This window comes from Coptis chinensis, chromosome 4 (genome assembly GCF_015680905.1).
Source record: "Coptis chinensis isolate HL-2020 chromosome 4, ASM1568090v1, whole genome shotgun sequence".
Taxonomy (NCBI): Eukaryota; Viridiplantae; Streptophyta; class Magnoliopsida; order Ranunculales; family Ranunculaceae; genus Coptis; species Coptis chinensis.
This window is the reverse complement of record NC_141459.1, coordinates 48355386-48499564: the sequence shown is the minus strand read 5'-3', so window position 1 is coordinate 48499564 and position 144179 is coordinate 48355386. Positions and strand designations below refer to the sequence as shown.

The 144179-nt window shown below is 36.0% G+C and overlaps 9 protein-coding genes, 5 long non-coding RNA genes and 1 pseudogene across 28 annotated transcripts; 6 read left to right on the top strand and 9 right to left on the bottom strand.

The window, feature by feature from the left end:
* Positions 1–12682: 12682 nt before the first annotated feature.
* LOC147503804 (uncharacterized) lies at positions 12683–15510 on the bottom strand. The gene is made up of 5 exons (XM_086604962.1): positions 15429–15510; positions 15111–15199; positions 14494–14935; positions 14074–14402; positions 12683–12772 (listed from the first exon to the last, which is right to left on the bottom strand). Exons 1-5 carry the CDS (start codon positions 15508–15510, stop codon positions 12683–12685), a joined length of 1032 nt encoding a protein of 343 aa, XP_086461088.1.
* A 3188-nt stretch (positions 15511–18698) lies between these two features.
* Positions 18699–20555, bottom strand: LOC147503803 (uncharacterized). Its single transcript, XM_086557018.1, has 2 exons — positions 20324–20555; positions 18699–19879 (listed from the first exon to the last, which is right to left on the bottom strand). Exons 1-2 carry the CDS (start codon positions 20336–20338, stop codon positions 19079–19081), a joined length of 816 nt encoding a protein of 271 aa, XP_086413144.1. The 5' UTR covers positions 20339–20555; the 3' UTR covers positions 18699–19078.
* Positions 20556–26658: 6103 nt separating this feature from the next.
* Positions 26659–38829, top strand: LOC147503800 (sodium/hydrogen exchanger 4-like). The gene is made up of 15 exons (XM_086604961.1): positions 26659–26775; positions 34013–34066; positions 34751–34869; positions 34977–35074; positions 35485–35547; positions 35668–35714; positions 35832–36014; positions 36112–36158; positions 36282–36346; positions 36855–36957; positions 37093–37194; positions 37444–37585; positions 37818–37880; positions 37980–38063; positions 38367–38829. Exons 1-15 carry the CDS (start codon positions 26659–26661, stop codon positions 38514–38516), a joined length of 1437 nt encoding a protein of 478 aa, XP_086461087.1. The 3' UTR covers positions 38517–38829.
* LOC147503802 (uncharacterized) lies at positions 28234–29646 on the top strand. Its single transcript, XR_015220268.1, has 5 exons — positions 28234–28393; positions 28507–28583; positions 28891–29005; positions 29363–29422; positions 29531–29646. It is a non-coding gene; the product is annotated as an uncharacterized LOC147503802 (long non-coding RNA).
* On the bottom strand, positions 33059–33949 carry LOC147503801 (bifunctional aspartate aminotransferase and glutamate/aspartate-prephenate aminotransferase-like; annotated as a pseudogene).
* A 13713-nt stretch (positions 38830–52542) lies between the features above and the next one.
* On the bottom strand, positions 52543–64257 carry LOC147503799 (uncharacterized). 2 transcript variants are annotated; one of them, XR_015192836.1, is made up of 5 exons: positions 60824–64257; positions 60256–60308; positions 60110–60165; positions 53623–53776; positions 52543–53474 (listed from the first exon to the last, which is right to left on the bottom strand). It is a non-coding gene; the product is annotated as an uncharacterized LOC147503799 (long non-coding RNA). The 2 variants fall into 2 exon arrangements; XR_015192835.1 differs by having other exon boundaries at positions 52543–53776.
* Positions 64258–75213: 10956 nt separating this feature from the next.
* On the bottom strand, positions 75214–83201 carry LOC147503798 (ER membrane protein complex subunit-like protein (Protein of unknown function DUF106, transmembrane)). Of its 2 annotated transcripts, none has more exons than XM_086557015.1 (8): positions 82871–83201; positions 82703–82796; positions 79913–80032; positions 79769–79817; positions 78643–78742; positions 78469–78530; positions 77559–77617; positions 75214–75474 (listed from the first exon to the last, which is right to left on the bottom strand). In XM_086557015.1, the coding sequence occupies exons 1-8, from the start codon at positions 83023–83025 to the stop codon at positions 75370–75372; spliced, it is 744 nt and encodes a 247-aa protein (XP_086413141.1). In that variant the 5' UTR covers positions 83026–83201; the 3' UTR covers positions 75214–75369. The 2 variants fall into 2 exon arrangements, with proteins under 2 accessions (XP_086413141.1, XP_086413142.1); XM_086557016.1 differs by having other exon boundaries at positions 82703–82781; positions 82871–83171.
* Positions 83202–86774: 3573 nt separating this feature from the next.
* Positions 86775–87531, bottom strand: LOC147503797 (uncharacterized). 2 transcript variants are annotated; one of them, XR_015220267.1, is made up of 3 exons: positions 87401–87531; positions 87158–87260; positions 86775–87008 (listed from the first exon to the last, which is right to left on the bottom strand). It is a non-coding gene; the product is annotated as an uncharacterized LOC147503797 (long non-coding RNA). The 2 variants fall into 2 exon arrangements; XR_015220266.1 differs by lacking the exon at positions 87401–87531 and having other exon boundaries at positions 87158–87388.
* A 5200-nt stretch (positions 87532–92731) lies between these two features.
* Positions 92732–93692, top strand: LOC147503796 (zinc finger BED domain-containing protein RICESLEEPER 2-like). The gene is made up of 2 exons (XM_086604960.1): positions 92732–92952; positions 93017–93692. Exons 1-2 carry the CDS (start codon positions 92732–92734, stop codon positions 93690–93692), a joined length of 897 nt encoding a protein of 298 aa, XP_086461086.1.
* An 8879-nt stretch (positions 93693–102571) lies between these two features.
* Positions 102572–105124, top strand: LOC147503795 (triosephosphate isomerase, cytosolic-like). 4 transcript variants are annotated; one of them, XM_086603996.1, is made up of 6 exons: positions 102572–102858; positions 103235–103329; positions 103918–103985; positions 104074–104160; positions 104623–104750; positions 104894–105124. In XM_086603996.1, the coding sequence occupies exons 1-3, from the start codon at positions 102684–102686 to the stop codon at positions 103963–103965; spliced, it is 318 nt and encodes a 105-aa protein (XP_086460122.1). In that variant the 5' UTR covers positions 102572–102683; the 3' UTR covers positions 103966–103985; positions 104074–104160; positions 104623–104750; positions 104894–105124. The 4 variants fall into 4 exon arrangements, 2 of the variants coding, with proteins under 2 accessions (XP_086460122.1, XP_086460121.1); XM_086603995.1 differs by having other exon boundaries at positions 104846–105124; XR_015220264.1 differs by having other exon boundaries at positions 102584–102858; positions 103913–103985; positions 104846–105124.
* Positions 105125–105755: 631 nt separating this feature from the next.
* Positions 105756–106569, bottom strand: LOC147503794 (uncharacterized). The gene is made up of 2 exons (XR_015220262.1): positions 105902–106569; positions 105756–105851 (listed from the first exon to the last, which is right to left on the bottom strand). It is a non-coding gene; the product is annotated as an uncharacterized LOC147503794 (long non-coding RNA).
* Positions 106570–107055: 486 nt separating this feature from the next.
* LOC147503793 (uncharacterized) lies at positions 107056–110241 on the bottom strand. Its single transcript, XR_015220261.1, has 5 exons — positions 109968–110241; positions 109351–109548; positions 109138–109188; positions 108956–109054; positions 107056–107397 (listed from the first exon to the last, which is right to left on the bottom strand). It is a non-coding gene; the product is annotated as an uncharacterized LOC147503793 (long non-coding RNA).
* Positions 110242–120700: 10459 nt separating this feature from the next.
* Positions 120701–126312, top strand: LOC147503792 (type I inositol polyphosphate 5-phosphatase 10-like). 5 transcript variants are annotated; one of them, XM_086557009.1, is made up of 12 exons: positions 120701–120853; positions 121463–121587; positions 121658–121733; positions 122600–122693; positions 122787–122891; positions 123114–123714; positions 124075–124268; positions 124442–124550; positions 124779–124927; positions 125137–125352; positions 125877–126005; positions 126090–126312. In XM_086557009.1, the coding sequence occupies exons 2-11, from the start codon at positions 121558–121560 to the stop codon at positions 125905–125907; spliced, it is 1605 nt and encodes a 534-aa protein (XP_086413135.1). In that variant the 5' UTR covers positions 120701–120853; positions 121463–121557; the 3' UTR covers positions 125908–126005; positions 126090–126312. The 5 variants fall into 5 exon arrangements, with proteins under 5 accessions (XP_086413135.1, XP_086413132.1, XP_086413134.1 ...); XM_086557006.1 differs by lacking the exon at positions 120701–120853 and adding an exon at positions 120937–121044; XM_086557008.1 differs by lacking the exon at positions 120701–120853 and adding an exon at positions 121031–121097.
* Positions 126313–126464: 152 nt separating this feature from the next.
* On the top strand, positions 126465–131155 carry LOC147503791 (putative 3,4-dihydroxy-2-butanone kinase). 5 transcript variants are annotated; one of them, XM_086557014.1, is made up of 12 exons: positions 126465–127610; positions 127744–127817; positions 127891–128007; positions 128096–128191; positions 128403–128507; positions 128594–128708; positions 128785–128980; positions 129080–129162; positions 129313–129503; positions 129679–130201; positions 130420–130492; positions 130593–131155. In XM_086557014.1, the coding sequence occupies exons 3-6, from the start codon at positions 127897–127899 to the stop codon at positions 128690–128692; spliced, it is 411 nt and encodes a 136-aa protein (XP_086413140.1). In that variant the 5' UTR covers positions 126465–127610; positions 127744–127817; positions 127891–127896; the 3' UTR covers positions 128693–128708; positions 128785–128980; positions 129080–129162; positions 129313–129503; positions 129679–130201; positions 130420–130492; positions 130593–131155. The 5 variants fall into 5 exon arrangements, with proteins under 5 accessions (XP_086413140.1, XP_086413139.1, XP_086413138.1 ...); XM_086557013.1 differs by having other exon boundaries at positions 128785–128827; positions 129068–129162; positions 130420–131155; XM_086557012.1 differs by having other exon boundaries at positions 130420–131155.
* Positions 131156–138434: 7279 nt separating this feature from the next.
* LOC147503790 (putative lipid-transfer protein DIR1) lies at positions 138435–139129 on the bottom strand. The gene is made up of 2 exons (XM_086603994.1): positions 138795–139129; positions 138435–138610 (listed from the first exon to the last, which is right to left on the bottom strand). Coding segments are annotated over exons 1-2 (300 nt in total). The 5' UTR covers positions 139093–139129; the 3' UTR covers positions 138435–138608.
* Between the last annotated feature and the right edge of the window lie 5050 nt (positions 139130–144179).

Here is a 144179-nt window from a genome sequence, read left to right as displayed (position 1 = left end):
GGATGAAAAGAAAGTTGAAAAACCTATCTATTTCTTGAGCCGAACGCTCCTACCAACAGAAACAAGATATCCTAAACTCGAAAGAGTTACTTTAGCCCTTGTTTTTGCAGTAGAGAAGTTACGACCGTACTTCTAGTCCTACACTATCAGGGTAATCACCGAATACCAGTTACGATCAATTCTAGAAAGGCCGAACAAATCAGGGAGGTTAGCTAAATGGTCTGTGCAACTATCAGAATATGATATTATATATGTTCCATGAATCTCAGAGAAAGTTCAAGCACTAGCAGAATTCTTGGGAGATTTCCCAATGACCTACACTGGGTACGACTCCACAACCCCCAGTTCAGATGAGGGCATCCTTGCTGAACCTCAAAACGCCCGTCCAGACCTATGGGAATCGAGCTCTGGATGGCGACTATTTGTGGATGGGTATTCAAATGACAGAGGTACAGGAGTGGGAGCTGTATTAGTTACTCTTGACAACATGCGACTGGAGAAATCCATCCGGTTGGGTTAGAACGCCTCTAACAACAAGGCAGAATATGAGGCAACACTTGCTGGCCTCACAATGGCTCTCGACCTAGGCCTGACACACCTCACAGTGTTTAGTGACTCACAGTTGGTTGTGTTCCAAGTTGATGGAGGATATGAGGCCAGAGACGAGTGAATGGCCAAATACCTGAAACTTGTAAGGGGTCTACAAGGCAAGTTTGAAAACATTCAGTTCTATTAGCTGCCTCGATCAGAAAATTGACACGCAGATGCTTTAGCATATGTTACCTCAATGTTGGGCAACATCGAGTCTCGTTCTATCCCGATAGAGTTCCAAGAGAAATCCAGCATCCAAGCACTCACAGTTACAACATTTTGTGTTATTCCATCCATCACTCCAAATTAGATGGATCCATATAAATCTTACCTCAAATATGGGACACTCCCTGAGGATAAGAATATAGCAAGGCGCCTGCTTGCAAAGATTCAAAGATTCACCCTTATTGAAGATGATCTGTACAAAAAGTCCTTTCTGGGACCTCATCTTAGATGTCTCTCCCCAGACCTCGCTGAACAGGTTATGCGAGAGGTTCATGAAGGAATTTGTGGCAAACACTAACTCTCAAGATCCTAAGGCAAGGATACTTTTGGCCTTAGATGCAAAAGGATGCACAGGTTTTTGCCCGCAAATGTGAAAAGTGTCAATGATATGCTCCACTTATCCATGCTCCAGCAATGGAATTGCGCCCATTAGCCAGCCCATGGCCATTTGCACAGTGGGGAACTGACATTGTAGGACCTCTACCACTGGCTCCCGGCAATGTCAGATTGTTACTGGTCACAACGGATTACTTCACCAAGTGGATAGAAGCAGTTCTCCTAGTCTTCATTCGAGAACAAGATGTCAGAAAGTTCATTTGGAACAACACTGTCTGCAAGTTTGGCATACCCAAAGTTATCATCTCAGATAATGGGGGATTGGTCACTGAACTTTGTGAGGAGTTTCACATTACCCATCTATTTTCAACTCCAAGATATCCGCAAGACAATGGCTAGGCCGAAGCCTCTAATAGGGTTATTTTGGATAACATGAAATGTAAACTAGATAACGCCAAATGTTTATGGGCCGAGGAACTACCTAAGGTCTTATGGGCATACCGAACTACACCCAAACAGTCAACTGGTGAGTCCCCATTTTCACTGACCTACGAAACTGAAGCTATCATACCTCCTGAACTGGTAGCTCCCACTCAAAAATCTGACATTGTGCACACCCTATACAATGAGGAATTATTATGTAGAGAAATGGATCTCTTAGATGAAAATAGAGAAAGTACCGCATTGTGCTTATTTGTTAATCAGCAGATTCTAAAAAGATCATACGACAAGAGAGTCCAGATTCGGTCTTTCAAATCTTAAGATCTGGTTCTGAGCGAGATCCCAGAGCCCAACAACAAGCTTGGGCCCAACTGGAAAGGACCATACATCATCGACAAGGTTGGTCGAACTGGTTTTTACTACATATGCACTATTGAAGGAGACGTTCTTGTCCAACCATGGAACGCACAACACCTTTGCAAGTACTATCAGTAAATTGTTATTAATGCTTCTTTATGCATTGTTTACTCCTCTCCATGTCATCAATAAAGTTCTCCAAATTTCCATCGAATTTCTTCCTTGCATCAATTCTTTATTTATGATCCACACTAGACTAAGCTTTTAGGGAATTATCATCTCACTATCTGTTCAAGAATATTGCATGTCAATTTGCTTTCGAACCAGTGATACTGAGTATGGGAAAATTGAACTATATGCCAGTTCCTTTCACATCACCCCGCAGCTGGAACTGTATGCCAGTTCCTTTCACATCACCCCACAGCTGGAACTATATGCCAGTTCTTTCAAACTGTGATTATCCTCGATGGGTTAAGCCTTTAGGGAATCGGACCACACTAACTGTTCAGTAAACTATATAGTTTGACTTGGAACATGAGATAGTGTTCTTGAGAGCCTGAACTATATACCAGTTCCTGGAGCTCTCAATACATCAAACATAGGGGTTGTTGGGAAGATATGGATTGGATCTAGATCCTAGCACGCAATCATTGGCCTGGAATTATATCGGCATTATGGCACTGAGGAGGACTCCCCCACTGCTGTTCGGATGATAACATATTCATTTTTTAAATAAATAGGACCTATCATTATGAAACATAGTGTCGTGCTCATGGCACCAAGTTACTTTCACAAAGACATATGTCTCTATTACGATCGAACTCTTACTTACAGTTAACTTGAATGGCTTCCATGACATCCTGATTAGATTCTGGTTATGCCTCGTTACCTGCTTAGCCTATGAAGGTCACTTATTGTTGTTCCAAATAAACTTTGGGGGCATCAAGGGTAGAGTATGCATAGTAACATATGTCATATAAACATAAAATGTTATAAATATATGCATAAACTAGAAGAGCTGCAGAGTTTAGTAAGTAAATAGTATGCATGCATAAACTAGAAGAGTTGCAGAGCTCAGTAAGTAAAATAGTATGTGGGCTACATAGCTCAATATTACAGACTCATAGAATAATTGTTCAAAAATAATTGTTTATGTGAATCATCAATCATCAACTGAGAGGCTTATGAAGCAGGGGTAGAATCAAACTTTGATTCAGCATCAGTGCTTATTGCTGCACCATCGTCAAGAACTCTTGTTTCACTTTTAATAACAGACTGTATGGTTGGATAAGCTAGAATGGAAGAAGGCTGAATAGAACACTGACCTGAAGCTGGAACTAGCAAAAAAAGAAGATGAACGGGAGGCATGTCATCATCGGTGTCTTCTTCAGAAGATGAGGAGGTATCAGGCATAAGTTCTTCCTGGATAGCTGAGATACTGGTGTCTAGATTAGGAAACAAGATGAAAGGGTTGGTCACTCACCCCTAATCATCCAACTGTGAGACATATCCAGTAGCCTCAATCTCCTCCTCAAACTTAACTTGTTTGGCTGCGTCGAATGGCTCTTCAGAAATATCAAGCACTTTCAGATCAAAGCGAATGGCATTTTCAGATGACCTCTTCTTCACCTCCTTCACCACTTGAGAATAAAACTCAGAGGTCTCCGCCAAGAGGTCACTAGCCTTCTTATCAAAGCACAGACGTTTCTCTTTTAGTGCCCTTTCATAGCCTGACATGACCTCATTTGCATAGACAATGGCTTGGTCAAGGGTCTTCATCTCAGTGTTCCTATGGTGAAGTTCCCCTTGGACCTGGTCATGTTTTGCTTGCAGGGTGGTGAAGTGGGCACGTAGTTCCAAGAACTTTACTTTCCAAATGGCAACGTCAGTAGCTCTTTTTTGGGCTTTCTCTAGAGAGCTCTGAAGGTTGGAGATAGTGTCTCTCATATTCTTGAAGCCAGTATCAGATTTTTTTTCTCTTTCACCAAGAGATGGTTAACCTAGATCTGTAGCTCCTCAGTTCTCTTCTCAGTAGCCTCTTTCACCCTGATCAGCTCATCGGTAGCCATGACATCAGTGGATGTATCGGCTGAGGCCGCAAAGATGGGTTCTTTCATGGCCAAAAAGTTATTCACTAACTGGAAAATAATATAGGATGTGTAAGTAACACAATGAGAAAAACCAAACATTGAACAGAGAAGAAAGTATTACCTTGGCAAGGTGAACAACAGATCGGTGATAGGACAGGTCCAGGCACCCATCCATATTGGCATCAGCCTTGTCAATAGAAAGTCGCACAGCTTCTAGAACTCCGAGCGTGATATCAACATCATTAACAGAGTGTTTGTTGGTAACATGTAGTTCATCAGTTCATCCCTAATGCCTCATCTCCACAATCATCTCCCATTCAGGGGAATCTGGAGATCTTGGTGAGAAAGGAATGTCATCACTCGCCCCCCTCCTATCACTGAATCGAGGAGGAGGGAGAGCGACATTTACAGCAGTTATTTTAGCAATGCCCTTCCCCTTGCGATTGTTAGGGAGGGAAGGGTCAACAATCAGAGGGACATTGTCACCAGTTTGTTCAAAACCCATGGGAGGATCTGGAACTGGTAAGGGTACAGCTAATTTCTAAAAACCAGAATGGGGAATAGTCACAGGAAGCTTAAAAAGTGTTTCTTCACTAACAGAGAGATGGTGAAACTTCATTTTCTAACCAGATGGGGCAATATCAGAAGTAGCAGCAGGATCAGTTCTCTTCAGTTATGTAGGGGGGATTTCCCGTCATTGAACAGATGACACATGTATGGGAAATAACCTAAGACTATAGATGTCTAGAATAAGACGAGGACCATCAGATCAGTTCTGTGAATAAGTGATCTCGTGCTTAGCATGAGTGTTTAGTGGGCATGTGCTAGGCACGTGGCTGACCACCTCTAAGTATGACAGTTCTCCAAGTCATTAGGAACTGATATAGACAGTTCCTAAATAGAAGAAAACTGAAGAGGACGATCTCTAATGATAAGAAAGGAATCGTGATGACATATCTTAAGAGTTACCTTTTCGATATAATATTCCCATGTACGATGGGACATTATGATCAACAAGGAAACTTACCTCTCATAAGATATGGTCTAGATTCAAACGTCCATAAGGAGAGGAATCCTAATAAGAAGGTAGAGTCTGAGGATGGAAGGGAACTCACAAGCGGTGAGGATAGCCCTAAACCTAGGACTCTCATAACTCTTCCTATAAGAACCAAAGGGATTTGCTCTTAGGAACTATGCAAAATAGGGTTCGATTCTCCTAATTTAAGAGGGAGATAGGTAGGCAGCCACCAGGCTGTTTAACCCTGAACTCACAATCATCTCATCCCTTCTCTACTCAGTCAAAGCTTCTAGATCACAAAGCATAGAGGAATATTAGGGGATACTCGAAAACTCCCCTACAGTAATCACTCACAAGGACTGGGTGGATGAAAGTTCAAGTTTACCTTTGACGTGAAATAAGAACATCTCGGGTAGATGAAAGGTCAAGTATACCCCTGAAGAAAAAAAAATAAACGGCCCGACCCAACCGAAATAACCCAGTTATGAACATTGATTGTTCATACCCATAATAGGTATGAACAATGATTGTTCATACCTATCCATGTATGAACAATAGCTATGAACATTGATTGTTCGTACCCCCAATTATGAACATTAGCTATGAAAAATGAGTGTTCATACCTATCCATGTATGAACATTGATCCAGTTATGAACATTGATTGTTCATACCCACAATAGGTATGAACATTGATTGTTCATACTTACCCATGTTGAACATCAGCTATGAACATTGATTGTGGCTATGAAAACATGAACTGATAAGAGCCCAAAACTGTAGTTTTAACCCTGTAACAGTCATACTTTTAGACCAATTATGTGAGTAATAATTAAGAGTTAACACTGATTACCGTATTTTTATGCATTTCAGGCTTCAAAGTCCATTATGTGCGAAATGTGCCACTTTAGCGAGATAAAGAAGCAAAGGTCGGTTGCTAAGGAGTTCTGTGATTAAAGGCCAAGATTGAAGAAGACAAAGCCTTTCTAAAGCCCGATCAAAAGCTGAAAAGTCGACGCGAGCAGAAACAGCACACAAAGTCAGCAGAACTTCCAAAGGCCATATCTTTGGACTCAGACCTCGGAATTGGGCCTACCTTATGTCAAAACGACCGGCTCGGAAAGAGCTTTCCAATGGTCTAAGCCTTGACCCAATCAGAGGAGCAAAAGTTGACGAAAAGTCTATTGAAGCCAACTGCAGCTGAAGAGGCCTTTTTGGACTGAAAGAATTGGGTTTTGGGCCTGATTCTCTGGCCCAAAACATGGCTCCAAGCCCATGCACGATTTTTGGATCTGAATGTATAAAAACCAAAGCTTCACTCTTTGTTAATGGTAGCTAGTTAAACCTAAAACTATAGATAATTATAGATCTAGTTTTCATGTAATAAAATTAAGTTTAGTTTTAAATTCAATTATTGTTTTAGATTAAACTCTTAGAATCATTATTCTTAATTAGGTGATTAATAAAATAGCTAGTTTGTCAATTTCGATTCTTGTCATTTACAATTGTGTAGATCTAAATTCCCTTATTATGTAGATAGCTAGACTTAGATTAGTTAGATTATTAATTTAGTATTGAATCATTGTTTTATTATTCATTAGATTAATAAAATAGTGTTCTCCATAAGTTAGTTTCATTTCCATTAATTGTTTAATTTAAATTCGTAGATTCAATTAATTGTCATTATTAGTTTAATTCAATTATTGCATTAGTAGTTTTGAATTGGGTTCAAACAAGCAAAGTTTCAATCTTTATATCATGCCTTGTTTGAATTCCATTGGGAATGATAGCGTGATGATTCTCGGCTAACCTCCATTGAGGGGGTTGAGAAGCCTTGATGAAAGCTTGATTCCGATTATCATAGAGTCGTTAATAATTTCCTTTTCACTCTAGAAACGATTAGTTCACCATGAGAATGGGTTTAATCGCTCACATACTAGTTATGAATTGGTAGAAATGCCATGTGTAATTAGGGATTAGGAGTAACCATATTGTTTCTCACATTCAATTCGATTTACGACGATTAATTCGTTAGTAGGATTAAGTCGAGTTAAGGTGAAATCAATCCCCCTCTAACTCCTTATCATAGAATCAACGTAGCATTCCCATAGTTGTTCTAATAGTCGACTAGTTGCATCTTGTGGGTAGTTGCATCGTAGTCTAGTTGCCACTTCGTAAATCTCTCATTAGACTTTAGAGTTAAGAGTACTTATACGTAGAAAATACAGCATGCGGAAGGACTAGGAGTGGAACGAACTTCCTACTCCACTATATCTCATAGGATTGAGAGTAGAAAACTTTGATAAATATAGACACATAATATAGTTTTAGTTTACTTACATTTTGAGTTTCATCATTCATTTAGTAGGTAAACTATTCAATTTTATGATTTATCATGAACCTAAAACAGATATGAACAATCATTGTTTATACCCCCCAATTATGAACATTAGCTATGAACAATGAGTGTTCATACCTATTGGACTATGAACAAAATAGATATGAACAATAAATGTTCATACCTAAAACAAATATGGACATTGATTGTTCATACCTTCTTTAGGTATGAACAATCCGTGTTCATACCCAAAAACGTGAACCTAAAACAGATATGAACAACCCAAAACCTATATGAACAATAAATGTTCATACCCAAAACAGATGTGAACATTGATTGTTCATACCTATTGGAGCTATGAACGCTCATTGTTCATACCTTTAAATAGGTATGAACAATAATTGTTCATAGCCCCAATTATGAACATCAGTTATGAAAAAGGATATAAATAATATGAACATTAGTTATAAATAAACAAAATATAAATAATAATAAGAGAACACATTAAAAACACCAATATTTAACTTTCATAAACAAAATATCATTGTGCACAAAAAACACCACAAAATATCTAGAGTCTCTCCCTGTTCATAAACAAAATATCATTGTGCACAAAATACACCACAAAATATATTGTTTTTTGCCTTCCTCACATTCACTCGTCAAACATTCCCTTTCTAAAATCTCACATTCATTCAGCAAACATTCCCTTTCTAAAATTATCCTGAAAATCATGATCATCTTTACTCCAGCTTCTCGGCAAGTCTGAAAGCATTCTGCATGCAATGTGAGGACGCAAGTTTTGTATTTCCTCTTCATTTATCAATTGAGAGATATCCATATGACCTTGTTCATACAAAATTTCCATCATTTTGCAGACATGAATGCCACAATCAACGCTGCAATTTAGAGAATACACAATCAGTGCTAAAATATGAGGAATCATTGTATTCATACGTATTGGAGTATAAACAAATATTGTTCATAGTTCCTATGGGTATGAACTATGATTGTTCATAGCTATCTGATGCATGAAAAGTCATTGTTCATACCTATTGTATACCTAAATTTAGAGAATACACAGTCAATTTAGATAAATACACAGTCAAATCACAATAAATTCTAAATATGACGACTCATTGTATTCATAATTTTTCATACCTATCTGAGGCATGAACAACCAATGTTCATAGCTATCTGAGGTATGAACACTCATTGTTCATGCCCAATAGGTATGAACAATCATAGTTCACACATGTAACACAGAAGAATAAATAAATAATTACCCATTGTTTTGTTGTAGACATTTTGGTGAAAGTATTCTTCCTTTATTACTGACAAGTTGGATTTTCAAATCCCCCTTTCTGATAAGATTGTTTATTGACTCAAAATTACAATAAGTTATTTCTTTATATTTCAACATAAAAAAATTTATGTAATTTAAGTGTTTATTGTCGAACTCAAAAATTCTTTTGCAACTTCCAACCCTTTTTTTGTGTGGCTTAGGGAGTTGAAGTAATACCATCTTGCTTGTTGTCCCTCCACCAACTCCAACACAAGAAGAGTCCAATGATTGTCCGAATGAATTGGAATGGCAATGAATTTCAAAGAGAAGTCGATGCTCTTCAATATGGCTTCCAATCCTACTTTTTCCAACAATCTTTGTGTCAACAATTGTGTGAAATAATAAGAATGTGACAATAATAATAGATGAAACAATATTTTTTTGTAATAAAAAATTCACCTTAGAGTTTGCAGATACTAGACAAGTTTATGCTTTTCCAGTCTTCCTCTATTAAAGTTCTATCGCCCACCAGTCAATGACATGTTGAATGGATAAGTTTTTTTTAAATTAGCATCACATAAATAGCTTATGACTATGAACAAAGAATGTTCATAGTCCAATTGTGGTATGAACAAAGAATGTTCATAGCTACAAGATTCTTGGCAAGTTGCTCGAGTATGAACAATCATTGTTCATACCCATTGCTGGAGTATGAACAAATAATGTTCATAGTCCAATTGTGGTATGAACAAAGAATGTTCATAGCTACCAAATTCTTGGCAAGTTGCTCGAGTATGAACAATGATTGTTCATACCCATTGCTGGAGTATGAACAATGAGTGTTCATAGCTAAAGACTATGAACAATAATTGTTCATAGTCCAATTGTGGTATGAATAAAATTTACCTGGTGATCAATTTCTCTATGAAAGAGAATATCTTCAACTAGAACACCTTGAATTTGTAAAGTTCCATTTGACCAAACAATAGCTTTTCAAAAACCATAAGAAATAACCATTAGTCAAACAAGATATTTACTCAAAATATTATTTTTTGGTATCTTAAACTTACCCACTGTCCGCAATTTTGAAAAACGTGTCAATGACTTCTCGATGGGTTTCTTCCAAACCCACATAATATCGACACGTCTTCAGGTCAAGCAGAAGACGAACGGTACTGTCATCAACAAGAGTTTGCTTGCCAGTGTCACCTTTCTTCTTTTTTTTCCGCCCATCTCCAGTGAAATCCTTGCCAATCACTTTACTTTTCCTTTCTTTATTTTGTTTCACTCGCTTTACAAGTGAGCAAGGTTTCTTGGCTCCCTCGACATCCTTCTCCTCATCTTTATCTGGATGTGACAAGGTTAGGCGTAGATCAAATGATGGACCATCAAAGGGTTCTACGACATTCTTACTTAGCTGAACTTCATCCGAAACTTCAATTGTGACTTTGTCAGAATGCCCCTGCTGCACTTCAGCCAGGTGGACTGCATCCATGACTTCATCAGGATGCCCCTGCTGCACTTCTTTAGGTGGGTAGACTTCATCCGTTACTTCAGTTGTGACTTCGTCAGAATGTCCCCGCTTTGCTCGATCCCGTGAATCGTGATCCGTGACTTCATCAGGATGCCCCTGCTGCACTTCAGCCTGGTGACTGCATCCGTGACTTCATTAGGATTCCCCTGCTACACTTCTTTAGGTGGGTGGACTTCATCCGTTACTTCATTAGGTTGCAATTCAACCTCATCAGACATATCCCTCTCTTGCTGCTCCTTTAACTTTTCCTTTAACTTTTCAATTTCATCTCTGGAAAACATAATTTGCTTTTCAAGCTCGATGACCCTCTCCTTCAGTTCTTTGTTCTCCAGTTTCAATGCATCAATGTTTTCTACAGTAGATTGGACTGTTACTTCATTGTTTGTGACTAAATCACTATACATGTCATGAAGTAAAGTCTTTTCAGGCTTCATTGTTGCTTCAGCATCAACAATAATCTGACTTGCAGCTATTTCTGTTAATGGTGTCTTTCGGAACGCATCAAGCAAGGTCTTCAAATTCCACCTTGCACACCTCGAGAATTTGGTTTCATGGTTCTCTACCTTCTTGATGACTACAGAGTGCTCACAAAACCAAAACTGCAACGCACGTGATAAAATCCATATTCGTTCACACACCAATAAACCAAAACATGAAACCAATCAATGTTCATACCCTAATAATATATATGAACATTAGTTGTTCATACCCACCAATAGCTAGAACATTGGTTGTTCATACCCACCAATAGCTATGAACATTGGTTGTTCATATCCACCAATAGATATCTATGTATGAACATTGATTGTTCATACCCACCAATAGCTATGAACATTGGTTGTTCATATCCACCAATTGGTATCCATGTATGAACATTCATTGTTCATAACTACCAATAGCTATGAACATTGATTGTTCATACCCACCATTAGCTATCCACCAATAGGTATCCATGTATGAACATTCATTGTTCATATTCACCAATAGCTATGAACATTAAGTGTTCATACCCACCATTAGCTATGAACATTAGTTGTTCATACCCACCAATAGGTATCCATGTATGAACATTCATTGCTCATACCCACTAATAGCTATGAACATTTATTGTTCATACCCACAAATTATTATAAAAACAGACAAACAACCATAAATTAAGGATATTGAGTTAAAGAAATATACCAAAAACATTATAGTGCATCCATTGATCGTCTGTTTTTTTGCTTCTTTGTATTCAATGGCAGCATTAATTAACTCCTTGTGTATGGCAGTTGGCCAAGACAGACTTCTAAGTGTATCCAAGCTGTCAATAGCCTTGATTAATGGCCATGATGCTCTGTAATTGGCATTGCTGAAGAAACATGTAACCAACATGGAAAGCGACATCAGCCTTGCAAAATCTTCAGCTGCAGATTCCTCATCAGTGGTTGCCAAAGTCCTCATTATGCCATCGTCAACATGAGACTTGGAATACCTGGTGTTAGCATCACCAAAATACTTTTTAATGAAGCTGGTTTTCTTTTCATCATCTCCAACAGTCCTATTTAACTACACCAAAGTATCTGTGATAGGCAGCCCAAACATGAGACTAACCTCCTCTACAGTTAGCTTTACCATTATTTTACCAATCTCAAATGCCTCCTCAGGTACTAATTTGAAATTGTCCAAGAGATAGAATATTTCTTTGTTTGGGTTAAATTTGTTTCCTTCAACAATCCCACTGTTGTATAACGCATAAAACATAAACTAGAACGGTGTCTTCTTCATTTCATTAACATGTTTTTTTGGAATTCCCATTTCTTTGAGTTTTTGTACCAAACTTATCATGTGTGAGAAGGTACTTCGCAGCTGCACAGGTGCTACTGTGCTACCTTTAACATTCTCTTTCTCATCTTCCTTCTCTTCCACCACCTTCCCTTTCCTAGTATTCTTGACCACAACCTTCCCTTTACTAGTTTTCTCTTTCACCAGCTTCCCTTTCCTAGTATTCTTGACCACAACCTTCCCTTTACTAGTTTTCTCTTCCACCAGCTTCTCTTTACTAGTATTCTTTGTCTTAAGTTTTTTAGATTGGCCGGCAGCGCTGCTCGACTCCGGTTTCCTTTTTTTGGATGCAGATCTCAAACATAATATTTCATTTGGTGTGTCAGATCTCAAACATAACCTTCTACTCACACTTCTACTCACAGGGGACTTATCAACTTTCTTCTTCTTCTCCATATTGCTTTTCTTCCTTCCTCATATTAAGGACTGTAAATAATTGAAGGTCAGACATGCAAATTATAAACATAGTTTTGTTATTGTAAAGGTATGAAATCAATGTTCATACCCAGGGACTATGAACAATAATTGTTCATAATGTGTTCATAGTGAACAACCAATGTTCATACCCAGTGGACTATGAACAATTAATGTTCATACCCAGTGTACTATGAACAATTATTGTTCATACATAGTTATGAGTAATCACTAATGTAAATGTACCTTTAATGGAACCTCCAAATCATTTTCTCCTCTATCTTGTTGTTGTTGTGCTTCTTGATTTCCAGCATTCAAATCCTAACATGCAAAACAAAGTTATGAAAAATTAGTATTCATACATATTTACTATCATGCTATACTACATGAATGAGTATTCATAGTCTAATATGAGTATGAACAATAAATGTTCATGCTTATTTCCTATTCTACGCGGTCCTAACATATTCAAATCCTAACATGCAAAAATAGGCGTATGAACACTCATGGTTCATACCACTTTCTTGCAAAAAAAATCAATAATTAAAAAAAAAAAAAAAAAACCCTCTAAATCTTCTTCTTCTGCATTTTCTTCCCCTTGTTCTTCTTTTTCTTCTTCTTCTTCTTTTTCTCGTCATCTTCACTCTCAACAACTCCTTCTTATGTTCTATCCTCCTCCTTATCTCCTCCACCTTGTTCTTCAACAGTATCATTTACAATACTTTGTAGGACATTTGATATTTCTTATTTGTGTTCTTCACAGTAAATGTCGTTCTCATACCTAGGGGTTCTTGCAATTTTTAGTATTGCACAAATTTTCATCCATTTGATATATTTTGATTTTGATTTTGGAGACAATTTTGGTTTAAGAAGGAATCTAGGGTTTTATTGTTTTTGTGTTAGTTTTCTTTTTGCTTTCGCTGTTTTTTGGAAATTTGTGCAAAATGAGAAGTTAGTTTTAAAAGGAATCGTATTTGAAGTGGACACGAAACCGTTTATTTAGGACATGACACGTAATACCCTAAATTTGGTGGGTATGAACATCCATTGTTCATACACGAAATAGGTATGAACACTTATTGTTCATACCCAAACAATCACTGTGTTTCTCACTGTTTCATTCCTAAACAATGGTATGAACATTGATTGTTCATTACCACCATGTATGAAAAATCAAAGTTCATTGTTCATAAATAGGTATGAACATTAATTCTTCATACCTATCCATGTATGAACATTGATTGTTCATACCCACCAATTGTTATATCCATGAATGAACATTGAACTTTGAATTGATATATCAACATTGATTGTTCATACCCTAAATAGGTATGAACATTGATTGTTCATACCTATTCATGTATGAACATTAATTGTTCATACCCTAAATAGGTGTGAACATTTGTTGTTCATACCTATCCATGTATGAACATTGGTTGTTCATACCCTAAATAGGTATCATTCAATCAAAATTAAATAAATGGATGAAATCATAAGAGACTTAAAAATAGATTCCAAAACTATATTAATAACTATCATTCAATCAAAAAATATTTAATATAAAAACATCAAACAGCCTCACTAGTGCTTCCCACATCAAAAAATTGTCAAGACCTTAATACCATATCACCACTACCACTAGGCAACTCATCCCTTGCACTAGCCAACTCATCCCTTGCTTTAGATTCCACATCAGCAGTGTTAGAAGTTTTCCCATGGCAAGTCTTTCGGTCGTGCCGGTCGGTTTTGTGGCATTTTCTGCATTTGTGGGCAGTATAACGCATAGCACCCGTGCTCTCAATCCTCTTAACTCGTGGTCTACCCAGAGCCCTCTTCACATCTGGTGGAAGAATTTCTACTTCATTAGAAACATCCAAACATATCTCATTATGGCTAATTGCAATGATGCCATGAGAGTACGTGTTGTTGAACGAAGTGGCAAGAAATGCAACTTCAATGTATAAATACACTGAGTCTCCTTTGCAATAAATACTCGCAATTGCATGCCGACAAGGAAACCCATCTATGCCCCCAATTGTTACAAGTGCAATATTTACTAAGCAAGTCAACCCGATACTCATGTTTCTCCGTAACAACTTGAAACACGTGCTCATCTGACCTTGCCACAGTCACAGAACAAGCTTCCTCAATCCTCTCAACCAATTTCACTTCCATTTTAGGACAAAGAATAGTTTTCCAATTCTTGCACTCCATCCTCCGGTCCGATGCCATTTTCATCATCTTCGTGCGAATTTCATCTAACATGGCTGTGATGGGCAGATGACGCTCTTTGTCTATCCATCTATTGAAACACTCTGCCAAAGAAGAGCACATCTCACCATACCGGGCGCCACAAAAGTATACATTATCCCAATTATCATAAGGTGCCCTAGATAGAAAATTAGATACTGCATCTCCACCTATATTCAACAATTCAGCCATGTGCTCCTGAAACTCCTCATGCGTGGAAGCATAAGCACATTTCTTAAATAAACACACCAAAAATTTCAAAACACCACATGTCTTTGACAAAGCTGTTTAAAGGTTGTTCTCCATGTGCCACAAGCAGAAACTATGATATGAATCAGGAAATACAAGAGGAATGTTCACAAGCAAACCATGATGTCTATCACTCAAAAAGGTATACCTTCTCTCATACCCCAAAAACCTTCTTAAACATATTGAGAAACCAAAACCAATTGGATTCATTTTCAATATCAACAACACCAACAGCAAAAGGGAATAATCCTACAAAACCACAAAAAATAACCAAATATGAGATAACTAAAAATTTATGAACAATACATGTTCATACCCAAAACAGATATGAACAATGAGTGTTCATACCCACAACAAACATGAACAATGATTGTGCATACCTATTGGAGTATGAACACTCATTGTTCATACCTCTAAGCAGATATGAACAATAGTACATGTTCAACAATAAAACATAAAAGTAAAAATAAAGGAACACCTTGATCTCCATTTTTGGCAGTAGCAGCCAACAAGCACCCTTTATACTCTGATCTCAAGAAGGTTCCATCTAAATACACCATTGCTCAACAGTATTTAAAACCATTAATACTTTATTCAAAAGCAACAAACTCCCTCTCAAACTTCCCACTTTCTTCATTTACCTGAAGATCAATACAATTCCCAGGATCTCTTCGCTTCAACTCATTTGTATACCACAAAAGTTCATTATAAGATAAAGCAACATCACCATACAACTTTGTCAATGCCAACTTCTTACCCGCATAACTCCTATGTTTAGAAATCTTAAGCCCATACTCATGACTATAAAAATAAATAATATCTTCCAATGACAAAGATGGTTTATCTCTAGCAAAATCCAAAATATGAGTCATTATAAGATAAGAAGTGAGAGGAGGATGGTTGTAGTCTTTAAATGCAAAACCACAAGTGTATGTGAGATTAATCTTCTTAATTTCAAAACTTCCATATGTATCGCAAGAGTGTATACACCATTCACAGTTTCCCTCATTCTTATTCTCACAAACCACGATCACTCTAAACTCGTCATTCTTTATTAATTCATATTTGTAACTACTGACAATCGAATACTCTATCAATTTACAAAAAACTCAAGCTTCCATACCTAAAGCAAATCATTGCCTAACACCACCATCAAAGTTTCTTGCCCAAAAATCAGACTTGTAAGGTTTACGAACAACAACCACACCACCACCAACTGAAGAACTTGATGAACTTAAAGAACTTGCATAAATAGAACCACTAGAGGTAATCAACGAAGTGACACAAACAACCACTCTAATCTCAACAATTACAATCTTCTTTGCAAAATAATAACACGCCAAAGAATGCAACTCCCAATCAGATTCGATCAGGTTATCTTTCTCGTCACGATTGAAACACATATTATAGCATTTTAATCCCAAATCAGGCCATTTCCCATGTAACTCTTGTACGACACCATTAATAGAAGAATCCAACCCAATACGAATGGAAAGACTACCACCATTGTAACAAAAAACTCCAATCACACTATGATCCATATAAACTACAAAATCATAATAAAAAATGCATCATCAAATGTATTTACAACTACTATGAACATTGGTTGTTCATAGTTGTTTGTGTATGAACAATCAATTGTTCATACAAATAAATACGTATGAACAATAATTATTCATAGCAAAAATCAAAATCAATACCTAAAGTTCAATTAAAAAAAGTACATAAAACAGCATTTTCAAAACAAACATGATATAAAAACTATATCATTGATATAAACAAATTTTATCTCAAAATCACAAATCTGATCTAAAATATGACAAACAAAACATGATATAAAAACTAACATTTTTAGATATCATTACAACACATAATATCATTGCTATAAACAATAGATGATTTCAAAACAAAATCAAATGAAGATTTCAAAATACTATAAACATATAGGTTATAAATACAAAGCTTGAATAAGAACCTTCTTAGATGGCAAGAAGAAGAAGATATGAATTGAAACCTTCAGTTGAGGAACCCACTCGATTTTCAATTGAGTGGAAGAAGTAATCGATTGAAACCAGAGCGCATTGTGTATTTCTAATTTTGAAAACATCTTCGATTTATATATTAACACACAAAAGGGTATAATAAAATTATAATGGACTGGGCCAACTCAATTTGTCCTTGAGGGTTATTGAAATAGAAAAACTGGGTCTGTGAGTTGTTTGGATGAGGAAAATGGGTTTGAGAGTGATTATCACAAAACACTTCGGCCCAATTTCTTATTTGTTATCTGCATTATGCACCGGTTAGTAGTTACAAGTTACTTACAACTGATTGTGCAACCTCCCTATATGTAGGAAAGGATGCGGGTCTGAAATTCACTAGCGTTAGTGTGCGTTACGTACGTACAATACTTGTCATGACATGTAATTATTTATATAACCCTACGAGTTATGAGGCTGCAATGGTGCCCCTAAGAGCTTTCACAATGACATGTATCTTCGGATCAATTATATATTTCCTTCAACATGGTGGTTCATACAAATCATTGGTGCTTAAAAGTCTTCATAGAACTGATAGAAGTGGCTCGATCAAGCTAGTGCGATGTGGAAGAAATGTGACTACTTAGTTTCACGCCTACACACTTGGGTTGGAAGCTGGATGTAACAACCTCTCTAATCCTAGAAAAGAAAAATGGCATTGATTTGAAATCAAATCGGCAAATTGCCCTTTGCGCACATGAACATAATTCCCATAACAACTTAATTAACTCTCTTTTTTACTCTTGATCTTGGCAAATGTGATTTGCAAAAAAAACATAATTCCCATAATTAAAGTTGGTCAAACTCTTTTCCCTTTCACTCAAGAATAGTTTTCTCATAATGAAGTTGGTCAAATTCAATACAAATTAAGCAACACAACCCTACCAAGTTGCAATTAGATCATCAATCTCATAAGCAACACTAGTGAAAAGTGTAAAGCATTCTTCTACCGAAAAACAAGGGTCGCAGTATTTACACCCTACCTTATGGGATTGGCACCCCTTTGGCATAATAGTACATAAATAATGGTTATTCCCTATATGTCCTTTTACACCTCACATGCCCAATAGTTCTACGATAGTGAGTTGCCGCGAGATCTCACATTCCATGACATCGAGTTGCCGCAAGATTCCACAATCCACAGCGTCGGGTTGTGATGAGATCCTACATTCCACGACAGTGAGTTGCCGCGGAGGATTTTTTTGTTATTTTTTTTTTCACTTCAAATTTTAAACACACACAGCATACAAATACCTTATCTTCTTCTTTAAAGCTTCTTCATACACTCCAAGAACAACACCAAACCCATGGAAAAAAAATGTACAATCAAGGCATATGTCGTGCTATCTCGCGGCCAATTTTTTCACACTCTAAGAAAAACTTGTGATCAAGTTGATGAAGAAAAGTTTTGGTAATTAATACAGGCAAAGACTCCATTTTAGTGAATACAACTATCTCGTGTCAACTAACTTGTTTTTGCGGTGGCTATCAAAAAATTTTAAAAACAAAATACTCACGGCAACAACCTTTTATGGATTTGCCATCTCACATCAACTCCTTATTATGGATATTACCTTTTCGCGGCAACTTCTTATCGTGGGTGATTTTTTAAATAATTAATAGAGAGGAGCCAATACTTTTGAATTGGTCAAAGGGGTGTAAATCATATAAAGTGCTGTGTAAATACCGCCACCCAAAAACAAAGCAACTAATCAAACACCATAACATTACTTGTTTTATTAAATAATTAATCAACCACATGCATGATACCAAGCAAAGAACTGTTTGACCCTTGGCGACCAACAACCTGACTCCACTAATTGATACAATAAACTAGAAACATTCTCCATTTTGGATCTGAGAATGTAGGGCAATTGTGGGCCCAATGGCCTAGATCTTCCTAATTCCACATTCCTTGTCAACCTCGATCATACTGAAAACAAACTACATAAAAACATAGCAAAACCTATATGCAACCCGGCCAAGAACCTCATCCATATATCGGACACACTTCACTACTCAAAACAGTTCATGCAACATTCACCATCGATCTATTCCTGATCATCAGTCTAGCTCCTCAACTGTTGCTTCAGGTGCTTACTTCCACTATAGCTTCAACTGGTTCCTCACCTTTAGTGGTACTCTCCTCAGTAGTAGTAGTAGTAGTAGCAGCAGCAGCAATAGGTTCTACTTCTGCAGGCAACTCCTCAGTTTTTGTAGTTTCTTTGCTCTCCTCTACGACTGGCTCTTCTGCAGCTACCTCTTCAACTGACTCTTGTGCTACCTCCACAACTGCAGGCTCTTGTGCCACTTCTTCAACTGCCTCTTGTGCAGCTACCTCTTCAACTGGCTCCTGTGCCACTTCCTCAACTGGCTCTTGTTCAGCCACCTCTTCAACTGGCACTTCTTCAAGTGGCTCTTGAGCCACTTCACCAACTGGCGGCTCTTCAACTGGCTCTCGTGCTACTTCTACAACTGGCTCTTGTGCAGCCACTTCTACAACCGGCTCTTGTGCAGCCACCTCTTCAACTGTCTCTTGTGTTACTTCTACAACTAGGTCTTGTGCAGCCACCTCTTCAACTGGTTTTTGTGCAATCTCTTGAGACTCATCACCAGTCTTCTCTATTACAGGCTCTTCAGTCTCAATTTCTGCTTCTTCAACAACCTCCTTAGTCTCAACATCTACGGGAGCTTCGACTGCAGGAGCGGCAGCTGGTTTCTCTGATTGGACATTTGTTATTTCTTCTTCTTTGGGTTCTTCAGGAGTAGTCTTAGCTAATGAAGGTTGTGCAACCACCACTTCCTCTGTTGCTATTGTTGTCTCTTGGGTCTTAGCCAATTGCTCAAAAGTGGTTTCATTCTCGGGCAATGCTGATGTTGCAGATTGAACCTACAATAACCAACACAAAACAAATCACAGCAGAGTAGGGATCAATATCTTCCAAATTGCCAATAAATTAAAGCTAAATATTTTGCAACTTATATTCTCAAGTAAAATTTTGAGAATTTAACACACATCCGGATGAGTAAAAGTCTGGTTAAATTCAGTATGCTAAAAAAATATAAAATGGCAATAGAGTTCTTGTTGCCAATCATAATATAGGAAATATGATAGGCGATAAGCATGTATTAATGACATGTATCAATAACAATTAATATATTGTGTCAACATATACAAACTCAGGCTTTTGCACCTAAGAATTCATCAAGAGTACTCATTCATCAATATGAAGTTGTATCATCATAGAAACTGGAAATTTCATGTAGGCATATTGCTAAATTATATAAGACCAAATAAGTACAAGATATATATACGTATCCTTGGGTTGATTACCTCAACAGTGGCCATTGAAATGTTAATGGATGGATCGGAAGTGTATTTGAAATGGGAATAGTAAAGCAAAAAGATCAACTAGTGAGAAGAGAGGCTGCTTGTGAATTGGGTGAAGTGGTGATCAAAGAGAGAGCTATATATAGAGACCCAAGAGGCCTTGAAATGATAGAAGGGGAGGGACTAGGGAGCACTTAAGATTCTTGCCAATTGGACATCTCATGTCACTGACGTCAAGGACCCTAGCATGTGTACTGGTAATGTTTAAAAGTTTGTGTAGATTGGATTTAGTGTTATTATAAGCTTTGTATACTCTGGACTCTAAACGCCAAATGGTGGAAACCATTTTCCACATCTGATATCATGATCCTGTGTTCTGTGCAGTAGGGTATGGAGGTGACCAAGTTTCATGCACAGAGGTCCAAGTCTATACTATTTTATCTGGAATTATCATCAACTCTAGTCCTACTTTTACGAGAAAATCAGGGGGGGGGAAATACTAAACTAAAAATGTAAAAAGTAAAATTTCACAATCAAATGGCTTAAATGATTATGCTAAATTGTACAAATGTACTACATTAGATCGACTACATACTTGGCTACCTTTCTTTTTCCCCACTGTTATTTTTCACTCTCTCAATACATTTTCTTTCTACGCAATAATTCATTCAAATTCGAATAATGTCAATGTCTTATGACTTAAGATTAATTTTCAACTTTTAATCTTTAGTTCAATTTTTCGTTTTTCCTTGTGATTGTTTCTTTTCTTATAGTAATACTGCTTTTCACTTTATAAAGTTCAAAGGAGCACATCAGAAAATAAGAAGGCCGGTGCCAAATGGGCCCATACACTAGCTGCTATTATTGTAGTTTTACTAAAGTAGATGGCCCACCATGACAGGTAGATAGATGGTCGGGACCTGTCACTTGATAGTTGATATACTGGGCCAACATACATTATGAATCAACTTCTTTCCCCAGAAAATGAGTAAAAATGAACATAAAAAAAAAGTAAAAACATGCTAAATTTAACGCAAAAGTGGATTTTCAATGGAGTTTTTCTCTATGTCAATTAAACTCAATAATAAACCTTTGATTTCATTATATGATTGTCGTGAACTGATCCGACATTTACTTTACCAAATATAAAATGAACCCAAACATTTGACGCGCACCTCGATTGTAATATCACATTACGAGTTGGATTTAAAAAATGGGACATCAAATGTGATCAATTTTCCACCTCCGTCCTGGAAGAGTTTGGCACTATAATTCTTTTTAGTTAATATTGAAAAAGCAAAGGGATTTTGTCAAATTGCAACACCTTTGGTTTGAGATCCAAGAGTGATTCTTGATTTTCTTTGTTATCTGATAAATAATCTAATAATATTGTCGATCTCAACACATATAATTTTGGTACCTCCGTGCCGTTTCATCCATTTTATTATTGGGAAGAAACAACAGTCCTCATCATATACATCCTGTAAAGCCCCGAAAGGTCGATCCCAGTATCACTTGGGCGGCCCCTGGGCCCTGGCCCACCTTCTGTTGTCTAGGCATTGCCCAGAGAAATCAGATCACACCAAGCTCTGCATTTGCCCTTTTCAGTAGGCCACTAGCTTGTTCGTGTAGATGGATAAGAATATCCAGTCAGGGGTCAAATCAACTGGAATAGGCGGATTGGGGGTTGGCCGGTTGGGAGTATACCCGAGGGCGAATAGCGTTTTCAATGCAAGCTACAACTTGTTACCTCCACGTATAATTATTTCCCCTCATTTTGAGTCTTGATAGGGGAGATCGATCTCTCCACTAGGAGTGTCAAAATGGCCCTCAAACCCTTAGCCACCATACCCGCCATGGGCGAAAAAAAACCTCAAAATGAGGCCCCACACATTCGTGGTGGGCTGACCCCCGCCTGAGCAAGCCTTTGGGAGGGTAAGGCCTGGGACTTCAAACTTAAGCCTCCCTTGAGCCCCTCATCGGCCCTCAACATTTATTACATATATTTTAATAAAAAATTTACAATATATTTTATTTTAATATTAATATGCTAAAAATCACTTAAAAAAAACGTTTATCTATTAAGTTTGCCAACCTTATAATTTCATTATAATATTTTATGAAATGAATTTAATTGATCTTAATTGACTAATACAACTTTAACAAGTTTTTAGTAGTTTGAAGGTTTAATTGTGAAGTCGATTCGATTTTATCATTTTTAACTAATGTTTCTAAATTTATTTTCAGCAAATCAAATGTATAACATAAGTATCCGCCCTCACGTTTGGCCCTCAAGCCCGCCTTCTTCAAGCCCTCTCTCTAGGTAGAGGGCGGAGTAAAGGCTTCGAGATTTAAGCATTGGCCCGACCCGACCCGGCTCTCGAAGTAAATGAGGGTAAGGCTAGCCCGGCCCTCAAAGCATGAGGGCTTCATTGTTTGAGGGCCGAGCCAGCCCGGCCCAGCCCATTTGACACCACTACTCTCCACCAAGAGGAGATATCTAATTTATTGTCTGTTGATTGGGCACGCACGTATCTCAAAAAAAGGAACAAAAGTCAATAGTTACTAAGTGAAAATAAATTTTGGCCTCTGATTTTTGGAGAAATTAAGAAAAATTAAAATGAAAATAAAATGTATGTTCTTCTTTCTTTTGTGTTATTGATTGTGTCATGATTCTCAAACAATTTTGACAAATCGCACAAGTGAATTCAATTGCCGATCCATCTCTCTTAAAAATAAATTCAAATGGCGTTTGCTTAGTGTGTATATAAAACAATTTTTTTTTTCTATTAAGTTGGAGTTAACATTGCTATGATATTTAAAAGGATGCATGTAACCCATTTTTCTCTTCAAACAAATCAAAGATCTCCTAATGTACTAACGTACTCTGGTATTAATGGAGGTTTGCTTGTTTCAATCAATTATGTATTTGAGTGAAAACATATTTTAGAACTATTGATTTTGTGATTATTTATAACTTGGTTTGATTGCATGGGAGGACATTGTTGAAGATAGAGACAACCAAGGCCCAAAATATCGAATTCAATTAATATTTCGATGTACCCAAAAATCGATATATATCAAAAATATCGGCGATATTTTTTTTTGTTGACCAGTCAAAATTTTGTTTTGTATGTCGATATATCGAAAATATCGTTGATTATATCAAAAATATCGTCGATTATATCAAAAATATCATCAATATATTGGTCAAAGTCAACAATATTTAGTCAAAGTCAATAATATTGGTCAAAGTCAACAATTTATATCGGATATATCATATATATCGATCGATATATATCGTTATATCGGAAATTGCGATATATATCAGGAAAAAAAGAATTTAATATTCGGTTGAGATATATCGAATATATCCATATCGGTGTACCAAAAAAACGATATATATCGGTGATATTTTGGGCAACTAGAAAAAAGAGAAGAAGATACATAAACTCATAAATTTAATTTATGACGTTTCATTGTTCGTTAAATAGTAAAAATATGTTATTTTTTGTTTTGTTTTTTTTTTGAGATACGTGCCAAATCAATGGAGAACAAACTAGATCTCTCCTCTTGGTGGAGAGATCGATCTCTCTTTATCATTTGCCCCTCATTTTTACATTCTTGGCGAGAAACTACTAGGAGTTGCACAATGTAAAGGTGATTTTAAACTTCGGCCAGGATATTTTCATTCCGTCTAAACAAAAAAAAAAAAAAAAACTTTTTAAAACCAATTAAAACTGCTCTTTATAACCACTCATCTCAAACAACTTGTCAAATAAACATCTTTCTTCTACAATTTCAATGTCAAAGTAGATCACAGCTTAAAGGCTTTGTTAAAGCTTGAAATTTTCACTAGACTTTACTAGTAAAATCAGTTTGAAGAGATTTGTTGGCTCAACAATCTAAAGTTCTAAAGAAATCTTAGGTTTAGTGGGTGTTGGATCTCATTTTTTCAAAAAATCAATTTTTCTCAAAAAGTATTTTTCTAAAAAAATATTTATTCTAAAAGCAATTTTTAAATAAACATGTTTGGTTGATTTTTTTTTTTTTTTTTTTTTTTTTTTTTTGAAAGCTATTTTGCCAAACTAGTAAATTTCGTGATATTTCTCGAAATATCTTAGCATATCTCGGCATTTTTCACTAATGAGCAATCTATATGCCTTTGGAGCGGGATGAGAAAGTGAGAAAAAAAAATTGTTTTTTAACTTGAAAAACAAGTTTTTACTATATATCATAAAATATGTTTTTGAACCAATAAATATTTTTTGGGTGAAAAACTATTTTCTACAAAAATAGAGACCAAATATGTTTATTTTTTCAAAAAGCGCTTTTTCACTAATAAATGTTTATTGACTAAATAAATAGGATCCAAACACCTCCTTAACTTTTTATGAAGGTAATTCAAACATGATTTTGCAACCAAAATCACAGAAATGCTTTCATGGCGATTTTGATCTCAAAGCGCGAAATTGTGGTTTGGGAGCGAGAGCGATAGGGGTAGGTGACGATTTGTGTGACTAAGGTCAAGTCTCTTCTAGTTATGCATGCAAGGGCTCCAAACAAAAGTTATTCTGTGTGTGCAACAATAAGTGTCATCTGGACTGAGAGAAATCATAGGAGGTTTGCAGCGACCATCCAGACTGTTAACTCTACTATACATAGTATTATTTCTGATTCAATCTAAAATAATATAACATGTACTTGTTGCTGATACTATTGAGAGTCGTGTCTCATTCAGTGTTCATTATTCCAAACGGAATATCGGAATTCCGCCCAATATTTCGGTTTTTCAAAAAACCGGAAAAAACATCATAGAGTCGAAATATTGATAATTCTGAAATTTGTCGAAATTCTAAATATAACATAGGTCGAAATATTATGAATTTTGGTTTTTGGATTTGTCGGAATTTCGATAATTCTGAAATCCCGAACTATCGTCTCATTACATAGATTGGGCATCCATTCCTACTTCAAGAACATGCCCCCATTCCATGTACTTGCCATAGGCCTGTGGTGGGCAAAGTTAGCTTGTGTGCAAATGGCTCAGTTTGGAATGGTGAATCAAGTATTGGAGGCATGATCAAAGATCATATTGGAGAGACTACTGTGGATCCCTTGCTACTGGATCAGTCCTCTTCTAGGACCTGTTTGCCATTCAGATAGGATTGAAACATTGTATGCAACAAAGGTACTTGGAGGTGGAAGTAACTCAAACTCTCTCAGGGGCTGTCAAATTTAAATACGGAAGAGCCTCCCACCCTCTTGTGGTATTGGTTGAATGTGGTGCAAGCTATAGGAAATCTTGTTCACACTTTTTCTTTTATTGTCTTCGATTTTGTTTTCATGGAGACGAATAAGGTTGCTGACTATTTATCTTCCTTAGCTAAACATGATTCTTGTAATCTTTCTATTTTTGAACTTCCTTTCTATCCTCCACTTTAGGCAGCCTTGAATACTATTGTAATGGATGATAGAATGGGCAAGTGTATTACAGAGTTGTTAATAAACCTTGGAAGGGGTAGCACAACTGGTCCGCCTTTGGGTTTGCTCCACTAGTTCGATTCCCCTCAAGGCCACTGGCGAGGCAATACCCGATCAAATTTCCAAACAGGGCCTGGAATTAATCGAGGTGCGCGTAGGGGTACTATCCCTACTTAATTTTCAAAAAAAAAAAGACAAGTGTCATAATTATAGCTACTTAAAGATAGGGAGTTGAACTTGGGTTTTTAAACCACCATCCTAATTGACAACCCAATGAGACTGAGTTGATTGTGCATCGAGATGCGGATCAACTCAACACAACCGCAAGATTGGGGTTTGTTCTCACTCTCAATGCATTGGGCTGTCATTACTCACCAGAGGAGTAGATGTTTGCAATATCAAACGGACTGTCGGAATTCCAACAAATATTTTGATTTTTAAGAAACAAAACAGAATCAAAGTCAAAAGTCAAAAGTCAAAAGTCAAAATAAGAATTTAGCGGAATTCAAATATTTTGAAATTTGGTTGGAATTCATTGAAATTCCAACGTTCCAGCTCGGAATTCCAGTTTTTAAAACTATGAGAATTACAGCCCAATGAAACTCATGAATCCTATTTCTCCACAATATTCGGGAGTGTAGAAACAAGTTGTTGATGATTCAAACTGTCAACTAACAACACGTGGCAAAAGGAGCTAATAACTCTCTCCATAAATATATAAGCTAAAATATTTGAGTCCTACTTGTATTCCTCCTGTCCTTTGGACCAACTAACTCTTTTCGGACTCCTTCAGCTCTTCCCTTTTCTCTTCTTCTCCCATCTCAAGTTCTGATAAGGGGAATGTGGCATTGTTGATGGAGTCGTCTGATATTGTTGAAAGTGTTAGGCTAGTTGGTTTGTCCCATGTCCATGTTGTTTCTGTATCTGTGTTCGTCGCAGTGCTTTGTTTATGCATTGTTGTTGAGCACTTGGTTCAGGGGGATCCAGGGGCGGATCCAGGATTGCCACTCAAGGGGGGCTACTACAACTAATATACACTACAAATTTTGTTTTTGGGATGAATTATACACTATTATAACTAGTATTTTTTTTTTATGGAAAAGTTGGGTGTGTTGCTTACCTGCCAGATACAATCAAAGACCATTAATACTGAGTAGTTGAGAATGCTCCCAGTGACCCACGTCAGCCCCCCTTTTTTCTCTCAGACTGACACATCAGATTTTACATAAAAAAATGAATTTTACGCCCTTTTTTGGCGATTTAAATTGTTCGTAATCCAAAATAGATAAAAACCTCTTTCTATACTTTTTTTTTTTTTCAATTCTACAAAACACTCCCAACTCTCCAAAAAAAAATTCATCTCTTCAAACCCTCTCTCTTATTCTTCTCTTCTTCCTTTTGTACGCATAAAAAAAGTGAAGAAAGAAAAAAGAAAGCCTATCCTCCCCAAACTCTCTTTCTCTGATGGCTGCCATTCTGCTAACATCTCTCAACTCACCCAACCCTCTCTTGACCTTTTTTCTCCAAAACCAATTAGCTTGAACCAAGAAAAAAAAAACACCATTCGTGCACTTCTCATTTTTCTTAAATTCCTTTTCTGAAATTCAGGGTTGCTCCTTTTTGAGTATAGCATTGGATCTTACCCATTATTATTCCAATTCATATTCACATCTATTTTAATCGGTATTGGATTACTTCACTTGCTTAAAACCACTGCTTCTTCATACTTTCTAGGCGATGCCAATTTCCAAGAACAAGAAAATAATAGTAATAATAATATGTGTGTCGTTGCTGTTGAAAGCGGCGATGGTGGTGTTTGTGGTGCGTGTGGGAAAGCTGGGAGTAGTAAGAGGTGTTCTGGTTGCAAGGCTGTAATGTATTGGTAATTTTTCTTTATCTTTTTTGTTAAATTTCGTTTCTTGATGGTAGGAATTTAATGCACATTGTGTTGTTCATTGTAATATGTGTCCAACTTTACTGTTGTGGATTAGGAAGACTAATTTGATTGGGGGAAAATTAAGTTTGGTAGTTTGTTATGTTAACCAAGGGGCCTCATTATTACTGGTTTAATAGTGTTACAGAAATCTTTGTAATATGTTTCCGTTAGCGTGGCGGCTATCGTTTTGTTTCTTCAGCTCTCATACTTGCCAGTTCAAGTCACAGACAAAAATGTCAGGAGCTCAGAAAATTTGGAGGTCTGATTGCAAAATCAGATGTCAGTAGCATTGGTGGAAAAACTTCTTGCTGTGATGGTAAATCTATTAAAGAATTTCCACTGATAAAGAAGGTAAGTGTAACCAGCTGTTATTATATGAATTTGTAGTGGCAATATTCTCCTTCAACAGTGAGAAACTCATTGCTTTGCGTAATTCACAGGTTCTATTTCCTTGTGAAGAATTTGTGAAGCTCTTTGAAGAATAATGTCCAATCACCTACAGATGTAAGTGGTTTGTTTGATTTTTGAAGAATTTGTTGATTAGAGCTATGGTGCGGTTAATGAGAGTGTTCTCGATGAGGAAGATTGGATGTTGTCGCGCCGCCACCAAAGAATTCAATTGATGTGCGGAAGCTGGAGGATTCAATAATTATGTAACTTTCAAAGAATTAGATTGAGTGTCCATGACTCAATTGACACTTTTTCTATTGTTTTTTAGTTGGGCGTCTTTGAGATTATCAATGTTTAAGTGTGGTTGCATTTTCAGCTCACAATAAATGAGGAAGACTGGCACGAAGTTATCACAACTTCAACTCATCTACCAATTTTTTTTTGGTGATAGAGGTAAGTTACTCTTTGGTTAAGTCTTCTAATTAAACTGTAGAATAGGGATGTTCAAATTATTGCTTGGGTTTAGGATTTTTAGCTTGATGATTAGAAGACGGTGCAAACATTTTCGAAACCGCTATGCCACTACTTGCTCATCTATTTTGAGTACTTTATTTTTACTTTGTTTTTGTGTGTTTAATGATCCAAACATCTAGATTATAACTGTGCACATTGGTTTCTAAATTGATTGGTTAGGTTAGTGAGTTTGTCTATGATTTCCAGTGGCAAACATTGGCTAATACTATACTATATTGGATTTCAGGTTTAATGAGTGAATTTCCCATGGGATCGAGAACAAGCTAATACAAAGAAAATTGATATTTTCCCAGTTACGTTTGATGGTGATCACAAAAGGAATGGAGGTGATACTCCAAATGGTGAGACAACCTTACACAAACTCTTATCCTAGGTTTATTCAATATTCACTGATATTACTTGATTGACGTGTACAATGATAGAAGAAATCTTTTACGATAGTTGTTGAACTTATTGAGCAAGCCCTCCTTAACCAAGTATTTTTAGTATTATGATTATTAGATATTATTGTTTTGGAGTTACAGATTATCCGGCTAAATGTGCATTGTTTGAGGCAAACTTTAGAGCTGATCTATGACCTGATTGTTTTTTATAAGAAGCTGGAGGTGAGCTTGAACGACAATAAACCAATTTGGACTCTAGGTTAAATATTCATCATAAAATTTTCAAATATTTAAGCAACCAATTTATGTTACCAGTTGAAGGCTATAAGAAAATAAGTACATCCCAAGATGTCACCCATCTCAGGCAATTCAAAGGTAACAGTTTGACTCATCTATTCTATTTATGTATTTTTTTTTTTTCAAACATTAGATGAAATATTGAACTTCAAGTCTAATTAGTGGTGTATTTTTGTGTGCATAAAGAGCTTAGGTTGCACTATTGCATTTCACCTTTATGGGCATGAAGCGAGACATAAGCTCTTCATAAGTGTGGATCTACTCAAACTCGGGATGTGACGTTCTATGGTGGTACATGTAGGTTATTTGGTGACTTCATGCATATAGAATTTCAATCTGAATCTTAAAAGCACTTGAGCTTTGAATAACATTTTAACGAGTGTAAGCGTATATAACACATGATACTTCTTTGTTTCTAGAAAGAGTTATAACTTTGTACATAAACGCGTTATTTTCACTTTTTATGCTATACATGGTGTACAATCATTTTCTATTTTAACATGCTCTGCTCATAGTAATTGGATCAATTAAATGAATCTGTTCATAAGTAGTGGGATCAATTGTTGGTTAAACCAGTATGCACATAGTATTACGGGTTATTGGGTTTGTAGGTTAATTTGTGCCAATACGCAAATGTGAGATATTGGGGTTGCTTTGTGGATATTTTCTATTTCTACGTCTAAGAAAGCTCCTTATACCTGCCAAGAAACTTAAAGGCTATAAGATAATTTTTACATCTTATTAGTTTCTCTTTAAAACAAATAGATGTGCTCCTGCTTTTGTCTCCTAGTTAATATTTTCTCTCATTGTGTTCAACTTAAGATTGGATGCAATGCCATGCCTGTCAGAGTAGAGCCATGTTGAAGTTAGATGTCTATATGCCTTGATGTCACCCATGTCGAAAGGCATGGACAGTAACTAAACTACTGCAATTGGTACAATTCCGCTTTTACAATATAGGTGTGGTAAATGCACATAAATTGAAATAACGATTAACTCGCTGGATGGGTGTCGTCCGTGCTCAACCAGGTTGGAGAACTACTATCTTCATCTTTTTAAGGTTCATCTCTCTTCTTTGTCGGTGTGATATTTTCATTAATTTTGTGTCACTTTGTGTTGGATTATAGTTTGAATCGTTGTTTTTCCTATAGTGTGACAATCGGTGCACACCCTTAAGTTTTTCATGACATGAACTGGCACACACCCAGGTAAGCTCAGCAACCCAAAAGCAACTGCAAGTTTCTCACTATGGTAGCCCCGAGATTCCTCAGAATCATTCTTATTTATGTAATCACCTGTATCTTCAATCTTCTTAAGAAGCTCTTCTAACTTTCTACAAACATAATTGATTTGTGGGTGGCCTGTATCATCTACAGTGAACACATGTACCCTGTTCCCAGCTTCAATCTAGCTACAACCAGGATTTTTCCTAATGCCTCTTTCTCTCATCAGTTTCCTCACATCTGAAAGGGCATTCAGATTTCCCGAGTCTGCATACAGGTTGGCTAGTAGGACATAACTTCCTGAATGTTTTGGATCCAACTCAAACAAATGCTTCACAGCACAATGTGCCAAGTCTGCATTACCATGGGTACGACATGCGCTAAAGCTCCCCAAGCACTAGCACATGCTTCCATGGGCATCTCATCAATCATTTTCTTGGCATCCTCTAGCAACCCATCATGTCCAAGAAGGTCAACCATACAAGCAAAATGCTCTGAAGTTGGAGATATACCTTGATCTTTTGTCATGGAATCAAAGTACTGTTTTCCTTCCATAACGAGTCCCGAATGACTACAACCGATAGAAACGAGAACATAGCTTATATGATCGGGCGAGACTTGATTTCAACATGCTCTCAAAAATCTGCCTTTGCTTTTGTTCCTTGGCCATTTTGAGCATACCCTGAGATCATGGCGTTCCAAGAAATTAAGTTCTTCTCACTTATTGAATCGAAAACCTCCCCGTGTTTCTTCAATCCTACCACATTTTGAGTACATAGTAATCAAACCATTTACAACCGATATGTTCGTGATCAACTCCAATCTTTGTAGTTTGAGCAATGATTTGATTGCCAAGTCTTCGATGATTTTTGTTCTTATTAGTAGCACTTTTTAGATTTCTTAATTTTAGTTGTCCAAATACTTCGTCAAGCAGCTGAGAAAGCTAAGGTAGGACTCTCATCTAGATTTGAAATTGATATCGATTTGTCTTTCGCTACTGCTGATGCATCAGCCAGAAAAGATGTACGCATTGCACTTACTAGATCAAGGTTTGTCAGTATCCATAAGAAAAGGTAAGTAAAATAGTAGAATAGATAAGCTATATAATATTACTGGTATCACTAAGAACTCTGCAAAAGTGCAAATCAGTTCCACTAGGTAGAAACTAAAAAGTATAAACAATATTTATGCATAAGAAAAGGTAAGTGAAAAAGAAGAAGAAATAGGCTATATAACATTCTTGGTATCACTAAGAACTCTGCAAAAAGTGCAAATCGGTTCCACTAATGTAAAAACTAAAAAGTATAAACAATATTTATGCATAAGAAAAGGTAAGTGAAAAAGAAGAAGAGATAGGCTATATAACATTACTGGTATCACTAAGAACTCTGCAAAAGTGCAAATCAGTTCCACTACGTAGAAACTAGAAACAAAATTTATCCATAATAAGAAGAATAGTTTCTTCTTTTTATGGTGTTCACTATGCTCCTAAGAGGGCAATGACAGTCCAGTTGAGCTCCCAGTTTAAACTAGGGAAAGGAGTCCAAATGGTTAAGTGGGATGGAAGCCTCATGAATGACCAACATTATATAGCAGGTTGACAACATCAAGTTGTCTGTTGTAAATTGTGATTGACCACTGAAGAGCATAACTCAATTTCCCAATTATGTTAGTCCCCCAAGTGATGTGTTAGATATGCAATGTTGAGATCCTCCACTACGTGGCCAAGGGTTAGTAATGGTTGCCAAAGCAGTCACACTGTCTTGACTATGTATGATGGAAACCAATCTTATATACTTTCTTGGAACTTTGGTGCCAAATGATTCCAATCTATGGATTGTATATGTACTGAAAATCTATTAAGGGTGAGACTAGAGTTCAACGGATAATTTAGCTAGTTTCCCATGCTTTCCAAGTGGAAGGCCAAGTGGAAGGCTTACTCTTACTCTTTTATCAGACTCGATATATTCTTAACTTTGCTCTGTAAATAAGATATGCGTAGAGCGTGTTGGAGCTAGCTGACCAGTTCGCTTAACAAAATACAAATACAAATACATATTCCTATTCATCCACATAAACTTCTTATTACTGGTTCATTGTGCGCCAGAAGTTGATCTTTATGCTTAAGACTCTACCAGAAAAGATGTACGCATTGCACTTCTTATTACTGGTTCATTGTGCACCAGAAGTTGATCTTTATGCTTAAGACTCTACCAGAAAAGATGTACGCATTGCACTTACTAGATCAAGGTTTGAGAGCTTGGTTAACAATCCCTTTAAAAAAAATTAGAAAAATATAAACCCTTTAAACAAAGTAAGCCTAATAAATCATTAGCTATCAATATACATATATTATTTATTCAAGTGGACTTTAGGCTTTTGAGTCATTAGCTATCTATATAGCAAGTCCGGTCATAGGCCGGGCCAAATGGCTAGTTATTAAGAAATGTGTGGTTTAATATATTGCATACCCCGCCAAAACCAAGCAGTTTCACCTCCAAAGATATCCAAGTCCTAAAGCAAAGAACTCTAGCTTTTTGTGAAATACTACTAGCACCTAAAGTAGCTTGACTTTGAATCTTCCCACAAGCTTGAACAAAATGTGTTGGACCACAAAGGTACCCAAGTCTCCAACCAGGTCATTGCAAACGCCTTGAAAACCCATTAACAGTCAATGTTCTCTCCCACATTCCAAGCAAAGAAGCAAACAGCTAATATGAGTAGCTGGTGCATAAACGATATGTTCATAAATCTCATCCGATAACACTAATAGCCTAGGATGTTTCGCAACTATTTTAGCAATCTCCTCCATAAGTTTTCTAGGATAAACAGATCCAGTTGGATTCGAAGGCGAACATAGAATAAGTACCCTCGACTTCTCATTAAGTTTTGATTCTAAAACTTTAGGATCCAACAAAAAGTTATTATTCAAAGATGTTTCTACAATCACCAGATTTGCATCAGCCATTCTAGCCATTTCAGGACAACTAACATAAAACGGATCAGGAATTATAACCTCATCACCCGGCGAACAAACATCAAGCAATCCTTGAAGTACACTTTATTTAGCACCATTACTAACTAAAATCTGATCAGGTGTATAACTAATACCATTCTCTTCTTCAAGTTTATGACATATCGCTTTACATAACTCAAAAGTACCAGCATTAGGAGTATACCTTGTATGCCCTTCACGTATCGCATTAATCCCCGCTTCAGCAATCACTGATGGGGTATCGAAATCAGGTTCTCCAGCTGCTAAACAGATAACAAGTACACCAGCTTGAACTAGTGCAATAGCTTGATCAGTTATCGCTACGGTTCTCGACGGTTTCACAGAATTCACTCTAGGACTCAATGTAGTATCGACTGTAAATGGTGTTCATACTAATTTTTTTTTTTTTTTGGAAGTTTGGGGGCTGTAGCCCCGTCAGCCAACCTGTAGATCCGCCCCTGGGGGAATCGGTGGTTGAACGAGTCCATTGCTTCTGTTTTCATAGTGAGCAATCTCTCAGTTTTGAATACATTTTTTACTGGTTAAGGTTTTTTTTTTAAGGTATATGACTTGCATGCATGTCGAATTTGCATTCAGATTTTATCTGTAGATGATATATTGGCTTAATGAAACTATGAATTATCTGAATTATGTAAGACGAAGTATGTTATTCGAAAGGACATCCAACTGATATTCATCATTACTTCAAAAACATTAATCATGCTAATTAATATGCTGCTCTATTTGATGTTTAGAAGAGAATACTGATAATAAGTTCAAAAGTTGATTAATGTTGCTGCTGTGCTCTAGGCTCTAGCAACATCCACTGCCTACTTAAAACCATACCACGATTGAATGCTGAAAAGTAGTGTAAACAATGCGACTAGATAAATGTAAGGATATAAACACCATATTAACATGTTATAGTCCTGTCCTGTGTCCTGCGTAAACTAATCTACTCATTGAACTGATCGAGTGAACAGAATGAGTTGTATCTTGTCTGTGTAGTAAACAGCATGGTAGTATGAGTTAGTTACTCATTGTGTCTGGTCTGTAACTCTGTAAGTAGACAACAATATTGTTTTTTCATTGAAGTGAAAAGGACAAGAGGAGCTAGATCAAATAGGATTTGTGCCAATGAAATATGTTTGAAACACATGTTTAATGGAGTCACTTTTCATGATGTAGGGTCTCGGTGCAGGAACTATAATCCTGTTTTTGAGCAGTGGAACAAGTTCTCACATCCTTAGATTCGTTGAGGAATTGTTCTTCATATATCTGCTACCACCAATAATTTTCAATGCAGGGTAAGTTCAGCTCACTTATAAATCACATCTACTAGTCAATAGGCTAGTTGCAATCTTGTTTTTCCTTTCATCTTCTTTTAATGTTTTGCTTTATATGTTTTACTTAGGTTCCAGGTCAAGAAAAAGCAGTTCTTTCGTAATTTTACAACCATCATTCTGCATGGAGTACTTGGTTGTATTCTTTCGTCATGCATAATTGCATTAGGTGAGTTTAAATCACTGAAAGTTTGGCCTTACATTTGTAGTCGATTCATGTGTTGTGATGCGATGTCCATATAAATACCTTTGGATGCATACGGTTCAAAAAATTGCGACAAAAGAATCAATGTGTTGATTCCAGCCCACCTTCATTTTTATAGTAGGGCTTTTCTACTTCCTAGGCGCTTTTTCTTTCTATTTTTAAAAAAAATTAACAGAATCTATAAAATTATGGGATTATCCTCAATCGGGTGGTTTTTGGTGAGACTTGACTAAAATAAAAGGGTGGAAGAAATCGTCGCATCTTCCTTCGATTCCTTATGAGAGATATTCAGTCGTTTAGAATAGAGGTTAAAGAAGCTAGTATCAATATACTTCCAACGTGTGAATCCTAATTACATGTTGCATATGGTCTAGGTAGCTGGTGGCTGTTGCCAATGATTGGGTTCAGTGGTCTGCCGTCATTTAAAGACTATATGGGTTCGACTCTCCTTCCTCTCATCTGATCTCAGTATCTTATGTGCGTTCCCCATTTTTCATCTTCAGATGTCCAGTAAATAACATCAGCGCTACAATTGAATTTTTTGCTTTCTTATTCAGCTATCGGTGTAATCTTTTCATCAGCAGATACTGTTTCTACGCTACAGGTTAGTTATGTAGTTCAAACTGTCAATTAGGTATAAGTTTGCTCTTATGTTATGTTGGCGTGACAATGCTGTACTTGAGGGAACTAAAATCTACTGCAATTATATTTGTATATTTAGGTCCTAAACCAAGACGAGACTCCTCTGCTTTACAGCCTAGTGTTCGGGGAAGGAGTGATAAATGATGCTACATCAGTTGTCCTCTTAAGAGCAACTCAAAAACCTAGTACTCGGTCAGCAACTTCTAATGTCGTTGTGGATTTTTTCTATTTATTTTCAACTAGCACTGTCCTTGGAGTTGCTGTAAGTTCTAACAAACTTAATTTTGGGGAAGAAACCTTTTAGTGTCCTCTCTTCTTCTCTTCCATCTCTACTGATTCATATCTGTTGTTTCATCTAGGTAGGGCTTTTGACTGCATATGCTCTCAGGAAGTTATACTTGGCTAAGTATGTTATCAGTGACATGGAGTGTTCAACTTCTGAAAACCTATTTAATCATTTGGTTTCCTTTTTCACATTTTCGGACTTTAGATAGCCAAGTGTTGAATACTGATACCGGTTCTTGCGCAGGCATTCAACTGATCGCGAAGTCACCTTAATGGTTTTTACGGCATATCTGTCGTACATGTTGGCAGAGATAACAAGGTTCAGAAAATTTATCTACATATGAAACAGTTCTAAATTATACTCAAAACTGGGACTGAAAGCCCAACTTTTGGGCGAGACATCCAGGGTAAACCAGGCCAGTTCATTAGGAGGAAAAAATTGCTGTCACGACTTGTATTGGTCGTTAAATCCTAGTGTACACTTGTATATTTCCAATACCAAACCATCCATGCGTCAGACTTGAGGGATTCGGCACATAATGGATCACTCAAGTAAAATTTTAAGCTACTTGGTTAAGTCTTTCCTTCCTTCCTGTAAGATATCAGGGATCCCACAGGTGTTGTATACTTAGTGCAGATGCTGACTCTTTCGATTCCAAGAGATTTCTTTCCACCAAAAATAATCATATGCATGATATCTTGTTAAGCCATGCTTGAATATAGACAATGTATACCACCATTCCAACAGGCATTTAGAACTTTAGGTGATAAATCTGAGTGGTATTCTGTGACAATTATGTGCTGTTTAACTTGGTGCAGCTATTAAATCTGAGTGGTATTCTCACAGTCTTCCTTTGTGGCATCATCATGTCACACTATGCATGGCATAATGTGACTGAAAGCTCACAAACTACAACCAAGTAAGTACGAAAGAATTATGTGCACTTTCAGTCATACTCAAAGATGAGTTGCATTGAACACATTCTTATGTTATGACTCAATTCGATTGCTGTTGGGATGTCTGATCACATTACGTACACTTTGCTCCTTTCCAGGCATGTTTTTGCAACGTTGTCATACATCGCCGAAACATTTATCTTCCTATATGTGGGAATGGATGCCCTTGACAGTGAGAAATGGCTAATGAGCGAGTTAAGGTATGTTAGCCAACGCATAATATACTAATCAAGAAAGCAAAATGGTTATCATTAGTGTTGGGGTAATACAACTAGATAAAAATTGCAGAATATTTTTTCGCGTGTGTGAGTTTGTTTGTTTGTCTTTTTTCTTCTTTTTTTGTTCTGTTCTTAACTAAAATGACAATTGATTTTCTTGTTATATCTGTAATCTAGCTAAAGTTTTACCTAGTTACAATTTTGTTCTGACATTACTTTATGATGTCGAAGCTTCGGGACAAGTCTTGGCGTTTATTCCACTTTGATCTTTCTAATATTACTTGGACGAGCCGTATTGGTTATTCTTGGCTCAGCCATCTCCAATGTATTCAATAAGATGTATGGAAGCCCGAGGATTACATACAAGGATCAGGTGAGCAATCTCAGCAGTCAGCAGTTTTTTCTTTACAAATTCAAGTGTAGTATATGTTCTTTCTTTTTTTTCTTTTTTTTTTTTTGTGAGCGTATATTTTCTTTCAAATGCATCAAAGTCCAGCTCTGTTCATAACAGAGCAAAAGAAAATAAATGGCAGGGCCTAGAGACAGGACAGAAATGCAAGTATTTGATGGTCACGAGCATGCTTACTCAGCTAAATTTTGGTTAGGTTATAATCTGGTGGGCTGGACTTATGAGAGGTGCTGTTTCTATTGCTTTAGCTTTTAGTCAGGTATGTTGCTAGATATCATTGAAATGATGCAAGTCTGATACTCATCATTTATTTAGTAAGTTAGTAACAACACTACTCTCTCTATCTTTATCTCTACAGTATACACACTCTGGCGTACCATGGGATTCTGTTCGAGCAACAATGGTGACAAACACCATTATTGTTGTAGTCTTTACTACACTTGTATGCTTAAGATTTCCTTTCTCCTTCTTTGTTTATCAGTAAAATGTGATAAAGAATTTGTTCAAACTCCTGAAGGAGTGCCTATGTTCACCTCTCATCTTACTCATTTGATGGAGGACAACTCCGTCTGAGCATGAGACGGTAAACAGCTTCAAGAGTGTGAACAAATTTTATCTTGCAATAGTTTTTCTTACAGCCAACGCTCTCAATCCCTGCGTTAATATTTCAACAATGGTTACTTTTTATAGTAAAATCAATCAGTAATATTGTTGATATCTAACACTAGCGGAGTTCCTGACACAGGTCTTGGGCGCTTTTACAAAGTCTCTTATAAAGCTTCTGGTTCCTCAGCATGTTTTGGACACCCCTAGCCTTCAAGACCAAACTCCTTCCCTAGAAGAACTTAACCTTCCTCTTCTCTCCTTCAAAGAATCAGCTAAGACAAACACCTAACGCGCTAAGAGCAGTTTGTCCATGCTAATACAAAAACCCGGGTCTACAATCCATTCCTTCTGGAGGAGGTTTGATGATACTTACATGAGGCCTGTGTTCGGTGGACCTGTATAGTATTCCACATCAGCCTAACTACAAGCACTGACAAGCCGCTAATTCTGTGCTTTAAGATTAGTTTAGATTTCTGATCTTAGAATATAATTTTGTTTGAGAAACAAACTTAGTGTTTAGAATTAATGACTCTATAATGAAGTGTAAATACACAGCAGGTATACATCTTGATAAACAATCAGAAGGAAAAAATTTCCATTTCGAATATCAGCGTGCAACAATTGGTACTTCGTTGTTGTCTTAGTTTTGGACTTTTGGCTTATTTTACTTTGTGTTTGGAACGTAGTCTCTAGATTTCTCAAGATAGAGAAGACAGAGAGGAGAGGATAACCTTTTGTTAAACAGTGGCAAATTAGTAAGCGTTTCCTCAATAAGTTCATCCCTCATCCTCTCATTTTTCCGTCTATACCAAAGACTAAGAGTCTAAGACCATTCACATAGGTTCAGGGAACCAACTATCAAAATGAACATTCCGCCTACTTGGGCACATTTCTTCTGCTCAAAGCCTATAGAGCAAGTCCTACTAGTACCTTCTACTTCAAATCAAGAAAACATCCAGTTTCCTCATATACCCTTCCTCAACTTTACTTGTTTATTTCTTCAGATTTATATAGAACTTTCCTCTACTTTTGGACCTCTCCTGGGCTCCTAAGGAAGCGCCATAGTAAGTACTGTGTCTCTTTCATCATCCAATATTTCATTCTTGACTCAGATTTTGACTCACCGATTTTAGGTGTGAAGCTTTCTACAATGGGTTTTAAATGGCACAGTACATCTCTGGGTAGAATCTGATTCTAGTGCAGCAGTACAAGCATTTAACTCAGATATGTTACCATGGCAGATGCAACAGAGGTTGAAGCAGTGCAAAAAGACAATACAAGAGCTAAGGATCTCCATCACTTGGAGAGAAGCTAATGCATCAGCTGTCACAGCAGCAAATTATGCATTTACAATGACTAGCAATATGGCTTTCTTGTTTGAAGGGAGACCCAATTGGGTCACCAAATGAGAAATGCCTTTTATGTCGATCTATAGATTTGTAAACTAACCCAGGGGTGTTGTGCATATGATTAGTAAATGTATATAGGACTCACCTAGTAAGGAAGATATGCTATTTACAATGATGCAGTCCTTCCCTTCAACTAACTTGATGTGTAATGTACTTATGTATATTTCTTTTTGTTTTTTTTTGGGTTATTTAGGGATTGGTCCTACTTATTTAGGGGTATTTAGGGATAGGTCCTAAAATTATCAATTATTAGGGATTGGTCCTACTTCTATCAATTGATCTTGAGTTGTCTCAGTTGACCGTAGTCAACCCATTTTATAATAATAAAATTTTCGTTTTTTATCAAAATGGCCAAACTACCCTTGAGCGTGCTTGACACGCTACATTATATTGAATTGTTTTTTAACACCACGTGTCGAACAGTGAGGAATGAAATTATGTAAGCCTTTCGATCATTTCGTATTCGCATCTCGAGGAAATAAGTGAGATAGAGAGGGAAAAATCGACGCACTCCCCCCATTTTGTCCACTTACACTACAACAGTTCGTCACTCACGAATCTTAGTCTTAATCTTCTCCATTAAAAATGATAACTTGAAGATCTCTCTTGTTTGCTACCAAACACTTAACCTTCACTCACGAATCTTAGAAAAAAAACTTCAACTGTAATTGTTTGCTTTGAAAAAACTTCAATTGGAAATGTTTGAAAAACTTCAACTGGAATTGTGAGTTTAGCTAGCTGGTTGTCGAATTTTGTTCGTGGACATCTCTCTTGTGGTGGTCGTGGATTTTTTCGGAGTTGCTCATTGTAAGTCAGTTCAAACTTTGTATGTTTACACGTCAAAGCATGCGTTTTTAAAGTGTAAAGCATGGATCTTTAGGATTGTTTATAAAAATCGTGTTTTTATTTCATTAATTCCATTATTTGTTTGTATTGATTGAACCCTATGTTTAAAAAGCATTTTTTGTAGGAAGATTGTTGTGTGGGTGGTTGGGTGGATATATATACATGTATTTTGTTCTTAGGGTACTCTTGTTATTGCATGTTCTTAAAAGTAGGACTATTTTATTGTGATAAGTGTATAATGTCAGCATTTTTTGTTGCTTTGTTATGTCCAGTACTATTATGAACTATGGCCAGTACGGTGCTAGGTGTAAAACAGTTTGTTGTACATTATGGGGGTTCTTGGGGGACAACTACCCCTGGGAAGATTAAGGGCAGTGATTACAAAGGTGGTAAGAGAAGCAGTATTATATATGGAATTTGATGGGGATGAATTCTGTATATTTGATTTGAAAAAGGATGTGCAAAACTTGGTTGGTGTGGGAGTTGAATTTCAAATGGCAAGTATATTCAAGGGTATATTTGCAGGTTAACAAAAGATGAACACATGTTACATATGTGGTATGAGCTTAAACCTGATAGAGACAAAAAATACCACCTGTATGTCTTTCCAGCTCCAACAACTTCTAAACCCACTAGAGCTCCTATAATCCCCACCACTGCTTCTGACAACAGTCTCCCACCAATGAAGTCACCAGTAAAGGCCCAACCAGTAAAAGCCCAACCAGTAAAGGCCCAACCAATAAAAGCTCAACCAGTAAAGGCCCACCCATTACCCACTACCCCCAAAAAAGAAAAGTGTCCAAGTAAGTGCTAGTGTTAGAAAATCCCCTAGATTTACTCCCACCACTCCTATACCACCACCAACTCCTATACCACCACCAAGTCCCATACCACCACCACCAAGTAAGACTATCACAACTTCTGTACTTCCAACAACCCCCAACAAAAGTATAAAAATGGGTGAAGCAATTAGAGTTAGAAGATCCCCCAGATTCCCTATATACAACCAAAGTTCTTCAAATAATGTCCAACCTACTGAGAAACCCCCTACCAAAAAGCAAGAAAACCCTTTAAGAAGGTCAGGTAGGCTGCAGAAGTTGAAACCACTTGTAGGCCCTAATGGAGAGACTTTGATATTAGACCTTGTGTCTTCTTCTGATGATGAAGTAGAGGAACTAGTTGAAGTTGAGCATGTTGTGGATGTTGTGGAAGTTGCTGAACCTGAAGTTGCTTACACTGTCAATGATGTTGTGGATGACTGGGAACATGTATTGGGTTCACTTGATCCAAAAACATTTGATGAGGCTACTTTAGGTGAGACATTTACAGATGGTGATGGTGATGCAATAGATGACAAAGATAGAAGTGATGATGAAGGTGACAAGATGTATGAATATGGTTGTAGTTTTGGACCAGTTTTTGGTAGTGTCACAAATAATGATGAGTAGAGTGCTGAAGATGAGGATGAAGAAGATTACAACTACAATCCTTCAGATAGTGACTACTCAGTATGTGGTGCTGATGATGAGGCCTTGGATGACATGGAGCCAATGGAAGAAGAAGTACAAAATTTAGAAGAAGAGATACAAGGTAGTGACTCTAGTGTTGTGAGGGTCAGTACAAACATATTTGAGGTAGAGGAGATGGCTAAACTTGCAGGACCAAAAGTTGAGAATGTTTTTGTGTGTGACTTGAAGCCTAAAATGTCTTGGCCAATAGTTGAGGCTTGTAGGGATTTTTTCATAAATTTGGCAATTAGAAAGAAGTTTAGCTATAGACATCTGAAGAATGACAAGGAGAGGCTCATTTTAGAATGTAAAGATTTCTATTGTCAGTGGAAAGTAAGTGCCTCTGTTACCAAAAGAGACAATCACACATTCATTCTTAGGAAGTTTTTGGACCAGCATACATGTGAGGCTGATGATGAAAACAAGTATGCACAGGCTACATCACCATGGGTAGCTAAAACACTTGTTGACAAAATGAGAGATCATCCTGATTACAAACCAAGGGATATACAGAAAGAGATTTTTTGTGAGTTTGGAGTTAGTATATCTTATTGGACTGCCTGGTCTAGTAGAGTTTTGATGCTAGAAAAAATTAATGGAAATTATGAAGTTGGGTATCAAGTAGTCCCAGAGATGTGTAGACAGATAGAGAAGTCCAATCATGGTAGCCTTGTTAAATGGTTTGTGAAAGATAGCAATCAGACATTTGTTGGTGTAGTCATTACATTCAAGGGTTCACTAGATGGGTGGGTGACTGGGTGTAGACCAGTGATTGGGCTTGATGGCTGTTTTCTCAAAGGTAAGTATGGTGGGTGTTGTTTGACTGCTATAAGACTGGATGCCATGAATGGGCTTTTGCCTATTGGTTTTTATGTGTGCAAAGGTGAGAACAAAGATACATGGAGGCTTTTTTTGTCTGAATTGAAGCCACATCTCATCAAGCACAAGGAAAAGTTAACATTCATTAGTGATTGTGTGTGAAGGATTGGTACCACCGCGAGAATACTTCCCAGATTCTAATCACAGGTTGTTGTTTTAACTCATACATGTATTTTGTTATAAATCTCATCAAGCCATATCTAATGTTTCATACATGTGTATTTCTTGTTGCAATGTTGTTTCAGACTTTGTTATAATGTTGTTTTAACTTGTACATGTATTTCTTGTTGCAAATTTTGTTTCAGACATATGTATAAAAAATTTAAAGCTAAGTTTCCTGGTGAATTATGGGAGAGTCTTGCTTGGGAAGCTGCAATGACATACAAGCTACCAGAATTGACTAGGATCTTAGGAACCATAAACAAAACTGATAGTGCAGCATTGGATTGGTTAGATAATGAGCCAAGGGAGTGTTGGGCTAGAGCACACTTTGATTGGACATCAAAGTGTGATGAGTTTACTAACAATTTCAGTGAGTCTTTCAACTCATGGATTTTGAAAATAAGAGATAAACCTTTGGTCCAGTTTATAGACATGTATAACCTGCTTTTGTTGAAGTCCATCTATGATAGGCGAATGTTGTCAATGAAGTCTTTTGAACATGGTGTTGTTCCAAATGTTTTGTACATGATTAAGAAGAGAGAGGAGAGGTATAACAATTATGAGATCAGAGGTGTAACTGAGACTCAGTATTTAGCAATAAGCCACCTAACTGGGAAGAAGTATAATGTGGAAATCCAAAAGCAAGAATACTCTTGCATTGAGTGGCAAATGTCAGGAGTGCCATGTGTGCATGCAGTTGCAGTACTCAGGTCAAGGAGGGAACCATGGTCTAGGTAAATCACTTGTGTCTATATGTGCATTCTCTTGGGTACTTTCTTTATATTTTTTTTCATTATATGGCAGGTATTGTAGTCCTTATTTTAGTGCTGAGGCCTTCAAAGCAACTTACGCAAGTTATTTGTATCCACTTGATAATATAGAGGATTGGCCAGAAATAGTGAGTGATGCCCCTTTCCTAATAGTTTTGTTATTTAGCAATTTATTTATTTTATTTGTATGTAATTTGTAATGTATTTTTCTTAACAGACCTTGGACAAAGAATTGGTACTGCCTCCTGAAGTCTCCACACAACCAGGAAGACCAAGGAAGCAGAGAATTAGGGCAGATGATGAAATGCCCAAGTCAAAAAAGAAATGTGCAAAGTGTCAAGAAGAAGGTCACAATTCCAAATCATGTGATGCAAGGAAAAAAGGGGAATTTGGCAAGAAGAAGAAAAGAAAAGGTATCCTTCAATGTCTAATGATACTCATGATGTCACAGTTGGTTATAATGTGATTGTGATGTATCCTTCAATGTTTAATGATACTCATGATGTCACAGCATCCCAAGTGCAAGATGGACTGCAAGATGGACCTCAGATGCAAGATGAACCTCATATGCAAGATGGACCTCAGATGCAACAACAAGCTCCTCCAATGCAAGAAGATGCACCTCCAATGCAGCAAAGAAAAGGGAAGAAAAGTAAAGGTATGTTAGTTGAATATTGAAAGCAAAATGCATGAGTATGGTTAGTGCATGACTGCATAAACCTTACCTTATGCAAACACTAATTCAATAAGTGAGCAGGTGCCCAAACAGAGCAAGAAGTAAGTCAGCAACAGCCACCACCCCAAGTACAACAACAACAAGAGGCACCAACACAAGGTAGGGGAAGGAGAGGCAGGGGAGGGAAAGGAAGAGGAGCCCTAGTGCAAGAGGCAACTCCATTGCAAGAACCACAAGTAGAACAACCCCCAGGCAGGGGAGGTAGAGGAAGAGGAGCCCCAGTGTAAGAGGTAGCTCCAGTGCAAGAACCACAAGCTCTAGGCAGGGGAGGGAGAGGAAGGCCAAGAGGAGGCAGAACAGGAAGAGGAGGGAATGGAAGGGGAAGGGGTAGAGAATTCTCTGGCTTGTATGGCTTGTTGTTTGGTGATGACAATGTAGAAACTCCATCAACTCCTCCAGTGAATGCAAATCAGAGAGCAAGAGAGCCACTTACACAATAGTTAGTTTTTGAATCCTTTTGGGGCTTGTCAGTGAATATTTGTCCATATTTTGTTGTTTGGGTTGTTTTGTGTTACATATACTTGAGAAATGGTCTATATGATATTGTTCATTTTGGGTCAGGTTTATGTATGTGGCCATATCTTTTGATTGTTATCAGATGCTGACATTGTTTTGGTACCCTTGTTAATATTGTCTGAGTGACATTGCTGAGTTTAAGATTTGAATTGTTGTAGGTAAATCTATATTTCATAACCAAGAACTTTTATTTCATAACCAAGAACCTTTATTTGAATCATTTTCAATGAGGCCTTACATCATATAGAACCTCACTTAGGATAACCTATTCAATAACACAACAACACTCATTGCCACACGCATTACAATCTAGGACAAGTGTAGTCTTGTTTTCAGTAGGCAACATAGGTTGGTTGCAGTCAATGTATTGCATCTCCCTATTAAAACATCCAACCCAGTCGCATTGCAGCCACATTCCAACGACTTTGCCTGTTGTTTTATCCCAACTCTTGGGCAAATACATGATCCCCTTGCAATTATCCTCCCTGCATCTCCTATTAAGGTAGGGACAAGTTGGAGCAGTGTGGCCTTCTTGCTCAAATAGCTGACAGATCTGTCAATAAACCAAGTTCAAAAAAAGTTAGAATTTGATACAACATAGAATTAGTCTTTTAGGATTTAACCCCTCCTGTATTTAAGTTAATTAGGCTTTCATCCTACTTTTCTGCCATTAAAGGAGTTTCAATTTAAGTTCATGAAATACCTTTGGTGAATTTACCATTTAAGTTGATTTCATACCTTTGGTATAATGAAAGTCTAAACAGGAGCTCCACCCATGTTTTTGCTTCAGTGTTTAGGCTGTTGAGTGAAGAGTGTGAGTGTTGAACGCCTTCTCTTATAGTACAGCAAAGAGACAACTTCCAATGACTCTATAATTTTGGCCATTAGATCAAATGCTTCAGATTTTTGACACATGGCTATTTTAAATGTCTCTCTAAAGTCACATGCGAAGCACATGCGAAGGGTAGTTTGGCCATTTTGGTAAAAAAATGAAAATTTTATTATTATAAAATGGGTTGACCATGGTCAACTGAGACGACTCAAGGTCAATCGATAGAAGTAGGACCAATCCCTAATAATCGATAATTTTAGGACCTATCCCTAAATACCCCTAAATAAGTAGGACCAATCCCTAACTAACCTTTCTTTTTTTTTTTTTTTTTTTTTTTGTTTTTTTTTTTTTTTTTTGAGCAAAAGAGAGTTAGCCCCTAAAAAGGGGCCGACTCCCTAAGATTACAAAATTACAGACTCGATGATAACTCAACTAAGGACCGTGTTGAAACAGGGTCCAGACAAAAGTACGGAGGGGCCCGTCTACCTCTAAAAGCTAAACTATGGGCGACAAAGTTCAGGGTCCTATTAACATAGTAAAGTTTACACTCAACAAATTTAGATAATAAGAAGTATATATCATGAGTTGTAGACGTTGCTCCCTAGGAAAGCATTATTCCTCTACGCTCCAAGACAGCAACAAGGGTTTGACAGTCTGACAATATTGCTACTTTATTTATTTGCAACCGTTGTGCTAATTGCAGTCCTTCAAGGATAGCTCTGGCTTTAGCCTCTTCTGCATCCCCAGCTCTACCCTGTCATGTCCTGCACCAATGCATATACCAACAGAGTTCCATAAAGCAAAACCAAGGCCTGCTTCGGTGTAATTGTCCACCCAAGATGCATTTGTAGATATGTAACACCAATATGATCAGCCTATGATGGGCCAATTGGTACTCCTGATAAGTGGTTGGTTGTTATTGGTGATGTAAGTGCTTGCCCTGAAGAGGATAGTGGTGATAAGAGTTTGCTTGTTGTTGAAGGTGAGGTCATTCATGTGGAGTACATGGTTGTAGCTACAGAGCTAAACATGTCAATGATATCGTGCTTATTATTGTGTCGATTGATAAGACTACTCAAGACGGAGGTGAGCTTATCACTCGGGTTCCAATTTTCAGTTCTTAGGCCAAGACCAGAATCATACCAAATACGCTTGAGCATAGTACAATGGAAGAGAGCATGGGAGGTTGACTCCACCTGGTTATTACATCTCGAACAGGTAGATGACTGAACTATATTCCGGTAACTCAAATTTTTCTTTGTCGGCAAGGCATTTTTTGTTGCTTTCCATAAGAAGAGCTTTACCTGTTGAGCAATGTCGAGGTGCCAGATGTAATTCCAAAAAAAATGTGAATTTTCTTGGTACACTAATTTAACTATGAGTTCACCAATCTTCTCTCCCAACCATCTGATAGTATCTTCATGAACAGTCTGACTGAGTGGGATCTTAAGAATTTTGTCTGCCACTGCGGAGATGAATAACTTATTTATAATATCCAAGTTCCATACCCTGGTTATGGGATCAATAAGATCGGATACAAACTTAAACTGGTTTGGCTTGGGTGGTGGCCCAAAAGGTTTATGGTCACATATGGTAGGGATCCACGGATCCAACCAAATATCAATGTTTGCACCATTACCAATATGCCAACACAAGTTTGGCAGGATTTCATTCCGAGCTTTTATAATGCCCTTCCAAATTTTGGAGGAATGAGACAAGTTTTTTTCTTTGAGAATGGGTGTTCTAGGAGAATACTTTTTGATAAGGCTAGATGCCCAATTCTTTTTAGGTTCTTTGATCAATCTCCAAAAAGCTTAGCCAGTAAAGCTGTGTTGTGGTTTGAGGCAAGTCTGATGCCTAGCCCGCCCTGTGATTTGGCCGGGTTGACAAACTTTGTTCCAGCAAATGAAATGAGTTTTGTTTGCATTGTTCTCATTCTGTCCCCAAAAGAAGTTTGCATTCAATGAGTCTAGTTTGGAACATGTGGTAGCCAGTACATCAAATATTGACATAAGATTGGACGGTATGGCTGAAGTGACTGATTTGATGAGAGTGACTTTTCCTGCCTGGGAGAGAATCTTAGCTCTCCAGCCTTCCATCCTTTGAAAAACTCGAGTAGTGACCTCATTAAAGTCTTGTGTACTCCGTCTGCTTAATACCAAGGGTGCTCCTAGGTACTTGTCCGAAGTAATACTTTTGTTAATATTAAGAATCCGTTTCACCAATCTCTTGTGTTTGTGGTGAGTGTTCTTGCTGAAGAAAATGCCAAATTTTTGAAATTTTATTTCCTGGCTAGAGACATTCTTTAAAACATCAAGAATATCTCTGAGCTTGTGAGACTCATCAATATTAGCCCTGCAAAAAATAAAACTGCCATCAGCAAATAGCAAGTGAGATATGGGAGTATCTGATCGGCTAATTTTGATCCCATGGAGTTGCTTGTTGATTTCGGCATTGTCAAGGAGTCTAGATAGAACTTCCGCACATATAATGAAGAAGAAAAGCGAAAGAGGATCTCCGTGCCTAATTTCTCGCTCTGGCTTAAAGAGACCAGTAGGAGAACCATTCATCTTAAAAGATAGAAAAGTAGTTGAGATGCACTGTTTAATCCAATTCCTCTATTTCTCGCAGAAGCCAAAAGCTTCTAACGTTTTTAAAAGAAAACTCCATTCAACTATGTCGAAAGCTTTGCTCATATCTAGTTTTATGGCCATACAACCAACTGCGCCTTTCTTTCACTTGAGAGTCCTGATAATCTCATGGGCTAGAACAATATTGTCAAAGATTTGTCTTCCCTTGACAAAAGCACTATGGGATGGAGATATGATCTTCTCGAGTAGTGGTTTGAGGCAGTTTGCAAGAATCTTAGCGATGATTCTAAGACTGACATTGCAAAGGCTGATAGGTCGAAATTGGTTTAGATTTTTTGGGCCCTGGACTTTGGGTATAAGGATGATGTTTGTGTGGTTTAACTCAGCCAGAAGATGGTTAGAAGTCATAAAACTTTGCATAGTATGCAAGAGATCAAGGTGGATGATGTCCTAATTAATATTTTTGGTAGAATAAGGGAGTAAAACCATCCGGTCCCGGTGCTTTATGAGGGTCCATAGAGAATAAGGTGTCTCAAATCTCACTGATAGTAACAGCCCAAGTGAGATCAAGATTTTCTGCATCTGTGATGGTAGGCTCAATTATGTTCAAGTCGGCGACATGGATGTTAGGGTTTGAACATGTGAAGAGGTTTTGGAAATGCTCAACAATGGTGTTGCTAATCTAATCTCTTCCTTCTACCCAGTTTCCAGTAGTGGCTCTGATCTTATTTATTGTTATGCGATTTCTTCTCACCACCGTGGACATGTGGAAAAATCGAGAGTTGGTACCATCACAATGAAGCATGGTATCTCGTGATTTATCCCTCCAAAGTTTTTCTTCAAGTTTCAGAGCTTGACTCAATTCTTCTTGTAGCGTGTTCTCTTCTTCGAGGTCGTAGTTGGGATTCTGCTTACAGATATTCATATCTTCTCTTAGTTTTCTTATCCGGAAGTGAATGTTGCGGAACACATTATAATTCCAAACTTTTTTTTTTTTTAAAAAAGCAGGGTTTTTTAGAGGTTCCTTACCCCTATATTATTAATAAGATAAACGAACTTAGTTTCCATTACATTCTCCCACATACTCTCTCCCTGCTGCATCCTCAAAAATTATTTTCTTTACATCCTCTGCAAAGGAACTAGGAATTAATTCTATAAAACTAACAGTTGGGATTTTAGAAGCAAGCATTACATTCTCTATAAATATGAACAATAGAAAAAACTTCAAATGTTGTTGCCATTCTTCTCAAGCTCACCATCAGATGTATTGCTTCCCATGGGTATACATTCTGTGTGATGAATGCTACCACATTTTGCGAGTCGGTTTGTGCCTTCAGCCTTGTAACTCCATATTTCATCGCCAGTTGTAATCCTTGCTCTACACCTTCAAGCTCTATTATCGCAATGCTATTGTACTCTGACCTTCCATGTGCAACCGCTATCACCTCTCCATTCTCATTACGTACAGTAGCTGCCAATCCCCCTCCATTACTTGTTAATGTGCCATCCGAATTCATATTATATATTCCTTCTAGAGCTTTTTCCCACTTGCATTTGATTCATTTGATTCGTCTTTCCATCATTTCCATATTCCATCTATTCATGAATTCATCTCTTCCGGCCCTCTGTCCATTTTGATGTTCACAGATATGAGTTTTGTTCTGACATCTTTGATAACAAGCTTCACTACTGTGGCTGCTAGCGAAACTTTGTTTTCAAATATTCTGCTGTTCCTTTCCTGCCAAATCCAATAATAGTATCCTGTGAACAATAATCGAAATGCATCTTGTTTCCCTCCTTTACCTTCACTCACCTTGATAACCCACTGTATCTCTTCATTCCATGTTGCTGCTCTTCTCCTTGAGTATCCCTCTCTCATTATCAGTTCAGCCCATACATACTGAGCATAAGTACATTCGAAGAACAGGTGGTCTTCTGTCTCTATTTCTTTCCAACAGAGCACACAGATATCATCCTGTATCGTCTTCCATTCTCTCAGAATCTGCAAAGTTTTCATTCCTTTTTTTAGTGTCATCCATGTTATAAAAGAATGTCTGGGTATTTGGTTTGTAAACCACATAATGTTATACCAGCTTACTGGAACTTTCGTACCTCTGACACTATCATATGTGTCCTTCATAGTGTAGCTTCCTTGCTGAGACTGAGCCCACACTATTTGGTCTTCCTCTCCTGTGAACTTTACTTCATCTAACAGATCTGTTATTATACCAGGTAAACGAATATGGCTTGGCACCCTCCATCTCCCATTCTCTATTATAGACGATACTATAGCATTCATGTTACATGTGGATCTATATCGCAGCTCCTGTGGGAAGTATTCTGATAATTATAAAAATTGAATAGTTTACCTACGAAATGAACGATGAAACTCAAAACGTAAGTAAACTAAAACTTTTCTTACGTGTCTATATTTATCAAAGTTTCTACTCTCAATTCTATCGAAATAGAGTGGAGTAACAAATTCGTTCCACTCCTAGTTCTCTAGCATTGAATGTTTTCTAATCTAATTAATCGGTCTTAAGTCTAATGAGAGCTTTACGAAGGGTGTTATACTACGATACAATATGAAATTGATTATGTTGAATTTAACTACGAATGCTATGGAAATATGATTGTTTTTTAATCTAGATAAAGGATTAGAGGGGACTTAAACCCACCTCGAATCCAACTTAATAACCTAGCATAGATTCTTGTATCTCGATTCTTACGTTCTTACGGCAAGAAATTCGAGTTCTAATCCCTAGTGTTCTTGGCATTTCTACCAAATACTAACTAGCATGTGAGGTCGTCCACCCATTCTCATGGCGAATCACGACCTTCTAGAGTGGGATAGATTCTACAACGCTTCTATACTATACCACTAAGTTTTCATCAAAGCTTCATCAACCCCTCTAATGGAGGTTTTAGCCTTGAGTCATCAAACCATCATTTCCCATTGAATTATAATTACACATCATATTAAAATTCTAACTTAACTAAATTAACTAACAATGTTTCAATCTACTTAAACTACGAATTGATAATCGACAAGAATTAAAACTAGGTCTATAAATCGAAATAACAAAATTCGAAATTGACAAAATAACTATTTTATTTATCTAATCAATCAAGAACAATGATTCAAAGACTTAATCTAAAACAAGAATTGAAAATGGAACTTAAACTTAATTACTCTACTGAAAACTAGATCTAAAATTCTATATAGTTTTAGGTCTAACTAGCTACCATTAACAAAGAGTTAAGCTTTGGTTTTTATACTTTCAGATCCAAAAATCGTGCATGGGCTTGGAGCCATATTTTGGGCCAAAGAATCAGGCCCAAAACCCAATTCTTTCAGTCCAAAAAGGCCTCTTCAGCTGCAGTTGGCTTCAACAGACTTTTCGTCCACTTCTGCTCCTCTGATTGGATCAAGGCTTAGACCGTTGGAAAGCTCTTTCCGAGCCGGTCGTTTTGACATAAGGTAGGCCCCATTCCGAGGTCTGAGTCCAAAGATACGGCCTTCGGAAGTTCTGCTGACTTGTGTGATGTTTATGCCCGCGTCGACTTTTCAGCTTTTGACCGGGCTTTAGAAAGGCTTTGTCTTCTTGAATCTTGGCCTTTAATCACGGAACTCCTTAGTAACCGACCTTTGCCTCCTTTATCTCACTAAAGTGGCACATTTCTGCACATAATGGACTTTGAAACCTGAAATGCATAAAACACGTAATCAGTGTTAACTCTTAATTATTACTCACATAATTGGTCTAAAAGTATAACTGTTACAGGGTTAAAACTACAGTTTTGGGCTCTTATCATATTCCTTAAGAATTCCTGCTGGGTGCCAAGGATCTTGCCACATACTTGTGTTGTTTCCATCCCCTATTAGGTGCATAGCAAAGAAAGTCGCATCACTACTAAAGGAAGGGATTTTTGTGTCACTTTTTAAGTGACACAAGAAGTCACTTTTGAAACTAATTATGAATTGTTGGATAAAGTCGATGAATTCAAGACGAACTTCATCTATTTCAGTGGTGTAACTTTTCTTGCTAGAGAACTCCAGTACCTGTTCGACGAAAATATATTATAAATATTATGAAAATGAATAATGCAGGCAATGCATTGCCTACCATATTTACACGTGCACCAATTTATAAGCTAGCTAAGACTATATGAAAAATAATGTTACTTTACAGTCACCTTCTTTTTGAGTGGTGGACCAGAATCCTCTACTAAATCTCACATAAAGTGCAATACATAATATCCACATACAATCCCCCCTTGTTGTTGTGGGCAACTACACGTAATTAATACTTGCATTAACACATACACAAATTGGAAGATATTTTGTATTGTATTCCAAAGAAACTAAACTTACTGCCACACAGTTCCAATTTGGATTTGGATTCATCTTTCTCTTTCTTTTGGACATATTTGATGTCTTGATCGCACTAAAAATGCATTTGTTTCATTCTCATTATTTTCAAGATAGAATCAAATATACAATGAAAAATACAATAAATAAAGACTACACTCATGTGTTTACTAATAATTTAAAAGATGGATCCGTGGCCCTCAAAAATCTTTTAAAGAGTCTAACCAGTACACTTCCATTGATGGTATGTGTCAAGAACCATTAAGACCCAATGCCCCCTAATAATTTAACCCACTATTTTTGTCATAGGTAGCAGCAGCATGCATGGGAGATTCACTACAAAATAGGTTATGGTGATCACAACAAAATCATGCCAGGTAGTCAAATAGAAGCATTGATAACTTACCTCAAGAACTAATCTCCTATATTTTACTCCATTCTCCTGTTAAAGAACTTGTTCATTATGAAAACAGTATGAACATTAAGGCAAGTCAGCAATGATATAGACATTTTGAGGAAGAATTTAAGTAGGAGAGTCCCACCACAATCTAGTTGAATCAATTTCAAGCCATTGGCCAATTTCATGCTTTTCCTTCCATAGCTGCACAAGCTTTATGCATGCATCCCTGTTGCAACACATAGATGGAATCATTGGTAGATTAAGTTTGAAGTCCAAACAAATGACTGCAGCCAATTTCTAATCAGTGAAAGAATAAATAGCATGACATGTTTATATCCCGAGGAGAAAAAATATATATATAAAGAAACACTTACATTAAACGGGTGGTTCCAAAGCATTCCCGAAAGATATTAAGTGTACTATGTGATCCATTTCAAAACCTGCAGCTACAACACGTGCAAATGCCATATGCCTTGTTCTTTTTGTAGCATAGTTTTTCGGGTCTCTAGTACTTTTAAGAGCTGAACTCTGATAAGATATATAACATGTGACATCCAAAAAAATGATCAGCATAAAAACAATTGCAAGTATTCTGAGATGAATACAGTGGCGACTGATGAAAGTGTGTAAGAGGTAAGACCAGACATAACTATACAAAATTGTAATGAGGCCACCCTGTACAGATTCTACCTAGGTGACAAGGCCCAAAGAACAATATCTTCAAACATATCAAATTGCTGAAGTTCCACTAAAAGTGGGGAAAAAAGGTGGTGGCTATATAATGGAAATACCAAAATACCGATATATGGTACCTGAGTTTCTAATACATATCTCTGATTTTTCAGATACATCGACACATATTTCATATGTTCCCATGCTAGGTAAAGGATTTTTTCAGACCACGACCCCCAAACACACACCTCGTTTTTTTTTCCCTCTATACAGAAGCATGTATGAATGCCAAAAAGAAGATACAATCTTGTTGGAATCTCTTGTGTATTTCTAAATACTAGTGTGTGTGTGTGCAAAGTGGAGGAGATGAACAAATAGTGTTCTCTCCACTTTAGTGCATAATAGATAGTCTTACATTGGTTATCCACCACATTTGGTCGGGTTCAGGCTTGGGCTTGGGCTTACTGTTGTGGGTAGTGGTTTGACCAATTGCCTAAACTTGTTTTGCTTTTTTCTTGAGCAGCAAGTTTTGGTGTTCTATTAGGAGTTGGTCTCTCTTCCTTTTCTATTTAGGAGACTGACCTAATCTCTATAAATAGGACTGTGAGTCCATAGAGGGGATAGACTTTAACAGATCAGAAACTCATCTCAGAGAAACAAAAACTATAACATATCCTATTCTTTTTCTCTTCTTCCTGTAGCCGCCAGAGAGAGTTATATTGTTGTTCTAGAGGGTAGTCTGTTCTAGTGCAAAGTCAGGCTGCTGTTAACCATTGAATCCTGTGAAGAAGACACCATTGTTACCTTTCTGCACCATTGGAAGGGGCGAAATCTTTCCTTAAGGACAGCCTAATCCGCGCCTTGGTTATTACCTGTTAATTCTGTCCTTCTGTCCTTGTCTACTGTTCCTTCTGTTCTACTTTAGTTGCTATGTTGATACAACTATTCTAACAATTTTAAGGAAAGAATTTTTTCGTAGTAGAACAAAGGAGAGTGCTTTAATACGGCAATCAAAAGATAAGTCTTTTACTTTGAGTTATTGTTTGTATTATTGGGTTATGACTTTAAAAAATTTCTAATAATTTCGTTTTTGTTAGGGAAACCAATTAAAGATTGAATATTTATTGATCTTTTGTGGTTTATCAAACCCTATATGGTTGTAGACCTTTCTCCTATGTTTGTGGGAGTCAAATATGAGATTTCTATCAAGAAAAACGTCAAAGTTCGTCTTTTTGACAGCTGCATCACTCGTTACGGAAACTGATGTAACTTTCAGCTCAGAGCTCGGTTTTGCAATCCGCTTCTTGTGTTGGATAGCTTATTCAAAGAGCTTTCCAGTGGTATAAGGCTTGATACCCAATTCGTCCTGAGCTGGTTCAAAATTACAGTTCTTTTGAACTGTTTTTCTAGAAGGAGGAAAATATGGTAATCCGGTTTTTCAATCGGTTAGGTATCGTATTATTTCACTCTTTGCAATTCTTTTGGTTTGATTATATGGTGATATTCTTTCCTTGAGTTTCATGCTAGTTTTTCTTAGGAGGGAAATCCCTAAGCTTAAACTTCTTTAATAACCTAGTCAACATATTATATGTGTTTATCACTAAGATATTAATTGGTTTGACTAGAAGTAGTTTGATATTAATATTCTTTGTACATATGTAGATGTATGTAGATGGTCTAAGAGAGACCTTAAGATAGTTAATATCAACCACACTCAAATCTTGGATAGTAATTATAATGTATTCAATGCATAATTGCTTACCTCTATTGAGTGTACGTGTTGTTAGACGATGGTTATAATTGTACTATTGTAAAAACACATGTTAGATGGAGTAACTTATAGCTTATATCCAATATAGCATATGTTAAAGTTGTATAGCATGCTAGTTTTAGATATTAATCATCGTGGATTTACTTTAAACTTGATGATAGTTTATTGGTAAATTTTTCTAGTTGAAGACATTAATGGGTTGAGCCATTAAATGTTGTGGTAGTACTTGAGGTCTTGTTGATAGGGTATCCTATCTTGTTTGAGCTCATGTAAAAAGAGGAGGTGAAGTCCTCAGTTGTTTTGCATATTCAGTGGCTAAATTTGTATAATATCGTATACTTTTTGTTGTGAGGGGTACAATTAAAGTTTACTTTTCCTGAACCTATGATATGATATTGATCATGTTTGGCATGAATGCATTATTTAACATAGGCATGAAGTTTAACCATGTCATATATTATTAAGTAATGAGCATCGTTTTCTACGAGAGGAAACAATATGGGAAATAATCAATATCCTCCTAAACCTAATTTAGTCAAGGAGATGTAAGGTTATGGATTGTCTTCTTAGACAATATCCTCCAGTGACTATTTTAGACAAGGAGATGTAACACTTGTGGATTGTCTTATTAGGCATTATCCTCCTATGATTATGAATAAATAGCCAAGGTGATGTACAAGTGCGTAGATTGTCTCTCTATGTAAGTTGGAATGTTGAATGATGAAAAGAAGAATGATAATGATATTATCTTGGGTAAAACCTTTTTCATCTAATTCTTCTATTCTTTACAATTTATTTGAATCACTTGTGGATTTCCTTTCATATAGATAGCATGAACATAATATGACTATGTTTAATATGATCCATAAGCATAGACTTGAGTAAAGTATATTCTTGTCATAAGAGTGCATATTATTGTTGTTGTTTCATTTAGTGTTTGTAGCGGTGTAATGTGTTTTGCATGTAAGTTTGATTAGGTTGAGTAACCATTGAACTGTGGGGGGGTGGTGACCCATATGCATGACATTGTTTTACCATAGTTCATCTCACAAGATAATTGGAAAGACACTGAACTACAAAGTATGGAAAGGTCTTGGGTCTATCCAAAAATGTTTCAAAATGTGGGGGGTGTCTTGCCAAGGCTATTGTGAATGAATCTAAAAGAAATATTTTTGAGGCCTATAACTACCTAGTAGATGTTCATTGGTGAAACTCATAATAGTGATGTTTGTTTTAGTTGTCATGCGTGATAACAATCTTGTAGATACCACACTATTATTGAATGTCTTATATGCTAATTTTATTTGAGGATGTGCTTTCTGTGAAATTGGCATAGAGTGGTTGGATGTTCTTAATGAACTATGTAAGAGGATCCCATAATTTCTGAACAAGAAATTTGGAAGACTACCAGTGAGTATATCCACCATTCACGGTGATAATGTTTATATGTTTCTTGAGGAAGATTTATTAACCTATAAGGAAGTTGTCTGTCTATGAGAAGTGTCCTTTTTTGAAGGATATAACTCCTCTAAACTGGACTCTTGTTTTATTAGGAGATCTATAGGTTGAATTGGATATTCAAGAGAAAACTAAAACGTGATAGTTGTATTGCAAAATACAAGGCTAATAATAATAGCCAAGGGGTTTCAATCAGAGATAAGATTTATACTACTTTGAAACCTTGCTCATGTAACTAGAATTTCTTCTACATAATTCTAAAGACTCTAGTTGAGTAGTTGTGCGGAACTACAATACCAAGTAGTACCAGGTGATGAGCTGAAGGTATACAATTTAGTTAAATCTTTGTATGAGTTTATTCAAGTGCCTATAAATGGCATGAGCAATTCAACAACATATTAGTGTCATATAAATGTCAAAGTACCGTTGTTGATAAAGGTGTGTCTTTTCTTTAGAGTAAAGACACACCTTTATCAACAACGGTACTTTGACATTTATATGACACTAATATGTTGTTGAATTGCTCATGCCATTTATATGTGTTAATCTCTCTTTGTTTAGATGATTTAATATCATGAGTGCTAGCATTGAGAATGTGTATGAGACAGAGAAATTCCTATTTGAAACACATAATAGATCGTCATTGAAAACGATTGTTCATTATGTTGTTAAACTCATTTTTGTAACTGCTATATTTAGTTGTCAAAATGTTGACGTTTGAATATGGTTGAAGCCCACAGCGCGTAGTAAAAATATTTTTCATTGAAAAGTATGGGTATTCTGATAATAAGCATGCGTTAACACCTTTTATGGCAAATATCCATCTTATGAAAAATAATCTACTTGTGTTTTCTCATACTAAATATGTCAATATCATTGGTAGCCTATTGTACTTGATGAATGATATATGTGAGACATGACATTGCCTACATTAATGGCATACTGAGTTGATAACCCATTGTTCTTATAAGAAACATTGGATGTATATTGTCAGTTTATCCAAGTACTATAGCGGAGCCATTGATTATGGACTTATATTTAGTAGATTTCCATCATTGTTGGAGGGTAATGTATTATAAACTGGATCCAGTAATGTTTATGTGTTTACCCTTGGTGGAAATTAAGTGTCTTGGATATTATCCAAGCTAATCGCCTTATAAAAGACATGTGATGATGTTGAGTGGGTTAGGAACCTCTTGGCAAATCTTCCCATTGGCTCTAAACAGCCTCCTGATGTGTCTATACTTTGCAACTGTCTCATTGCAATAGCTAAGACATAAAGAAATATGTGTAATGGGAAATGTATATACATAAGTTTGAGATATAACTTAATCAAGCAGCTGCTAGAGATTATGTTAGGTTGGACTTAGTTTGGCCACATGTCTGACCACACCACTTCTTTGGAGGCAAGTGGTTATACGTCGAGGGGGATGGGACTTATGCCCATATATAGGGCAACACTGACGGCAACCCTACCTATGTGATTGGAGATCCCATGAAGTAGGTTCAAAGGGAAAAACAAGTCACTTCGTCGTCCTACAGTACTATCGTCTTATTTATTTACGAGATGTCCCACCCTATGGCGAGATGGTATAGTATACTTTGTATAACTAGAATTGCAATGAGTAAGGATGAGTTATTTTACTCTTATTGGAATCCATAGTCTATTTTATAATGAGATAGTGTATTTTAATTGCAATGTACGCTTGATGGATATCCACCTACGTGAATTTAGAACTGGGTTGGTTCTTATAAGTATACGGGCAAGTACTCTAGAGCATTCATAGAACACAGGCAGCGCAAGGGCCAAAAAGTGCAACACCACAGAACAGGCATATAATGAAAGAGCAATGTTGGTGCATGTGATCTATTTTACTACAAGGGAATGTTGGTTCAAAGATTTTTTAATCCACCACTTTCACGTATTAAAAGACATGTTATCCTATGACTGGTTCAAGCCCGTAAAGCACCAGTATCTTATGCATTGTTTTTTCGATTCTCTCTGGCATTTAGTTAACCCTTTTCTTTTGTAATATCCTATTCCAAAATAGTGGGGGACTATTAGTATTTTGAAATAGTGGAGGATTGTTGGAATCTCTTGTGTATTTCTAAATACTAGTGTGTGTGTGCAAAGTGGAGGAGATGAACAAATAGTGTTCTCTCCACTTTAGTGCATAATAGATAGTCCCACATTGGTTATCCACCACATCGGATCGGGTTCAGGCTTGGGCTTGAGCTTACTGTTGTGGGTAGTGGTTTGACCAATTGCCTAAACTTGTTTTGCTTTTTTCTTGAACAGCAAGTTTTGGTGTTCTGTTAGGAGTTGGTCTCTCTTCCTTATCTATTTAGGAGACTAACCTAACCTCTATAAATAGGATTGTGAGTCCATAGAGGGAATAGACTTTAACAGATCAGAAACTCATCTCAGAAAAACAGAAACTATAACCTATCCTATTCTTCTTCTCTTCCCCGTAGAGCCGAGAGTTATATTGTCGTTCTAGAGGGTAGTCCTGCTCTAGTGCAAAGTCAGTGTTTGTTAACCATTGAATCTTGTGAGGAAGACGCCACTGTTGCCTTTCTGCACCATTGGAAGGGGCGAAATCTTTCCTTAAGGACAGCCTAATCCGTGCCTTGGGTATTACCTGTTAATTCTGTCCTTCTGTCCTTGTCTACTATTCCTTCTGTTCTACTTTAGTTGTTGTGTTGATACAACTATTCTAACAAATCTTCCTTAAACATAAGTTCTGCCTGATCAAAAAACAAACAACTCAAAGGAATGTCCACCCTCAACCATTTGGGACATTACTAAGACAAAAAACTTATCACTCTTCCCTTCAAGCCGTTCCCTATTCCTTTCTAACCAATTTATCCATAGTACTGAAAAGGGGAAAAAGCTAGACTACAAATTTTCTCCAAAAAAAGAAGGTATAGTTGTAGCAAATGATAGCACCAATATGTACTTTGAGTTTCCCTCCTGTGTGGTAGATCCATTAGCTTCAGGTGGATATGTTCCAGGCTACCATATATCCAATGAAACCAACTTCAGGGAAATTAACTAAAACAGTCATCGGTGAGAATCTTGAGAAGGCTTGTGATTCAGAAATACCTGGTATAAAACAATTGCTTTCTCTGTGTCAAAGTCATGTGTAGGTTTTACACCTGCACAACAAAAAAGAATGTAATTTCTAGTTGTGTGTGTTAGTAAAACTTGTCATTAGAACCAATGTACATGAATCATATAGATGCAAGTAATGAAAAGAAACAGAGCAAAGGAAGGTAATAAAGTTAGTTACTCCAAGGTTTTCTTTGGTTGACCACTTTGTAGTTCCTTGAAGAATAACATGCCTAACCCATACTGTACATCAGGTGGACAGTACTTTGGATTGGCTGTAACAAGTAACAACCTTTACCAACACAGTCCAAGACTCCTTCTGATGTACTTATTTCTTACTTTTTTTATTGGTATGAGATGCCACAATCAGAAACATAAAAATGAAATTACAAGCAGCTCAAACCTCAATAGCCAATAATAAACTTACATAATCAAGCAAAAATATAGAATAAACTATAACATTTTTTTATAGGAAAACAATAAAGGAAAACAAATCTATAACTTAATTTCGACTAACCCTAACAATTTAAGCTTTTTTTTAAAAAAAAGAAAAAGAATATACCTTAAACTTCTTGCGCGCGAAAGAGAGAGGGTTGGGAGGGAGAACGAGAGAAGGAGATAGCTTTGCCAGGGAGAAAGAGAGAGCGCTGGGAGAAAGACAACCACTAGTGAGAGTGACAGAGTTAGTTGGGAGGGCGAACGCAGTTAGTTCTTTTTTTTTCTCACTTTCTAATCCTAACTCTAAATCCAGCGGAATTCGATCAATGTATTTCCCTTCCAACTCTACACCCTATCTGCGAGCTTTGTTATCATATGACCATAATCCACAGATGTTAGCCTTGTAGTTATCAGTGGCAGCCCTAGGTACTTAATTGGTAGTGTACCTTCTTGAAACTCTAGTATTGCCTGAACCTCTGTTATCACATTTCACTCCATTCCTAAGCAAAACAACTTACTTTTACTCATATTTACCTCTAGTCCTGTACACTTCTTGAATAGTTTCAAGTTTTTCTTCAAGCATGTTGTTTCGACCAAATATGATAAAAACACTAAGTGATGACGAAATAGATGAATAACGTAGAGAAGTAGTGAAAAAAGTGATGATGATCGAGAGAATGATGAGACTGTACCTTTCGGTTGCCTACGTACCCAAATTATCGATGGGATCAAGTCTCAAGAACGTAGTTCTGTATGAAAAATAGTTTAGTATTTATATAGGTAGAGTAGAGACTTCTTATAGCTCAAGTATTCTTGTAGCTTAAGTAATTGTAATTGAACCTGACTCTTAATTGATGATTATCTCTTTGATATGAAACAAATCTAGACATAAATTAATGTACGTAAGTGGCAAGCCATGTGGCTAGAGTTCAGCTCTATACACATGAGTTAATAGGCCTGTACATTGATCAATGATATTGCAAATTGGGCTTTAGCCCTGTCGATTAAACGAATAAAGTGGAGACCCCTACTAATGGACGTTTGCCACGTAGGTGGGGGTCGAAACACCGCCCCCTCTTTGGCATGCGAACAAAGTTCATATGGCAAAGAAAAGAAGAAAAATAAAGGAAAAAATGGAATAATAAAAGAGTGAGTGTAATGTATAACGGAGTATCATGCGAAAGGAAATGATAGAAAAATGGACTGTCGCGAAAAATTCGTGAATTATTGTGAACAAAATAATTGGAATTTGAAAAATGTACAATAGTCTAAAATTTGTTCCCAAATATGAACACGGGTAACGTGAGATGTGGACATAAAGAAATATAAACTGATGAATAGCAAAAATTGACGTGGAGTGCAAAAATTGCACATATGGAATTGTAGGGAATAGAACACTAATACATATTAGGTGGTACGAAACAAATTGAGGAAGTGAAAAGTACATCCATGCAACTAATAATTATGTTTGCATGTGAGCAATTCCTAGTATCCTTACATAACTAGAAGATGTGCATCAGTGCATACGTGAAAATATCATAGAAAACTAGGACTCCAAAAATAAATTGGGATTGGATAAGGATTATAATCGAGTCTCCCACCTTAAGTCGGTTTGGATGGTAGAATTATATCAGGACTGAGATACCGGATCAGCGCAAGATCGGGAAAGGGAAAAACTATATAAACAGAAGGAACGTGATAATAACACTAACCAAAACCAGTAAACACCACCGTTCTACCAAAACTACTACACCATTGTGACAGGGATCATCGAGTTTCCGTACTGTGCCGTCGTTGGTTTCGAAGACGAAAAAAGGTTAGTACTGTGTTTGTTTATTTATACGGTCCTCTGGTTTCAGGTAACTCTTCTTCTCATCTTCTTCATCCCATCTTAACTATCGCACCAGTAAAACTGATCAGAAAGATCACGAAATAAACGGCTTCTTCAAAAAGCTCGCCCTGTTACTTGGATGCCTTGAAAATAACTTTTTGCATCTTGCCTGACACAGCAAGATTGGAAAGCTGCTATATAGATATACCTGGCATGTATACACAAGTTCCTTAAGGGAACCGGCAGCGAGCATGAAAACGACCAACTATCGCTATATTTCTAACGCCATGCATAAAAACACATACCTGTTTTTAGTCTACTCGTTAACAAGCAGGAACTATCTCACGCCATTAATCTCGGTATAAAAATAGATTTGGTTTGGTTTGTATATAGTTTGGAGGAAGCTCTGGAATTGAAAAAAAAAAACGAATGTGGAAGAAGAAACGCTGTGCTGGCTGCGCCAAAATTTAAAAGTGAAAATAACAAACACGATCTGGTGCGCGCCAGTAAAGGAGGGGCACTGTGCCTGTGTCGCACTGATTTGGCCCCGTGAACCCGGTTTTTGAGCTATCTGACCCTTTTTTTTATTTTTTTTTCCAGGTTGAAACGATCGTATTATACAGGCGAAAGATAATCAAGAAGAAGAAAACTCGATGACGATCGTAGACTTGGTGAGGTGGAAAGAATGTGACAAATACAACGAACACACGAAGCCGCGGCGATGGTCACTTAAAGAATTACATAAAATTTTAGTACTCGAGAGATTTGAGACGAAGTGTATGAATTTGAAATAAAAGTCGAAGAAGATGAAGTAGTAATGGCTTATTCACAATTAAGTTGCGGGAGTGCAATTCCATTGAGCAAAGAAATTGCGCAATTATTGGAGTGGTGGCAAATTGCACCGGGACAACTTCCAATTTCGTTCTGGTTAATCTTTACAAGAGCGCACCATTTACAAAATGAATTTAATAGAAGGTTCGGGGCTCAAGAATTCTTCGCGTTGATACAACTGAAAGCCATACTGACGAAAGGGTATATAAAATTTGAAGTTGAATTCAAGAATCCAAACAGAAGATTTAAAGGGTTCCCAAAATATATACCGGATGGGATAGATTTCTATATCGCTTACGAGGGAACTGGAATCCGACAGAATTTAAAGTGCCGAACAAATTTTGAGGTAAGCCAAAACATTAGTATTGAAAATTGTACTAAGAGTAAATTGTTGACTAATATGAGTTATTTTGTGTCTAACAGAAAACGCAAGCATACTACCAGAAATTGAATTGGACAAGGAAATGGAGAACAACCTTCGTTTCTTCTTTAATGAATGTTCCGACGAAAGATTGGTAGATCTGAGCTACTACGATGATATTGTTGATTTCAGAAACTATGGGGGTATCGAACGACAGCCTGATAGGTCCAGGGACACACATAGTGAAATGGAGAAGAAGAGTAAGAGACTCAGAAATGCCATATTTGGCAGCGATAGCGATAGCGATAGTGAAAAAGAAGATGGAATGGAATTAACAAAGCGAGAATTAGTGATGAGCTTGCCAAGCACAAATAGTGAATTGTACAAAAGAAAATGTTTCACAAGAAATAGGGCGAACGGAGACCAAGAGAGACAACCGACGCGACAATGTATGATGCCCCGAGGGACGAGACTACAATGCACAAAACAGCCCATACGAAATATAAGACGTTCTCAACACAAAGAAGAAAAGGTATGTACCGTAGAAAACATAGATATGTAAAAACGGCCGGGGAGATGTAATATATCGTTCTGTTTTGGTATATGCAGGAAAAAAAAATGGCGGGGAAAAGAACAAAACAGTGAGACTTGCAAAATATAGTGCAGCGAAGAACACAAAGTTGGTGAGAGAAAACAAACAGCAAAGCAAAATGCAGGAGCAAAGGATCCCACGACCAATCGGCAAGCAATCGCCGTGGGTAATACCGCCACGGAGGAAAACCACGTAACTCGTTAATGCGATAAGTTGACCATTGAATTTTATTATTGCGTTTGGATGGTAAAGAAATTTGTGTCCAACACTAATCCGATGAAATTGGTAGATGAAGCAGAGATGTTCAAGTCTGGAAGATGAAGCGAAAGTATCGCCAGGGACCACGCCAAAGGAGGGGCTCGAAAAATATCGAAAATGTGACCAAAACACGGAGAATATCGGAGAATATGATAGACCAGTGTCAATGATTTTCGACAGTATGAACCAGGTATGTCAGTATCTCTTATTAGTTATTGTGATTTTGTGATCAAATCTGAACGATTGATGAAAAGCTAGATATTTTCCTGCTGCAGGTTAAAATAGCGGTAGTATGGGCGAAAGAAATTCACGAAAAGGCCGCGAAGAAAAGTTTCGTTCCGAATGATGTCAGTGCCTCAGAAGAAATAAAGAAAGTGAAGATACTCAACCAAAAATTTGAAGAAGCAAACAAAGCGTTAAGCGGAACCAATAGAGAGTTAGAATATGAAAACAAAGACTTAATCGAGCGGACGGAAGAGGCAGAGCAGAGATCGTACGAAGAATTCAAGAAGAGCTATGAGATAACGGAAGAACACAAACGCTTAAAAACAGAGGTGACATAATTGAAAGCACTCGCGGTGACCAAAGATCAGGAACTTAAACATGCGCAAAAAGAGATAGAAAAACTTAACAAGCGAATGACAGATTTAAACAAGCGGCTCGGCCAAGATCACGTGAAAATAGCACATTGTGAATCGGCCGTAAGACAATTGATAGAGAATCTAACAGAAATGGGAGATGAACTAGAACGTGAAAAGATTAATTACAAATATTTGTACGAGTTGTATAAGCGAAAAACTGGTAAGGAACCATTGGATTTTCCCAAACCAATTATTATGTGATTATGGGAATGTAATGCCATAGAGCTACAAATTTCTTTTGATGAAAAATAAAAATAAAGTATGAGTTGTTATTGAATATTGTTGTTGTGTCAGATAACATACCTACGGAAAACTGACAATGTTGTTGATTTATGTAGTTGAAATGAAATAGAACGAGCTACCCCATGTAGAGAAAAACGCCCCTAATGCTAACTTAACTCGGCAAAATTAGTCTAAGCGAGTGTAAAAACATTCAAACTTCGACTGACAAAAAGAAACGCGGTGACTTAGTCGGATATTGTCGTAGTGATAGTAACGGACTAAGTGAGAGTAAAAGCATTCAAACTTAGACTGATGAAGCTAAATGTGGTAACTTCGTCAGATTTTGTCGTAGCGATAGTAACGAACTAAGCGAGCGTAAAAGCGTTCAAACTTAGACTGACAAAGCTAAACGCGGTAACTTCGTCAGATTTTTTCATAGCGATAATAAGGTTGCGATGGAAACATAATTATACCATTGAAACTAACAGAGTGTTGTCCGTTTTTTCGTTCAGTTTGTCTATCGAATAAAGGATGGTGACAATAAATTATGACTAATCGTAATGGCAAAACAAAATTGTCCAATGTCGTCGACGACATATTATTTACCTAAGAAGTCAACGATGCTGGAATACCGGCAAATAATGTCACGCCATTAGAAATTTTTAACGTCTAAAACATGGATCGGGGCTTCCGCTCACTTAGTCAAATAATTTGTTGCGACGAGCAAGAAACAAACACTGTCAGGGGCTGTCGGAAATAAACCAACAATGTCAAGGCCCCATTTCGCAAATGACCAAAGTTTATGGATTGGATGACGCTTAGTCGCGGAAAGTTTGACCCATATCATCTATCATGTTTTTAACAAGGCACACACTTCTCGGACAAATGCTTAACATCTTTTGGCATGTACGGCCACCAGTACCATTGGGTCATTGCTATGTGAGCGAGACTTCTCCCCCAGGAGTGTATTAAGACTTGTGCCGCTGCGATAAAGGTTTTGGTCATCGAATTTCGGAGCATCGTCAGCTGTATGATCGTCGTCGTTAGATACCGAGACATAATCAGTGTCAAGCTTATTGGAATCATCTGACAGCATAAGTGGTTAATCCAGTGTTGTCATGACAGTGACGAATTGATTTTCCACGAATAAGTATGCGATAGAATCAGGATGCCTTACATCATAACGCTGATACGACACAATACTGATAGATGCAAAATTTCATGCAATTCGTTGAATTAAGTCACGATAAACGACCGTTCTATCATCGCGAGCCGCATATTATCATTCAAAGTGGCTAGCGACTAACTTAGAATAATTAATTGTAACTTAGTCGTCCTCAGCTGAAGAGTTGTGCATATACTGCAAATAACAGTTTCGTACTCGGCCAAATATGTTTTCATTCAGCTTTAAGATGACAAAACCAAGACCGGAGCCAGACTTATTATGCAAACTATCTATGTGAATCTAACAATTAACTGATATATCCGATAAGTATTTTAAGTCATCGCCCCCGAGAAGTAATGACAATTAGAGATCATCGTGTTCCTCATCGAATAATGCATTTGACATAAGAATATCATCGATAAGAAAATCAGCCATTAGCGATACCAAAGTTTGTCTCTTTTTAACTGTAGGAGTGTCCGAGACAATGTTGTAAGCGCTAAGGTAACTTTTCCATTCTGCGACTCGATCTGTAGACATTGCGAAAAAACTTGCGCAGCGGATATTTGATCAGTATAAACTTCGACTATTCCGTCCTTGAAATAAGTTGAAGACGTCTAACAGCATGAAACAAGGCCAATGCAATTTTTTCAATGCAAGAATGCCTCCATTCAGCTGATATAAGAGTCTTACTAACAAATAATATGAGACGACAACATCATGTTCACAATGATCGTCAGCAATTGCATCGGGACCTTGAGCTCTTCTAGTATTTGTCATAACTTTTGTAGAACGTGATCGAGGGTGTTGAATAAGAACCGCAGACGGCGCCAATTATGTTTCGACCAAATATGATAAAAACACTAAGTGATGACGAAATAGATGAATAACGTAGAAAAGTAGTGAAAAAAGTGATGGTGATCGAGAGAATGATGAGACTGTACCTTTCGGTTGCCTACATACCCAAATTATCGATGGGATCAAGTCTCAAGAATGTAGTTCTGTATGAAAAATAGTTTGGTATTTATATAGGTAGAGTAGAGACTTCTTATAGCTCAAGTATTCTTGTAGCTTAAGTAATTGTAATTGAACCTGACTCTTAATTGTTGATTATCTCTTTGATATGAAACGAATCTAAACATAAATTAATGTACGTAAGTGGCAAGCCATGTGGCTAGGGTTCGAAATTTAGACACACGAGTTAACGGGCCCCAGACATTGATCAATGATATTGCAAATTGGGTTTTAGCCCTATCGATTAAACGAATAAAGTGGAGACCCCTACTAATGGACGTTTGTCACGTAGGTGGGGGTCGAAACACATGTCGCTGTACCCACTTCTCCATACATAAATGCAATTAGATCATCCGCAAAAGAGAGATGTGTTATTATCGGGTCTTTGCATTTGTAGTGTAGTCTAAACTCACCATTTCTCACCGAATGCATCATAATTTCATAAAATAAATCCATTACTAACACAAACAGGTAAGGTGACATGGGGTCACCTTGTCTTATACCCCTTCTGCCTTTGAAGAACCCATAAGGAGCCCCATTGATCATGATTGAGTAACAAGGTGTTTGTATGCACACTTTTACCCACTATATGAACCCCTCTGGAAGCCCTATTTTCTGAAGTGCAAACTCTACTGCTTCCCATCTAATTGAATCATAAGCCTTTCTCAAATCAATCTTAGCAGCACATCTAGGAGGCGCCCCACCTCTATGGTAGTTATGCAACAACTCATGTGATAACATAATATTGTCTTGAATATATCTTCCAGGAATGAAATCTGACTAGTTGTTTGCCACCACCATGTCTATAAGATTCTTCATTCTTCTAGTTAAAACTTTTGTTATGCACTTATACATTACACTGCAGCATGCAATCGGCCTGTAATCCCCCAAAGAAGTGGGACTTGTGATTTTAGGAATAAGTGTAATACAGGTAGCATTAACTTCTCCCAGCATCATACCTGATCTGAAAAAATTATGAACTGCTTTGACGAAATCATCCCCAATAATCCTCCAGGCACTTTTAAAGAAGCAAGATGAGAAGCCATCCTTCCCTGGTGCTTTATCACTATCAATATTAGCCAATGCTTCTATGATTTCATCTCTAGTAACTTCTCTCTGCAGTGCTTCCTTCTGATCATCATTTAAGTGATGCTTAGGAAGTAATGTTTCAAAAAAAAATAAGTCCACCTCTTCCATATGTTCTGGCCCATATAGCTCCTTGTAATATGCAACACATTGTTCCCCTATTACATTCAGATCTTCTATGATGTTCCCATCTGGCTTCACAAGGTAAGTTATCTTGTTGACATTTCTCCTCGCTTGAACAGACTTGAAGAAATAGGTAGTGTTATTATCTCCCGACACTATAACTTGATCTCGTGACTTATGCCTATAACAATATTCCTCTGCTGTAGCTGCATTAACATGATTTGTGATGGCACTCCTTTCTTTTCTTACCAGCTCCACCTCTGTCGGTGTATTTTGTAGCTCAGTTTGTATAACTTCCAACTCTGCTTTTGTCCTTTCCACTCGTTTTGTTACATCTCCTACATTATGTTTGTTCCATGCTATAAGCGCCACCTTCGTTAGTTTTAATCTCTTCATGAATTTGTACATTGGATTGCCCACCACACTATTGGCCCATGCATTCTGTACCACCTCCATATAGCCCTCCTCTTTTGCCCAGAAGTTAAAAAATCGAAAGGCTTTCTTCTTGTGATTTTTCTGTATGGTAGAGTATACTACCATCGAACTATGACCAGATATAGCCCCAGGGTTCATGAAATTTGTTTCCATGTCATCATATCGTCCAACCCATACTGCATTGCATATCACTCGATCCAACTTGCAACTAATTCTATTCTCTTGTTTGTTATTCCATGTATAGAAGTTTCCTTTATATCTCATGTCTACCAGCCCTGCCAGTGTCACACAGTTTAAAAACTCTGAGAAGTTGGTCCTTGCATCATTTCCTCCAGCTTTTTCTATCGGACTCAAGATAGAGTTAAAGTCTCCCAGAATCAGCCATGGCTCCTGTATCGTTATAGACAAGTCTACTATACTTCTCCATAGCTCCCTCCTCTCCACCAATTCAGTGCTTGCGTACACATATGACACTATGAATCTCTCATTTGAACATGTCGTGACCTCCATCGTGATACACTATTTCTCTTTCTTCTTAATCACCCCTATGCAATTTCTCGGGTTCCAGCAGACCCATATTCTTCGTCTCTCGCAGAATTCATAGTTTGTCTCTAAGTTCCACCCATGACAACAGTTCCTTATAACCCTATCAATATTCTTCATCTTAACTCTATGCGCAATCAACCCCATCATACTCAGCTCATGTTTCCTTATCATCTCCCTCACTTCTACTTGCTTAAATTTTTTGTTAAACCCCCGCATATTCCAACATCCCAGATTTATCATCATTTGGAACCATTTCGTGTATTATAGTGGCCATACTTGGCAACCACTATGGTAGGTTTCCCTGCTGTTGGAGTCTTTGTTAACACATTTTGTTTAAACTTGCCCTCTGTACATATTCCTCCTTGTTTCTTTGGGCTTTTATCTCTGATAACTTCCTTTTCTTTTGCTTTTTTCCTTTCTGCACTCTTTCTCTGTTCTTGATCCTGTACTCTCTCTTCTTCTCCATCCTCTCTTACTTGCTCAATCTCCACACATTGGTTACTCTCCACTGCTTTTCTTTTTGGTGACCGAATCGTATTTTTCTTCTTTGGTATTTCCCATCCCTCTTCTTCATTGTTATCTTTCTCCGTTCCTAACACTGCTGTTGTTTCTTTATCTGTATCTTTCTCTTTCTCTTTCCCCCCTTGAACCTCTTGTATCTTTTTTCCACCTCGATCATCTAGAATCGTACCTGTTTTTGCACTCTCCTCCCTCTCTTTAACTACTTGTGCCTCCTTTCGCAACCATATGGCATTAGATGCGTCATTCCTCTCATGAATCTTCTTTGGGCAATTTTGATCAAAGTGACCAAATACTTCACAGTTTTTACAGCTTGGTGGCTTCCAATTATACTCGAATAACCCGACCTTATATGCTCTTTTCTGATCTAACACTACTGGCACTCCCTCCGGATAAGTGCACTTTGTATCCACTTCAACACAGACTCGCGCATATAATGTCCTTGTCATGTTTTCTGTCAGTTTGTCTGTGAACATTGGTATTCCAATTGCACTACAGACTTGGTTGAACCCTACTCTGTTCTACATCTCCATTGGCAGACCTTTTACTATCACCCAAATTGGTATAGTTTTCAACTCTCTGGTTTCTGCTTCAACAAACAATCGCCATGGCCTAACTACAAACAGCTGGCTCGCTATATGAAAAGATCCCACATCTAATACTGCCATTCTGTCTTCTTCCTACTCAAACTTGAAAGTGCACATACTGTCCCCATACGGCTTCATAAGAAAACTCTTAATGCCCCATGTCCGTGTGACTATCTCTTTCACATAAGTAAAGTTTAATCTTTTCCTAACAAACGAGCCTACCACCAAGTTCTCAAATTTTTGGTTATAATCCTTGAACTGATTGCTCTGGACATGTATTACTTGCTTCCCATTCACTAGGGTTGGCTCTATATATGAAAGCTCTTCTCTTCCCAGTGCTTTCTTCCCCAGAACTTCAACCCATGTACTCTGTTGGACTCCTGTTCCTTTTCTAATCTCAGTCGTTTCCTGTATGACCCCAGGAACCCTAATCAAATCTGATTTCTCTTTTAGATTCCTACTAGTGTTAGCCTCACTAGTTATCGCAAGCTTTCCTTCTTCCCTCCTATCACTACTCTTTTTTTGGGTTACCATACCCGTGATTATGAGTTCCCCAGTGTTGTTGGTATCATCTTCCTTCTCTCGCATGACCAGTAGGTCATTGTGATTCCTTATCATTATTTTTTGAATTAGTCTTTTCTAGCGAACCTTTCCCATATAGCCTCTCAAACTCTGCTTCTACCCACTTCGAGTCCTCATCATCCTCTGTTACACACCTACTTGCTGTTCTAGGATTCCCGCTCTCATTCTCAATTGTTTTTTCCTTTTCCATCTCTTTTTTTGTCAAAAGACAAAAATACCCTTAGTGAAAAAAATCTCCCTCAAAATGCCACCATTAAGCTTTTGAGAAAAACAGTAAGCATGTGAACCTTTAAAGTGTGTGTTCCAAGATTTATCAATGACAACTTTACACTCAGGAGAAGATGTCCACATAGATTGGAAATGAAACTGCTTCTGGGTTGAAACCAGAGGTGGCTTGAGGTGGGCAATAATGGGTCCATGATCCAATCTAATGATAGGAAGGTTGATAGTGCAAGCATCAGGGAACAAAGTTCGCCAATCAGAGTTCACAATAGCTCTATCAAGTCTCTGTTTTGTAAGGGCTTCACCATTATTTTTAAATTTCTTGTTGCTCCATTTGAAAAGCACCCCTTCATAGCCCATATCTAAGAAGTCTGCTGAAAACATGAAATCTAAAAAATGGCTAGCATGAGCTGAGTCGAAAGGTGGACCTCCAGATTTCTCTTCCTGACAAGTAATCTCATTGAGGTCCCCGACTATAAACCAAAGAATAGAGTGAGTAGCAGCCAAATCCGTGAAACTCTTCCAGAATGGGCCCCTCTGAGAATGATCTGGATGACCGTAAACAAAAGTGCAAAGTCAATGCTTATCATCTGGGTAGTTTTTCACGAGCGCCGCTATGTATTGATTGGATGAAAAAAAAGATTTCAAGATCAAGAGCTCACTTCCATCCTAGGCAAAGACCACCACTGCGCCCACTAGCATGGACACAAATAGAATGAGATAACCCCAAGGGGGAGAATCTCTTCGTACTGGTGGACAAATCTGCCTTTCTTTCAGAATGAAACAAATATCAGGGTTGAGAGTTTTAATATGGCTTTGGAGTTCTTTTATTGTCGCAGGTTTTCACTTCCTCAACAATTCCAAGCAAAAATGCTCATCCCTTCTCAAACAAGGAGAGTATAGAGAAAACCAAACTAAAGAAAAAATTGAGGCGTATTCAGATGCATACAACAAACTACCAAAGGATGCTAGTAGTGCATGACCATTCTCAGAATAAACACAGAAAACATGTGAGAAAATAAAATTGTAGCAGCACGCATATGTCCGTAGCAATCAGTACGCAAAACTAAAGCAAACCAAAACCAAAACCAAAACGCATTCCCGAAAACAAAATCGAGTTAAAACCTATGCTACAGTACTAATATGCAAAATGAGTATGCAATATAGTAGCAACAAGTAAACGATGAGATTAAAGAAATAAGTAGGCGTCTTAGTAGCGACAGTTGACAATGAAGTTACTACCAAGCTTATCACAGCCAATAACAGTTCTGATTTACCATGATAAGTAAAAAAATAAATAAATCAAAGATGGATTAGGAGAGTTATCTGTGTGCAAACCCAATTGGATCACCGATCACTTAGAGCGTATCGTACGCATAATCAAACACCCAATGTGCAATTCCCCGCTTTCCACAAGATGGAGTCAATATTGTGACTGGCCGTATAGAAAAGCAAGGAGTAGGACTAAGACTAGAAAAGCAATATTAAAGTAATGCTAGAGCATGGAAGATGAGGTGCCACAGAAGCTACTCGTTTGTAAAATGGAGAAAGAAGCCAGAAGAGCTATGCTAGACAAAGTGTTTCCTTTAGAGAAGGGGGATCTGGTGGTGCTCAATTAAGAGAGAATGCCACTTCCGAACTCACAAAAAGTCTGTGCAGGGTGTGGTGGTGGTGCCAGCCCTCCGTTGAAATAGAATCTCAAAAGAGTTCTGCTGTTGGTCGAGAGCCCAGAGAGTGAGAAATGAAGAGACTAAAAGCTTAATGCCAGAGCCAACAAATTATGTATCCACTTTCTTCGAATCCTTTCAAGTGAGGATTGACCTCAATCGGGTGGAGAGTAAAAGAGAACTGGTTGGGTTTTAAAATATTGGATTTTTTTTTTTTATTAATTTTTTTTTTTTCCAGATAAAAAAGGAGAGATTTTGGGATAATTAGCCTCAAAGTAGAGATGAATCTCCTGTAATACGTAAACGTAAAGAGGAGTTGTACTCCGGTGGTGTTCCGACTAGCGGTGCTCAAAGAGCCGTTAGATGCTCAAAATAGCCGTTGGATGGTGTTGGAAACTTTAAGTCCCCAATAAAATCGCCCGTGACGTCACGAGAGCTTTTAGTCTACTAGACCTTATGTATATTTCAATATATCAATACAATCTGCTCACTTTGGCAAAAAAATAAATGGCACAGTACATTTGAACACAAGCTGGTTCAAATTTTGTAAAAATATCTCATCAGTGAATGCTATAAACTTTAGATTTAGTAACGAGACAGAAACTCCAACCACGATAGAACGCACCATACTCTAGTAATTGTTTGTCCCATTCTCTGATAATTAATTTTGCCCTAGGAGATTGAACTTTTACACTTTCACTGAAAAAGCGAGAAGAAGAGAAACAGTGGGTCATATATCCTTTTTCGGGTTAGTATGCAGACAACTGAAGATCATAACACCGTAAAAGTGAGGTGACTGTCGTTTCCTACACCTTTATCTGCTCATTGGATTTTGGAATGTAGAACATCTATCTGTGCAGTGTGCAGTTAAATCGAAGGGCGAGTAGGTGTCGGGATTAATCAGTATTAATACTTGTTAAATATATTTAACAATGAAATACCAACATAATAGAACCAATTAATAACCCAATCAATCAATAAACAATCAAAACACTCGATCAACTAAAACAGATATAATTAAAGTGTGGAACTTCAAAGAATCAAGGGTTGATCGAATCGGCAAAATATCTAGTTTGATGTTTAACAGTAAAATAGTTAACACTCAGCACATATTAATCAGCTAATCGGCAAGTACTCTGAGAGAGTTTTTGAGCCCGATTGCAATCAGAGATTAAATTGTTAGTCGGGTTGGTTCAACAGCGAGTAGTGAGCACTCACCGGTTACTCGGCGAGTACTCAATGATTTAACTACCCAGACAACAGCGAGTAGTGAGCACTCACCGGTTACTCGGCGAGTACTCAACGATTTAACTGCCCAGACATATATCTCGACTTCCAGCAGGGTCGGCTCTCCAGTTAAGGTCAACCCTACATGAGTAGATACCTAGTAGATGACCCAAACAACATCTTTACAAAGACCCCCTCACAGATGCCTCCTGGTGTTAAATCAGAGTTTCAAAACATACCCCTAGGCAAAAGCTACACAGATAATCCCCCAAATACAAATCACAATAAGTCGTTGAAGTCTAAGCTAGAAGCCTGTAAGCCAAACCCTAGTATGTCTGTTACGGCTTCAGCTTCTTCAACATTCTCTAATCTACTTTGCTCATTGCTCACCTTTCATCTCCAGACAATCCACCTAGCCTATTTTCCAGTTATCAGATGGGTGAATCTCCACACATTCTATTTTCCACTTATCAGATGGGTAGATCTCCCATCCAACCTAATTTAAAAGATGAGATTTTATTTCATTTGCAGACCCACCCAGATAGATGAAGTCAAAGCACAAGCCATTGTGCATGAGAGCAGCTAACCAAAAGTAAAATCGAGCAGCATACACCTAAAACGTTTCAAATCCTCCTTTAAGAACAAAACTTCATACATGTATGCTGGAAAAAAAATGAACATGTCCTGTTCTGTCAGTTTCTACAGTATTTCTTGGGAAATCAGTAGAATTCCACCGAGGCATATGCATGTTGCGATAACAATGCTTACTTGACGAGATTTCTCAGAACTGCTTCAGCACGTTGCTCAAATTTTGGTAGAGCCCACTCATGCTGAACAATGTCAAGACTGTCCTTCTCAGCACTCAAGCTCTGCCAAAATGATATATAAAAATAACAAAATTAAAAATAGAATAAAATAAAAACATTGGTCACGATCTTGTAAATCAGGAATGAACGTTCAGAATATTAGAAAGTGTCGCAGGATTTCAAAAGTTTCAAAAACGTCTACAAAATGGAATCATCATACATTTCCCCAAGAGAAATCTGTAAAATATTCAATTAGACTTGGCTGTTGTAGAACTATATTTCAAATTCTATCGTACAAAACCAAAGCTACCACTTTAGAAGTTAGAAAGTGTGTTAAGCAATTGAGCAAGGAAAATAATGTTGCGCCTCTCTTATTTCATCATAGTGTCATCCCTTGACCTAAATATACAACCAAGTAAACTGCTTACAGATTGAACTGATGGAGCATTAAAATCAGCGCACATGTACCAAATACATGTTAACATCAACTTTCTAGGTTGAGTGAAACTATGTCTTGTCAATCCTTTCAGGACATAAAAAAGGACTTTCTGGTGAGTCTAAGTTCCCGATACTGCAGTTAATAGTATTCTTGCATTCAAGGAACAGTTTTGGTTCATCACGGTAGCTATCAACATTTTCCAACTAGCCCCATACAAGTATTTATTAGTTTGTCGTGAATTTAGGAAAGTGTGAAGCTTAGAAACCCTAGGGTGGTCCTTCTTCATTTATATTCACTGAAGTGCTATTAGTGACACCCAAATAATTACTCAACCTTACTAAACCCACATATCTTTTAGCTCGAGAGCTCCAGCCTCTTTACATACCTATTTCGGCTAATACTCTGGCTGCAATTTCCAAAGAAGGACTTAATCCTTTTTATAAGAGCTTGATTGAAATGTGATCGATACAAGACTCTTTCAACCCCTACTAACCCCTTTTCACTAATACATCGACAATCAATGAGAAAAACCAGTCAAGTACACAAGGAGATGTCAGATTCCTTGATTTATGCAATTTGTGCACTACGTAGTTAACAGAAAGCATCGGTTATGTAGGCTTTATAATTTAAACTGTTCAAAGACAATAAATCATGCACTAAAGAAACACAGGGATAACTGACATTCACAATGCCTAACATACTCTTTGTTGGTATTCACCAACTCTATTTATTGTACCTGGTTTCCCATTTGACATTTGCCTTCTCGATAGAGTGCTTATGTATTTAGCGTGTTTAATCATTTGGCTCGTACATTACGAGTTAAGACAAAAATGACTTGGATGCCAAATTATAGCATCACACACTTAGGACCAAACTTTCGAGTTTATATTCTTGATTGTTCAAAGATAACAAATCATGTGCCAAAAAAATATAAGTCTGACGTCCAGAATGCAATTAATTGACGCTTTTTTAGGCATGCATGGCAATTTTCCACTGAGCAACATAGCCTAGCAGACTCTTTGTTGGAATTCCCCACTTCTGTATATATTGTACATGGTTATCCCATTTGATGTTTCCCTTCTCATTAGAGTTCTTATGTACAGTGTGTCTAGTCATTTGGCTTGTACTTTAAGAGTTGACGCAAACACGACTCGGATGCCAAAATACTGCATCACACATGGGACCAAAGTCCCAAACTTTAGTGTTGTCACCGTTCCCATGACCAGAGTGCGAGAAAAAAAAACAGCTGGCCTCAGTGATAATTACAAATTTTGTAACTGACCTAAACCTCGCTAGACTGCTCAAATATAATATTTGGTCATTCGAATCTGTGAGATGCTTGGGTGCTACGATAACTACCTCCTTGTTTTCATCATGCCCCCAAAACTTTGTTTTAACTTTCAACCAACAAAAACTAACTCCTTTATCAAATTAAAGATTTAACATACCACATAGGTATAAGTTTAGTGAATACCAAGAAGCTTGAAAGATGCTATGATACCAAGTGAAACAATAAATAAAAACGACAAAGAAAATGAGAGAAGTGAAGACAAAGGAGAGTGCCAAGGCTAAAGGTCATAGTTGCACCCCTCTTATATTTGTATTACCCCACAACTTACTACACCCACATTCTTACATCTTAATACTTGCTATAGAGTACAGACACTACCAGATAGTACCAATTCAAAATCACAAAATGAGAGTTTACCTTTGAAGGATCAAAACCAATTCCACTCATTTGCATCATTCGTTGTGTGTCATCAGTGGCTGCAACGAAAAAACTACACATTAGTTTCCAATAAAATCTTTACATCCCATTCACATTTGACAAATCCTTTTCCTCTATTCATGAGGAAGGTATACCAGACGGAGCCACTTCTTAGTGCAAATCTTCACGAGATAGGAAGCATATATATAAAAGCCATGGGAATTTCTATCACCCACAAAGATCATATCCTTCCCCCTTTCCTCTCTGTGATTCATTCTGGTAAGTTTCAAAGGAACAGGAACATTCATATAGGGAGGGCATAGAAGAAATGTTATCAAAGAATTCCCCAAGAAAACCTTAAAGGGTGCTTGATGCACACAAAGGTGCAAAGATATGATATCAAAACCAAATTCCTTGATTTATGTCGAGTTTGTAATTGGGAACCTTGTTCTCTTCAACGAAACACATAAGAATCACAGAGAAAATCTTTCTCTAAAAGAAACACAATTCTATTAATAATCAAGTCCGACTATGACCATAGGCCTACAAATATATTTCTTGCCTACAAAGGATTTCCAATTAGAAATTAAATTTTAACTCAAATAAGAAACAAATTAGCACATAAAGTTTGTAATAAAAATACCATAAAACCTCTAAACTAAATACTCTTAAATTGTCAACTACGTATATTTGAAAATATTTCCAAAATATCACAATTAATTCGGGCCTGAAACCTAGATTACAAACCCTAGATTGCATCAGCGGTGTCCTACGCGTTCTTCTTATTTCTTAAAGATTCGCACTAAGAGTGGAGTTCCATCATATAAATTTGCTTGTACACTAAAAACTGGTGAAAAGTAGAGCACCCTGAACGATGTATTCCATGGACAACATACAAACTAGTCCTTACCGTTTTCTTCACCCAAAATGAGGCTGAATAAACCCCTTAGTCCAAACAAGTTGAGAAAATACCTGATACAAGTGAAGGTGACATCAGAAAGTTTCAGAAAAGAAAATTCACAAAACAAAGTGAGCAAGTATTGAAGCAGATATTGATGATCATCTACAAAGATAGGACATGTACCATGAGCGACTGCTGACATAGCTTACATCAACACTGCTCAAGTCTATTCCATTTTGTAACATGGATCTGAACCTTTGGGTCAGAGGAAATGGTATTTTGGCTGAAATCATAAAGGAAATTGTAGTTATAGAATAACTACAACACTAACAAACATATACCTGTAAAAAACTAAATATCAGAGTTGTGATTGTCTATATCTAACAATAATAATACTCAAAATAAGACAAGAAGACCCTAATCAAGAAAGAAAAGGTGAATTACAAAACTCAAAATTAACATCAGAAGAAAATCTCTACTACATATAACCTATATAAGATGGAAATGCAATATTTCAAAAATAATCCGTATCGGATACATATCCACGTGTCCCTATCGGACACATATCGGACATATTGCATGTGATATACCTCAATTTTTATATCTCACCGTGTCAGAACCTTCGTATCCGTGTCGGATACAGACACACCTATGTGTGTCAATGGAACTTAGCATAGAACAGTCATAACTCATTAACTAATAGAAAATCATTTTTCTGTCCCATTATATTCCAACTTTTCTACAGCTACACTAACTAGCCATATTTAGATTTTACAAACCAAATGAACTATGCTTTCTCTTACACAGGTTACTAAAATTTTCTATGTCTGGTGGAATATCCCCAAAGTAAACCTCAGAAAGATTTACAGACATTGTGTACCCAACTCCAGCCAGTTGCAACAAATAAGTGCGTGTGATGCAATTAAATCTCTAACCAGAAATTCAAAATTAGATCCACAACCAATGTTTCTCTTGAGCGACATAAATATTTGCTCATAATACATTTCAAAACAAACTTTGCTGCACCATTAAGTGACATATACAGTGGTACTGTCATATTTCGTTTGTCATCGTGTCCTCAGTACATATAAGTTCAATGAATACATGACAAACACTGTCTTACAAAAGCTACCATTCACGAAAAGAAGGTTATTATTCAACATATTGGTACACTCCAAAAAACCTAACGCGAACAAATGAGCAGGTCCATCCTAACAGAGCATATATATAAAAAAAGAAAGCTAATCATATAAGCAGGATTAACATCAATTTCAAATTAAGAAGTTTTAACAGTGGGATAGATGCATACCTGCTACAAAACCTGAGAAGAAGAAGTTGACCCACGCAAAAGTAAGGGTCTGAAAATAAACCCACAATATAAGACGATAATGGTTGTCCCTATTGGGCAAACAGAAGGCAGAATAAAAATTAAAGATAGTACAAATTGAATTACCTGGGGTATGATCATTGAAAGATTTTTCTTCATCATATCCATCGCCATGTTAGGATCAGAGAACATTTGTGCCTGTGCATTTTGAGCTTGCCCTTTAGGAACATGCAGCAAGCCATTCTCCTGCATAACACAACATACGGAATCTCAGGAGGAATGGTCGATACAGCCTACTGCGACAATAATAATATTAATATGATGACAGATGCTCTAGTAAAAAAGAGATTTTAACAAAATATGGCACTGGGAAATCATGCATACATGTCAAAAATATATCTGACATTGATTTACAGAACATAAAATCAATCACTGACTCATCAAGAAATTATTACTAACAGAAACCTCAGAACTCACGCTTCGATGTAGTTTAAGATGTTAAACAAGGAATATTTGAGATAATAAAGAAAACAAAAAAATGTGACAAACTAAGGCGACACAGCACACAAGTCCTGAGGTAAGCTGGTGCAAGGAAAAGCACACAAATATTCTGTTACTTTGATACTACAGTAGAATGGTAGAACCCCATTAAGTTAATACACGATGAATCAAGTATCTGCTTAAATAATGAAATTTGATAATCCCAACTTAGGCCAATGTATTAATAATTAACAAGTTTGCTAAATTTGAAAGATGATAAAGTTCAAAATTCCCTTATAGTCTTCTATAGGTTCCGCTTGTTACAGAAAAAATTAATAAGATGTACATATAAAGAGCAACTATGATGTGTAATGGTGTAGAATAACTTGTGTTCAATTAGTAAAGATTGAAGTTGAATAAATACACAATTATCATGTGTAGAATTTTATGATATAACTGTGATATATACATATTTACTTATACATAATAGAACTTGCTCCAAATGTGTAAAGAAACATATATCAAGGTGATATTATAGATCCTTCATTCCATATCATGTATCAAATTTATAAAGAAATAGAAATAACATACGCAGAATAAATTATAAAAAGCTAAAAATATTTAGATTCTACTAGGAACAATGTAAGTAGCATAGTCAAAACTCCATGATATGCCACTTTGAAAATAATCTATTTCTAAGGTGATTGTCTCCTGCTTCAGTTAGTGCATTATGGACAGGACAGGTAGCGGTTAAAATGGGGGGTTGCTAATAACCTACTCCTCATTCATAAGTGTTCTCCCTTGTGTCTTTAAAATTTCTAGCTGCCAAGAAATAGGTGAGTTATTATTTTCAATAGAAGATACTAGATTGATATAATTATTAAATAATAACAATAGTTAAGGGCATAGCCAGCAGCTACATCACCTAAGATCGGATAGAATAACTCAAGACCCTATTTCATCGACGAAAAAGAAATGTGAACAAAGCAATAGTTGTGTAACTATAGAATAGTAATATCTTTTTTTTTTAAGATTGATTGATTTAGCTGTCCTGGTGTCCTACTTCATATAGATCACCATGCTGGATCTTCCGTATTCGTGTCAAACACCGATACCTGATAGTCGTCAATGTTACTTAGAATTCAACTCATTAGTCATTACAATCAAACTTATATACAGACCCACTCTAGGCCGACAATTACAAGGAAACAGAATTTTTAAAACCCACAAAGCATGTTAATGATCTAGCTTGTACTGAGTCACATCCCCCATAACATCCACTACCACTAAAGATAATCTATTTTATTAATTTTAGACCAGATATGTAAAAACACAGGAGGATTATGTAAACTTCAATGTAACCGCTTAAGGTTCAAGAGCTATAAAAGCCAGTGTAGTGTAGGAGAAGTTTGTGTGCATCATGAATTCCCTTCCAAGGTCAAAAATACAGTAGTGTGTAGAATGAATTCCTCCCCCCTCAAACTTCTAATAATCACGTTTTTGTGCATCCCTCCACTTTTTAAATTTCCGTTGGTCAAACATCAATTGACTCGCTAAGTCAGACACAAGCACTCGTATTTATAAGACAAAAATACACATGTCCCATTTTGACAGTTAAACCCAACAGTTTTCCAAATTCAATGAGTTTACCATCAGCTTTCCAAACTCCTCCTCTATGACTACCACAATCACTACTACCAGGACTCCGCCAGCTAAACCCAACTACTGGACAACAGATTTCCCAACTGTTTCTCCACAACCACCACTTTGTGGGCCACCAAAACGACAATAAAATCATACCAAACAGACCTTCATATGGACCACCACCATTACCACAACCTACCTCCTTAAATGGATGACCAACTTCCCACCACCACATCATACCAACAGTTCTCATCCCTCGCATTGTACACTAAAAGCTACCTTGAAGATTAAGGATGGAATATATAGGAGGTTACTCATGCCTTTGGGTCAACAATTGGACAAATACCTCCACGGGGAAGATGAGACAGGTGTTATGGCCACTGAAAAGTAAGTTCATAGAAATAATCTTGGATAATATATATAATTACAGCAGCTACAACAACAAAAAAACTATGAGATATGTACTGTTCTTACATAAGAGAACCCAACAAGTTTTTCCTGTCAAACTCTAACGCTTCATCATCTCTTCAGATATTATATCTACCAACCCAAAGAAAATCCAAGTCATTGTGGATTTCACCAAATATTCACAATGTGCATAGCCTCAATGGCTCAGCTACATTTAATCGCCAACTCGTTCATGATTTAGTTCCCTCATATCCTCTATCACAAATTATAATACCAAAACCAACCTAGAAAATTCTCCAAATAAAACAAAAGTTCCCCACTAATTAAAGTCTAATTTGCAGTTTCATTCTAAATACTGAAAAAATAAGAAAAACAAAAACAAACCTCGTTACTGAAATAAGCTCTCCGATTGCGAAAAGACTTAACAGGTATAAAATTAGCAGAAGCTCTTAAATTCCTCGCCCTAACAACAATCTGTCTGTTAAACAACAATAAAAATCAAAACTTTAGACTAATAACAAACAAAATTGAAAGAATTAAATAAAAAATTACCCTTCTTTGACGATTTTGGGATCAGTTGGTAACTGAGAAGAACGCATGAGTTTTGAGACAAAGTAACGGAGGATTCCGATTAGTACCATGACTAGTGAGAGTGGGATTAATACCCAATCTCTAATTGCTGTGTCTAAAACTAGATCTTCTGCCATTATTATTATTATTAATTAATTTCAGCTCACCTATCGAAATTCAAAGTGTATTTGTTGTTATTTGATGAAGACAAAGAAAGTTGTAAGGGTCTTTTTAGTAATTTTGATAACACGAGGAAATCCCAACCACATAGTCATAAACTCATATCTCGAGGAAATTAACTACATGCATTTTTGTTTTTTTTTTTCTCAAATGGGTGTATTTATAGCAAGAAATGGGGCTCAGCCCCTTGGTTTTAATCCGGATGAGTGTAAACCCCTTCCTATCGGTCCATATCACATAACCTCCCTATTTATCGGCCAATATCACATAAACTCCCCTCGCTTTTCCAATATCAAATAAATTCCAAATCATTTCTATTTCCTATTTTATTTTATTACCCGTTTACCCTTTTTCCATATTCATCCAAGAAGAACACCGAGATTCATCTGGATAACAAAGGGAAAGGGATATAAGATCAAGTACCATGCAAATGGATACGAGAAAGATCCGATTGAAATTGACTTCACTCCTTTCAAAAAGCGTGTCTTTGTTTGAGATAATCTTTTATAAATAATATATTCTAAACTTATGATTCAATGACCAAGATAAAAAATTCAAGAAGATACCTAACTGTTGATTGAATGATTTGATTTTTGATAGAGGAGCTTGGCAAATTTCTTGTTTTTGGAGTGTTATCTTTCATTATGATTGGTGTCAAGGACCAAAATGACGAAGATATTGATGAAACTGAAATCGGTTTACTTGTTAGGTATCATCTTTTATAATTGTATTATTGGTGAATTAGATAGATTTCTCCCTTGCTTTGACTGTTGAATATAGTTAATAATGAAGTGTGTCCGATGCTCGCCTTTATTCTCAATTTTGAAGAATAGTGGAAATGGAAGTACATAAACCGGGCGCTTTAGAGCATGATGATGAAACAAGGGCCTTGGGGGTTACTTTGATATTTTTGCTTCTACATTTTCTCTAAGGGAGATTGCTTCGCATTTTTGCAAAGCTGGTCGTAATGCTAAAATCACTGCAGGAATTTTGGCTGAATCAAATGGATGTACTTCTTCTGCTTCTACTAGTCAAACATCCAATGAGGGGTCGACGGAGGCAGTTCCATCAGAGCAGGTGACAGAGATTATTCCATCAGAGAATTCGATTAATGCAGATAGTAATTCCAAATCATTGAAACCTAAAAGGCAATATGCTTCTGTTGGTACGGTGTCGAGTGTTCTTGGTAAAGCCTACTCTAAACCCTTGCTTTTATGCAAAGTTTGGTGAAGTGGCTTCTGCTGAGTATTTGTTTGAGAGTATGGTTAACAGAGATTTGGTTTGTTGGAGTGCTTTGATGTCTACTTATGCTCAATATGGGTATGCTGATAAGGCGATAAAAGTGTTTAGGCAAATGGAAGTAAATGGAGTTAAGCCTGATTGTATGACTCTTGTTAGTGCTTTATCGGCTTGTGCTCGGTTAGGGTGTTTACAAATTGGAAATGAAATCGATAAATTTATTGTGGAAGGGGAGTTTAGGAGCAATATGTTTATTAATAATGCTGATTGGATTTGTATCGCGAAAATCTTGCGGGGATATGAATGTGGCTAGAACTATTTTGATGAGATGTCTAAGAGGAATGTTGTTTCTTGGAGTATTATGATTGGAGGTTATCTTTGGTTATCTTTGGTGGACAGATCCTTTCTGAAGATGCCCTCTTTCTCGTCGTCCAGCTGGCCTTGGTTGCTGGGCTCGTTCAAGAAACAATGCATAATATATTTAATTGGTAATTTTGATGTTATATAGACACATTTTGTAAAACTATATTTACAGTCACTGAATTTTTATAGACGTTTTTTTGACATTTGAGTTCTAACCAGGTGACGCGGGTTATGGAAATATGAATTTACATATGCAAATATGAAGTTACATATGTGAATACAAATTTACATATGCAAATATGAAATTTCATAGACGTTTTTTCTGACATCTGACAGGTGACACAGGTTATGTAATTATGAATTTTCATATCTAAATATAAATTTACATAGGATGACGTCAGCCCGGTTTGTCCTTAAGTCGAAATTATAAGTAAAGATTGATGACGTCAGCCCGGTTTTTACAGGGGTATTTTGGTCTGTTTTGGCTTTAATGTTATATTTTAAATAATATGGAGGTTTTATGCATGTGTTCGGTTAGAGGGGGTTTTTATGCTGGTTATGTATCAACCAGGGAGATTAAACCCAAAAGCTGATATTTATAGTACCAAATCTACAATGCGCATGTTTTGAAATGCATCCTAATGCGCACAGATATGGATGCACATCTTTCATCTACCACTGTAAATACGAGAAAATATGTAAAAGGTAAAACCGGAAGTTTACTGGCAGAAAATTTGTTTAGGTTCTTAGTTTATCTTCTACGGCTCTAAACTCTCTCTCTCTCTTTCTCTCCCACTATTTTCAACCCTTCCTCAAATTTCAAAATATTTTCTCTATTCTCAATTCTTCATCAAATGATTAGAATTTAGTTATCATATTCTCATCAATTATGATATTGATTGGCAGGATTATACTGATGCACTTGATCACCTCCCTACATCTGGAATGGCTGGATTTCTTTCAAAGGATATACTCCCATCTGTAAGGGTGGAATTTGAGCCGAGCGGCTAGGGCTCGCACTACTAAAAGAAGGGTTTTTTGTGTTACTTTTTAAGTGACACAAGAAGTCACTTGTGTCACTTTTGAAACTAATTCTGAAGTGACCTATAAGCCCCCGACACATAAAGTTCTACCAAAAGTGACACAAAAGCCTTACTAAATGTGTCACTTTTTGTTAATAAAAGTGACACTTAAGAATAGCCTCTTGTGTGTTTTTTAAGAAAGAGTGTCACAAAGCTCATCAAAAGTGACACTAGTTGTATCCATTTTGGACCGAGTGGGACATAATTTAGATCAAAAGTGACACATTAAGTATACTAATTGTGTCACTTTTGGACCGAAGAGCGAGACATAAGTACGCGTCAAAAGTGACACATTAAATTATACTAGTTGTGTCACTTTTTTGGACCGAGAGAGACATAAGTATATCAAAAGTGACACATTAAGTATACTAGTTGTGTCACTTTTTGGACCAAAGTGAGACATAAGTACGTCAAAAGTGCACATTAAGAATACTAGTTGTGTCACTTTTTAGACCGTGAGTGAGACATAAGTGCGTCAAAAGTGATACATTAAGTATACTAGTTGTGTCACTTTTGGACCAGGTGAGACATAAATGCGTCAAAAGTGACACATTAAGTATACTTAGTTGTGTCACTTTTGGACCGTGAGAGACATAAATCGTCAAAAGTGACACATTAAGTATACTAGTTGTGTCACTTTTCACCGTGAGTGAGAGACAAGTACATCAAAAGCGACAAAAAGCCCCTTAGTGTCACTTTTGGGAATCAACTCCATGTAACTCATATGAAAAAGAAAGAGACACATAAGAGTGGTCATTGTGTCACTTTTTTATAGATATTATGTCACTTTTTCCAAAAGTGAGACAAATGAAAATAATTTTAAAAAAAAACTTTTTCTCATTTTTGTATTCGATCGTATTCATTTCTCAACCTGCATCCTATACGTCATAACCAAAATCCCATTAACCTGCTTTATGACAGAAACAACATCCACATACATTTATCAAAACATCACAACCAAAATCACTTTAACCTGCTTTATGATATGGAAACAACATCCACTCGGGAAAAAAGAAACGACATTCAAAACAATTAATTTCTATTGATTTCATGGATCAAACTTAGTATCTATCATCCAGTTTGACTCCCAGGAAAATAAGTCATTCCCATACCAAAAGAATCACAATAAAGCAAACAAAAAAAAAACTACATGACGCCAACGCTATCCTAGCCATATCTTAGCTTGTTGTATGTGCGCACTTCCAACACCAAAAAACCTAGCTGCCATCTATTCATCTGTTAATCGATCCATGCATCTGCATCACGAAGTCCTCATTCCACTATGACTAGTATATAAATTAAAAAGCAAGTGAATCAAGAAGGGTATATTGCACAGGTAAGAAAAAAAAATCGATAAGAAAAGTATATATACATAAAGAAAGGGAAAATATGGAAACCCACTTACCCAAATTAACTACTCAGATAAATTGTTGGATAAAGTCGATGAATTCAAGACGAAGTTCATCTATTTCAGTGGTGTAACTCTTCTTGCTAGAGAACTCCAATACCTGTTCGACGAAAAATATATTATAAATACTATGAAAATGAATAATGCAGGCAATGCATTGCCTACCATATTTACCATATTTACACATGCACCAATTTATAAGCTAGCACACTATGAAAAATAATGCTACTTTACAGTCACCTTTTTTTTTTAGTGGTGGACCAGGATCCTCCACTAAATCTCGCATAAAACGCAATACATAATATCCGCATACAATCTCCCTTTGTTATTGTAGGCACTACACATAATTAATATTTGCATTAACATATATACACAAATTGGAAGATACTTTGTATTGTCTTCCAAAGAAACTAAGCTTACTGTCACATAGTTCCAATTTAGATTTGGATTCATCTTTCTCTTTGCTTTGGGCATATTTGATGTCTTGATCGCACTGAAAATGCATTCGTTTCATTCTCATTATTTTCAAGATAGAATCAAATATACAATGAAAAATACAATAAATAAAGACTAAACTCACGTGTTCACTAATAATTTAAAAGCTAGATCTGGCAGGCAGCCCTCGAAAATCTTTTAAAGAGTCCAACCAGTACACTTCCATTGATGGTATGTCAAGAACCATTAAGACCCAAAGCCCCCTACATGACCAGTTATGTGGATACAAATCCAATTAAACACTTTTAATTATATAACCAATTGGAAAAAAAAAATTATATGAAACTAATGTGTATGTACTGCAAATGTATAAGCACAATTACCCTATGTTGAAAGGAATTAAAAGCATACAATCGTTAAATGTTCTTCACCAACTTCAATATATATATATTGAACCTTCTCATCATCCTTTGTATAAATAGTAAAACTTTCTCGAAGTTACTAAATGCGTGCTTTTTGCTCGAGCAATTCTAAAAGTCGAATATAAATATCTACAACATATATATACATTCTGTTAAGTCGTCACATTTAGTAAAAGATTTACCTTATTACTTATTAAACCAGCCTCCTTTGCAGCCAAAAACACATGTTGTCAGATTGCATTTAACTCCTAGAAACAACGAAACCATAAAAGACGGGTGATATAGCTAGAAGTCTAGAACTCCGTACCCTCAACAATCACATCTCACAGATCCCACCCACATAGAGCATAAAGATGTGTTCCTATATTCTATGCGGTCCTAATACGCACACTATCGAAAAAAATACAGATTTACATAAACCACTACACATCTTTGTACTGAATTTATTTACTTTTTACTTTTATAACCAAATATTATTAATCAAAGTCAAAACTGGCAATGTAAACATCATCCCCCCCCCCCCAAACTTAAGGTTTGTTACTGTGATTCAATTTCAAATAAATCTAAGATATTAAACAGCTACCGTTAAGAAACAACAGAAAAATCTACCATCCCAACTCAAGATACATCAAGGTTCCAGCGAGGTACCTGATATTACTACAGCTTATGTAGTTTCTAGAATGATGGGTCATATAGTCAGTTATTCGATAATACAAGTCATAAGTGAACTATACAAGACCCACCGACAATTGCTATCCGCAGACAAACATTGCAATGCTTCTAGAATTTTTTTGTCTGCATTTGCATCTCATGCTCACGAACTCAACTCCGAATCGCCTTCTTTCCAAGGCTGCAGAAAGTTTGTCTTTGTCTGGAAGTTACCCCCCAAATAGCAACTTATAATCTAACAAACACATCAGGCATACATAGTGTTATGTTTTTGGCCTTTGAAGTGTTATGTGGACATTTGCCAACCATAATGATTGGAGAGACTAGAATTTTCTCTTCCTTTTCTCTTTTAGTGGGATATAGTCAAGGAAAAATCAAGATATCATCGGCAAACATACAAAGCTGACAAATGTCCACATGATGGAATCGTATGGTTCCTAACTACAGCATGATCATAACTTAGCCAATCCAATAATAGTAGAGACTTCAACGATATTTCTGTTTTAACCAGCAGAGCAGAAATTTACTATTAACATGCACTCCTAATGGGAGTCAAAATTATCCCGTATCCCTAATTCCCTAGTAAAGATGTCATCATCGGCTTGAGTCCACAGATCCAAATTGCTTAACTAAGAAGTAGACTAGAAGAGGTTGTTTTTTTAGCATCGATATAAGCCTATAAGGGAGATTGGTGTGAGATGAATGACGACGCCTGGATGACTTCGAAAATGATGAGGACGGCTAATTTGACAAGAAAGTCCGCTTCTTAGTTTAAGGTTATTTCCTTGACCTAATTTTGAAAGTCAAGAAGACAAACTATACGCTCTTTGGAAAGACGAAAAAGTTAAAGGTTAAAGCTTCGGAAAACTAAAAATGTTATGAAACCAACCAAAAGATTCGCCTTCCAAATGATTTAAGAAAAAAGGACAACAATGCTAGACAAATAAAAACGAAAAAAAAAATTACCTTTATTTTCTTGCTCGCAAGAGAGAGAGACAGCTGGAAAGAGAACTAGGACAGAGAACGAGGGATGGATGAGAGACCGATGGGTGGGAGAGCGCACATGGTGTTAGAATGCCGGTGAGAATTAGTTGGGAGGAAGAACGGTCTCTTCAAATAAGCTGCATGAGGCGCTTTTTTTTGTTTTTTCTTCTTACATTTTTTTTAACCCTAAGTGATTTAAATGACTTACGTTTCTATTTCTTTTCCTTCTAGGTTCAGTAAGTTAGTTCTTTTTGGGGGAGAGAACCTAAAAATATATCCCCGTGCCCAAATCACGACTTTGAGTTTCGCATACGACAATTACTCATGTCGCTTATTCATTTTGATAATTTGTTAATTTTGTTTTCGATATTTTTACATCCCGAAGTGACACAACAAGTCAAACCACTAGTGTCACGTTCAAATAATGGGACACAAAAAATAAAATTACTTGTGTCACTTTTCTTAGAAGCAACACATCAGCCCTCGTTCCATAAAAAAGTGACACACCAAAACTCTGTGTGTCACTTTTTTCTAGTAAGTGGCACGAGACAAAAAAAATAAGTGACACAAAAAGCCCTTCTTTTAGTAGTGTCGGCTCGGGCTCAGTTCGTTTATGGCTCGCTCGTTTAGTTATATGAACCAAGCTCGAGCTCAGATTAAGGCTCGTCTATAAACGAGTCGAGCCCGAGCCCGAGCCGAGCCTGATTAGCTCGCGAGCCGGCTCGTCTAAATACACTATAATAAAATTGTAGATTACGGGTCAGTGGATCAACCAATAGTCCAATACCCATACCCATGACCCAAGTTATATAGTTTAGCAACCCATCTTTCATTTTCAGGGTTTCATTCAGACATTCACGCCGCAAGAAAAAAATCATTCTTTGTAGGGTTTCATCAACAAAGGCTCTCTCTCTCTCTCTCTCTCTCTCTCTCTCTCTCTCTCTCTCTCTCTCTCTCTCTCTCTCTCTCTTCCCAACAACATCAAGACAAGTTCACCACTCTCACTCTATTTTCTTTCTTTTTTTTTTTTTCTCTTTGGTTTTTGGTCATCTATTTTCTTTCAATTTATTGTTGTGTTTGTAATGTCGCGAGGAAATGGATTAGCTTATCCCTCTTTCTTGTCAACGTTTTTCTTCCCCAACAACTGAAACAGCCCCACTTTCGACAACTCATAAAACACGGGAGAAATCACAGCAACAGATTTCAAACCATTACAAGAAACAAAACAAGTAAGTAGCTAAAAGTCTGAAACACGTCTTTATATCTATTTCCTCAAAAGTAGGAGTTGAATTTTCTTTTCTCATTTCGATCCCTTGAGTAATTTATAATTACTTTTCTCCTTCCTCTCTTAATTCAACAGTCAACACCATGTCATTGTTCATGTGCGGTTGAATTTTAAATGTCATTGTTTCTGGAATAATCTGGAGCAGTATGCTTGTCCATTTTTAACATCATTTTCATTGTTTCCATGGTATGGTATGCTGCATTTATTTATTTTTTGTCGAAGTTTCAAGTTTATTAACTTGTTGTTGTGTTACGGGATCACCCCGATCTAGTATTCTTGGAGAAGCTAGTATTAATTTGACAACCTACATCACTTCAAAATCTCCCATTCTGTTTAGCTGCCGTTGAAGAAAAACACTCAAGGCACTATTTTACAAGTGAGTCATTTCATTATTTATTATAACCTTGTTCCAATTTCTTTTTCTACTTTTAGGAACTGCATGTACACTTGTTATAAAGGTGCTTATAGAGCTCAATCGCATTTTACATCAAGAAAAGGGTGCAGTCTTTACGACATCATGAAAAGTTGTATTTGAACAACTTTACAAGGGAGTAAGATTATAGAAAAAAAAAGAAAAACTGAAAACTGAAAATAAAAGAAATTGAAGTGGATATGGAAAATATATTCTCATCGAACTGCAAATACAAAAGAGTGCATAGCGTAGGGTCACAAGAGGGAACATTCTCTACACTAATAGGCTTGAACATAAGCTACCTCTGTAAACTCATACCAGGTCAACTTGTAGCTGGTTTGCAGCATCACACTGCATAAGAAAGAAGGCGCATTACTGATTGTTGGTAAAAAAAAATAGGTGATAACAACTTGTGCTAAATTGACTGCAATGTTCCATTTAAGATGCCTAGAAGAAAAATAGAAAATATCAATTTTAGTTAGCAAATGGAATTTTGGGTCTTGATCAATTTAGTTGCACATTTCTTTGCATGGAAACCTTATTTATTGTTAATTTGGTAGTTTTGTCATTTGGCATGCTGGTTTGTGCACACTCTGCGATGCAGGGGTTATACAATACTTTGTGAGCCTCTTAAATTATTAACAAACTTGTCAAATTAGGGGTTCCAGTTGTCAGGCCCAATTATTTTCTATTGCAAAACAAGACGACACTAAAAACTAACTGCATAGGGGATAGTTTCAAGTGGTGGGTCAACTCTAGCATGTAGTAAATGAAAGAAAATTGAAACAAAACCTGAAAAATCAGAAATGCCACGGCTAATTTCATTGAGAAATTGATCGATTGATTCTTTTAACATGGTCTAGTAGTTTTCACCGATTAGTATAGTTGGTTGTGGTTGTGTTAAGACTTGAGACTAATTCCATTTTTGAATGGGTGAGAGAAAGTGATTTTCGGACTGGCTTCTTAGCTTCTTTCAATTCATTCTCGGTTGAAATCTTGTAATTGTTTATTTTTTTCTAGGGACGCATGAATTGATTGTTTATTTCTTGTGATTGATTATTCCTTTTTTTACTTTCTTCTTAAAAACTTATTGGTTTGAAACTTTTGACTAGATATGTCTGATTTGGTAACCCGAAATTGTTTCAAGTGCACGCCTTTGCAAACGCCAAGCACTTCTACTACATGAACATCAAAGTGGAGCAACACAAAGAAGAAATTTCACACCGAACAACACGAACAACTCGAGAATCCAAAGAAGAGGGTTAGGGCCAAGACATCCGTTGTTTGGAAGGAATTTATAGAAGTAATTGTCGGCGAAAAGAAGGGTGAATGTAAACATTGCAAGCTGAGGCTTTCTTATACTGATGAGGGGCCAACAAGTCATCTTAGAAGGCACATACCTATTTGTATACCTCGTATTGCTCGCGATTTCTGGTCAAGGTAAAGGTCCTAAACAATCTCTTTTGTCATTTGATAGTCATGATGGTTTGACTGCATATAAGTTTGATCAACAAAAAGCAATAGATATTTTAGCAAAGGCCATCATTGCGCATGAATATCCTTTTAAGATGGTAGAACATGAATTGTTTGTGCTTTTTTTGTAAAGTTCTCAATCCCTGCTTTGATCCAATTAATCGCAAACCTATTAGGGATTACTGTTTGAAAGTCTATGAATGTGAGAAGTCGAAGTTGAGGTCAACATTAGGAAATGTTGGGAAGATTGGTTTAACATCTGATTTGTGGACCTCTAACCAAACTGTTGGTTATATGTGCCTCACCGGTCACTTTGTAGACTCAGAGTGGAAGCTCCAAAAGCGTGTCTTGAGCTTTTGTTACTTGCCACCTCCTCACACTGGAGTTAACATTGCTGATTGCATTTTTCAATGTCTTAGTGTGTGGGGGATCGAGGAAAAAGTGTCTTCCATTACACTTGATAATGCCTCTGCAAACGATGCAGCTGTTACTAGCCTCTTGACTAGTTTTGGAGAAAACCTTTATTTTGGTGGTAAAATATTCCATGTTAGGTGTTGTGCACATATTCTGAATCTTATGGTGCAAGATGGCTTGAAAGAGATCAAACGTGTTGTGGAGAATGTTCATGAAAGTGTGAAGTATGTCACATTGACCCCTTCACGACTTCACAAGTTTAATGAGATTGTGAAACAATTGAAGTTGACAACCACCCAATCTTTGGTTCTGGATGTATCCACTAGGTGGAACTCAACATATGACATGTTGAGGTTTGCACTTCTCTTTAAAGAAGTCTTTCCAAGGTACAAGGTTAGAGACTCTCAATATGAGTGGTTACTGTTTGAGGATGAATGAGTAAGAGCTTCGGAGGTATGCAGGTTTTTGAAGATCTTTAATGATGCAACAAAAGCATTTTCTGGTCAATTCTATCCAACTTCTAATATGTTTTTTCCTGAAATTTGGAAGATAAAACAGATCTTGTTGCAAATGTCTATGGATACTAGAGAATGGATGGCTCGTATGGTAAAAGCCATGAAAGACAAATTTGATAAATATTGGGAAGAATGCAACCTTTTGATGGCAATAGGTGCTGCCCTAGACCCCCGAAACAAATTGAAATATATCGAGTATGCTTTTAGCAAATTTTATCCCACCCAAACTGCTGAAGATAAACTTAAAGTTGTTCGTGATTCAATGATTGAGCTTTTTGAGGATTATGTATCCAAAGAAGCAGAGGGGGGTAATATTAACCAAGAGAGTGGAGCTAGAAGTAGTAGCTCAAGTGAGATAGCCGAGTCGAGGTGTGAATTTGAAATGTGGGCCACGGAAACAAATTGTGTTCAATCAAATGCTAAGTCTGAGATAGAAGTGTATTTGGAAGAAGGCATCTATATTGGCTGTGATGGTACTTTTGATGTTCTAAACTGGTGGAAAGCGAACACTTTGAAGTTTCGGATCCTTTCAAAAATGGCTCGGGACATTCTTTCGATCCTGGTGACTTCGGTGGCTTCTGAGAGTGCCTTTAGTGCTCCTGGTAGAGTCATTGATGATCATCGAAGTTCATTAAGTGCGGAAACAATATAAACATTGGTTTGTACCGGAGATTGGTTGCGAACTTTGGGATTGGCAAATCTGTGAATGTAAGTATATATATTTTTTATATGTAAGTTCAATATTACTAAAACTTTAGTGCATTAAATACACTCATAGTGGTGCTTGCTTTGCATGGCCAGGCCACATAGTTTAATTTGCTCCACGCCTCCACTATTGTAAAGGTGTTCTTCTAATCCTAATCACCATTTGCATTTTGTTTTGTAAAATAAATGTAAGTTGTCCTTTACTTTACTGGTTGTCTAGTAATTATAATGCTTTCTATAGTTATTATTTTTGTATATTAATTGTAGCTAAACAAATTATTGAACATGATCTTGATTCCTTTTTGTGCAGACTGACATTGATTCTTTTTTGTGTAGACAGGCTTGGCCTTGATTCGTTTTTGTGCAGATTGGCCTTGATTCTTTTTTGTGTAGATTAGCCTGGCCTTGATCCCTTTTTGTGCAAACTGGGCTTCATTCTTTTTTGTGCAGACTAAAGCTTCAAATGTGTGATGGTGGGAAAACTTGTGCAAGTTACCAAGTAGATTGAACTGGGATCAAAGTGGTGCCCACTTTTTGTTCTTTTTTCCCTTAAAATCAGTTAGTATGTCAGTCAGTTCAGTTATGATTTATGAATGTAAGTCAGTAATATGTAAGTCAGTAAGTGGTTGCATGGTTGGGAGTCTTTTTATTTTGTACTGTAATCATATTTCAAGCCTAGCAAGCTTCAGACAATCACTTATAATTTATGAATGTGGGTTATTTAATTTTGTATTGCATATTCAGATTTCAAGCCTGACAAGCTCGTATAACAAATGAGCTTGAGCTCGGCTCGAGTTTGTTTGGTTAAACAAGCTTATTGAGCTCGAGCTGAGCTTTCTATATATCATTTGAGCCGAGCTCAAGCCTATTTTAAAGCTCGCCACTATTTTCGAGCCGAGCCTAAGCCTCTCTTTTTATTTCCGAGCCGAGCCTGAGCACACTAAAGCTCGGCTCGATTAGCTCGAATTCCACCCTTACCCATCTGTAAGGTTGTAACTACTAGCATTCATCCAAACAGCAGAAGAAGAAGAAGAATTGTGAAGTTGTTGTGTCCGTCTGTGTCAAAGCACTATGTACAAGACGTAGTGGTGTCGGAAGATGAGAAGGTGGACATGGGTTCATCTCTCATTTCTTCGGCCTGGGCCCTACTGGTGCGGCTACTGTCAAGCTCAACCTTTTCTTACAGCGATACAGGGAGTAGTTTTTTTAGAAAGGTATAGGAAAAAGATAGTGATTTCAATGCAAGTGTTCCATCTAGACAAGTACAAGTATCTGGGTTAATAGGATCAAGTAAAATTAATCCACTTGATGTTCTTGTTATTGGTGGTGGTGCTACTGGTTGTGGTATTGTTCTTGATGCTGTTACTAGAGGTTTCAATGTTGGTTTGGTTGAAAGAGAATATTTTTCTTCTGGGACTTCTTCTAGGTCCACCAAATTGATTCATGGAGGTTTGTTTTTATATTGTTTCTCATTATTTGTATATTTGTTTAGATGTCAATGTTGTTTAGGAGGAAAGGGCATTTTCCTAATGCATTGGTAATATGGGAATTAAGGTTTATAGTCATTGGATTTGTTGGAGTTGAGTGATAGTTTCTCCATTGAGTGGCAGGAGACTAGTTTAAGTAAATGGATGAGGAAATTGAAATTGAGACTAGTTTACTTCAACTTATGTAGTGCAATGACATTTTTGTTGCAAATTATATACTGGGTGCGATATGAGACCAATCACAAATAAATCTTTTAATGGATTAGTGTTTTCTTAACCTTTTATTCGCAACTTATTAGTATCCTTGTGTTATTATATGGTACATGATTCAAGATGGATATGAGACCAATCCCTTATGAGTTTGCAATAAGTTCCTTGCTCTCGATAATATTACCTTGTTTCTTTTAGATGTTGATAGTTTGATACTTAAATGTATGATGCGACAAAGGGCAATACAGAAAACGTTGTTGTAGGAATGTTATATTTAGTTGGATATGAGTATAATCACTAAAAATAATTATAGTATCAACATACTTGATGTGATACGTGTATCTATATATTCTCAACATTTACGAGAAGAAGTGTCGAATCCCCATTCCTCGTATTGATATTGGCATTGGTATCTGTGTGTAGCCATTGCTCTATGGTTCATCTGAGCGACCAAAGAGCATTAGTCTTTTTGTCTTCTTGATGGAGCTTGATCTCAAGCTATGGAACACACTTTAATGAACGTTAAGAACATCTGAAACAGTAACAACTATGTTGTGGAGCTAGTGTTAGTTCTGCTTCTTTTTTTTATTGTTTTTATTTTTGGTTTTGGTTTTGGTTTTGGTTTTGTTTGTGATTTAGTTCATAGATGTCAACCTGTTCACTATTTTGTCATTTTCTTTTATCTGGAAGTAAGCTTAAATCGGCCGACTAAGTTGTTTTTAGTGTCACTGAAAATTTACTTTAGGTGGTCAGCGCTTCATGACAGTAGAAGTATCAATCTAGCTGCCAATACTTTGAAGTTTAGAATAATTGTTCCATCTAATCAGCTTGTACTATTGTAAATCACAATAAATATTATTTCCCCTTAATCATTACTCAATTAGTTGTCTGTACTTGCCTCTTTTCTTAGGTGTTCGCTACTTGGAGAAAGTTGTCTTTAATTTTGACTATGGGCAACTGAAGTTGGTTTTCCATGCCCATGAGGAGCGCAAACAGGTTATCCAGAATGCTCCCCACTTATGTCATGCCTTGCCATGCATGACACCATGTTTCAACTGGTTTGATGTAGTGTACTACTGGATGGGGTTGAAAAAGTACAACCTGGTCGCAGGGCTGCGGCTTCTGCATTTGTCTCGTTAATATTCTGCTGAAGAGTCTGTTGAACGTTTTCCTACTCTTGCAAAGAAGGGAGGGGATAGAAGCTTGAAAGGTACAGTGGTATACTATGACGCATGGATGAATGATTCTCGACTTAATGTTGGACTTGCGTGCCTTCTTTGCATTAGCTGGTGCATCGGGCTCTTAATCATGCAGGGTTTTCTCCTTTCTTAAAGATGATGATAGCAAACGGATCGTTGGTGCCCGTGATCCGATAGATAATCTGTCCGCAGTCTTGCAAGCACACATTATTAGTTGATTTGTTAGAAGCTGAATGAGATTGTCTTATTGTCTATCCTTCTCTGAGTTACTTATTGGTGACTAGTATCACATTCGAGATACCAGTTTGATTTCTATTGTTCGTTTTTTTTTCAATTTCTTAAAAGATTGATTAAAAAAAATCTCTATAATTCTTTCTTAATTTTAGTTAATGTTACAACTATATCCAAATATTTACTCAATTGACCACTAATTTGAGGAATAAAGTGTTCAATACTGTTGAAGACCTGGTGGTCACCAAATTGATGGCTGGTGTAGAGCCTAACATGATACGAGTTTTCGATCTGTTAAAGTTTCTAATCTATGACCTACTAAACAGATAATATCACCCAATATTTTCTGATTTATTGGAAAATCCGAGACAGTAGATATCAATTGGTATTAGTATATGCAAAATTCATTTTCAAAGAAAAAAAGGGGCAAATTCTTTTACCTAATAAGGAGACGAAAAGGAGCGAGAGAAGCTAGGCTCTTTTTCATTTTTAAACGACCACATTAGTCTGATATGTGAAGGCTGATAGGAAATAGATTGTGTATAGTACTATGTTGATATTCAGTCATACTGTATGATAAATACTTTCCAGTAGTTCTTGTTTTTGTTTTTCTGATTTCGTTAAAAAATCATATGATATCCACTCTTTTGTGGAACTGCTGAGAATTGGTTTAAGCATTGTTTTGTGTAAAGCGCTCTGTATAGTGCCCTTTTTCTTATCTGTGAATTCATCACATTTGGTAGGTGTTGAACCTGGATCTTTCAAGTGTGCCTCAACCACCAGACCACTTAAGGCCTTTTTAAGTGCTCCTTATTAATACCAACAATTCTTATTAGAGCAGTATGAATATGCAAACGAGCACGATATAAAACGCCTGATCATCATGACTGAAACTGGTTTGTCTCAAACATACTCTCTGAAGGTAATTTTAGGATATAAGAGACATAGAAGACAAAATATAAGTAGTCAAGGTGCTTTGATTTCTCTGAACTTGTTACTCATCATATAGTGAATGTTTGTCTTTGTCAATGGATCCATAAGCTCAAAAGGGTAAGAGCGCTCATTATTTGAGAAGCTGATGGTTCGAATCCATCTAGATCCACTTTTAATTAATTGTTTAATCTGAAAGAGGCACAATTTTTTTTTTTTTTTTTTCTCTTTCTCCATCTATTTCATGATCATATTACAACTTAAGATAATATTGCAGCTATTCATGATCATATTACAACTCAAAATCGCGTCACTCATGATTTTACATACACACAAGGCTTTGGATTCGATAGTTTTTTACTTGTGCATAACTAATTTAAGAGGAAGCAATAACTTGTTTCAAACAACATCCAAAATTATGAAGAACATATTATTTTTTCTACACAAATTTAAAGTTAGCTCAAACAATTGCATTAAACTTAATAAAGAACATTGGCTACTAATTTAAGAGGAAGCAATAACTTGTTTCAAACAACATCCAAAATTATGAAGAACATATTATTATTTTTTCTACACAAATTTAAAGTTAGCTCAAACAATTGCATTAAACTTAATAAAGAACATTGGCTACAAGATTCCAAGGTTTTAAAGTCTACTGTAGCCATAAAAGGGCGAAAGCTTAAACAAATGTGGCCTCCTACCAAGTCAGTTTGAATCACTCAGAATCACATGGTCGCCCAAATGATCATCTCTGCAAGAGACAAGTGGAAATGTATCAAAGCGAGACATGAAATATGATTTCCATTCATCTGCGATTTCACGATGATGTTTTTCCCAAAATATTACGATCTTTAGCATTGGACAATTTGCTTCCAAATTCAACTTTAAAAAGTGGTTTGGAACACGCCCAATACCAATGACTTTATAGTCATTCTCATTGAATTCTGACTTTAACGGCAGAAAAGTGTGACAACCTGCCATTGAGAAATACACAATCGCAACGCTATACTTTGACGCTACAAGATAACCATGTTCAGGTAGCAACATCCATTTCTCCTCAGGAGCATCACCCTTAAAGTGTAATAGACTTCCCTCACAACAAGTCACGTTTTCATGACTGAACATCCATATGTACTCTTCCTTACTTGCGTGCAACTCTTAAATCATATTAACTCGTACTTATACCCAGCCCTCCTCGCCATACCCCAATGCCATGGCCAAGGCCCTAAATCCACAGTTGTCGTCACCCTTTAGATCTTCAATATCCAAAATTAAAGGTTGTAGAACGTCTGGGAAGTAATCCAAATAGCGATAGAAGAAGCAATCACCCATATTCTTACCAAACTCAACCTAAAACAATAACAAATGGTTATCTTGGTGCTTGTAACAAGTAAAATGAGAATGATGTGAATGCACCTTTTTCGTTGTTACTATGGGGGTATTGTCTAAAGAATCCTTAGCACACACCGTTTCAAGGGTATAACAACATCTCACTATGCAACTATTTTTCTTTTCATTAATATAGTTTCTACTTAATCATAAAATCCTTAGCATGAATTTACCTTCCGTTTTGCTTTCATTGTCTCCTTCATCAGCTTAGGAGTGATAGGTGAAGCATCTTTATATCTAATAATTGGCACAGGAGTATTCTCTAGTTCCATTAAAGCTGCTTCGAAATGTCTCATCTCAGGATTATTCTCCCATTTCTTTGTTGATATTTCCAACTTAACTCTATCCTCAATTTGGTTGGCATGGGATGCTAAACCTTTAAAAGTCTCATCAAGATACAATTTCATTGCACATAAATCTAGCTTCATGCCAACCACCTCCTTATGTAGTTTTTCCATTGGAATCTGAAAATCAAAACTAAATAAAGAAACATTAATATTTGAGGCTTCAACGACATATTGATAACTCTAGTCGAGCATAACAATTGGGACCCTTACGATCATTTAGACGTTCATTTTGACTTGCAAACGAGAAGGTGCAGTATACGAATATATGAGAACTAACATAGCAAAATTTAGAAAACAGTCAAACTGGATTGCTGTTTGTGAATGCTTAAGAAAGGCTATATGTCATCTGTTACCAATTTGATACAGGAAAACCAACTAAGATTAAAAACACAATACATAAACTCACCTAGGTAGGAAACACTCATCAGCTAATATAAGTGAAAATACCAATAAGTGAGTAAGAATAAATAAATCAAACAATTAGGAAGAGAACCGATTCGTAATATTGAATGAAAGTAAAACTAATACCGTAGTATAAGTTTCTAATAAAACTGGAAGTAATAATGCATGCACAATACCACATAGGAAAAGAAGATGCAACAAGAGAAAACAGGACAAAAAACATAAGATGCTAGAAGTGACCTCCAAGCAAACGACACATACCTTGGAAGTTAGAATTGGCCGGGTTGGGTCAATATGATCAGAATAAGTCTTTCACAAGATTAGCACTTTTATTACTTGATGTATCATTGTTCATATCTATTTAGGGTATGAGCAATCATTATTCATAAATTCATACTTTAACATAATGTATAATCAGTAATAACACATATTGGAGTATGAACAATTATTGTTCATAAGTTCATACCTTAACATAATGTATAATCAATAAAAATGCATATTGGAGTATGAATAATCATTGTTCGTACATATTTGGGGTATGAACATACATCAACATAGTGTATGAAGTATGTTAAAACCTATTTGGGTATAAACAATCATTGTTCATACATCACATAAGGTATGTTCATACATCACATAAGGTATGAACAATGACCAAAACAACATAAAATGCAAAATCGGAAAAAATTTATTTCAAATATGGGATATTTGTCATTACAGGAGAGATATATAAAGTCTTTATCTGAGCATCAGTGGAGGACATTTAATTTGGAAGGAAAAAAATGCTCGAAGATTTCAGCAAACATCTAAGCCAACTTCAATTGTCTATAACTAGAAGGTAAGAGACATAAAGAACTGTTTGCAAGAGCTAAAAGCTATTGAAGTATATATACTTATTAGGTCGATGTATTGAAGAAGGGAATAAAGAGGTTGACTTGGAATCTGACTCCACTAGAGCTAGTAATGCAATCAACAAGCTTGAGAAACCACCATGGTATTGTCTAGTCTTAAGGATATGGTTTTTTTTATAATCACTCACAAACCCAATCTCCACATTTAAATAGCCCACGAACTCAGTTTTTAAATTTTAATAACTCCTAAGGATGAAATGAGCTATGAACACTTATTGTTCATATTATACATCAACATGAGCTATGAGTATGAACAATGACTGTTCCTACCTATAATGATTGTTCATACCTATTCGGGGGGTTCAGACCTCAACCTAAGCTATGAATAATCATTGTTTATATGAAGACTCATTGTTCATACTTATTTTAGGTATGAACAATGAGTGTTCATACCTTAACATGAGTTATGAGCAATCACTATTCATATGAACAATCATTGTTTATATATATATTTGGGGTTATTGAGCAAACACATAAGCTAATTTTACTTCCCTCCTAAACCAAAAATTGAAAAATAAAAACATTATTGAACCCCTAGCTTAGTTCTTTTTCTCTTCAACCAAGGCCGAAAATATCGTATGATATATCAATATATCGGAATATGGGTACACGATATGAAAATAATGTGATATTTCGGTGAGATATTTTGATTCATTTTTGGACCGATATATATTAGCAATATATCCGATATATTTGATATATATCGATTGACTTGTTGATTGTTTGACCGATTATATTGACGGTTGACAGATAATTGTGACATATGTTGTTATATATTCGATATATAATGATATATATTGAAATTTTAACTATTTCAAAAAAGCTAGAATCTCCAAAATCTCGATAAAGACCGATATATTTCGGTTTTGGGTGGGGGCGAAATATAGGCAGATATGGAAAAATTGGGCTATGTGAATTTGCCCCGTCGCCAAATTTCCAATGAAGTACAATTTTCAATTTTGTTTCAGTTTATCGGAATTTTCAAAATTTCAAAACTTCAAAAAAAAATTTAAGAATTTATCTTCCCGGCTTCCCACACACCACGTCCATACCCACGAATCCCCCACGATCACCATGTTTCCCCCCTCCAATTTCGATTTCGAATGGATCTCCACATTCTCTATTTCCGCTCCATTTATTACCTCCCCTCACAATTGGAGACATCAACCAATCAATTTTTGATATCCTCAATACGTGTTTTTGCTGTTAATCCCCTTGAACAGCGAGAAGCTGGATCTACAATCTCTGTTGTTGCTGCACAAACAAAAGCTATTGCAGGTACCACCATTCCCTATTGATTAAAATGAGCTTGTGCTTTAAGCTTTGTATCTACTTCATATTGCAGATGAGAGTCCCAATCAGGTGGACTTATATTTGTTATCCTTATTGTTTAAAACCATGTTCAGTGTTTGAGTCACTTGATGGCTTTCTCATGGTTATACACTAGTGTTTTCTGCACTGTAGAATATGAACACACTTATCCCCCCTCGTAAGAGTCATCTCATGACAAATCATTTTGATCTTCCTCTATGTATGATGTATGTGTTTCTTTGGGCAACTGGTCAGCTGAAGGACAAAGGTTTTCTTATTTGAAACTTTCTTAAGGATTTGACGCTGATTTGTATTTCTTTTTCTTCGTTAACTTCTCTGGCAGAGAAAGTATCCGACTGGACCAACATTGTTGTGGCCTATGAGCCCGTATGGGCTATTGGAACAGGAAAGGTTGCAAGTCCTGCTCAGGCTCAAGAAGTAAGTATTACACGTTGATTTTTTGGAATGAATGTCATGTTTGATTCCCAGAAATTTCAGTATTTGCAATTGTGTTCCTGGGATAGGTCCTTGGAATTGAAGTTGTGCTTTATGCTTTTGATTGTCCATTGGAATTATTAATATATGGAGGTGTATTGGACAATAATGTAATAGGAATAGACTGTGTAATATTCTTTTATACAAGGTGTGTGTGCTTGTAGCTACTTCTCAACATAGAGTTTGAATATGTTCAAAGCATAGTTAGTGGTGCATATGGACTCTTCACTCTTGCTTATCGTGTTGCACATACATTGAGAACTGGTTGATTATTTACAGTATTTCTTTTTATAAGTAATATTTTCCCAGGCCAAAATGGTTGTGATCTTGTGATCCTGTTTCACAAGTCTTGTACTACTAGCAATTGAAAATTCTTTAACCTGCTTTTGTTAGGACCTCAACTTTTTTCAGCCCATTGGCAGATGGTTGAACTTGTTTTATTGTTTATTTTATGTCACGTTAGTTTTTACAAGGTATATTTCAGAGTTTCTTCTGGACTCTCATCGTACTTCTTTCGAATTTTGAGTGAAGCAAATATATCAGGCTAGGAGCATGGAAATACTGGAGCAACCTACATAGATTATTTGGTAACTGATGAGGTGAACATCAAGGTTCAAGTTACTTGTCATTTTTTTCCAGAAAATAAACTTCTGTTGGGCCTGACACATTGCATGTTCCCCCTTGCAGTTTGTTTCTCCTACTCGGTATGCGCATATTTATTCTGAGACGCTTGTCCATCTTCCTCACTGTTACTTTGTAAATGATTATAAGCAGGTAATTATGCCACCGATATGTATTTCAGACAAGTCTGATAAGTAAACTTCGCATGTGACCTTCTTGAAGATGCTTTGTGCGCTGTAGTTAGTATGAATTGTCAAATTCTGCTGAAAAGAACTTGTTTTAAATGCATTGGTTAACTAGATTGTTTGGACTTTGGATGTGATTACATAAGCTTTAGTTATGAATTTGAAGATGATATTTCATATCCGGCTAGTATATAAGATACCATTTTGAATGTTTGTATCCAATTTTTTTGAAATATTACATTTTTGAAGTATCTTACTAATCGTGTTCAGTTACAGTTGGAAGTTTGATATTTGAGACTGCTATTTATTCGTTCAGGATATTTCACTACCGTTTCAAGAGGACCTCTTGCATTTAAACTTTGAATTCTGTCACATTTTCTGGGCATTTCGGGTTAGATTAAATTTTGACGTTACCGAGGTATTTTCTCAGAAAAATCGTGATGTATTGGATCCTGTTTGCCAACACAAGAGATCAGACTATGGATTACCTGAAGACAAGTTCATATTTGCATGTTTCAATCAGTTGTACAAAATGGATCCTGAAATATTTACAACCTGGTAACATGAAAATCCACTTGAAATTTAGTATTATGTTTACTGTCAGTCTTACATGGATTTTTCTGTATGACTCATCTGTATCATATTCATTTCAGGTGTAATATTTTAAAGCGTGTCTCAAACAGTGCACTTTGGCTTCTCAGGTTCCCTGCGGCGGGCAAGATGAGACTGAGGGCATGTATATGTAGAGCATTGGAAATAGATGCATATCTATACTAGGCGTACTATGAATGTGGGGGATCGATATAATTTTGGTTGTAATTTTTTTTCTGTGGTTGCATTTTCAGATGCTGCTGCACAGGGTGTGAAGCCCGAGCAAATTATTTTTACAGAGAGTTTGGTTAAATTAATAGCACAAGCCTAAGTCAAAGACACGCACTGTCTATATAAGTTCATAGGCAAGTATAATCAAATCCAATAAGTAGAAGTCACTTAAAAACTTGGTTATTGATGATAACTAGAGATTCACCATGACCTGCCTCACATAAATGATCATAATCTATATAACAAAGAAGGGTGGAGTGGGTTGACAAATTCCACCTCATAAGCTCATAAGGTGATAAGTGGTTATGCCACTCCCTAACCATAGCTACTAAAGTGTTTTTTTGGGGTGAATTAACAAGTTTTTTTGAGCTGAGTTTAAAAGTTTTTCTCACCTCACCCACCCCACACAAAAAAAAAAATCTAGACTGTTTTTGGGCTGAAAAAAATAATGAAGGGGGGCGGATGTGCTGAAGGCATGCGTATTTGTATCATACGGCACGGGCAAATACTAGTTTATATAACAAAGAATGGTGGAGTGGGTTGACAAATTCCACCTCATAAAGTAATACGTGGTCGTGCCACTCTTTAACCATAGCCACTAAAATATTTTTCTAAGATGAGTTAACAATTATTTTTGGGGTGAGTTTAAAAGTTTTTTTAACCTCACCCACCCCACACAAAAAAGACCTGGATTGTATTTTGGGCTGAACTTTTATAGGTTGTTGGGCTTAGGGGTGTCAATGGGTTCCAATAACCCGATAACCGATCCGAACCAAACCGATAAAAAACGGTTTCGGATTTGGTATTTCGGGTTCGGTTCGGTAATGGGTCCATTTTCTAGTACCGATAAGATATCGGTTTGGATTCGGTTTGTCCTTCCACCGAACCGATATTAACCCGAACCGATAGTTTGGTATAAGTTTTAGAAAATTATATGGCTGAGATCAACTAATATAAAATCAACGGCTAGATTCAATGTAGATGGGTAGCCCACTTTTTTGGTGAGAATGTAGATCGATTGTTTCTCAAAAACCCCTTTCTCTCTCACTCAACAAAGCGTCAACCCCCCTCGTTATCTCACTCAACGAGGTTGCTAATTTACATAGATCCCGTAGTCGCAAGATCAATTTCTCATTCACATTTGAAAGGTCAATTTCTTTTACTGCCCAAGTCCCCAATCACCTTTTTTTTTTTCCCTAAAAAAACACTTATCTATTTGATTGAATGATGGGACGTTTGTTCTGTAGCCAAGTAGGTGAATTTGTGAAAGCAACCGATTCTTTTAAGTAAGGACGATCTTTAATTTCTATCTTCATTGATTTTGGAAGGAGATAATTTGCTTGGAACGAAGCTTTGAGATTTTTCTGGATATGCTGACTTTAAAGATTTGGGATTTTTCACTTGGTCTTTTGTTTATTACTTTATTTTGTACACTATCAGATCCTTAATACAGTATGTGGATATCTGATTATGATTCTCGATCTTCTATTCTTAATTCTTCTATATGTGGTCTGACTTGAAAAAAAAATGATAAAAATCATGGTTTTTGTTCAAAGAGACAAAGTGCTAATTATCGGTTCGGGTTGGTTCGGTTTCGGTAGACAGTATACCTTATCGGTTCGGATCGGTTTCGGTAGCTAATATACATTATCGGTTCGGATCGGTTTCGGATTCACTAAATTTTTATCGGTTCGGTAATGGATTTTACAAAATCCGATCCAAACCGATCCATTGACACCCTAGTTGGGCTCTTGAAACATGAGTATGGACTCATTTTTTAAAAAAAAATGGACGGGGCGCTAAAGGTGCGCATATGTGTGCCGTAAGGCATGGGCAAATACTAGTAATAACTAAAATCTAGCAGACTCAGAAATCATAAAGTGGGAAAAGTCCCATGATGGCAAACCACTAAAGCATTCATTCAACTTCCTTCCTTACGAACATACATGTTTTTCCCCACATACTTTAAAATCACGACAAACCCTGAATTCACACGCGACAAAAGTATACAGAGATCCATACTGAGAATTCTGAAATAATGTCAACACCACTTCCATTTGGGGACCCCAAAGAGGTAATATGTTTGATGGTTATAAAATTGCCATACAGTTCACTGATCACCTGATACAAGCATAAACTATGGCATGTCTTTTCACTTACATTCTAGTCAAATTGTTTGTATACATTATTTACTTTGGATAAGTGAGCAACTTCAAGCCAAAAGAATAAAAGAATCAAATCCTATTTCTAGCTTTTACAAGTTGAGTTTTTGGTTCTTGAAGACTATTTCTGCTTCACATCCTGGAGTTGTTCCTGCAGGCTGAACTGCTTTACCATTTTTCTTCTCATACTCTTTCTTCAGCTCCTCTAAACGTTTAGATACCTATTAAGTATATCAACCACAATGAAAGATTACAAAACTATAATGCAAAAGTTTAGAATAATGCAAATGCTACTTTCCGTGGATCCTATAATTTATTTAAAAGATGTTGAAGGTAGTACAGAAGAAGAGAAAGAAAATTTCAACATATTCCATTGTAATAAGAGCCGTTCTAAATTTACATGCCAGCATCAACAACGATTTTCGTAAATCCAACCATACAAATATGCAACTTCATCCAACTTCATTTGGATTGTCATGTGGGAGATCTGTAAAATCATTACTAGGAGTAATCCACACAACACATATTTTTTTAATACCTGTGCTCACTGTTGCAACATGATCCATTATGTTTTCTCCTACCAACAAATCATTGAGATCATAAAATCATGAAACTTCACAGAACATGATTAGAAGTATCTTAAACATAGGCTGACCAAGAAACAAAAACTCTGGGAGTAACAGGTGTTACTGCATTTTAGAGTAGAGAACTTTATCCTTCACGAATAAAATTACAATTATTATATTCTTACATATTATTTTCTATTTACTTGATTGTTGATTTGTATCAAGACATGCGCCTGCGTACGCTAATGCAAATCAATGTTATGACAGTAGGGAGTAGAAAAAGTAGGTAGAATATATAGATGAGTCCGTGGGTGTAGAACTAATATCCTCCAAGCCAATATACTATAAATAGTACAAATTCACAATTATGCCCCCACTCAAAAAAACTTTCCCTGGTCAATGTGTTTAAGTTTACATTCAACTATATTGAAATAGTTATTAACAGTTGTAAAATACTCTTACCCAAAGTTAAATTTCTTCCACGAAGCTCCTAGTGATTAGTAAATAGCCATGAATTCCATCTTATACCCACTTAAATAAAAAATCAAAAGTTCTCAAAAACAGGGTAGCTCGATATCTCTCTGAAGATTTTCTTCAATGAAGTTCACATGTTAGTCCTGGGCAATGTGAAAATGGATTTGCTTATACTAAATAAGAGATTGAAAATATTACAACTTTTTCACCAGTTTATGAAACAAAAACCACTTTAACCGTGATAGACATCAAAACTAGACTACATATGTTGAATTCGTCTTCCTTCACAAAAATGATACTACGTATGAACATATGTTGAGCACTATTTTATTTATTTATTTATTTTACCGGTAATAGTGTATGTATTATATTGATTATATGATGAGTTTAAGGATGAGGTATCCTACATACATCAAGATAGATAGAAAGAAAAACAAACAACATAAAAAGTAACGGGGAACATCAAGTGTCCACATGACAGCGCCCCAAAAGAGAGACCCATCTAAAGTTCTAAACACAAAACTACCAAAAGGAGTATCCCTCCACTCCTCCCAAATCAAAGTCTAGTGAGCCACCAAACTTTGCTGAGCGCTAACATGGTATAGCAGTTATACAAATAAAAGACATGCAATTGTAACCCTAATGAATTCCAAACTCAATCAAATCTATGCTAAACTTTACAAACATATAAAACGATATTGATGTAAACGGGAATATAACAAATATCATAAGAGTTAACCTTGATTGAGTAGGCCATTGGTAACAAAATATCTGGGTCCATGGCTTCATCAGGGAAGTTGCGTAAAGCATGTATGAGCTTCTCAAAAGGCAATTTTATCTGATTGGAAAGTAGAATGTCACATGAGAAGTTGTGGTAAAGTTTTCATCTATGAACAGAAGGTAAGGAGTCAATGTACTCACTAAGTCGTCATGGCAATATTTCAGTAAGGCCAAACCAACTTGAAAGACAATCTGGACACCTTGATGAAAATTATTAATGTTAGAGATTGTTGCTTCCAAAAATATGCTTGACTTCAGAAGCAAAAGACCAATCCACATTAAGTTTAAATGGTGTTTTAAAAGACAATTCTATAGAGTCTATAACACATAGGATGCAAGAGAAACATAACCAACCTCATACAAAAAGACATCTCAGATTCGAAGAGCCAGATTAAAAGGGAAGGAGTACGAGAATACAGTGATGAACCACTGGCTAGCATACATGCTTGGGTTTATCATTTCTTGGGGAAAATGCTCTCCAACCTTTGGCAGATGTTCTCTCACCAATTGCTCAAATTGATAGAGGTATTGTTGTACCAATGGCAAACCAACCTGTTCCACAAGAATACAAATAATAATCAGAATGAGTTTGGCTTTCAGATAAATGCAACAGAGGAACAATAAAACTTAAAAATTATCGAGAATAACAACACACTCACAGCATTCATAAAACGAGATCAACATTTTAATATTCTATATAGCTTCAAACCCACGATCATTAGTTTTGATACTTGACGATAGAATCAAAGGTAGTCTAAGTCAAGGGTTAAAAGGGCTAGGTTGTGATATGAATCCTTGAGAATATAGCCTTAGTGGATAGTGGGGCATATGACTAAGGCACTTAGGCTACAACTTCTCTTCTACATAGCCCTAGTCCACTCCTCCAGCTTGACCTTAAACTATTCATTCAGTTTTCTCATTCTAACTTATTCATAAAACTCTAGATACTGGAATGATATGCCAAATACGACCTTTGTACATCGTGCGGGAACAAAGTCTCTAGATAAAAGTCGTGCTGCAGGCTTTCCTGAGGGTGACCCTATTTTCTTACTGGCATCAGGTATCTCAGAACACTCATTACCAATGGCCGACTTCTGCTCCCTTTTAAATGGACTTTTCACCTCTTCTTCATGACATCTTCTTGGACCGTCAAAATGGCAGGCTTCCTGATGAACCAATGTGTCACCACAACATGCTTCACAATGCCATTCGGCCGAAAATTTGTGCAAGGTTGAGACGCGTACAATAACTGAAATGAAAATAGAATAAAGCATTTCATGAATGACAAAGTGAGACATTGTGGATGGTTCATGCAAAAATATTTTTGACTTCACTTTGAAATTCCATGTAGAAAACAAATATAAATCCATGTCCAATAATAATTTATAACCAAATCTTTTCATGAAATAGAAAAGTTTAAGAGAATCAAATCAGAATATGTATTTTTGGTGAAAAATAAGTATATAGCAGAGTCACGTTAAAGATGATCATGGATTTCACCACTCATCCCTATCAATGCATACGCTTTGACATGCAAAAGTCCCAACAAACAAATTCCTCTTAGTTTGTAATAAATATAAAGGTTTATGCTACTTCCAGATAAATTGCTACTGCAACAGTCTTCTGGTCCTTGCAGGGATGAACTGCCCATTTAGATTGTTTCAGCCATCCCTTCAGACTGGTTCTTGTTGGATATATTTTCTATCATGTGAGTGAGAAGTGTGGAACTAGCAATAACGAGTGAAAAATGTGTCTCATAATTATTGCATATGCAAATAATACATAAGGCGTGGTATTAAACCAAAACGTCAAGAATATTAGCACATAGAGAAAGATTACAACTGAAGCTTACATATGTTCACGAGACTTGTAGCAGCATTCAGATACTCCTTGTCTCTCAGAGTGACACTTTTACACTTCTATGTCTATGTTAACGGACTCAAACATGTACTTGTCAATTTTAGCTGTGCTTCGGTTGGTCAGGTATATAATGTAAAAACATGCTAATGTGAAATCCAAGGAAAGTTGATCATCCCCTCAAATTTCACATTAGCTCAGAGAACAGTGGTCAAAAGCGACACAAACAACAATCTTATCCATGTTGACATACAAATAATTAGGTAATACACAAGGCTTGAAATATCGCATGGAGCAAGGTATATAATGAGAATCCTAGTCAAATCAGATTCGTTGAGGGTAGTTTAAAGATATAAGAGGTATAGAGGGACCACTTTGGTATTGCCTCTGCGTTTACTAAGCTCCAAGCTTCAAGTTCATTGAATTCTCACATGTATACAGTGGGGTCTATATATGTTCCAATCATGTAGCCTAACTTGGTGATAATTTTTGTATGTACGTATTATGCACCTCCAGTAATCCAAATATTAAGTACCAAGGTGCAGGAAGAAGGCAGTGGTAGGACTTACGTATGATCTAGACGATGAATATAGGTTATGGTCTGCTGAACCCTATGAACTTTTCTTCGCTAAACAAAAGAAAACAAAAACAAAAGCAAAAAGAATTGGAGAAAAAGCTTAAATGTTGTATGTATTCTTCGTTGATGGTAATGTACTTATGATGGCCATGAAAAGTGAAGAGCTTCTCACTTTATAATCATATTTTTGGTACTTCAATATCTACAAGAGTCAACTTGCTTGTATGCCCTTGGCAGTGGCAATCTGCTCCCCCAACATCGACTATGGGTGAATACAAACAAAATAAGTTAGGCATTTGATAAAGGCCAAACACACCATTCACATCCTAACCCCTTCAGCCAAAAAGTGAAGAGGTTCTCACTCTAGAATTAGCAGAAACAATTGCACACTATTTTTGTTTTGTTAATAACCGGGGAGAGATTCACAAAAGAGAAAATAAACCTTGATGCAACGGTGATAAATAACATCCCCTAACAGCATTATTGGAAAAAAGCGACTAACCTTGTGCTTGAGGATTCAACGATGTACACCAAGGCTTAGTATGATCTGGTTGACTGCAGATTCCACACTTGGACCTAATACACACAAATAACATTTTCCTTACTAAGAAACAAAATTTCTACCAGTGCAACGCATTTACAAATATTAACTCTTCAGCAATATGGTTACTTGTATCGGAAAAAATTATGCGATAGTAAATGCAACCACTTACCCCCAACTTCTGGATGTAAATCTAGGCATGCGGGCTTTTTATGCCCTGGCTGATTGCAGATTCCACACTTGTTGTCACCATATCACTAATAGGAGCGTGATGAGCAAGATAGTAATATCAATATACTTAATTATACAATATTCAAGTGTACAAAACTAGTCTCCTCATTCTATTGGAAGTCGGGTTTTAAAAGGTTGCACCAAGTAACCCACCATAAAAAAACAATGTGTACGTGAACTCAATCAAAACCAAAAACAATAATTTTCTTTTCTATTTACTTTTTTTTTTTTAAATAAAAAATAAAAATCCTAACTAAATGCACTCATTCACAAAAATAAAAAGGCTAAATATGCATGAATGCAAACACACTAAGGGAAAAAAATATATGATCCTAAACTCTTAACAAAAGACTAGAGACCAAAAACAATATACAATAAAAGCGTAGGTCTACAAAAAAAAATGATACTAACCCATGTGAACAGGGTCGGGGACCAAGTTCATCTCTTCTTACCCAACCTGTTTTGTAAGACTTTGAAGAAACACGAGCTTTACCTCTAGGTGTGGCAGGTTGTATGGGGGTACTCACATCCTCTTTTTAGTCTTTTGAATCCAATTAAACTTAGTCTTAGCATACTGTGAAGGCAAGTAATAAAGATAAACTTCTTGTTGAAAAGACACAAAAGAAAACCAATACCCATTTCCATAAGAAACCTGATCTTGATAACTACAAAAATTATCCCAACAATATTAAGCAAGATGTCCCTTCCTACCACAAGCATAACAAGTAAAAATCTTTTTCACAGAAGAAGACTTAGTCTTAACAAAAGTATTTACTGTATGATCAGAAGTAGATGCACAACCATAGTCCCAACAAAATGAAGAAATGTGACCTTTCGTGACACACAATGAACAAGCTTATAATGCTTTCTTCTAAGCTTTAAAATATGTTAATTCTTCTACATGAGACCAACGCCTAACCAACCGAAAGTTCTGGGACCATTGGCTTTGAAGCTTATAATTCACTTATTCACTACAATAAATACAAAATGTACTAATAATTGGTTCATAAACGACCAACACAATAATATGACATGTAACTAAAAACGAGCAGCCCAACTCACAACCCTGGACAAAGGGCAAAATTCACAAGGAAACGAAGATAATTAATATGTTTGTCAAACTAAATAACTGCTGAACAATCACTATAATCAAAATATCAAACTTCATTTCAATTAAAACAATTAAAATGTAGCTAAGATATGTTCTCATTAGGCTAGTTTGACAAACTGAAATTGGAACCGAGAATAAATAAAGGAATGAAGTTCACAAAAACTTAAGAAGAAACTATGATAAATATAGCGCCTTCACTAATGGAAAAGTCTAAACTAACCACAAGGAGCATCGATTAGTTTCAATGTCAAAATTGGTAGTAATGGAAAAACCCAAAATTCCGATCCAATTAAGAAGAAGAAAATTATTCCCATATTAAAAATCATCCAATATTACAAGAAGGTAGTAAATTTCAACACATAATATATAGAAACGAGTATCCAAACCTGAATCAGAGTTTCAAATGAAAGGGATTTCTCTTGGGAGACAATAACTATATATATATATATATATATATATATATATATATATATATATATATATATATAAATATATATATATATATATTTTAAAAGTTTGAGAGAGTTAAAACGAGAGAAAAGATAGAAAGAGAGAGTTCAGTGGAGAAATCATAACTCTGCCGATGAGAGAGTGTGTAACTATTTCCTTTTTTCCAAAGGTTCAAAATTTCTGAGAGAACGATGGTTACTTTTTTACTTTTCTGGATTAGTATCATGGGTAGATTCGGTATTTTCTATACTTATTTCATTATCTAACCGGTTTCTCCGGTTAACAAGTTTGCTTTAGAATTTCATTTTTCTAACAAAAATCTAAATGTGTGGCTGAGATTGATGTACATTGGAATGCATTGGAGGTTATGCGCATGGAAGAAACCTCATATTTATAGAGATGTTTTTTATGGTTAGTAGATCGTATCCACCAAAAATTAGGTTTTAACTCATTCTGTAAGTGAAGTTGTGGGTTGTTTTAGATTTGGTACTTAGTTTTGTACTTATTTTAACGTCTTTTTAGGAGCGGGATATATATATTTATATATGTCATTGATAAACGTACAATTTTGTTTCATCTTGTTACAAAATAAAAATTCTAAAGTAGGTAGTTGATCCATCAACATATATTGTTATTGGAAGAGGAAAACATGATACAAAACACAAAATTCCAGCAAAAGGATATAATTAGTAACATATATATCTATACTTTGTAAGAAACCTACTAACATTCTTGTAAGAAATATTATCTTCACGTGTGTTCTCCAACTGGCACCAAATAGAAATTTGTTATGATTAAAGAGCAACCTACTACTATACTTAGTGAAAAAAATATTATCTTTCTATGTGATCTAATCACAATATACGTAAAATACTCAATCTCATTCCATTTGGTAGGAATGGACTTTTGTTTTTTTGGTCACTAGTTATTGTCCTCACTTATTTGTAAATCATGCATCTACCCCCAATTCTGTCAATAATCACCAAAACTAGTGAGAGTAATATAATTTGGATACAACGACAAATTGAAAAAAAATCTTCCCACTAGTGGAAATTGGTTTGGAATAGGACCATTGAAATGGTTGTTTTCAATGTCACTCTCCAATAATACACCTTGTTAGAAACCTTATAAAAACAAAGAGATGATGGTTAGTAAAGTGCAATAGAAGTCATTGTAACATACAAATTAAATTTGATACTGTGAAATCAGGTTTGTGGCATCATTGAAGAGAGTTTGAATACTCTTAGTTGGTTCTTCTTCTTCATTTGATTAAGAGTCCTCTTAGACAGTGGTAGAATGTATGTAGTTTGATCTAAACTCTAAAAACCTTTTGTTATGAATTTCATCTATACAACTTTTGGTCATTCAATCGACTAGTTGCATCTTGGGCTTATCTATGCTCACATGAATAAGTTTCAAATCAATGAGGTTTTTGTAACGTACAATCTCTTTGAGTGATAACTCGCTACTTGGGTCGGGGTTCGTCAACTTGGACCTATATATCTTTATTAATGAAGTTGTCGACATTTTTGTTGGTGGTCATTCAAGAGCCAACACACATTGAGCTCGGTCCTCTAGGCCCTGTGCCAAGGGGTTGCAATGTTGACCCCACAACAACTCCCTAATTATCACCAAAATTGGTGAGAGTAACATAATTGGGGTAAAAAAAAAACCTTCCCATTAGTGGAAATTGGTTTTGAAGAAGACCATTGAAATGGTTATTTTCAATGTTACTCTCAAGTAATACACCTTAATTAGGCTATAAACCTTATGAAAACAAAAAAGATAATACAATAGTTAGTAAAGTGCAATAGAAGTCATTGTAACCTACAAATTAGTTAGTTGGAGCTTCCTATGAAAAGAACTAACTCGATGCAATATATGTCATTTTTTATTTTTATTTTTTTATTTATTTTTTTGCCTTAAAAAAAAATAACTCAATGTTTTAAATAAATACATGAATGTTATTTAAAATTGCAATAAGAACCATAAACTATAGACACTACAATGATCCAATGAAAATTGTGGAGAATATTGATTGTCTAAAGTTCGAAGCTAAGTATATTATTGAATAAGATCTTATTGCTAAAAGTTTATTTCTCATTGATATGTCTAAAGTTTCTCATTGTTTTGGTTTTCCCTACACCTTAATCGGTTAGCTTCTTTGTAAGCACTATTCAGTATTCAAAAGTTAAACGAGTGAAAATAATTTCAAATGATCGAGGTGATGCGGTATTTGTGAAAGATTATAAATTTATTAAGAATATTGTTTTCTACATATGATTATTTTTTTTCCCTAGTTTTTAATAAGAGGGTAAAAGTTTTTATTGACTACTACCAAAATCGATCTCAAAGGAAAAGAATAAAGTTGAAACTTGAAAAATGAAAAACGACATTGTGAGATTCTAAATTATGAGTTGCAAATTAATGTGTTGAAGTGAAATGTGTCGTGTGCCTGGCCCAAGAGAAACAAGAATGTGAAATTAAACAATAATAATGACATATTGGAATTTATGTATTGCATGTCAATTCATACCTTGAAAATGCAATAGGTGATGAGAGAAAGATGAAGAAGATAAAACAACAACAGCAGCAAACACATCCAGCCCCAGTTTTTTCTACATCAAACACGTTATGGCTGACTCCAAATTTGTCCAAGTAAGTGGAATTTGATGATGGATCTTCTGTTTATGTTTGTAAGCATGGTGGAAATCGTGTCCTCGTTGTTAAGGGCCACCGCCTTTTATATCTGGGACACCTCCTCGTCCTCCTAGGCCACCACCTTGTGGATTTGGTGCTTCATCTTCTGGATCTCGACACATCTCTGTTAGTGCTTACGGTGCCGCTGAGCTTCCTGCTTACCGTGTGACTTGTCCTGAGGCTTCGAAGAATTAGTTTTTCAGGTGGGATTTAGGATCTGGGTCAGTAGAAGTCGGGTATATGTTTGTTTGTTTCTGTTGTATCTCCTGAATCTGGCTATGATTTTATGATTTAATGAAATATATTTTTTTTAAAAGAAGATAAAACAATATTTTTTTTCAACGATCTACTAAAAACCTCTTTAGAAATCTTCAAGGGAATGAAGCTTGATTATAACTTAAGAGTGCAGATAATATTCCAATGTTCTTCTTTGTAGGAAGATAATTTATATCCAAACTAGCAAACTGCTCTTAGAGTTATGTTTAGGAAGCAATGACGGAATGTCTAGCCATCGTTGATGGGGAGTCGGTACTAGTACTCACCGGCCTGAAACCTCTCATAATGTAATCTTTGTTATTTATTTTGTGTTCTTAATGTTTCAAAATTCACATTGAAACCGACACCATTGGTACCATCTTTTAAGGAGTACTATTTCCCTCAAGCTACCCCCATTAAATATGCACGTACAATATAGTGAATTCTTATTTGGGAATGTAATCTTTGTTATTTATTTTGTGTTCTTAATGTTTCAAAATTCACATTGAAACCGACACCATTGGTACCATCTTTTAAGGAGTACTATTTCCCTCAAGCTACCCCATTAAATATGCACGTACAATATAGTGAATTCTTATTTGGGACCTGCACCGAAACAATAAAAATTAAAGTTCACTACTCGATCACAAACTTGCCTCATGCTTCCCAAATTAAATGCCTCCAAAAGATAGAAAAGGAATTGAATAAAATGGGTTATTTAGCTTTTGGCCCCATTTTATATATGGATATTAGCGTTTGGCTTTCCTAAGTTACTAAATTCGTTTTTGGCCCCAGTTCTGTTAGTTGAATCAGTCAACTTTAACTCCACCGCATGTATTCTTCAAAATGGCAACTTTACCCTTCTTGTGACTTGCACATGAAATTGTAACAAAATATTATATTATTTCATTTCGATTTGAAATTCCATTACATTTCAATTTCGAAATTCTATTATTTCTATGGTTACTATTCATCTTCTTCTTGTCTACTACTATGTCAAGTCTACTACCCATCCGAAATGGATAACATCAACTGGGTTGATTACTAGTGTACTACTGTGAAGTCCACCACCGCCTGGGTTGATTACTAGTAATAGGCAACACCTATAAGTGGGTGGTTTTGTGTGTTGGGTTCAGTTTTATCACTTAAGATTTTGGGTTATAGCAACATGCTAAGCAAATAATAAGCAATGAAAAAAGAATAATATGTAAAATTTAGTTGGTTTCTTACTTGTAGAGTTAACTTGCATTGTAGGTTGCATCTACATCTACTAAAGGCTTAAAGTAAGTAGAATTTTACTCAATTGTTTTAAACCTTGCATGAGTGACAACAAGGTCTTGCATTGTTAACACTATCAGCTATTCTCCCCAAACAAAGCTCACCTAGCTGTCTGGACAGTGGCAGCACCTCCTGTGCATCCCCTTATTCTTTCCAAGTCTTCTTTTTCTTTTCATCTTTGTATCTAGTAGCAATTGCACAGTCAGGGCATAAACCATGTGTACAGGCTTTTGGAGCTGATCAATTTGACGGACGACACTTAGTTGAGAGCAAGTCCAAGAGCTCATTTTTCAACTGGTGGTATTTTGGTTTATGTGGTGGTACAGCCGTTACAATCTTTGTCTTGAACTACATCTAGGATAACTTGAACTGGGGTCTCGGATTTGGGATTCTATGTATTGCAATGGCACTGGCACTTGTAACATAAACTACTGTGTGCATAGTTCAAGAGTGTTGATCATTTTGTGTCAAGTATTCATTTTGGTGAGGTTGTAATTCTAAACTGTTGAGAAATGTATAGCCTGCATTACTTGGAGGATGAAGATGAATAGTGATCAATTAAGGGAGAGCAGGAGTGGTTAGATTGGGTTATAAGGATGGTCCAGATGAAATCAAGTGTATTTCCTTAGATTAAATTGTATTCGTTCGATTGTTATGATCTGGACCGTTTTGATTAAGACACGTGTCTATTACTATACATTTCAGTTAGTGGACCATTTTCATAATGGCATATTGGTAAATATTGTTAAGGGGTATTTGAGCCATTACGAAAATATGAGAAGATCAACTCATAGTGGAGTTAAAGTTGACTGATTCAACTAATAGAATTGGGGCCAAAAACGAATTTAGCAACTTAGGAGAGCCAAACGCTAATATCCATATATAAAATGGGGCCAAAAGCTAAATAACCTGAATAAAACTTACATTACAAATGAAGGGGTATAACTGGCGGGGCCACAATACAAATTATCAGGATATATCGCGACATCGAGTTTTCGCCAATAGATATAAAACTATCCGGGATATGCTTTCGATATTATCTTGTCATTCTTGTGTAATTACCGATGATTTTTTACAAAATATCGCAATATAATCATGATATATCGATATTTTACGATATATCCCCTCAAAAACGAGAAATTGGTCGTCTCTTACAAGAAAATAGTTACAGCAGGCTAAGGCTTTGAATCCTTTGATGGCAATAAAACCACAACTTTCTCCTTGATGTAGGCATGTAGCAAGGTTTAATCATTTTTCAAACCACAAAGGCTTCAAGAGTGCATACTATATACTTAAAAGTCTCAATCTTAAAAAAAATAATAAAAAAAAAATACAATAAGTAGTTGAAATACTAACGAAAACAGGTTAAGCTCCTTTTTAACTCAATAAATTTTGTGTTTCATGTCATTTTATTTCGACATTTAAGGCCCGAAGGGCTCATCAACCCCGAAGAGAACATAGCCCGAAGGCTTTCGCCAATGCGCCACTTTGAGTAGACCCAACTGCTTCCATCTTGTCACGAAGACTTGTTTTTTGCTCCTCGGCCCACCTATCGTGATAGCACCATGTCTCTAGCTCGAAGACTCACCTGACCCAAAGACCCCATCACATAATTACACAAAAAAGAAATCACCAATTGAGTTAGAAGCTATTGTGTTAATCAATGACAACCAGTTAGTAGGTATTACTAAATCCAGAGCCGGCCTTCTGCTTATGTTATCTAAGCCCCAAAAATAAACAGAAATCAAAGCTCCCTTCTACTAAGAAAAGTCCACTATATATAATTTAGGAAAACCAACAGAAATCCATTACAAATGTCATTACCATTAAAAATAAAACAATAATAAAGCCCATTTGTAGAGAGCTTGCATAGGGCCTATTGGAATTCAAAGCCACCCTGACCTAAATCGTTTTAAAGTACAACGGAGGGAAGTGCCAAATAGGCAAATAGCCAATGGAGAGAGAGCAACGACAATGGTGGCCCGTGGCCTAATAGACCTGACGTTGTATACAGTGTAGACACTAGACAATCCAGGTTACTACATATTAGTGTTCGTGTTTCCGAACGAAACCTCGGAATTCCGTCCAATATTTCAGTTTTTCAAAAAATCAGAATTCCGAATATAGAGTCAAAATATTAATTATTTCGAAATCAATTGAAACTCCAAATATGATAAAAGTCGAAATTTGATGAATTTCGATTTTTAGATTTATTGGAATTTCGAAATCCCGAACTATAATGCAGATATATCAATGTTGGAGGGACTATCCTATCAAAAATAACGTCTTAATTGAGTTAATTCTATATATTTTCTTGTCTGTTTTGCACCATCAAGGCATCATCAAAAAAATAAATAAAGGCATCAAGTCCCAACTCACAAGTGAACCGTGTACCATACCCTCTTTATTGGCCCAACCGCACAACAAACTGCAAGTCAAACACTTACATGTGAGCGAATATTGACCGTAGTACTTTTCACTTTTTCAGAACGCACAACCATACTGTGTTAACTGAAAACAAGATCTTTTGTACTTGTCAGCCTGCGAAAACATGTGTGTCACGATGTGGGTCGCACTAATTCAACTATTAAAAGGTAGGGTTGCTTAAAAACAGTCCTGTTAGAATCAACATGGACACGACTCACTATATCATGGACACTTTGTTTCAAGTCTCATAGACCAGGCACCAAAATTAAATCTGTTACAAAGATCACAAAAAAATTGTTTCAACTCTTTGATATACCATGAAAACAATATAATATTTCTTGTATTGGCAGAGACAGGTTGTGAGGACAATTGGAGCGTAAAAAGAAATCAGTCTTTTTTTTGGAGAAGAAAACAAGAAGGCTAAAACAAAGTACGGCGTTTCCCATGACCTTTTGAATGCCAAAAGAAGAGTTTCGGTTTGGTCAAATGTTTTAAGGCCGTTTGACTTACCTTTTGAGTTATATTTTACGTGAAACCTCATATTCGCGTCACATCTTTTTGAACTACTTATTAGAGTCTAGCTTGTTATTAGATTTTCTGACACACAAGAAACAAGAAACGGTAAAAACAGAAAACAGTTCTTGTTCATCACTTCATTTCCAGCTATCTTATTGGTAGTGTTTTTTTGTGTGATTCTTTGATGGGCTATAGTTAGTTTTATGAATGGTTCATTGGTTGACTGACTATATATACTTTTCTTTGTTTTTTATATTTGTTGTATATGGTAAGAAATCTTGGTGTTGTGATTCCATGCTGTATCTTTGATGGGGTTTGACTTTTGATCATTTCTATGTCTTCTTGTTTGACAATTTTCATTTGCTTTGTGGTTTCATATTGGCTTTTTGCTATTGTTCTAGCTATGGAAATATAAGAATGAGAGCTTATACATTTTAGAAGTCTAATGCTGATATGGTAGGTATATATGGTTGCTATTGTCTGATTGGTTATTTTTTTCTTACTTGATTCTTGTTAATTATAGGTTAATGGGCAAGAACCACTCTGTTTAAATTGAGGTTCACTTTCTCAATCGGTTCATACGTTTGTTTCAACTCGAAAAAGTTTGAGGTTGTTGAGATGACATTCAAGGGTCATGATAGAAAAAAGGTCAGTAAAATAATAGTTGTGTTTTTTGAAAATTTCTAATGCCTATTCACACTCTCCATTTTGATTGTAGTCATTCATTCCGAAAATTTTCACAACTGGTGATAAGAAGGGAAGGACATTGAAGGAAGATACATTAGACGATTCTGGTGAGTAATGAAGACCTTTCTTTTTTATTTACTTTTTTTTGCACCCCCAATTATTTTCCATATTGTTGTTGATTTCTCCAAGCCTTCAACCGACAAATTATGTGGATTGAACTCTCTTACTGATGTCAGAAAATTTACTGGGACATATCATATGGATTGAATAATTGCTGCTTTCTTAAAATTTATACCGATGAATTTGAGGCGTTTGAAATCCACTAATTTTTATTAGTAACTCTACTTAATATATTAATGGAAACAAGAGAATTTTTGTTTCTCTATGAGAAGATATAGTAATACAACAGACATACTGTTGCTTCTTACCGGATTGATACTGACTCAGATAATATGAAACTAGTCTTGACAATTAATGTAGACATTGTAGACATGAACCAGGGGAACTCTGTCAGCCAGAGAAACTGGGCCCTGTCTTGTTTTTTTCAAGTGAACCTACTGTCTTGATATGCATCCTGGTAATTTTCTTTGTCTTTATAGAGTTAGTAATTTGTAGAAAAAGGCGATAAGAGGACCAGTTTCTCTGCAAAGAAAGCAGAAGGAATATTACATCAGAAAACTTTTAGTTGCCTGTAATCATGTCAAAGAATAACTTTGGATGCATTAGCAGAACTATTCTTACATTCATGTGCTTTTTTTTCACCTTATAGCTAGTCCTGGTTAAGCTTTTAATTGAAAATAGAGTTCCATATTCCATGGAAGCATAAGTTTGTAAGCCACAACATCAGTCACCATGAAAAGCTTCCCTAAATATCTGAAATTGATTTTTGACATTTCACTATGTTGCCAAATAAAAAAAATTTGTATTTCATTTTATTTTTCTTTTCTTGATTTCTTATTTTTGTTTCCTCTAGTCTCAGAGACTCGGACTACCCGAAAGCCTGAGAAATTGAACTATAGTGCTTTAGCCTCTCCAATGTCAAATGATCCAGATGTTCAACATATCAGGTTCTGATAATGTTTTTACTTTTTTCAATTTTTACCATTTATTTTCTTTTTACTTAGTAGTCCTAAAATTTCACTATGTTTCCCTTTATCCAGAGTTTTTGTGGCAACATGGAATGTAGGAGGGAAAGCACCTCATGGTGGCCTGAACCTTGACAGTTTTCTTCGCATAGAAGAAGACTCAGATATTTATGTATTGGGGTATGCAGTTCATTTCTAATGCTTCTGTGGATTTGGCAAAATTAATTTAATTGTATAAAGTTGTGAAAGCGCTATTTCACTCCGCTGTTTTGTATTTGCTCAGGAAATACAGTTTTTTACAGTTTCATTGTTTAGTTACGCACCGATGCTCAGAAATTGATAGATTACCTTACCTTTTTTTTTCAGTGTATTTCTTTTAAAAAAAAATCGGATGTGGTGCAGTTTTCAGGAAATAGTTCCCTTGAATGCTGGGAACGTGCTAGTTATAGAAGACAATGAGCCTGCAGCAAAGTGGCTTGCTCTAATCAACCAGGCATTGAATAAACCTCCAGATCTTGACAAGTTCAATGGCTCAAGCACCCCTAATGACTACAACATGTCCTTTTCCTCCCAAACTTCGAGCACAAGATCCCTGGTTTCTAGAGACTCAAAGGCTGGTAGTGGTTTACTGTTCTTCCAGAAGCCTTCCCTCAAGACAGTCAGTAAGAATTATAGGGCAAAAATAGGTAGGCGGCTAAAAGCTTGCAACTGTATATCAGAAATAGAAAGGAAGTATAGTAAGGACTCGTGTTTTAGGTGCCAACATACGTATGTTATTGAAGAGGATTCTTCTTCCGAAGAGGATGAGGGTTCGAGTAACTTTGTGGCAACGAATAATACATCTGCCCCTTGTGCCAACCAAATGAAATATGGCCTTATAGCAAGCAAGCAGATGGTTGGAATATTTGTGACTATATGGGCAAGGAGCGAACTTGTTCAGCACATAGGGCACTTGAAGATATCCTGTGTTGGTCGTGGGATCATGGGGTGCCTCGGAAACAAGGTTACTCTTGGATTTATCTTTTTTTTTTTTTGTAATTTTTTTTTTGTCAAATGCTCTTATTTTGGTGGAAACTTGTATGAGCTTAATGTTCTCCTAAAGTAACAAACCAGCCTTAAGTATAGTAACCACACACATGTTCTGTAGAAAACTCCCATAGGATCATTGACAAAATGATACTTGTTCTCTCTTCAAGACGAGGACTAATAATAAATCATCTAATGGGAAATGGTATGAAATAGTGGAACGTGTTTCTTTTTTCTCCCTGATCCTAACATCACCATATTTTCAAGATTCATTCCTTCATATGTAGGTTGCAATGTTGCATATATCATTTTGAATAATAAACTTATTTGGCTGCAGGGGTGTATTTCTGTTAGCATGTCGCTGCATCAGACAACCTTCTGTTTTGTCTGCAGCCACTTGGCTTCTGGTGAGAAAGAAGGCTACGAGCTTAGGAGAAATTCGGATGTTGTGGAAATACTGAAAAACACCCAGTTTCCGAGAATATGCAAAGTACCTGGTCGTAGAAACCCTGAAAAAATTCTTGAACACGAGTGAGAATTTTCTCTCTCAAAATAAGTTCTCCAGTTTTGCATAATTATTTATCTGTATATGGCATTGAAATCTCTAGACACTTTTATGTTCAAAGAAATTACCAAACTTCTTTCTTCTCGTTTTATTTTCCTTCCTTGGGTTCTTACAACATTATATTCTGAAAATGTGCCAGTCGGATTATATGGTTAGGAGACTTGAATTACCGAATCGCATTGAATTATTCGGAGACCAGAAAGCTTTTGCAGGATAATGACTGGGATGCTCTTCTTGAGAAGGATCAGGTAGTTATACCATATCAAAGGATCGAATTGATATGATGAATTTCTTAAGAAACTTTGTATAGCATATTGTTTATGTTTCACTTGCACTCATGGTTGAAAATTTAAGTTTTCTATATTTCTCATAGGTTTAATCATTCACCTCTTCCATGTGATTTGCACTTGGACCTTTTATTTTCAATTTTCCATATTTGTTGTCGAAACGACATAGTCCTGACTGTTGTTTTACAGCTCAAGAATGAAAGGGAGGCAGGACGAATATTCAAGGGATGGAAAGAGGGGAAAATTTACTTTCCCCCAACATACAAATACTCTACCAATTCAGATGTTTATGCTGGAGAGACTATTACATCAAAAAAGAAGAGGAGAACCCCAGCATGGTATGGATGATTATGATTCTTTTTTTCTAAACATGAAAAAAATAAAATTAATCATTTCTCCTGATATTAGAGGTTGTTGATAAAATCCAAGCAAGTGGGCAATACAGAATGAACTCTCCCCAATGCTAGCTGGAAAATGGATGATTCATAAATTTATTACTTCTTAGGACCTCAAAAGATTAGCATGTCTTACTCGTATATATATGCAGGTGTGATCGTATATTATGGCATGGTGACGGGATTGAGCAACTGATGTATATACGTGGAGAGTCGAAGTTCTCCGATCATCGACCTGTTTGTGCAAGTTTTGTAGTGCAGGTTGAGTTACTTGATCGAAGATCAAAAAATGGGTTAACAAACTCTAGCATGAGAGTTGAAGTTGAAGAGCTCTTACAGCCAAGCATTGGACTTTTAGGGAACAAGTTGTAAGTGATCTTGATAATGAAGTTCTGATATTTTTCGTACCATAGACTTAGCCCAAACTGTCAATGAATTGCAGCAATAGTGCCTCATATCAGTGCGTCCAATTCATGGTCTAACCTAGCTCAAGTTCAATGCAATTATCTATTTTGAAGTCTACATTCCCATTTTGTACTCCAACAATCTTACCTTCTATTGTTCCTTTTGTTTTTGTTTTTATTTTTTAATAAAGTGGAAATTTTGTTGATAACGATTTTTACTAAAGACAAGCGTGCAACAAGCTACTTGGGACTTTACAAATAATTTTGTTTTTGTTTTTGTTTTTGCTTTTGTTTTATGTTTTTTGTAGAAATTTTTAACTAATTACAAAAACATGGTATTTCAATGATTGTTGAAAGCTAACCATAAAAAATATTCTTTCCCATTTATTTCGTATGTCTATCAATTTGCCTTTGCTGAGTTCTTTTGTATGGTTGGTACATACAGTCAATGGGATTTTGATGAACTAATTTTCTTCAATTGTATTCAGGTACCATACCAATAGTTCAAGCTATATATAGAGAAAAGAAGTTTGAAATGATGGATTCAAATGTTATTAGATTATTTCAAGTTTGTCACTTGATCTAACTGTACAGTACATTGCACTGACATACAACAGGTGAGATATGCTGTGCGATTGATCTATCTTTTGTTAGAAGTGATGCAGTTTCTCTGTAACTTGAAGAAAATTCTGTATTTGCAGATACAATCTGAGTCTTAGGAATTTCTCATTGGAATGAAATATGAAACCAGCTGGAGTATCATCAGCTTTAGATGTTGAGAATTCACACCATTGACCATTCTTTTTTTTATTTTCTTTTTTTCCCAAATCCAAGTGATAAATTTGTTGGTTACAATCAGTTACTTGTTAGCTTGACATATATGCAGTCTCTTATTGATATTCTTTCGATCCATTTACATACAAATATGCGTCTGCAACTACATTCTATGAAGCCTCTAAACGGTTTCCTTGGGTTACCATTTTATAGTAATTCATTTGCAATTTTTGTCCTTGGATATGCTCTTCTGCATCAGGTGCCGAAAAATACATGCACATCTGGTGTAATCCATTCTATTTATTATATTTATTCCTGATATCTCTACTAGTAGTATAGCCTATAATGATCGTGGCCTCTTAAATTTATCCGGGTTTTTTTGTGACGCATAATACCTTTGATGAATAATAAAATCAAATGCCTAAATATTTATGAATGAGGACTACTTTGTCTTTTTATGCCTTTATAAATTTTCAGTACCAATATTGTCCTTAAATAAAAATATTGCTTAACACATTTAAATAGGAGCAATCAGTCTTTTCATATGGCAGTATATTAGAAAACCAAATCCACACCATTTTCAATTGTACGCTTTACTATAAATGTCATTTAATTAGCAATAAATAATTGGGTTATTTAATAAGAAGTTAAGAAAAGGAAAAGTCTAAGAGAATACCAATAGATTCTTTTCCCTTCTCTCCCATATTTTCTGTTTCTCATAATTTTTTTTCTCACAATAAAACTACTACTCTCATTCTTTTAATTTTGGGTTTCCAAAAAATTAAACTGATGGAAAGACCCTCTATGGAAGCAATGGGTTTTTCTTGGACCCTTTGAATCCTCTATGGAAGCAATGGGCTGAAACATTGGATGGAAAGACGAGCATTCTAGATGAAGAGCTTGAGGAAGTTAGGACGGCTTGGAAAACATGGAAGAATAATCACCGGATTACCGAAGTATCAGTTTCTTAGTTCAGGAAATTGGATCTCTTTATATTGTTTTCTATTCTTTGTAATGCAAATCAAACCTGTTGTTGGCATGACAGTTTAAGCTGAAACTTTATGTTTCTTCTTTTGGTACATAGATTTTTCATTTCAAGAACACTGATTACAACAGTGACCAGTGTAGAACAACTCTCTTCTTCCTTTCCAGTGTAAATGACTAGATGATGTAATTGAAGGGGCTTATTACTTGATTAAGATGGAATAATCTACCAACATAGTTATTGTTAAGATGTTTAGTCCCACATGGGTAATTATATTTGTCAGGTAATCATATTTTGTGGTTCAAATGGGTGCAGTTGGTTTTGTAATTATATTTGGCAGCGTAGAGTCAATATCTTAATCTCTTCTTCTTCTTCACAGCTATCCTCTGAATGATGCAGCAGAAACAGTAAACCAAATTGGAACTTCCATCAAAAGGCTTATGGGAGGGACAAGTGGGATCATGTATGGTATATACCATCTTCATAATTAATCAAACTGAATCCCATGCTTCTAGGAACACTTCCCACTATTATTTGCTGATGTTAGGATCTCATATATTGAATTAATCCTTCTCTCCATCTTTCTCTATGAAAAGATATGAGATATTTTGTAAAGCTGCTTCTGCAAGTTTGAAAGAAAGCAATCAATCATTGGTAACATCCAAACGATGTAAGAATTATACTGTCAAAACATCTGTTTAATTCTTTGGACTTTCATCATACAACTCTCTCTCTCTCTCCAGGGGGTGATGCACTGGAAGAATCCATTGCTGCTATTAATTAGTATGTACGGTGGAGCAAGAGCAGGTTATCGCACGTTGTTGGATGCTGTTATTCCAGCATCAACAGTTCTTCAAGAGGTCTCCATTGCTAACCATGTTTCTTTCTTTTGGTCGTTGACATGTTTCAGGCTTTATACTGGCTTGTCTAACTTATATTCTTGAACAGAGGTTGGCTGCAGGAGATAAACCTTCGGCTGCTTTTGTTTTCTCATCGGAAGCGGCATTGAGTGGCGCAGAATCAATGAAAAATATGCATGCACAGGTGACCATCCCTTTTGGATTGGCTTATTCATCTTTTGAGTTATAGTGAAGACCATATGCTTAAGATTAAAATTGTAGTAAAATTACATGGGCACGAGTATCCTTCTCTATAGTGGTCATTTTATGGACATGTATCATCGTGTATTCTGATGTTGATAGACCTCATGTAAACCATATGATCTCCAAAGTAACTTGCAACTGTGCGCTTGTAGGCTGGCCGTTCCTCTTACATTTCTCCTGAAATCCTTGCTTCTGTACCAGATCCTGGAGCCATGGCTGTGGCAGCATGGTATAGAGCTCTTAAAATTAATGTTAAGGTTTGTTCTATTCAATTCAGCATGTATATTTACACTAGATTTATGTGTAATAGTGTGTTGGTCTCATGGTTAACAATATGGTGTAGGCTGGTGGAAGGAACACAATTCTGATAGATGCACACTCCATCAGAATGCCAACTGTTTCTGAGAAACCAACGATTATTTTTGGTGCTGATGTTACTTAGCCCTTCTATTGTGGCTGTAAGTTGTTCTTTTCTTCCTGTACTTGCTGATGTGTTACCTACATCCTTCCATATTTGAAATGTATCTATTGCAGGTGGTTGCTTCCATGGACTGGCCAGAGATATCCACATACAAAGGTCTGGTCTCGGCGCAACACCATCGCCAAGAATTGATCCAAGAACTTTACTCATTGGTTGAAGTTGGGAACCAATTCAGACCAAAATATTGATATTACAGATTCTTGCTCTCAAATGATGCTCCACCTTCATGATTTTTATGACCCAAAAAAGGTTAGGGGTTTGGTAACTTTGTATACGTATATGTGCAGATGTGCTTAGTTAGCTATTAACTCCTTTTCTAATTGTACTATTCATCAGATAAATATCAAGATCGAGATTGTTTCTGGAACACCATGTGGAGCAGTTGATGTGGAAGCTAAGCTTGCTCAAGCTAACTGGGTTGTGTTGGACAAGTAAGAGCAATATATCCAAAAGCATATTTTCAACTTAAATGCATGCAATTTTGGTTCTGACAATTCAAAACTTGGTAGTTCTTACTGAAGCTTTACTTTTATGTTGTATGCTTCCCCCACTGTTCTTCTTTCCTCACCTGAAAAGTGCAGTGCCAAAAAAAAATAAACCAACTGTATGTCCCAAAACTGCGGCGATGAATACACCGCCATTGAAGGACATAACGGCAAGCATGACTTAAAATGTAAGAACATGAGAGTTCCAGTTGCGAGAGTTTAGGAAGGGACTCCTCTTCCAAAGGACATTGACATTGAGGATCAGCGGGTGCCTTGAACGTCAATAGGTACGTGTGGGACATCTTACGTCTAGCTAATGAGTGGTTATAGGACTTCAGAATGTATCTTAATCCTTAGGTCGTCTATCAAAATCACTATAAGAGTGTCAATAATAGAGCTTTCGTGTACAATCTTTATGGTCTCCCATTGATTGACTATGACTTACTCTTAACAATCTTTCAGCTTGAGAATGCTATTGCATATGTCAACCACGCCTCAACCATGTACTGGAGTTCAACGCGTATAAAATTCAGAATTGGAGGATTTATGGTCTGTGAGATCTTTGGTGAGCAAAGTACTACAGGATAGTCTGGAGCAGTTGCAAAAAGAAGCTACAAATCCATGATTGTCCATCAGATGGGAGCTAGGGGCATGTTGGGTACAACATTTGCAAAATCATGCTCCAGAGAAGACTGATGCGAAAAAAACTGAAGAAGCAAAAGTCGATCCAACAGTCAAGGGTCTTGGGAAGCATGGCGACCTCTTAAAAGAAATCAAGAAGAAGACAGATGAAAAGAGCCTTAATGCTGAGCAGGGAAGGGACAATGTGAGCACTAATGGTCCTAACCCACGTGGAAAATTAGAAAGCATTGATGATAAGGAATTAGAAAAGAAAGAATTAGAGAAGGAAATGATGTTGAGGAAGCTGCTTCCTGAAGCAGCACTTTTGCGCGTTAAAGACTCAGGAACTGGTTTTCACCTTAAGGTGTGTACTGTTGCTACCTTGAATTCACGTTTATCTGATTTATCTGATGAAATTGTTGGTGGTAGCTAAGTAAATTATGGAGCTAGTAATTACATAAGGTGTTCATTCACATCGTTCAACTTATTAGTTAAATTTTACATGTATACAAGAACTTTCACTGTCTCGATTAGTTAGAGCATATTCATATAGCATTATTTTTATTTTTTGTGATTTCACAGATGTTTACAGTCACCTGTTGAGTTGATTGAGATGGCGCACAACTACTACAGTGATACCGCACTTTCAAAACTGGTAACTTTTACCCTTCCCTTCGGTGCGATCCCTTGGCTTCAGAGTTTCTAGAACACACTGACTTCATTATCCTCATCAAGTTTCTCTCAAATTCACTAAGTTGCAGATTTTGGTTCCCTTAAACTTTCTCCTGTTGATGGAAGGACGATGACAGATTTCAAGCATACATACTAGGGGATTACAAATGTGCTCCTTGGGATTAGATATGGACATAAACATATATACATTTACCATCGGACAAAGAGGTAAAAAGGCGGTATGATAGCAAAGCAGTCGTGGGCCGATTGATGACATGATAATCGCTTGACGCCCTAATCACATTACATCGCTTTAGTAGTTCCTCGACCGTTGTCTACATACCACGGAAGATTGTCGTCTACATAGGCTCCATCGCTATATACTTTTTTCTACAATCTTAATCACATTAAAACAATGATTTTGATGATGATGACAATATATAAATTGGATCAAGAGATTTGTTAGTCCATGATGAGTGCTATTGAGGATCAAGTTTGTTTCAAAATTTTGAAATGCTGACTGCTGGATCTGGTTGCTAATTCAAAGGTGTTTGGTTGAAATGTTAGGTGGTATATGCTTATAATTGCTTAATCCAGTATGCAAACCTTTCAGCAAGAATTTATGTTTTATAATTCATTGAACGTCTGATTCATCATTCAAACATTTTTAAGCATCCGCCCGCCTCCCCATTTAACATCCACCACTTAAAACAAACACCAACTAATTACTATAATGGTCGGAAGACTAATTCAATGAATTATAAAAAGTTCATCCAATTAAAATTCTAGATAACTATAACAATATGAAATTTTATTTCTTTCACTGAGTAAAGAAATATTTTCTAACTGAATTAAGTTCATTCCAAACATACTCGGTTAATATTGGAGTATCAATGGATTCAATGGGTAGTATTCTTGATAATTTCTTGCATATATGTGAGTATGTTGCATTCTATTTTATAATGCAGTTAGTGTACGAGAATCATTCCCTTTGACAATTGCTGAGTTTATGGTCGTATCTAGGACCCAGTTTCAAGCTAACGCCCAATGCATGAACACTCATAAGAAGAACGTACTTCCATAGATTCCCCACCAATCTCACTTTATATAGGAGTAGTTGCTTACGAGTAGATGGTTGTAACATCTACTATCTATATACTAAAGCAGAGACCTTTAAAGAAGGATTTTCTCTCTCCTATGTGGCACTCTAATATGAGAGTTAGTTTTTTTTTCTATCTTATGTGGCACTCTAATATGAAAGATAATATTTTCTAATAGTCTCCCCACGTACATGGAACTCTTTGGAGAGTTTGAGTGTATTTCTAATTCTTATATTTTAAGAGTTTAAGTATATTTTCAATTCTTATATATTTGATCAAATAAAAAAAAATTACTAAAAAAAATAGGTGATTTGTAGAAATACGAATCAAACACTTTTAGTGTTCCAATTCTTATATATTTGATCAAATAAAAAAAAATGCTAAAAAATAGGTGATTTGTATAAACTAATTTCTTATTACAAATCATACAATTTTAGTATCTATGATAAAACATCGACTTATTTCGAATATATCCTTAACATGGCTTCAAAACATAGTTAAAAACAATTATATAAAATATATAATAGAAAATGAAAAAAAAAATAACGGCAAAGCAATAATGATAAATATTTTAAAATATATATAATATTGAATGAAACTAACGACAAAAAACAATTAATGGGGAACGGAAAACTGGATGCAAATGCATCGAACTAACCTCAAATAATATTTAACGGAAAATCGAAACCGATGCAAATGCAAGCATTAAACTAATCTTAAAAAAGTAATTAATAGAAAATCAAAATATGGATACAAAATCGATTAAACTAATCTCAAAGAATAATTAATGAAAAATCAAAACTTGGATACAAATACATCAAACTAACATAAAAAATAATTGTCGGAAAATCGAAACTGGATGCAAAATGCATTGAGCTAACCCTCAAAGATTAAATTAACGGAAAATCGAAAACTCCTGGATGCAATCAGATTGAACTAACCTCAAAGAAAAATTAATTATAAATTGGGAACATAATGCAAATGCGTGGAACTAATCTTAAAAAATAATTAACGGAAATCGAAAACCGGATGCAACCGCATTGAACTAATCTCAAAAATATATTGGATGCAAAACCTCAAGAAATAATTAACGGAAATCGAAATCTGGATGCAAACTCATTGAACTAACCTCAAACAATAATTAACGGAAATCGAAACTAGATGCAAATGCAACTTTATCAAATAATAAACACGAGAAATTGAAAACTTGATGCAAATACATTAAACTAATCTCACGAATAATTAACGGAAATTAGAAACCGATGCAAATGCATTGAACTCGACCTCAAAGAACAATTAATAGAAAATTGAGAATTTGATACAAATGTATTGAACTAACCGAAAAAGAATAATTAACGATCAATCAGAAACCGGATGCAACCGCAATGAACCCGATCTCAAAAAAATAAATAATAGGAATTGAAAATTGGATGCAACCGCATTGAACTAACCTCAAAATATAAATAACTAAAAATCGAAACTAGATGCAAATGCATTAAACTAACCTCAAAACATAGTTGGGTTATATGTTGTGGGAATGTCTCGATAAGTATAGTTTTGCATTTAAAATGATGTTTATCTTATCTCTTTCCATATGATTAGGAACTCCTTGCTATTCAAGTAGCTTCAATATATATGAACTTCAGCCTTATTAGGCAATCTCACAAAAATTCAATTAAACTTCTATTATTAAACAAAACAAATGAAGTTGAAGAATTTTATCAAAGGTGAGTTTTTTTTAATGGAGAGTGAGGTTTTCACGCTATAAGAAATTTGGTTGAGTGATCAATATAATATTAATATATAATAGTTATGCATATTTGCAAATATTTTTTAGAATAATTAATATAACAACACCCATTCGTAGATAATCTTTGAAGATTCCACATAGTGAGTCATGCATAATTTAAAGAATAATTAACGAGAAATCGGAAACTAGATAATCTTCGATAATCCCACATAGTAAATTAAGCATAATTTACTTTTTATGCCATGTTTTCAAGGACACTACAGATGGATCAGTAGAAGTTGGTATTATACACCACATTGGATAATTATAAGGAAATTGGAAATTTGATTCAAATATATAACTGAGCTCAAGGAGTAATTAATGGGAAATCATAAAGTTTATGCAAATTGCATTAAACTAATGACAGAGAGTAACTAACGGATAATTAGAAATTGAATGCAAATCCTTGAAAAATATTTATCAGAAAATCGAAAACGGTATGCAAATACATCAAACAAATCTCAAATAATAATTAATGAGAAATCGGGAACTGAATGCGAATGCATTGAACTTTACTCAAAAAATAATTAACATAAAATCAAAACCGAATGCAAATCCGCATTGAACTAACCTCATAAAAATAATTGGTGGAAATCGAAAACTAAATGCAAATGCATTGAAATAACCTCAAAGAATAGTTAACTAAAAATAAAAAAACTGGATATAATTATATCGAACTAACCTCAAAGCATAAATAATCGTAAACTAGATGCGGATGTATTAAACTAACCTTAAAAAGTTATTAACGGAAAATCGAAACCGGATCCAAATGCAATGAACTAATCTCAAAGACTAATTAATGAAACATTAAAAATGGATGAAACTGACCGAACTAACCTAAATGAATAATTAACGGAAATTATAAATTTGATGTAACCGCATTGAACTAACCTCAAAAAATAATTAACCGAAATCGAAAACTTGATGCAAATGCATTGAACTAACCTCAAAGAACAATTAATATAAAATCTAAAATTATATGCAACCGCATTGAACTAATCTAAAAGAATAATTAACGGAAAACTAAAACCGGATGCAACTGCATTAAACTAAAATCGAGATTAACTAACGGAAATCAAAAATTGGATGCAAATGCATTGAAATAACATAAAAAAAATGGTTAACTAGAAATCGAAGTCGGATGTAACGCATCGCACTAACCTCAAGGCATAAATATCCACTTTTTAGCCTTCTCATATGAATAATTACAAGTAATTATGAACCCAAAATAAAAGTGAGTTTATAAAAAGGACTCTTACATGTATGCAAACCAGTATAGAAATTGTAAACTATCGAACTAACCTAGAAAAACAATTAACGGAAATCGAAACTGATGCAAATATATTGAACTAACCTCAAAGAGTAATTAACGGAGATTGGAACCTGATGCAAATGCAATGAACTAATCTCAAAGACTAATTAACTAAACATCAAAAACTGGATGCAACCCATGTATGCATTTAAATTAACTTTAATGAATAACTAATGGGAAATCATAAAGTGGATGTAATTGCACCGTGTACTAACCTCAAATAATAATTAACGGGAAATCGAAAACTTGATGCAATTGCATTGTACTAACTTCAAAGAATAATTAATGAGAAATTAGAAACGGGATGCAACATACTATATTAAACTAACCTCAAAGAATAATTAATGGAAAATCATAAACTTGGTACAAATGCATTGAATTAATAACCCTAAAACATATTTGTATTTTATGTAGGGGGAATAAATGTCTCGACAAATATAGTTTTGCATTTTAAGCAGTGTTTATTATAATTATTTTTATTATGATTGGGAATACCTTGCTATTCAAGTATCTTCAATATTATCTTCGCCGTATTGGGTATTCTCACAAAACTTTAATTATTAAACCAATCAATAAAAAAATTAAAAAAAAAAAAAAAAGTCGATTAGTTTTATCAAGATTTGGTGCTTCCTTTTTATAGAGAGTGGTGCAAGAAATTTAAATGAGTAATTAATATAATTTTCATATCTCATAACTATGCATAGTTGCTAATATTTTTTAGAATAATTTAATATAACGGCACCCGTTCGTAGGACACGTTCATATGATAAATCTTTTCAAGTGAGAGTAGTGTATTATTTGAGGATATGGAAATAATCAATCTGTTTTAGTGATTTGTACACATTAGTACGTAAGCCGAACGGTGATGATTTACCGCTAAATCACCATAAATCTAATAAACCTATTATACAAGCTAGATCGAGTTTAAAATAAATTTATTTGAAAATTATAGATTAATATTATAAACCACAAAGTGAATAGACTATCTCAATTTGATCCCTTAGTTTCCAAGTACTTATGCACCATAATCGATGTTCATTAACGTATTTCGGTTTATTTTCAATAAAAATATATTCTGATTCAAAAATTTGCCGCTAAATCACCATAAATCTAAGAAAACTATTATACAAGCTAGATTGAGTTTAATATAATTCTATTTGAAAATTATGGATTAATATCCTAAACCACAAAGTGAATAGGCTATCTCAATTTGATCCCTTAGTTTCCAAGTACTTTGCTTATCATAATTAATCCAAGCTGCATTAACGATTTCGGAATTTATTTTTAATAAAAATATATTATGATTTCAAACATTTTTAAGCAATCCACCCTCCGCTAAATCCACCATAAAAATAAACAAAAATTATATATGGTCGGAGATAATTCAATGAATTAAGAAAATTCATCCATTTAAAAATCTAGATTAATATCCAAACCAAAAGTTATTTCTTTCTCAAAAGAAATTTTTCTCTTAATTAAGTTCATTCCAAACATACTTATAATATTGGAGTATCAATGGATTCAATAATAGTATTCTTGATAATTTTTTGCAATAAAAATATATGTTGCATTCTATTTTAAATGCAGTTAGTGTGAGAATCATTCCCTTTGACAATTCTTTGATTTTCAGGACCCAAGCAAAATATTTAATAGATCCTTCCATAGATTCCCACCAATCCAATATAGGAGTATCTAGTAGATGGTTGTAACAACAACTATTATAGTGGAGGACAAGTCATAGCAACCTACTTCTGTTATGTAATTGTTGTACTTTAATTCTTATATTGATGTAATATCCTATGTAGATTGAATATGCCGTTGTAACTCCATTTTGGATGAATGATTAACAAACCAAATGACTAAGCTTTGGAGGTTATGTCCCATTCTTCCATTTCAATACGTACTAGGGGTGGGAATTTGGCCCTAACGACCCTAACCCGGCCCTGACCGACCCGACCCTAAGCCCTATAAAGTCCTCACAACTAAAGCCCTCACAGAATTTAGGGCAGGGCCGACCCGACCTTAAGGCCTTCTAGGGCAGGGCTAGGGCTAAGGTTATGAAACATAGGCCCGACCCTAATTCAGCCCTAGTTATAGTTTTACATTTTCACTATAAATACACGTACCATAATTGTCCAACTCTTTGTTAAATATTGTAAATTAAAATAATATTGTCCTTTGTAATTTATCACTTACACCCAAGGGTATACTTCCAATAACTTGCCTTATATAACAAAAACTTGTCAACCTATCTAGCAGCCATAAAGAATAATGAGCACTAGCCTAATAAAAAAATAAGACTTTATTCCTTTGATTATCAAATCAAAGTCTAGAACTTATTATTCTCAATTTATTTTCTCACTTACTTCTTATAAATTATATTTTTATTTACATCCAAGCCAAGTCTAGAACTAAAAGTTTCTGTCCACACCATCAAAGCGAAATATAGAGCAGACATTTGTAACACAGAAATCAAAAAAACAATCTTTGTCTGAAAAATGGCATTTGTAAAACGAAGAAAATATATAGGCCCGGCCCTAAAACCCGACCCTAAAGCCTTTAAAGAGGGCTTAGGGTAGGGTCAGGGCTTGAGATTTAGACTTGTGACCCGGCCCGACCCGACCCTATGCTGACTTTAAGGCCGGGCCGACCCGACCTTAATATCTAAAGGGCTTTTAAATGTTTAGGGTCGGGCGACCCGGCCCATTGCCCACCCCTAATACGTACGATTGTATATTACCTATTTACCTAAGGTTTGGATACTGATTTCAATGAATAACGTTACATAAATGTTTTTGTTGCACTACACTTTTATTTTTTTCGTTTGCAACGTGCACTTGCTAGGATTAGAGGCTCAAAGTATGTATGATTTGGAGCTATACTTAAAAGTTTATTGTTTACGTATGTCTAAAAATCAAATATAATAGGATTAGAGGCTCAAAGTATGTGTGATTTGGAGCTATACTTAAAAGTTTATTGTTTACGTATGTCTAAAAATCAAATAGGATTAGAGTTCACTTCAACTCAAATTTTTAACCGCTGCCAGTGCGTATGTTCAAGCATAATATCAATTGTAAGGCTCACCCAAATTATGTTTACACTCTTCGGTAAGTTTTATTTGACATTGCATGCATAGCACGTGCATCTTGCTAGTTTGGATAAGGAATGAACAAAACTAGTAATCTAGTATAATGTAAGTGCAAACTTTAACTCTGTCCGTAGATTGTGCGTTAAGAAAAATAATATCAGCTTTAACTCTGTGAAAAATAATAACGTTAAATAATAAGTGAAAAATAATAAAAATAATAACGTTAAGAAAAATGGACTAAGGCGAATAATAACTATAAATGTGGCCAACTTTAACTCTGTCTGGAATCTAGAGTTTTTGTGCTAAAATAAATCCTCTCAATTTATACATGTTTTTCATGTCACCATAGACCATAGTGTGTATTATGAGACTATGATTCACCCTTTTCACTTATGATTCATGCTCCATCTCTTGCATTCTTTCTTTTGAGCTTTCAGCTTTCATGCGATCATTCTCCTACTAATTAAATTTTATGTATGGATTCTCCTACTAATTAAATTTTATGTATGGATGGATGCGTATATGAAAATCTGAAAAGGGACAGAAATTTTTTATTTATGCAAAAAAATATTTTAAATGAAATCCAAAATTATTTAGTGCTGGCGTTTCTTATATGTGAGTTTTTTGTATCCAGATCAAGTGTGAAACCAAACACAGCTTATATTAAGATAAGAAAACCTACATGATCATCGATACAAAGAAAACAAAAAAAAACTAAGGAAACAACAAAAGTTACGAAGTAGAAGGAAACCAGACATTGGTTTGCCACAAAGAAGGCAGCAGAATAGATGAAACTGAAGCACCTCCAGCCTCTGCAATAACAAATCAGTCAGTTAGATGTGTTTTGGAAGAAGAAACAATATTATTTAGAACTTTGATCAGGAAACTATGATCCTTCCCAGAAATTCAGTAATTACACCTACAAGATTCACCGGAAATAGAATTTCTTAGCATAACTCGTGTATGAACTTATAAGTTGGAACACCGAACACTTACACGGACACTCGGCTGCATCAGTCATATTACATTTTTTAGGTAGTTGCAGAGCAAGAGTAGGATCGATGCCCAGTGCAGGAAGATATGGCTTATAGGAACATAAGCATGGGATGTTAGCATGACGAATCAGATCACAACAGCCTGGTGTAGGTGCTGAAGGCGGCGGTCGGATCGCGGGTAGGCATTGCATGAGCTGACTTGATTCCATGTTGCATATGTTAATGGCCTTACTTCCACCCAAAATGGCAACCACTACCAGTACTCCTACCAACAAAAAAGAGTGAACTGCTCTAGCCATTTTCCTTAAACCAGAGTGCTATCCTTCACTGTAATGGAGTGGATATATATAGAAGTCTTGGGAGTTGAGCCATATAATTATTTTGTCTTTAAGCGACCTGTGACTAGCTACCATTATTCACGGGAGGAGTTACAAACATAGTTTTGTAAACCTAAGTAATTGGTTAATGGCTATATCTGTTTTTAAGGGACAGCTTTTTATGCGTTTCAAGATGCCTAGATGTATTCCATCTTTGGACTAGCATAATTGTAAGGTAAAACATTTGGATTAATATGCTCTTGTTTTGGAAAAGTAACCAGATAGCTGTCTCACTAATTAATCTATGGAGCCTTGGATTTGTAAGACATTTACGGGCCTGCCCTTCTTTGTATACTTGTGACTTGCATATTAGATACTAAATAGAATGGCATAATTTAAGTAGAAACTTCAGTCACCATTTGAAAACTTATGGTGAGGGCAATCGGCAATACAGTGCAGGAAATACTTTTAAACCGTTTAAAAGGGAGAGGAAGAAAAAGGAAAACAGCCAATATAAGCACCATTTTTTTTCCACCGAAAACTTTCTGTTTTGTTTGTTTTCGTTTTTTGGAAAGGCAATCAGCATCACCACTAAGATGTTTTTGTTTTTTAGTATTTTTTTCATACGTAAACCCATGTTTTGTTCACTGCACCATTGAGCACCACCTATATGCAACTAATGCAAGGATGTCGATGATGGCAACCGCAAGCTGAACAGATGATGATTGAGGACTAGTAAAACAAAACTGATGGGAGTCGTCAACAATTTTATTTAGAAGAGGACGTCAAAAGAAAAAGTGCCTATTAAAATAATAGGGTCTTTTGCATTTTGGTCCTACTATTAATAGCAAATTTAGGATTTGGTCCACAATTAATTGTTTATTGCACTTTGGTCTAAAATTGACGTTAAAGTGTGTTGACCGTGAGTTGACCGACGGCCCACGTCTATTCCGTCTATATATTTTCTAAAATGCCCATAATATCTTGCATATGTTGTACACCTGACTTATTTGAGAACCAAACTGCAAATATTGCTATTAAAAGTGGGACCAATTACTAAAAACTACACATAACATCATCTCATTTATTCAATCCAACGGTTTTAGACACATAACACTATATATATATATTGAGTAGTTGATTGTGTTAATGACGACCATTGCTGTTAGATAGTGGTGGTGGTGGTGATTCAGATTGTTATGGAGAGTGGAGGTGGTGGTGGAGTGTATATATATATATATTATTTCAAGTTAAGATAAGAGTTGTTAAAATTTTTGCCTCATTTATTAGGGAGTTTAAGTTGAAATTTCAAATACCCAATTTTATTTTATTTTTTTAAATTCAAAATTAATTTTTGTAGTCTTATAGTGTTTTAAGTTCAATAGGACAAATGATTTTTATCTTCGAATAAAGTTGAGAAATCTAGATGACGGTGATGGTGGAATAGTGATGAATGAGGTGATAATTGGGTAGTGGAGGAGAATGTGGTGGTGGTTATGGTGGTAAGATATGAAGAATATAAAATGTAAATTTGGGACTCGGTTAGTTGAGATACACATGGTGTAAGACGAGCCATTGATTAAAATGAAATGATTAAATGATGGCTAATGATTTTAAGGGTAAATATGGTATTATAAAATTTTAGATGGATTGACGAGACCAAAATACAATAAATGATTAATTGTAGACCAAACCCTAATATCACTATTATCACTAGGACCAAACTGCAAAATACCAGTTAAGTGATGACCGTTGATTAGTTTCACGTGTAGTATACGTGTTAGGGTAATTTGGGTATTAAGAAAGTATAGACAGACCAAACTGGGACCAAACTGTAATAAACGATTAATTGTGGACCAAACTCTAAATTTGCTATTAATAATAGGACCAAAATGCAAAAAACCCAAAATAATAATGCAATTTTGCGTATTCACTTAATCTTGTTTGTTAATAGTTTAGATAAAAGGTCGCTTAGTAGGTCAACAAATTGTATTAAATACAAGTTCTCCTTGCAAATTCTCCCAAGTATCAAAATGATGGTGCAACCATAGTACAAAATATCCCGATATATCGTGATATTTGTCGATATCTATCCAGATTTCAGAAAAAGATATATAAATATCCCGATATGTTCAGAGATATATACGACTGTAAATATCGGCGATATTTCAACGATATTTTTGATATTTTTGATATTTGGGGATATTTGGAGATATTTGGCGATATTTTGTATATGTAACAATTTTATTTAATATTTATCATTATATTTCAAATAAATATAAATAATGTATCATGATATATTAAAAAATATTCACAATATCCACGATATTTGTCGATATTATGAATATATCCACGATATTTGCATGTGAAACAATGTCAAATATCCCCAAAGAGAGAGATATATCCACGATACATATCCATAAATCAGAGATCGATAAATACCCATATCCTGATATTTTGTACTATGGGTGCAACAACTTCCTAGAATCATCAGCAACAAAATCTATGGATCTTGCCCTACAAGTGGTCAAAACCCTCCTCGTCTCACCTAGTTTGACTACAGAACTTTAGTTTGCCCCCAAAGCGTCGTTAAAATTTTGTAGCAGCTATTAGAATTCATTACATAATGAGGTATTTTTTTTTAATGTTAACTGCCCATTCCTCATCAAATACCCTGTTTGGGAGGGGCACACACTATTGGGCATTCCCAAGAACCTGGGAGGGTGGACTGATCTGAACACTGACGTGTCCCTTACTGCAGGGTTAGAGAAGATGAAACCTCACCAAGGTAGGTGGGGTAATTTGAGTTCTAAGAGCATCTTTAATGGTGACACCAATTGATAACCAAGTAAAAAATTATCTTTTAGTGAAGAGACCAAATCATTTAAACATAAAAAAATAATCAAACCAAACACCAAATGGGTTTCAATTATGGATTCCAATTTGGTGTTTGGTTTGATATTTCATCAAATGTACATCGGCGGTTTTTCGAAAACCGTGTGGCTTTTCCAATCAAGGCCCAAAATATCATCAAGATTTTTGATATATGATCAATATATCTCATTTTTTTGGTATACACGAGATGAAAATGTTCGATATATCTCCACCAAATATTGAATCTTGTTTTTGCGGATATATATCACGATTTTCGATATATCGACCGATATATACGATATATCCGATATAAATTGTTGACTTTGACCGCTTGTTATTAATATATCAACGATATTTCTGATATAATCGATGATATTTCCTATATAATCAACGATATTTATGATATTTTCTGAAATATCGACATACAAAACAAAATTTTGACTGGTCAACAAAAAAATCGATATCTCCGATATATCCGATTTTTGGGGTACACGATATATTGTCCGAATTCAATATTTTGGTCCTTGTTTCCAATACTGTCACCAAATGTATTGTTTGTGGTCCCCTCAAAACAAATAAAAGACACCAATAACTAAGGTTGAGTCCAATGGCCCCATATCCCCATAAAAGTGGAGTGGGAAGTCGTGGTTTTTACTCTTCATCCGGATTTCACTCTCTATATAGAGAGAGTAATTTTAAAGAATGCAGAGTGCATTCTACGCGAGATCAATTGGAGTGATTTGGAAAAACACAAATGGCGCCACTTGAAGTGGCGTAGAAAAACAACAATATGTTATTTGGCGCCATTTGAAGTGGAGTAGTATTGTTTGTGTCCCCACCAAATTTGGAAGGTATCAAACTACTCCAGTTGGAGTGGAGTAGAATGTTTTGCAGCATTGGTTGAACAATTACTACTTTGTATCTTCATAACACTATTTTTTAGAGGAATATGGATAGGGAGTTCTCAACTATTGGACTCAGCCTAAGAGCCACGTGTGTCATTTATCAAATTTTGGTCCCCCGCCCCAAAGTAGGATCCATTTTTTATGCAATTTTTGCAATACTTAGTTTGCTTCTGGCCCAGTTAAAAAACTCCACGTGGTAATAATTACGGACCACAAAGTTACGTTCATCCCGTTTCTCCACCCAAAAGCTAACTTTCTCTATTCTTAGTACTGTACTACTACTGCTACTGTGCTATCCTAGCAAAAACAAGCAAAACTAAAACAAAACCAAAGTAAGACAAAACCAAAAAAGATAGCTGAAAATTGAAAATGGAAAGAGAATAGGACTCAAGTATTTCTTTCTTACCTCACTCAACATCTCAGTGAGTTCTTACGCAAGGTATGCTCCCCAATCACGTACCCCCACACCCCACCCCCTTTTTAGGTTCATTCTATTTTGATCCCACACAAGGTCTTTGATGAATATAATACAGATAAACATAAAAAGATAAAGTTTACCTACGAAATGAACGATGAAACTCAAAACGTAAGTAAACTAAAACTTATTTTACTAATTGTTATCAAGTTTTCTACTCTCAATTCTATCGAAATAGAGTGGAGTAACAAATTCGTTCCACTCCTAGTTCTTTAGCATGGAATGATTTCGTAGTTAAGTAATCGGTCTTATGTCTAGTGAGAGATTTACGAGGGGAATTCTATACTACGGGGTGGATTCAATTGACAAGTTACTTAATAACGGAATGCTACTGGAATCTTGAAATGTGAATCTAGATAAAGAATTAGAGGGAAGTGAATCCATCTCGAATCCAACTTAATCACCTAGTATAGATCGTTGTAATCCAATTCTTACGTTCTACGGTAAGAATTGCTCGCTCTAATCCCTAATTAGCATGACATTTTCGCCAATTATAACTAGCATGTGAGGTCGTCCACCCATTCTCATGGCGAAACACGACCTTCTAGAATGGAATAGACTCTACAACGACTCTACACTATACAACTAAGTTTTCATCAAGGCTTCATCAACCCCTCTAATGGAGGTTTAGCCTTGAGTCATCAAACCATTATTTCTCATTGAATTATAACTAAACATCATACTAAAATTCTAACTTAGCTAATTTAACTAACAATACTTCAATCTAATTTAACAACTCAGAAATGATACTCAACAAGAATTAAAATTAGATCTATAAATTGAAATGACAAAATCGAAATTGACAAACTAGCTAT

Excerpts from the sequence above, each read along its gene's own strand:
- LOC147503804 (XM_086604962.1), bottom strand. The coding sequence starts at position 15,510 with ATGGTGTATTTAGATGGAACCTTCTTGAGATCAGAGTATAAAGGGTGC. Across the intron at positions 14,936-15,110 it reads TGTTTAAGAAGGTTTTTGGG|AAATGTGCTTATGCTTCCAC; the intron begins GTATGAGAGAAG and ends TGTTTATTTAAG. Across the intron at positions 14,403-14,493 it reads GCTTAGTAAATATTGCACTT|TTGCATTTCTTGCCACTTCG; the intron begins GTAACAATTGGG and ends TATACATTGAAG.
- LOC147503800 (XM_086604961.1), top strand. The coding sequence starts at position 26,659 with ATGGAGTCGTCTGATATTGTTGAAAGTGTTAGGCTAGTTGGTTTGTCC. Across the intron at positions 26,776-34,012 it reads GCATTGTTGTTGAGCACTTG|ATCCGCCCCTGGGGGAATCG; the intron begins GTTCAGGGGGAT and ends GCCAACCTGTAG. Across the intron at positions 35,715-35,831 it reads ATACTGTTTCTACGCTACAG|GTCCTAAACCAAGACGAGAC; the intron begins GTTAGTTATGTA and ends TTGTATATTTAG.
- LOC147503792 (XM_086557004.1), top strand. The coding sequence starts at position 122,479 with ATGAAAAGCTTCCCTAAATATCTGAAATTGATTTTTGACATTTCACTA. Across the intron at positions 122,892-123,113 it reads TCAGATATTTATGTATTGGG|TTTTCAGGAAATAGTTCCCT; the intron begins GTATGCAGTTCA and ends GATGTGGTGCAG. Across the intron at positions 124,928-125,136 it reads AAGAGGAGAACCCCAGCATG|GTGTGATCGTATATTATGGC; the intron begins GTATGGATGATT and ends ATATATATGCAG.
- LOC147503795 (XM_086603996.1), top strand. The coding sequence starts at position 102,684 with ATGGATCTCCACATTCTCTATTTCCGCTCCATTTATTACCTCCCCTCA. Across the intron at positions 102,859-103,234 it reads ACAAACAAAAGCTATTGCAG|AGAAAGTATCCGACTGGACC; the intron begins GTACCACCATTC and ends CTTCTCTGGCAG. Across the intron at positions 103,330-103,917 it reads GTCCTGCTCAGGCTCAAGAA|CAAATATATCAGGCTAGGAG; the intron begins GTAAGTATTACA and ends TTTTGAGTGAAG.
- LOC147503798 (XM_086557015.1), bottom strand. The coding sequence starts at position 83,025 with ATGGCAGAAGATCTAGTTTTAGACACAGCAATTAGAGATTGGGTATTA. Across the intron at positions 78,743-79,768 it reads CTTCTCAGGTTTTGTAGCAG|CCAAAATACCATTTCCTCTG; the intron begins GTATGCATCTAT and ends TTATGATTTCAG. Across the intron at positions 75,475-77,558 it reads TTGGTTTTGATCCTTCAAAG|AGCTTGAGTGCTGAGAAGGA; the intron begins GTAAACTCTCAT and ends TCATTTTGGCAG.
- LOC147503796 (XM_086604960.1), top strand. The coding sequence starts at position 92,732 with ATGAGGGGCCAACAAGTCATCTTAGAAGGCACATACCTATTTGTATAC. Across the intron at positions 92,953-93,016 it reads AAGATGGTAGAACATGAATT|GGATTACTGTTTGAAAGTCT; the intron begins GTTTGTGCTTTT and ends CAAACCTATTAG.
- LOC147503790 (XM_086603994.1), bottom strand. The coding sequence starts at position 139,092 with ATGGCTAGAGCAGTTCACTCTTTTTTGTTGGTAGGAGTACTGGTAGTG.
- LOC147503791 (XM_086557013.1), top strand. The coding sequence starts at position 127,897 with ATGCACTGGAAGAATCCATTGCTGCTATTAATTAGTATGTACGGTGGA. Across the intron at positions 128,008-128,095 it reads CATCAACAGTTCTTCAAGAG|AGGTTGGCTGCAGGAGATAA; the intron begins GTCTCCATTGCT and ends ATTCTTGAACAG. Across the intron at positions 128,192-128,402 it reads TGAAAAATATGCATGCACAG|GCTGGCCGTTCCTCTTACAT; the intron begins GTGACCATCCCT and ends GTGCGCTTGTAG.